At 43.9% G+C, this 144,179-nt stretch overlaps 1 protein-coding gene, 1 long non-coding RNA gene and 1 other non-coding gene across 4 annotated transcripts; all 3 read left to right on the plus strand.

Moving 5' to 3' along the window:
• Positions 1–3,713: 3,713 nt before the first annotated feature.
• Positions 3,714–102,219, plus strand: LOC144681631 (uncharacterized). 2 transcript variants are annotated; one of them, XR_013576815.1, is made up of 3 exons: positions 3,714–3,778; positions 76,277–76,457; positions 101,106–102,219. It is a non-coding gene; the product is annotated as an uncharacterized LOC144681631 (long non-coding RNA). The 2 variants fall into 2 exon arrangements; XR_013576814.1 differs by lacking the exon at positions 3,714–3,778 and having other exon boundaries at positions 76,183–76,457.
• On the plus strand, positions 62,909–69,503 carry rpl29 (ribosomal protein L29). Its single transcript, XM_078543406.1, has 4 exons — positions 62,909–63,020; positions 63,398–63,448; positions 63,535–63,599; positions 68,980–69,503. Exons 2-4 carry the CDS (start codon positions 63,412–63,414, stop codon positions 69,061–69,063), a joined length of 186 nt encoding a protein of 61 aa, XP_078399532.1. The 5' UTR covers positions 62,909–63,020; positions 63,398–63,411; the 3' UTR covers positions 69,064–69,503.
• Positions 65,975–66,103, plus strand: LOC144682366 (small nucleolar RNA SNORA71). Its single transcript, XR_013577014.1, has one exon. It is a non-coding gene; the product is annotated as a small nucleolar RNA SNORA71 (small nucleolar RNA).
• Positions 102,220–144,179: the final 41,960 nt, after the last annotated feature.

Consider the following 144,179-nt stretch of genomic DNA (forward strand, 5'->3'; position numbering starts at 1 on the left):
AACTAATACAACGCCCTCACTTTGGTCAATACCTTTAACTTCTTCTTCTGAGTCTTCTGTCTCATGTTTAATTTCGAACCCCTTATTATATCGTTTATGACAGTTCATTGCATAATGGTATCTTGAATTGCATCTAAAACACTGATTGACCACATCCTGCGCATTTCTGGGGTTCATCCTTTTGTTGTAATTCCCCAAATCTTTTCTCCTGCCATAATTGTCAAAGGTGTTTCTGTCCTCATTGGTCCTTGTTACAAATCTCCCTTCGTACTGCCGCCTGTGTCCTATTTCTAGACAACCTCACCTTCCTGTTAACACTGTATCCTCCATTTTCTGTCTTACCGCCGAATGACCCATTTGTGCATTGAGCACCGCCGATGTAATTCCAATGGGTAGTCAGTTAAAGCAATATATCCCAAATAGTGTGATGAATGTTGTCAGTAGTTTGGATTCCTCATCCAAAGTTGCCAAAAGCCACTGTTTGCATCTAGTTTGGTAAAAATTGTGCTTTTGGCCAGCTTTGCCAGACTCTCATTCACAGAAGCCATTGGGTGGATCGCTCTTTCCATAGCTTTGTTTAACTGTGTGAGGTCAACACAGGTTCACAGTGAGCCATTTGGTTTTGTTTCTGGGACCATACCTGAACACCAACTTAATAAAAGCAAAATACTGTCGGAAATCTGAAATATAAACAGAAAATGCTGAAAAAACTCAGCAGGTCTGACAGCAGCTGTGTTTCTTCATTAATGATCAATATATTGTCTGCACTACCGCCTATGGCATAGAGAAGGATACTACCCTGTTCCTTGCTAGGCTTCTCTGCTAGTCCCAAAGCGATTCTGTACCTGGTAAATCTACAAAGCCAGTTCTGCCACTTCTCAACTTAATCCGGGCCTTCCATGTGTTCAAAGCATTTTGGTAAGGGTAAGATTTTCTCCATGGCTTTTCTTTGCTCTAGCCTTTCTTCGAGTTCTGTTGGCATTTTCCCACCTTCTCCTTCCCTCACAGTCATTTTGCTTGCTGCTTTTTCAATCGCTGGGCCTTTCCCCCTCTGTTTTCAGTCATGCTGGGATTGATCAGTGCTTTTTCCATTGTCTTTACGGATGCCACCATCTGATATCCTTGTTATGGGGCTTAGCTTAGGTTGTCCTTGGTCAGGATAGATAGAGACTGCTGGAGGCAAGGCTGTTGGTAAACTTTACCTTCCATTAAACATTTTTCTAATGATATACAGGACGGCTTAGCATGAGGCTTCACACAGGACCATCCTCAGTAGGCTCTGTTGTCATGTGATCTTACACCACTGGTGATGTAGACTGTTTATTTACATATTTAACATTAACCTTTTACACCACAGGAAATTCAGCAGGCAATTTGTGCACAGCAAGCCACCACAAATAGAAATGTGATCATGATCAGATTATTTGCTTTTAGCGGTACTGATTAAGGGACAAATAATGGCTAGGACACTGGAGAGAAGTTCTTCTTTGACCTTCATCTGAGAGACCAAACAGAACCCCAGTTTAACATTTTATCTGAAAGATGGATAGCTCTTTAATACCTATTTTTAGTACACTTGCACTTTCCTTTGTCTCTCATAGTCAGACACAGGCCCCCAACTCAGTAAAGTTGAAATAAAAACTTTTACTGAACCGCTTAGTTGGTTCCATTCAGGCTAGCCCACCAAATCAAATTATTATTTTAAATTTGCTGACTTTTTACAATATAGACATATTCTGAAGAAAGGAAGATCACAGAAAGTTGAACATATAGATCTACGTCTATCTTATATCTATCGCTTATATTAAAATTGTAGCTTACCATTTTAAATAACAGTTTTCAAGCCACCAGCTTATTTAATATTAATGACATTAATATTTTGTTTGTTATGATTTTCATGGTTAGAGATATAAGACATTTTGAACAAAATAATACAAATTGTAACTTTCTTCAAAAACAGCTATTTATTTACAATATCAAATAGACTACTATTTATTAAGAGTAGTGAATTTTTATATGGAGCGCCAAGAATTCTAAAACTAAAGAAAAGATTATATTAAATTGGATAGTTCTTTCTTTATGAAGTAATTCTTCCACCACAAAAGATAAATATGGACATTTTCTACTCAGTCAAAATTGTGAAAATGCTGCTGTCATACCAGTGTACAAAAGAATATTATCTTTTGGACAAGTGCTAAATTTATTTGTTCATTGCTTTCATATTCATTTCTAAAATTTGGCATGGAAAGCATTTTTAATGACAAGTAATATGTAATGAGCTGTTGAATATTTAACCCTGATATCTGGAGCCTCCAGGGAATCCAGCACAGGCAATTTCATCTGAGGCAGTGTAACACACTGAAAAAACATCTGGAATAATGTTACCGAGATATTTATTTCTTGCTAGTAATGAAATATGCTTTAATAAAACCATACGGCTGATTCAATGATGATGAGAGTGCATCCTAACATTCTGGAAATGCTTTGATGAATCGGCAGGGAGTAGGCCCAAACGCCAACTTCACTGAGTGCAAAAACTTTCAAGCCTTTTGGAACCCTTGACCAGAATTGCCTTTAAGTCTAATGAGATATCTGGATTTTAGGTCATCTTGTGTAAATTGGTGTTATATAGAAATTAGTAAGCTTCTCCATCTGTTGACCCTTTCAGTGTTGCTCACTTGTTTAAAAGTTGTGCTGTTCCTTGGGACTTGCTACTCTGCCCTTTATAAGTTTCAATTCTGAAAGGTGCTTTATAGCGTTAACATTTCCTTTTTATCTGCATTGTCTTTGACGTACTTTTGCTTGTTGATGCCTGTTTCTGGGCTCTTGCATTCCAGCAACTCCTTTTGCAGCTACCTGTCCCACAGCACTAATGCTGACAGAAGCTGCTTCATTAGCAGTTAAACCACAGCTCCTGAGAAGAAAAATCTCTACATTTGGAGGTGACTGTGAAGCAGTGACATTATCATTTACTTTAATCCTCATTTCATTTTACTTTGCTTTTAAATTAAATTGTTATTTGGCTCATACCCATAACTCTTTCATGGTTTTGTTGCACGTATTCTGTGCAATTGTCTCATTTGTGTTAAGAACACATTATACAGACCTCCACAGTGTTCTTTGTGTGCCTTGGATTAAATGTCTAACACATATCAGCACAGTTGGATAAGAACCACAGGGGACCTACAAATCAGCAGTAAATTACACTGCTCCTATGTCTGCCATTATTTCCAAACAATGCTTTCAAGAATCCTTTTCCACAAAAGCCTCGGGTCTGGATAGTCGTAAAGGGGATGAACTTCCATGCAGGTTCTCCCAAACACCCTCCAAAACTTTTGTGAGTGAGCTGCTGAATTCCCTGGAAAATGGGTTAAATGATCTTCATGGCCACAGTGTTCTGGGATTTTCATAGCTGTTCCATCAAAATTTTCATGGAAAATCATTAGAACCTCCACGAAAACTCTCAACTCTAATTTATGCTTTGACCCTTATGCCTCCTCCACAATGAAATGATTTTCCAATTGCCTCGTTCATTGTTGAACGCAGGAAGATCCGATCAATAGTAAATCCCTTAACAGATTACTCTAGCGTGTCTCAAAGAGTAGTATTAGCAGCATAAATATCCACAAACAGAATTACCTGGAAAAACTCAGCAGGTCTGGCAGCATTGGCGGAGAAGAAAAGAGTTGACGTTTCGAGTCCTCAAGTCCTTTGAGGACTCGAAACGTCAACTCTTTTCTTCTCCGCCGATGCTGCCAGACCTGCTGAGTTTTTCCAGGTAATTCTGTTTTTGTTTTGGATTTCCAGCATCCGCAGTAGTTTTTTGTTTTTAAATATCCACAAGTTGGACCATCCTGCTCTTCAATGAGACTATGATAGTTGTGAATTATGTTAATTAATTTGGGTCAAAGAAGGTGAATAAATTATGAACATCCAGTAATGCCATAATCCCAGATGTAAAGCTGAGTATGGGTAAATGTGTAGTGTTTTGGGAAATACTGCGGAATTTTTCAATTTTAATCCAAGCATTGACAAGTGCATGGAAGCTTCCTTTGGATTAACCCATCAATTCTTACTGAAAATATGTGGAGATCTCAGGCAGTGATCTTCTGACACTTCACCATATTGGTATCAGAAAAATCACCATTTTATGTGTAGGACTGTCAATTATGTGGGGGCTTTTGGAATTGTCTTACAGAAGGAGTAGATGGGAAAAATGACAGGGAATGATGGGATGACTTTTACGGTATACAAGCGAAATGTTGTAATAAAGAAGAAAAATGAAAGATAACAAAACAAGCTGGCTGTCTGCTCCAAATGTCTGCTGGAACTCACCTAATACATCCATTCTACCACCCCTTCTTTAGAGCTTACACACACACAGGATCTGCAGGCAATATACTATCATACAGTATGTAGGTGTACATTGTTAGGCACTAATGGCTATGAAGTGGATATTGAAAGACATGTAACGGATTTAAATAAAATCAAAATGAGGTTAGATAAATAGGTGTCAATGAATTGGGGTATTTTTTAGTTGGGGAGGCAAGGAGGGTGGGGGTTGAGGAAATAAAATGATATCTGCACCGCAGTTTAATCTGCCAATAGTTTTACTGGCAAAGTACAAAGGTGGAGTACTGTGATTTCTGAATGTTAATGGATCAGCTTTACCTCAGATTGAATTTTCAAATGGTATTATATTCTTTGATAACTTATTACCATCATTGTAGTTTGTTCACAGAAGAACCAGTCACGGCTTTATTTATCAAAGGCTTCAATTTCTTATTCTGTGCTGAGTATCAATGCACTTTTCGTGATGACCTCTCTTTTAATAATTGGATTGGAGTGACAAATTTAATATCACAGTACAGATCCTCACTGATTATCTCACACTGGCTTCGTTGCATGATTGCTGAAAAGAACAAGTTTAGAGATATAGCTTGCCACTTCTACTGAGTTACTAATGCCTAATTTGCTTCTGTTTGCTTTAATGTATCTTGTTAAATTGAACAAATTAGGCGATCAGTCCTGAGGTAGTTACCACAGTTGTGAGTCTCAAAAGACAATTAGAAAAAAGTTTCTGCCCAAATCACTTTACAGATTGCAATCTCGCTCAGAATGAATCATCAATATCTCTTTGCAAGCAAGTTTAAGTCTCAGCCTCTGGAATTTTATTCCGCTAGCCTTTAATAAACTGGTTCTGAATTTCAAAGTGGTTAAACATTTCCAATCCTATCATGTTGGGAATTGGCTGCCAGTGACCTTCATGCTTTTGACAGATTTAAAATGAAGTCTCTCATTTACTTTATTAGAGCAGGTAAAAGGTAATATATTTTGTTGGTGAGCTGCTGTGAGGACTTTTGGACTTGTAAGTTAAGAATTTCCGATGCAAAATAAGACACCTGCTTAGCAACATGCATCATGGCTGCAGACTGCAAGAACCTAGAAACCTTTTCAACCACATAGATTTAAAAGAGTTCAAAGAATGTAATGTTAAAGAAACCTTCTAGATGAAGGTTCAATTGTTTGAAAATGCTATTGAAAATATTCTGGTGGTGTTGCAGCCTACCATCACATTTGATCACTGGTGTTGCTACTGGCAACAACTTAGGTTCTTCTAAATTCTGATCACAGCTAAGCATCAATGTGCCTTTCTAATATTTACTATTTGTTCTAAATTAATTGGGAATAAATTGATGGTGTTGAAGTTAGTTCAGACCATGCCTGAACTGAAAGGCCTGAGCATCAATGGAAATTAGTCCCCCGGCATTCGTAATATACTCATAGGTAGCTGCTCGGCTGGTCATTCCCCCTCCAGCAGTTCACCTGAGTGAAGATATCATGGTCAAGTCACCTACCACACTGGCAGCAGCCCTCAAGTAATTCTCAGGAGGAGGGATGGAGCTGCATGGGCTGATGTGGCGTTGGTGGAGGGGACTGATGGGCTGATGTGATGTTGGTGTGGGGGTGCTGATGGGGGTGATGTGATGTTGGTGTGGGGGTGCTGATGGGGTGATGTGATGTTGGTGTGGGGGTGCTGATGGGGGTGATGTGATGTTGGTGGAGGGGACTGATGGGGTGATGTGATGTTGGTGGAGGGGACTGATGGGGTGATGTGATGTTGGTGTGGGGGTGCTGATGGGGGTGATGCGATGTTGGTCAGGATTGGGAGAGGGGTTGCTGCTGTGGAGGTGTGATTGTAACTCCCGGCATGGGTTTTGGCAGATGGAACATAACGTGGAGAAATGTGAGGTTGTCCACTTTGGTAGAAAAAACAGAAATACAGGGTACTTCTTAAATGGTGGGAGGCTGAGAATTGTTAAACTTCAAAAAGGTCTTGTGTGTCCTATTTCATGAGTCACTGAAAGCTAACATACAAATATAGCAAACAATTAAGATGACAAATAGTATGTTAGTCTTTATTACGAGAGGATTTGAGTATAGGAGTAAAGATGTCTTACTGCAATTATACAGAGTCTTGATGAGCCCGCACCTGGAGTGTTGTGTGCAGTCTCCTTACCTAAGGAAAGGTATACTTGCCATTGAGCGAGTGCAATGGAGGTTCACCAGACTAATTCCTGGGATGGGGGTATTGTTTTATGAGGAAAGATTAAATAGACTAGGCCTTTATTCTCTGGAATTTAGAAGAATGAGAGGTGATCTCATTCAAATGTACACAATTCTTACAGGGCTTGACAGGGTAGATGCAGGAAGGGTGTTTCTCCTAGCTGGGAGGTCTAGAACCAGGGGACTTAGTCCCAGAATAAGGGGCAGGGCATTTAGGACAGAGATGAGGAGACATTTCTTCACTCAGGGAGTGAAGTTTTGGAATTCTCTGCCCCAGAGGGCTCTGGAGACTTAGTCACTGAGTTTGTTCAAGACTGAGATCGATAGATTTCTACATATTAAAATCATCAAGGGATATGGGGATAGCATTGGAAGATGGTGTTGAAGTAGAAGATCAGCCATGATCTCATTGAATGGCAGAAATAGCGGGTTCACAGAGCTGAATGGCCTACTCCTGCTTCTATTTTTTTACGTGCTTATGTTCTTAAATAAGGCCCCCAGAAATTTAGCTGTGAGACTAGTGCAAGTGCAGGTTTCAAGCAGGCCATCCCACTCCTAAATTGGTTACCCCAATATACACCTTAAAAATTAGGGCAGCATATTCCGACCTCAATGGTCTTACTAAGATGTGATCCCTGTAATCAGAACAAACTACAAGAATTCCACTGTGTGGAAAATCAATTAGCTTATTAGGCCAAGTATGGAACATGAAGAGCAAGCTCCTCTATGTACGTTGAATAATTTTGCATTGATTTCTTCTGCAAAACACATTCGGTGCAGTAACCAAACTCCTGCTTTAAGTTGCCTTGAAGCCAGCTGATAGAAGCAGACTATCCAAAGCAGTAAAGCTTCACATGTGCATAGTTAATATGAAGCAACGGAGGCACATCAAAGGATCCACATGTGAAACAGGTGTTGGCGTAAAATACTGTACTCTACATCCGTTTAGAATCTTAACGGGAAAAGGTGACTTGGGGCATTTAGGCATGTTTTTAATACGCAGGAAAGCAGTTTGTCAATGTGTTCATCATGTGCAAAAGTACTGAATGATATCCGAGAGTTTGGGAATATGCCAAACATTTAATTGAACGAAAGAAAGAGTCCTGTGAAGGTTTCTCATTCTTGAGTTGCTGAGTAAAATGAGTCCAAGAATTATTACACATTACCTTATAACTTGTTGATTTACCGTTTATGTCACACCAAGTAAACAAGCAATTTAAATCAGCAGTTGATTACAATTGCTTGGGAATTTCCACAGCAATTCTTCCTCCAGTCCCGCCCACGGCAGGAATCATTGCAGGTGGGACAGAAAATTTGACAGGCAGGCCAAAGGTCCGTTGACATCAGGTGGGAATTTCCGGTCCCGCAGCGGGCAGGACTGGAAACTCCCGGACAAGTTTGCCAGGTTTTGTTGCCTTGGCTTGCCACCACGCTGGGATCTGCCAGTTGGGAGCACAGCACACACAATCCTTCTTGGCTGCAGAGGTTTTTGTTACTTGAGTAAAATGGTTAACTTCTGTTCTCCATGGTGAACCCAGTCATTTTCTGCTCTCAAGCTGACCCCCTGCCATTTAACAGTTTTCCTGTTTTCCTTAATGAACTTTAACGAGAAAGTGTAGAGACCTCCTGTGCTGCTGCTTCTTGTTCTGAAAAGAAACTATTTAATTATTTTATTATTGGAAACTGTAAAATTAAGATTGCTAGTTTGTACATTTCTATAATGTTGATTCCCTAAATTTTTCTCCATCTGTTGACTTATGTTGGAATATATGGGAGCTGTAGTCTTCCAACACCTCACCAAGTGACCAAACATCATGCGTTAGCCCAGAAAGTGAATGTGGGGATCCAGTGCAGTGTCGGAGGGTGTCCAAAGTTGATGCCCCATCTCACATGCTCAACCACAATACATACAAGGGGAATTGTAATCTAAGTCAGCCAGTTAGAAAGCTGGTGGTATTGGGTGCAACACTGATTTTACAACCCACATAACTTTGAAGTTAATATTGAGTATAACCATGCATTCAACCTGACCTAGTAGGTTTCCTGCCCAGAGAATTAATTAAAATTACCCCCATAGTCTTTCCTGAAGAGGTCACTATCTAAGGACCAGGAGCTGGAACTTTGGCTAATTTTCCCTTTCTCTGTACAAGGGGCAATGAGGTCCATTACTGCAGGACACAAGTAACTACTCAATGGCTATGGGAACAGAACACCCTTGTGGATTTGCAAGTCTTTACTTGCAGGTATGTTGTTAAATACTTATGACCATTACTGTAGTAAAATGATTTCTTTGAAATTAAAATGGGCAGCAGATATTATCATTTTTTCTGATCATATCACTCAACACTGGTTAGGAATTGTTCAAGGTGATCCTCAGATGTATACACTAACAATAGTATCTAATTGTAAGGAATGATGCTTGGTCCTCCATTTCAAAGCCCCATCCAAAATGGTGGTGCCTCAGACATTGGCAAGGTAATGGTGGTAAGTGTTGCATTGTTATTTCAATCTATCACCGCCCCATTCCTGCTCAATGACGAGGATGAAAATTAACTCCTATAGTCTTCCATGACTGCCCTGTACCTCTGTTTATTGCGCTTTACTGACACCAGTGCAAATCACATCATTTGCGACTGATTCATTTTGACTTGTTAAAATGATATACTTGCTTCCAGTCAGACAGTTTAGTTTATCAATAGCTGTATATTAAATGAGTAGTGTTGAAAGTTGGGTGCAATTTTGTTAAGTGAGTGCAGTTCCCACTCCAGACCTGTTTAAGATGGCCGGATGCCCAGCAGTCTGGTAAAGGGGCCCTGGGATATGCCAACTTTACCATTTACAGTAATTCAGTTCCCTCACATGGTTAGACTCAGTAACTCCTCCACTGCCGAAACAAAAGTTTTGTTTAACCAAATTTATCAGCAAGACAGACAGAGACAAAGAGAATGAGGCTCAGTGAAAGAAAACTCTTCATGACTCTAAGAAAGAGCACCAGTGCTGTAACTTGCACTGAGAAAATGGAACGTTTTCAAAGTCCAAAGTTTAATGGATGGATTTTATTTAGCCCTTAGAAACATGAACTATGTCAATTGCAAACTTCCAGACTCTTAGTGCAAATCTGGGACGATTCCGCCCCAAGTGCAGTAGCGGGTGGAGTAAAGGATGTTTTACCCGCTGGATGCAATAGCGGGTTCTCACGCCATATTGTCCCAATCCCACCTCCTTAATCATGCATTCCCGGGAAACATGCCACTTCACTGGCGGGTGACCTCTGATTCGCCCGCCACACCGTCACCTCACCGCTTCACCACGCCGGGTGCCATATTTAAAGTGCAGTCGTGCGCGCACCTCTCAGTGCTTACTGTCCAGGGCTGCTGCGCAGAAGACAAGGCCCCAGAAAGCAAGAAAAGGTAAGAAGACTGCAGCCCCCCGATTCAGTGAGGCATCCCTGGGACGCCTTCTGGACACTGTTGGAGCCCACCATGGTGTCCTCTACCCCCGCTCTGGCCACAGGACACCCATCAGTGTCACCACTCCAGCTTGGGAGGTGGTGGCAGAGGTGGTCAGTGCCAACACGGCACAGAAGAGGGTCGCCACCCAGTGCAGAAAGAGGATAAATGATCTCATCTGTGCTGCCAGGGTAAGGAAACCATCCCATCACTCTAAACTCTCACACTCACAAGCCCATCATACATTCACTGGCATCTCACTCACTGCCAGCTCAAGGAATGTCACCACTCACTCCCTCACATGCACCCTCACATCTCCATCTGGCCTCATCTCCTCTGGAGACTGACTGCCTCCTCAGCCCTCACCCTCTTGAGGCCACTTGCACAGATCAACATATGTCCCCAAACACAACCTGGGATACTCTCCCTCCCCAGTAACGCCCTAGCCCTGCAACCTCTTCATTTCCCTGAGGCCACTTCCCCCCCTTCCCCAAGCAAGCCATACCCTGCAGCCCCTGAAAAGCCACCCCCACCTTACGGCTGGTCTCATAAGTAAAGACCTGCTCGTGAGCCCTCCTAAAAGTGACGTGGTGCTTGGGGAAGCTTGGCGCTGATGGCTGAGAGTGCTGCCTAAAGCAAGGTAGACAAACAAGCCCCAAAGTCCCGAGTGAAGTGCAGCTCACCAGGGGCATGTCGCTTATATTCAGTTGCGAAACATGTCGGCGTGCAATCACACCGATGTGTCCGGATGATGCAGCGTGGGGGATGATTCAGGGGAGCTGGGCTTGTAGTATTAAAATGATGTTCCCAACATCTGGTGGCAGGTCAAGGCAGCCTGCCATTGATGAGCGGAGTGGACGATCGCAAACTGGCTTCACAACGTCGTGAAACCAATTTTTGGCCTTCCCGCCATATTGACCACTCCCGCTTGCCATGACACCTGACGCCAACGGACATGGAAAATTCCACCTTAAAGCTATTACTGGATGTGGAAAACAGTACCTTGAATGCTTTTGCAGGAGTCAAAATGAGTAATTTTTTTCCAAGTAAACTTCTCAAAGTTCAGATATCAAAATGTGCCGATTAATTAAAACTGTTTTTCCTATCTGAATTGTTCAGGTGCAACACTGAGTACATTAAAACTTTTAGAATCAGCATGTGCAGTGTTGTAGATATGCATCCAGTTCTACATGACTTTTTCTGGCCTTTTATATCATTGGATGTGATAGTGTCTGAATAAACGGCAGTGTTTCAGTGTTTCAGAAGAGGCACAGAATTTCAGAGTGACTGGGAATGAAACAGGCAATCCATTTTGCATCTCTCCTGATTTTTGTTCCATTGAATTCATTGGAAATAAAAATAGGTGAAGTGATAAAACAGAATGCTGGTCTGCAAGCACCCATTCTACGCTATTATATGAGTAAAAGTTATCTTTACAGAGTCATCTCAGTAATATCAATGCCAATCACAAAAACACTGCTCTCAGGAATGTTAAACATACTAATGACTACAAAATACAAGCATAATTCATATGTTGCTTTTAATTTTCTTACTTCTAAGCAACTACCAGTCAACGTCTTGCAGCACTTGAATATTCTGACCATTAGTCTAAGGATAAACGTATGGACATGTTTGGAACGTTAAACAGCAGCAGATATTTGCACAGAGAAATGCTTTGACCTTAACCTCTCCAAATAATAGTGCATGCAATTTCCTTGTTCAGTATTTTAACAGGGGTGATGCTCAATTGAAACCATTTAAAAAAGAAGTTTCACCATTGGTTTGCCTTTAAGAAATGGCCCGAATTTTCCTGAATTTTATCCTCTTTCGATTTATTTCTGTATGTCTATTAATTGTTCTAAATATTTTTGTTTAGGCAATGAGGAATTTCTAAGTCTAACAACGTAAGGTAGCTGCATCAGCCTACACAGTGACACTGATGCATTTATAATTAACAGGGCAGCACTTCCAAAGAGATGTATTTAATGCAAAAATGTTACACATTCGTACAATAATATTGGCCCAATTTCAAATGTGCCTCAGGCTTCTGGCATGTGCTTGCAGACTGTGCTGCCTACTTTGGACCCAGAAACAGGCCCAAACAAATTTCCACCCCCATAGATCTTACTCAGAAAGCAGTTAATACTCCCTCAGGTAACACCCATGATGGTAGATTGGAGAAGCTTTACCAAGGTGTAGAAAGCTTCAGTGGCAAACTGGAGGCTCACCACCACTTTCTCAAGGGCAATTACATTGGGCAATAACTGCTGGCCTTGTCAGCAACGCCCATATCCAATGAATTAATCTATTAAAAAAACTCCAAAGGGTATCATGAAATAAACAATCAAACTGATGTGTCTACTTGAAGCTGCTTAACACAACTACCAAGCAGGCTCCAATTTAGAAATAATAATCAACTTGGCCAAAAAGGACAACGTTTTTTTTACACCCACTTTACAGCCTGAGACCACGTAGAGGCCTTGCTCTGAATGACATCTTCTACTGAGATCGCACTGAGGCTGATACGTACATGGTGTGTGCTAGCCTTATAAAGATCACATAAAATGATGCACAGTAGCACTATGGGTGATGATCAGCAGATTATCATATCCCATCATATCAAAAATTAGTACAGTGCTACTCAGTAAGACGGTGACTAGATTCCATTTGTGGGTTTTTCTGCTATCCCCATTTGTGTAGCATTGGTCAGAACTTTTAATTCCTGGGAAAATGTAGCTTCAGTGTTCAAAAAAGTAACTACAAACCAGTTAATCTAAGATACATCTATCATATATTCAAAGCATTCGCATTTTCAGCCAGTTGTTTATTGTAACGCTTTTCCTATCATAGTCACACTTGCATCATGTCATCTGCCATGCTATTTTTCTGCAGTTTTTCTATTGATTTCATTTCTATCTGATTGAGGCCTGGTCTCTGAGGTATGTGCTGCTATTGCTTCCCAAATATGCCTTCAGGTGTTACTGTGGCAACCAGTTTCAGGGCAACTTCAGGCTCCTACTGCGGTCTTCAGGTAATTTTTGTTTAGCTTTTTAATTTTTCAGAACAGAATTATTTCCTGGCTGTGGGATTTCTGTCCATTTCTGGTGCTCTCCCCCACACTTCACTAGTTCCTACAAGCTCCAAAGGCCCCTGTTATTTCCCAGCCTTTCTTGGAGTGCCCGTGATCTTTGGGCTTCTGACCTGGGCTATCCCACTGCCTACCCGCTCCTTGGAAGGGCCTTTACCTGCAATGCTTCAGTCGCAGCCTACAAGAAACAGTTTTAGGAACACATGCAGCTGGTTTCATGGTAAGGCAGCAAAGAGAAGATGCTGGCAGGAGAAGGGTGAGTAAGAAAAGAAGTTGGGGATTGGTTGGGGCAAAACTTAAGTTTAGGAATGGTGCTTTAGGAAAGCAAAGGTGCATGGAGGAAATGGGAACTGGGAAAAAATGATGATGGGAGCGCGAAGGAGGAGACTGAGTGGAGGGGTCAAGCGTAAGAAAGTGAAGTGGGATATGGGGAAGAGGAAAGCAAGGGAAGAGGGAATGAGGGTGGTGAGGGAACTTGTCTATCTAGCAGTCCATACCTACAGCCAGTCTTCAGGGAACACTCTTTGTACCTGGTAGGTCGTCATGTGTGAAGTGCAGGCACCTCATGCATTGCTGCTTAGCTCAGATTTATTCTCAAAAGTCCAGATTATGTTTTAGAAGCCATAAAGCAGGGCTTATAATGATATGCAGATGTATTACAATGAGGTTCCCGAAATCCAATGGCAGAAAACGTGGCCCGCCATCGGCGGGCAGAGCGGACGATCACAGACTAGTTTTAACACGTCATGAAACCGATTTTTGGCCTTCTCGCCATCTTGTCCACTCGTGCCTCTGAACACGCCCGACGGCAGAGGGCATGGATGATTCCACCCCTGAGCTGTCTCCCTGCCTACCCACCCTTTGAATGGGCCTCTACCTGAAATACTTCAGCTGCAGCCTACTAAAGCAGTTTTAAATGCAAACAACTGGTTTCATGATAAGGCAGTTAAAATGCTGGAAGGAGAAGGGTGGGTGGGAAGAGAGGTGAGGGTGGGTATAGAGAAGAGTGAAGGTTTTAAGGGCTGCACTTGATATTTCAGGCCCTCCTCCTAGCATAGCAATCCTGTGGTACATGGGGTTACACTTCACCAAACCCAGGGTGATTAATGGCAAGGTCAGCACTCCAGCAGATTAATGGGCAGAAGTCCTGCCTCAGCAGGGAGCCAGCAGAACAACTGGCCATATGGAATATATTTACAGATAGATTGAGTTGTAACTGAATGATTAACTTAGGTACAAACATTACAACTGGTCAATATCCCAATAAATGGTCGACAGAAATGCTCATCCAAGCGTAACATTTCCTGGCAGACTGGTTACATATTGATCAGGTTTCAGCTGCATTATGTCATCAACTTACCGTAGTTATGATTAAATAATGAGCTGACTGAGGATGTCTTGGGCAATGGGTAGTATTCCATCCTCTGAGCCAGAAGCTCCAGGTTCAAGACCGACTCCTGAACTTGATGGTGAAGGAAGGTGTGTACATAACATGGCCAAACATGTTGAGTATCAACCTGCAAATCCTTTGAACTCATGCCAATAGCAGGCAGTAAAAGTGAGAAAGATTCCTGGATATGATAGGAAAAAAATTGGAGCATCTACCATCACTATTCATAGCTCTGGACTTCAAGATGCCTGTTGATAAGGTGCCATAGATATGCAAGTGTTTCTTCTGCTATAGCTGTATAAGGAATGAAATGTACCATGCTGGTGTGATTTTTAAAAATTAATTTAAGGATCACTGGCAAGGCCAGCATTTATTACCCATCCTTAATTGCCCTTGAGAAGGTTGTGGAAATCAACCTTCTTGAATCGCTGCAGTCCATGTGGTGTAGATACGCTCATAGTGTTGTAGAGGGAGTTCCAAGATTCTGACCCAGCAATAGTGAAGGAATAGTGATATATTGTTCCAAGTCAGGATGACGTGTGACCTAAAGGGGAACCTGCAGGTGGTGGTGTTCCATGCATCTGTTGTCCTTGTTTTTCTGGTGGTAGAGTTCATGGGTTTGGAAGGTGCTGTCAAAGGAGACTTGGTAAGTTGTTGCAGTGCACATGGTACATACACTGCTGCCAATGCATGTCAGTGATGGGGGAAGTGGATGGAGTGACAATCAAGTGAGCTGCTTTGTCTTGGATCATGTCAAGCTTCTTGAATTTTATGGAGCTGAACTTGTCCCAGCAAATGGGAAAAATTCCGTCATACTCCTGACTTGTGCCTTTTAGATGGTGAACAAGCTTTGGGGAGTCATAAATTCCCAGACTCTGAACTATTCTTGCAGCCACAGTATTTACATGGCTGGCCCAGTTCAGTTTCTGGTCAATGGTAACCCCCAGGATGTTGATGATGGGAGATACAGTAATGGTATTGTCATTGAACATTAAGGGGAAATGGTTGGATTCTGTCTTGGAGATAGTCATTGCCTGGTGCTTGTTTGGTGCAAATGTTACTTGCCACTTATCAGTCCAAGCCTGAATGTTGTCCGGGTCTTGCTGCATGAGGGCACAGACTACTTCATTCTCACAAGAGTTGCAAATGGTACTGAATGCTGTGCAATCATCACAGAACAATCCCACTTGTAACCTTATGATACAGGGAAGGTCAGCTATGAAGCAGTTGAAGATGTTTAGGCCTAGGACACTACTCTGAGGAACTCCTTTATGTTAGTTACAATTCCAGCTAGCAGAGTGTTTTCCCCCGATTCCCATAACTTCAATTCTATTAGTGCTGCTTGATGCCACACTCGGTCAAATGCTGACTTGACGTCAAGGGTAGTCATTCTAATCTCACCTATGGAATTTCCTCTTTCGCCCATGTTTGGACCAAGGCTGTAAATGAGGTCAGAAACTAAGTGGACATGGTAGAACCAAACTGATCATCAATGAGCAAGTTATTGCTGTCTAATGTCTTTTGAAAGCACTGCGTGGCAACACCTTACTTTGCTGATGATTGAGAGTAGACTCATGGCGGTAGGTGGTGATCGACAGATTTCCTTGCCCATGTTTGACTTGATACCGTGAGACTCAATTTTGAGGGAACCTAGGGCCACTCCCTCTTGACTGTTTACCACTGAGCTGCCACCTCCGGTGGGTCTGTTCTGGACAGGACATACCCAGGGATGGTGATGGAGGAGTCCAGAACATTGTCTGAAATGTATGATTCTGTGAATATGACTATGTCAGGCTGTTGCTTGTCTAGTCTGTGAATTGGCTCTCCCAGTTCTGGCATAATTCCCTGGACGTTAGTGAGGGGGATTTTGTAGGGTCGTCTGGGCTGGGTGTGCCTGTTGGGGTTTGACATAGTTTTTGTATACGCTATTCTAAGTTTCTGCATTTTTGTTTCCTGGCATGGGTCAGGAATGATGAAAACTCGTTACCTCGGATACCATGAAACCATGGGTTAAACCACCATGAGAGCAGATCTCCTGTGTGCCCTACATGTAGTGAAACTTGAACACTTTACTAAGCAACAAGTTTATGATTTATTTACATGAAGCTCAAATTCTACTGCGCCATTGTCATTTTAACATGTAGGATGATGTTAGAACTGAACCATGTGTCCTCGCTATGTACAGACTCTCAAAATCCCTCATGTAGCTGCTTTGATGCCCATGAAGGAATTCTCTGGTATCGGAATTGATCAGCACATTGATTTCTCTAGAGTTAGCCGTACTGCTATTAAAGAGGCAATTGCACTGCTGAAGGGTCTTTGATTCCCCCTCCCACGTCCCTGCCATCCTTACTATATATGACACAGTTGAGCCAACCTTAACTACTGGCTGAAAACAGGCAGGCAGAGTGCCCTTGGCTGTGTGAGACCCAACCCATTTTGCATCTGGAGCTTTATTTACGTTCTGCTGACAAGCTGTGTGGCTGCAGATTACTGGTTCCAGGAGTGCTGGCAGAAACTGAGCTGGATCCCACCAGAGCTGGCCTACAATCTGAACCTCATTGAGGGGGGGTGGTGGGGGGGCACAACCTGGCATGGGATAGAGTGGCGGATGTGGTGGAGAGGTCACGGATGGCTGGCGCCAGCCCAGAGCTTTCTCATGAGCCAAAGAGGAACACTCCTGTTTGGGTCCATCTACAAAATTTAAATTTAAATTTCCAGGCATGTTCTGAGTGGCCTCCAGCAATCCCTTTAAGGACAACTCGGCGTTCTGTATAACTGGGCAGACCATAAGCTGCACCGCCTCCAGCCATTTGTACCTCAAAACTGCAATTAATGCATCATAGGATCCTAATGTGCATATCACAAACAGGCAAGCACTCCAGCTACCTAACTCAGGACCCTGCCCAAGATGGCAGCATAAAAAGAGCGGTAAGCAGCCAGACAGTATTTTAAGCCGCTACTGTCCCTTTTTTAGGGGCGGAAGGAATTAAAAATTGGTCCCAGTTGCAAACCGCGTCAACGAAATTCATTAGTAAAATACCACCATGTGACAAAAAGCATCATCGCATTGTTGACAGATGATGCTATCATGACAAAATTGCATTTCCATTATGGTCTTCATTCCCAAAACATTGCCCCTGTTTTATTCTTTTCATCCAAGGATAAAAAGTTACATTTAGGCCACATATCAAGTCTCGTGGCAAGAGTTTTATTTTGGCTAAAATTGTTTCTTGAACTATAACCTTAAATAATCTCATGTTCCTATTACTATTATAGTGAAGAATAAACAGAAACTACTTTAAATAAACAAGTCATCCTAATCATTAAAATTGGAATATTTAAAGCTGCAATTTTTGTTTCATGGGCATGTTAGCTAATGTTTAGACATCAAAGACAAATGACTTAAATAAACAAATGAACAGAACATTTATTCTTCAATCATGTTAAATAAAGTATATATTAGAAGTTAGTATTTAGTCACACCATAATATTTGTTAAATGCACCAAACATTAACAGTTTAACCAGTAAATATAGAGTCAGTCACATCCAAGCTGTATAATGACACCATGGTGGAAAACAACTGCACCCCAAAACTCAGCATGTTGCTTAAAGGCAAGCTGAAGATGAGCATCAGCAAAATGCTGGGACACCAGCCTCTGGCAGTTTCTGGCAGGTACATGTGACTGATGGAGCCAAAAAGGGAAGAGAAAATAATTCAAAAAAGGGAGAAGATAAATAGAGAAGGCTGAAGGAAAATAAATTGTTGATATTCTAAAGAACAGTTAGAATCCAGTTGGTGTTAATGAACAGTTGAAGTGAATTATTAAAGAACCAGAGATTTCATTGTTTAGTCAGAAATGCATCGTATGTGGCTCAGGATTTGAGTAAAATGGAAATAATATATTGGAATTCTGCTTTGCTCCTGTTCGATTATATCTGGACTGAAATGGTCAGTCTCTCACAATAAAGACTAAATTTGAAAAACAATATCAACATTGTAATGGTTTAAATCTTTTATTTAAACACTGTTACAAAAACCCCTTCAATAAGATCTTTCACTTGTCAGTATGACTGTTGCTAACTTTTATAGTAAAGTAACATTAAATCCAAATATATCAGTTGACCTTTAATGTAGAATACATAAGTCTGTGTCTGTATCTTCCTGAACTGTACATTGCCTTGGTGAAGTACTTGTTTGTACTTTGCAATCATATTCAATAGATACTATACCAAGGTGTGAAGCTTTATATTGTGTGTAGTTGCGTTCTTTATTCTTTCAAACCATTAACTGTTCTAACTGTTTTTATCTAACATTAAGGTCACTAAGTCTCTGCTGAATAAATGAGATAATTTCTGAGCTAACCATTTGCCCCTAAAATTGTACAGTTTGTTAGCACACGTATGAATTATGTTCAGTGAATTTTCACAGAACATGATGAATCCAGAATTAAAGACATTTTCAAAAAGAATATAAATGCAAATTGTAATGAAAGAGTAATCACTTGGGCATAATTTCAGATGTAATGGCTTGCATGTGAGCGCCCTCTAGTGCTCAAAACAGACAGCAGCAGCAACAACAACAACAAGAACTTCATTTTATACAGTGCTTTTAAACGTTATAAAACATCCCAAGGTGCTTTACAGGGACATTACAAAACAAGACACTGAACCATAAGGGCAGATGGCCAAAAGCTTGATTAAAGGGAAAGATTTTAAAGTCTCAAAGGAGGAAAGAGAGGCAGAGAGGTGGAGAGGTGTACGGAGGGTATGCCAGAGCTTAGGGTCCAGGCAGCTGAAGGCATGGCTGCCAATGGTGGAGTGATTAAAATCAGGGATGCTGAAGAGAAGTACAGATATCTTGGAGGGTTGCGGGGCTGAAGGAGATTGCAGAGATAGGGAGGGACAACATAATAACCCAAAAACACTAAGCTCTGTAGCTAAACTCAAATTCCAATTGTGAAAGGAATCTCGCTGCGGATATTACAACTGGAAGGCACCAAGCAGGAGAAATCAAAAAGCTGGATTTTTTTTTAGGGGAATGATGTGGGTCCGGAAAGAAATTTCAACCCCGACCCTTGTTTCCTTTTCACTTGGAAATAGTGCCTTGAAAGAGACCCAAGAGAGGTAAAGAGAAGACAATTCTTTAAATAAAAAGAGCCTTCCATAAAAATTGCACTGTATGTCAAGCCATCTAACATTATCAAGCAACTTTCAGTTAGCTAATAGTATTAGCTACAAGCAGAATTTATTGTACCCCTTATTAATTTTAACGACACAGCTTTACAAAGCTTTCTAAGTGTTTTGTGCACCTACGGAGAAAGCATGACCATGAAAAATGCAATGTTGGTCACAAGTAAATGAGAACTGATTTGAAAGCACATGAGATTGTGATGATAGACAGTCGCACCTTGGGAATGAACAGTGATACAAATATTGTAATTCGGTAACCTAATTTTGTAACTTGTTAAAGTGATTTTGCAACCTAGTAATGTGAGTTTATAACCTAATGAACTGGGGGTCATTCATGAAGAAATGACTTTGGCACAGGTTAAGTCATCTTGGTTTGGCTATATCCAACTTTTTTTTTAATACCTTGTAACATTTTCTAATGTGGATGCTCTCTGATCATAAATAGTCATTCCAGAAAACTCTTAAAAGCTAATGAACAGCTTCGAACTAACTGGCATAGCCCCATAAAAATAACGACCCAAGAAAACAACACAACTCAAAAGCAGCCCTGGATACCTTCCTACATGCAAAGCCTGTTTTTTAGGTGACTGAACCTACAGCGTTCTGACTCAGACTGCTACCCACTAAGCCATTTTAATTGTACATAGGGGCACACTAGGATCTCCAGCTGGGTCAAGCTATAACATTATCTCATCTTAAATCAATGCCCTGTCTGCTCTCTCAGGTGGAGGCAACAGATCCCATGACACTGTATGAAGAAGAGTAGGGGACTTCCCAGACCACTGCTTATCCCTCAATTAGCGTCAATAAAACGGATTGCCTGGCCAATATCACATTGCTATTTGTGGAACCTTGCTATGCACAAATTGGCTGCTATGTTTCCTACTTCACACTTAAAGAGTACTTAATTTGTTGTGAAGTGCCTTGGGATGTCCTGGGGTCATAAAAGGTGCTGTAGAAATTTGTCAGTTTGTAAGATCATAAGAAACAGGTGCAGGAGTAATGCATTTGGCCCCTTGAGTGTGCTCCGCCATACAATAATATCATGGCTGATTTGAGCTTAACTTCATCTTCCTGCCTGCCCCCCATAACCCTTGACTCCCTCGTTGATTAAAAAATCTAACTGAGCCTTGAATATATTCAATGACCCAGCCTTCACTGTTCTCTGTGGAAGAGGATTCCAAAGATTAATAACCCTCTAGAGAAAAAAATCCTTCTCATCTCCATCTTAAATAGGAGACCTGTTATTTTTAAACTGTGCCCCCTAGCTCTAGATTCCCCTGAGCGGAAGCATCCTCTCAGCATCTACCCTCTCAAGACCCCTCAGAATTTTATGTTTCAATAAGATCACCTCTCATTCATCTAAACTCCAATATGAATAGGCACAACCTGGTCAACTTTTCCTCATAAGGCAATCCCTTCATCGCAGAATCATGGTAACCATGAAACTATGAGCAATTGTTGTAAAAACCCATCTGGTTCACTAATGTCCTTTAGGGGAGGAAATCTGCCATCCTTACTCGGTCTGGCCTACATGTAACTACAGACCCACAGCAATGTGGTTGACTCTTAACCGCCCTCTGAAATGGCCTGGCAAGCCACTCAGTTCAACGGGAATTAGGGATGGGCAACAAATGTTGGCCTTGTCAGTCACACCTGCATCCCTTGAAAGAATTTTTTAAAAATCAGCCTAGTGAGCCTTCTCTGAACTGCTTTCAATGCGAGTATATCCCTACTTAAATAAGGAGAACAAAACTGTACACAGCATTCGAGGTGCGGTCTCACCAATGCCCTGTACTTTTTCTCTTTCTTTCTACACACCAGCAACCCTCATAACCTTTTAGTGTTAGAGACTGCCAAGTAATAAAGAGGGAAAACCGAAAAGAATTTATTGCAAAACAGGAACTACTTTGAGTTTAAAAGTGCAGTTGTTACTGTGTATGTCACTTCTATTCCAACAAAATAGGCATGAAATAATAACGTTTAATCTGTAACGTGGAAGGTCTTTCCACACATTACAAGCACTGTTGCTAATGCTGCTACCACTTTAAACCTCCATTTCAGCTCCAGGAGAGGGGGAAAGAAAAGATCTAGTTCACATGGTTCAATTTGTTTTGTTTTTAAGCAATGACTGACCATCCTGTACAACACTGCGGTTTTAAATGAGAAGTTAAATTTATTTGGCAATGCTGGAACAGGTAAAATGCTTCCAGATTTTTTAGTCCAGCTACATGGGCCCACGTGTATTTTCCAAATAGCTGTTATCTGTTTGACAGCTATTATCCTGACCTCATTGCAGCCTTGGGTTCAAACACAGACAAAAGAGCTGAACTCCAGAGGTGAGGTGAGAGTGACTGCCCTTGACTTCAAGGCAACATTTGACCGAGTGTGGCATCAAGGAGCCCTGGCAAAACTGGAGTCAATGGGAATCAGGGGGAAAACTCTCTGCTGGTCCAGCACAAAGGAAGATGGTTGTGGTTGTTGGAGGTCAATCATCTCAGCTCCAGGATATCACTGCAGGAGTTCCTCAGGGTAGTGTCCTAGGCGCAACCATCTTCAGCTGCTTCATCAATGACCTTTTGTCCATCATAAGGTCAGAAGTGAGGATATTCACAGATGATTGCACAATGTTCAGCACTGTTTGCAACTCTTCACACTGAAGCAGTCCAGGTCCAAATGCAGCAAGACGTGGACAATATTCAGGCTTGGACTGAGAACTGGCAAGTAACATTCGCACCAAACAAGTCCCAGGCAAAGCCCATCTCCAACAAGAGTGAATCTAGCCATCACCCCTTGACATTCAATGGCAATACCATCGCTGAATCCCCCAATATCGATATCCTGGGGTTTACCATTGACCAGAAACTGAACTGGACTAGTCATATAAATACTGTGGCTACAAGAGTAGGTCAGAGGCAAGGAATCCTGCAGCAAGTAACTCATCTCCTGTCTCCCCAAACCCTGTCCACTATCTACAAGGCACAGGTCAGGAGTGTGATGGAATACTCCCCACCTGCCTGGATGAGTGCAGCTCCCACAACATTCGAAGCTTGACACCATCCAGGACAAAGCAGCCCGCTTGATTGGCACCACATCCACAAACATTCACCTCCTCCACCACCAATGCACAGTAGCAGCAGTGTGTACCATCTACAAGATACACTGCAGGAACTCACCAAGCCTCCTTAGACAGCACCTTCCAAACCCATGACCGCTACCATCTAGAAGGACAAGGGCAGCAGATACATGGGAACACCATAACCTGGAAGTTCCTCTCCAACCCACTCACATAGAAACATAGAAAATAGGAGCATGAGTGGGTCATTCAGCCCTTCGAGCCTGGTCTGTCATTCAATATGATGATGGCTGATCCTCTATTTTAACGTCATACTCCCGCACTCTCCCCATACCTCCTGACTCCTTTAGAGTCCAGAAATCCATCTATTTCCTTCTAAAATATATTCAGTGACTTGGCCTCCACAGCCTTCTAACTCAGAGATATATTGCCGTTCCTTCACTGGCGCTGGGTCAAAATCCTGGAACTCCCACCCCAACAGCACCATGGGTGTACCTACACCACATGGACAGCAGCGGTTCAAGAATTCAGCTCACCACCACCTTCTTAAGGGCAATTAGAGATGGGCAATAAATGCTGGCCCAGCCAGCAATGCCCACATCCCATGAATGAATAAAATAAAAAGTAATGTTATACATTGTGAATCCTGTAAATAACATTCCATTTATATTAGTGCTTACCAGGCAAAAATAGAATAATCTTTTAACAGAGCTTCACGTGACATGAAATAATTTGTAGTCAAACAATTTGCTGTGTGTAATGTTCAGTGACAAATCTCACAAATTCTGCATTGCATGTGTAGTGTGATTCGCTGCACAAATAGAACAATTTTGCATTAACAGTCCTTGAGACAATGCTAATTTGATTTGGCACGTTGATGCGTATCTGATCACTGAAGATGACTAGCATTCTGGGCCCGATATTTATGGGGAGGCAGAGAAGGGCAGGAAAGGCCAAAAACAGCCAAAGAGGAGATGCGCAAATCCTGCCGCCCTTAATGTCCAGGTCATGGTCATTTTTAAAACTTGTTTCCTGGTCAGAAGCCTGGTTAGGAGAGAGAGAGCTGCGGGAGCCTACAACTGGGGATCCTGGGGGGTGGTCATTTGGAAGGGGGATTGGTCAAGCATCAGGGTTTTGGGAGTTGGGTGAATGATTAGACATCACTGTGGGGTTGGGAGGAGGAGAGATCGGACATTGGGGCAGGTGGAGGGATAGGGCGTTGCAGGTGGAGGTTGGCAATTGGGAGGGAAGAGAGATCCCACAACCAGCAGGGGGGGGACAGAGATACCACGCAGACATTCAGTGGGAAAGAATAGTAAAGGCGATCACACCATTTTCACAATGGCACCAGCAAGAGGCCGAAACCATTTTCACCATTAGCTCTCTTTTGCATAATATTGGTGGGCTGCCAGCACTCAATGACCACCAACACACAACTCACTGATTGGGACAGGCAGAAATTCCAGCACTTTCTCCGAGAGGTTAGACCGAAGACAATATATCACTTCAGTCCCTAAAACATCAATTTAAAAAGCTGACCTGTAATATTTCCAGGGCGGCTTTAAGGGCTGCTGCACAAGCCACAATACTTTCGAACACCAGTCTTAAAGGGCACTGGCTCTTCTTATTTGTAGCTGAAAATTGCATTGGGTCCCACAAAATGCATGGGATCCCCACTTTAAATATTTAACAAGGCCCCAGCATGTTTTGCATGGGAATGCTGGCCACTCATTTTTAGGCCTGCTCGAAAGTAGAGATCAGCAAGCCTCGGGCAGCCAGCGAGCAGGCAGTGGGAGGCAGCGGGCAGCCATTGAGCAGGCAGTGGGAGGCAGCGGGCAGTCAGCGAGCAGGCAGTGGGAGGCAGCCGGCAGCCAGTGAGCAGGCAGTGGGAGGCAGCGGGCAGCCAATGAGCAGCTATCGGGCAGCCAGCGAGCAGGCAGTGGGAGGCAGCGGGCAGCCAGTAAGCAGCTATCGGGCAGCCAGCGAGCAGGCAGTGGGAGGCAGCGGGCAGCCAGTAAGCAGCTATCGGGCAGCCAGCGAGCAGGCAGTGGGAGGCAGCGGGCAGCCAGACAGCAACTTTTGGATGTTGAGTTTAGCCACACATCTGCCCGTCACCTGAATTTGCTGGAACATTTGTACATAAACCACAGTGAGCACCATTAGCCTCATTAATATTTTGACAGGAAGATCGCCAGGGACAATGTTTAGAATATTTGAATCCACTGAACACATGTAATCTGTTAAGATATGTTTGAAACTGTTGTCCAACCTTTATCAGAAGAAAGTGCTGCAAACATAACACAATGGGTAGGATTTTACGTGTCCCCACCGATCGCGCTTTCTGCGGGGAGGGACATGCAAAATAGGGCAGGGGCCAACCCCACCACATTCACGTTCACCCCCGAGCTCACTCCATAATAGAGGGGTGTTGGGTGGGCACCGAGATCAGCAGCTCGCCTGCCATATTTAAATAAATGATCAAGCATCAATTGAGCTTGCTAACAAGCCATTGGACCCCGATAACAAGCTACCTATACCATAATATGTTTGGTGTGGGCAGTCGGGCAGGAAGAAAGGGAGGGGGCTACTATGTTCGGAGGGTACCCTTTGCACATGTGGGTATAGCCCACCTAAGTTAATGCCCCCACTTTCTTCTCACCTGCCTGCTCTGTATAACACATCACCCCCAGCCCCCCAGGCCCCCTCCTCAAACTGCCTAAACCCTCCTCGCTCAAGACCCCGGACTTACCTTGCTCCAGATCCATGGGCCTTCTCCTCGGGCCTGCCTGCAGTCATGGCAACTCTTGGGGCCATCGGGACCACTGGAGCTGCGGGCCAATCGGATTGGCTTTGGCTGTGGGGCAGGCTGGAGTGAAGCCAGTCGGCTCCACGCTGACTTTGCCCCCCCATAGTATGCACCCAATGTGTGGCCCTTAATCACTGGGAAAGACTTCCAGATGCCTCCTTTGAATGCTGAGGTAAACGATTGCCATGCACTCCCTGCAGTACATATATTGGGCACTGGGGAATCCATAGGCTTTCCAGAATATTGCACGAGCTAAATTGAATAGCCCCTGACAAAGGTCTTGAGGATAGCGATGCATCATTAACCTAAACCACTCCAATGTAATGCATGCAGCATACCATCTTCATGCAGCTTGCTTACTGGAATGATTGCTGCATACAGCCCGTGCTAACTGTGCCCAAAATCATAACTTCCTAGCACTAGTTAAAGCTAGTCTGTACTGCTTAAAGCTAACCTGCACTTTTTAATGTGGAGGTACATTGAGGCTTAGCAGATGCTGGCAATACAGGAACCGAGTCTGACCTGGACGACTGTGAAGAATGGCACAATATGCCAGAGAGTGGGCTCCAAGGCTTTTGGATGCTGCCCTCGGGTCCCTGGTGGAAGAGGAGATATGTCCTGTATCTGCAGGGGGGGGCCTTGGATCCCTCCAGACATATGCTCAAAAAGCAGCGGGAGCAGATAGCCAAGCTCCAAGGACCTAGATGCAGTGCCACAAGAAGTCCAATGATCTTACACGAGGGGAGGGATTTTCCGCCCAGCCGGTCACCAGGATCGTCCAGCCCCACCGAAAGCCAATGGACTTTTGGCTGTGCCGCATAATCTCCTGCGGCAGGTCCCACCACGACCCGGCCGACGTGTCCAGGTTAATGAATGCATCTTCAAATGCCCTATCCACCAGTTGAAGCAATAGCCTCAGTCACTGCTCAAAACACCACAATCCCATCACACGCCTAGAAAACTTCTATTAATCAGGATGCATATCCAACATTTATATGCTCTACTATACCCTCCCACGCTTAGTACTGCTGCAAACCTCACACCCACATTTCACAGCTCGTACACACTGCCAAATAGTCAACCATGACAGCCACATCAACCAAACAGATTGCATACCACTCACTGACACACTTACATCGCACAGCACAAGGTGACACAAGCAGAAGCAACAGGAGCTAACCAGTGACGGCCAAGTGTGACTATATAGTCTGACTCCAATGGGGGAGATGGTACTGGCCATTATTGGGACTCCCACTGGTTAGACTGAGGCCTGCGATACCTAATCACCCTTCTCACATCCCACCACATCAGCGAAGGATGGCCTGATTCAATTCAGCATGTCCACGATCACGTGAGAACATTTTGGCCTTATCGGGATGAGCTAATTGCTTCCCAGGGAATCATTTTTAAAGGCAAGCAGGTGATCATTCCTGAATCTTTATGACCTGATTCCTCAACAACTTCATCACTTACACAAGGGCATAGATCAGATGAGAAGACTTGCAAGAGAGACATCTATTGGCCAGGTATGAACAATGAAATTGAAGTCGTCACCAAGAAGTGCGAGGCATGTCAAGAACATATGCCAAATTAGCAAAAAGAAGCATTGATTCCGCATTACATTCCTACCCATCTTTGGTCCAAAGCCCCTTCCAAATGGCACCTATTTCATCATCATCGTCGACTACTTTACCAAGTATCTGTTAATCAACAATTGCACAATATATCAAACACAACTGTTGCACACACTTTAACAGCTATTTTCAGTTTATTTGGTGTGCCGAGAAAGATAATTATGGATAACAGTCCGCAATTTATTTGGAAGTCATTTCAGAATTTGTGTGAGAAGTTGAATATCGATCACACTATATCTCCTTCTATTACCATAGATCTAACGGCCTAGCTGAATGAATGATTTGCACAGTGAAATCCCTAATTCTCTAATGTAGACAGTCCAAGCAAGATCATTGCAATGCTACATGTGAGAGTGATACCTTTAAGTACAACTCTTCCATCAACTCTGCCAGTTTGGCAGACCAGTGCATACCAATTTACCTACTCTTACCCATTCTGCTCTCTCAGAACCTAGAGAGCAGCTTTTAAAACTTAAAGAGAACATGATCAACATTCACGATAAAATTGCAGGTACAGTATTGCCAAGTTTACAATTGGGACAACAAGTTCATAACCAGGATCCCACAGAAGGAACGTGGTAACCAGCCGAGGTGACAAGGATTTGCTTGGAGCCAAGGTCCTATTGAGACGTTACACACAAAGTTGCAACGGTTAGGCATAACAAGACAAATTAGATCCATTCCAGCTCTTCAACCATCGTGCAAGTCCTATTGCATCTAGGACAAGATCCTGAATGCAACCAGGAACAACATCTAAGAATGATAATCCCATAGGTCACTGTAAACAATTAAAGAAACCTCCAGCCAAGGTTACCATTGCAAGATCTGGACATACTGGCAGATTATCTCTACAATTTAAAGACATCTAGATTCACCAGCTCTATACACTGATGTATTGGTAACTAAACATGAGCACGTATTGTAAATAGTTATACTTCTTTTCAAGGGGGGAAAGGAATCTTTAAAAAAGAAAAGGGGATGTTGTAATATGTCTTTAAGGGATTGCAACATGACATCGCTAGAAAGAAAGTGATTCTTTTTATTAATTCGCAGGATGTGGGCTTCGCTGGCTGGGCCAGCATTTAGTGCCCATCCCTACTTGCCCTTAAGAAGGTGGTGGTGAGGTGCCTTCTTGGACCACTGCAGTCCGTGTGGTTATAGGTACACCCACAGTGCTGTTAGGAAGGGAGTTCCAGGATTTTAACCCAGCAACAGTGAAGGAACGGTGATATATTTCCAAGTCAGGATGGTGAGTGACTTGGAGGGTAGCTTCCAGGTGATGATGTTCCCATCTATCTGCTCCCCTTGTCCTTCTAGATGGTAGTGGTCCTGGGTTTGGAAGGAGCTGTCTAAGGGGCCTTGGTGAATACTTGCACTGCTGCTACTGTGCGTTGGTGGTGGAGGGAGTGAATGTTTGTGGATGTGGTGCCAATCAAGCAGGCTGCTTTTTCCTGGACAGTGTCAAGCTTCTTGAATGTTGTGGGAGCTACACTCATCCAGGCAAGTGGAGAGTATTCCACCACACGTCTGACTTGTGCCTTGTAGATGGTGGACAGACTTTGGGGAGTCAGGAGATGAGTTACTCGTTCAAGGATTCCTAGCCTCTGACCTGCTCTTGTAGCCACAGTATTTATATGGCTAGTCCAGTTCAGTTTCTGGCTGATGGTAACCCCCAGGATGTTGATAATGGGAGATTCAGTGATGGTAATGCCATTGAACATCAAAGGGCGATGGTTAGATTCTGTCTTGTTGGAGAAGGTCATTGTCTGACACTTGTGCGGCGCGAATGTTACTTGCTACTTGTCAGCCAAAGCCTGGATATTGTCCAGGTCTTGCTGCATTTAGACATGGAATGCTCCAGTAGCTGAGGAGTCACACATTGTGCAATCATCAGCAAACATTCTCACTTCTGGCCTTATGAGGGCCATGATGAAGCAGCTGAAGATGGTTAGGCCGAGGACACTGCCCTGAGGAACTCCTGCAGTGATGTCCTGGAGCTGAACTGACTGACCTCCAACAACCACAACCATCTTCCTTTGTGCTAGGTCTAACTCCAACCAGTGGAAATTATTCCCTCTGATTCCCATTGACTCCAGTTTTGCTAGGGCTCCTTGATGCCACACTCGGTCAAATGCATCCTCAAGATCAAGAGCAGTCACCTCATATTGGAAGTTCAGCTCTCTTGTCCATGTTTGAACTAAGGCTGTAATGAGGTCCGGAGCTGAGTGGCCCTGGTGGAACCCAAACTGGGTGTCAGTGAGCAGGTTGTTGCTAAGCAAGTGCCGCTTGATAGCACTGTTAATGACTCTTTCCATTACTTCACTGATGATTGAGAGTAGACTGATGGGGCAGTAATCGGCTGGGTTGGATTTGTCCTGCTTTTTGTGTACAGGGCATACCTGGGCAATTTTCCACATAGCCGGGTAGATGCCAGTGTTATAGCTCTACTGAAACAGCTTGGCTAGGGGTGCGGCAAGTTCTGGAGCACAAGTCTTCAGTACTATTGCCGGAATATTGTCAGGGCCCACAGCCTTTGCAGTATCCAGTGTCTTCTGCCATTTCTTGATATCACGTGGAGTGAATCAAATTGGCTGAAGACTGGCATCTATTTTCTGGGGTCCTCTGGAGGAGGCTGAGATGGATCATCCACTCGGCCCTTCTGGCTGAAGATTGTAGCAAATGCATCAGCCTTATCTTTTACACTGATGTGCTGGGCTACCCCATCATTGAGGATGGGGATATTTGTGTAGCCTCCTCCTCCAGTGAGTTATTTAATTGTCCACCACCATTCACGACTGGATGTGGCAGGACTGCAGAGCTTAGATCTGATCCGTTGGCTGTGGGATCGCTTAGCTCTGTCCATCACTTGCTGCTTATGCTATTTGGCATGCAAGTAGTCCTGTTTTATAGCCAGACTGACTACTTTTTTTAAGGTGTGCCTGGTGCTGCTCTTGGCATTCCCTCCTGCACTCTTCATTGAACCAGGGTTGATCTCCTGGCTTGGTGGTAATGGTAGAGTGGGGGATATTGTCATGCAAAGCAGTTTAATTTCACTTTTGCTTTTAAGCAGAACGCACACTGACAGCTCTACTCCTGGTGTCTTCAAGCTTTACACTGCTGTACACATGTTCCCATGCACCTAGTCTCAATAAATGAGCCAACAAAGTCTTTACAAAATCCCTTATGAGTGATTGGTGCCTTCATATCATGATGAAAACATGACTCAAGACAGTGCTGATAAAAAGACAGCAGAATGTCTTGATTTCATATGTCAGCTCATTGCTGACATTGCATGTACCTTTGGGATTATAACAAACGGAAAAGACTGAGCCCTCATGATGGCCACATTGTGCAGCGTGCAGCAGATCACCACAAATCTTGACATCTGCTTTGTTGACGCTGCAGGGCTCCATCGGAGAGATCCAAGCAACCAAAGCTTTGTTTCAGCACACCAATCCTCTAATCTGTCACATTTCCTGGGAGAGCGTGAGTTTCATTGCATGCTTGCTGCACACTTCTGTGTGGGTTATGTATCAGAACCATCAACCATGGTGCCAAAGTTTGGACCTTGTTGCCCAGTGGTGAATCATGCAACTGGCACATTGGACTGTCGCAGAGTGAAAGCATTATGACTGCTACCAAGATACTGGGCATTTACCAGAATGATTCTCCTCCTATGGTCACACAGCAGCTAAAAGTTGAGGAAACGGAATCAGTTCCATTACATGGCAGAATTGAACTGTGATGTCCACAAAGTGATGTGCGTGCATTCAATGATACCCTGCACCATGGGCAAACCTGCAGTCCCAGTGAAGCTCTGTGCTCACTCTATCTGCTTTACTCTGACAAGAGAGACTTAAATGTAATTAGCCCTCATGGAACACAGAGCCTCTGCAATCTCCCTTTCGTAAGTAGATGGCGATCTGCAAGGTATTGCAAATATCTCCAGCTCCAGCCTGGAAGAAACCAGATGCAAAAAAGTTAATCAACACTGTCACCTTCACAGTCACTCATAATGTGGTCCTCACCTTGCTCTGAGGTTGCAGTTGTGGCTGTAGATGGCAAATTTCAGTGAGCATATTCTTACTGAAGTGCAAATCTCTAGCACATCATTCCTCATTGAGGTTCACATTGGAGAACTGCTCCCTGAACTCTCTGGGCAGATACAAACTCCTGTTGAGAGCCCTTCCCCCCTCCTCTTCCTCCTCTTCCAGCATCTTGTCCTGCTCTGTGTGGTTTCTGTTCATTCTCCAAGTCATGCTTTATTCCAAGGGGAATATCTATTACTGCAACTAGTTTGTGCAGAAGCCTTGAGGTCAGGAAAAAGCCATTCAACAGCTGCCACACCACTTCCTGTAAACTTTTGCAAATTTAAACAATTATAGAAAACACCAAACACAGCGGAATCATAGCAACAGCCGGTTAAAGTCAACCAGCAACTAACCTGTAAGTAGCTGATAGTCCCTTTAAATGGAGCTGTTGGGCTCCTTCTCTGCTGCTGAATGCATGTTCAGTTGTGCGAGGGTAAGAGATGTTAGCCGGAATGTTGAACTCAAAAATGGCAGCGCTGACATCAAATTAGCATTGCACGCTGATTGATGTCATGATCTTCTGGCTTACCGTGCACACGACTGTCCTTAAAAAATAGGGTACTCAGTGTGATTCATTCCAGAAATGTGGTGGAGCTATAAGGGCACCCAAAGCACTCAAAAAAAAATGATTGGAAATATGCCCAATTCCTCATCTTGCAGATCTTGCTCAGAAGAAAGTTGGAATGGGTTCAGAAGGTCAAACATGAAAAAAAAAGTTAGCACTGTATTTGAAAACCAGGAGTTCCATTCAGCATTCAAGTTTTTTAAAAGGCATTCTTAATTTATCTTATTTTGTGATTACAATACCCCTACGTGCAATCCTTACATCCATAAAAAAATCTGCAGACATTATCCTTCGAGCTCAAAAAGAGAAAAGAAGATTCAGCCTTGTAGCTGTGTTTCAAAACAAAACAGGCTCTTTTCGGTTTTTGGGGTGATTCACAGGATCAGTTGACACAGCTAGCACGATTTTCACAATGACAGCTCAACACATCACTCCATTAAAACCTAGGAACTAATTCTGAAATACAATCAGTGCAGAAATCCAACTCTACAGGCCTGTAGTTCCAGATTAATCATTTTTGTATTTATTTTGGATGAATGTTTATATCCTTTCATCTGCTGAAACTTAGATATTTTGTTTTAAACCTTTAACACCATAATATTGAATCTTGTAACTAAATTAAAGCTTTATTATTAAAGTTTCTTAGTGTAAAAAACCATCTATATAAATTATATATGTTTCTTAATCATACTTTCACATGATAATTAGCACATGAAAAAATTCCTCTAGCACACTTATGCATCTCTGTGACCTCCTCCATCTTTAAATCATAGCCTATACTCTTTGCTCGGCTTCCATTTAATTTAACTTAGTGTTGGGTGTTTGCCCTGTTACTTTATTCTGACTGTAAATATAAGTTATTACCTGGAACTGGGGGCTGCTTAAATTGAAAATCCATTTCAAATAACTTACAATTACAAAAAAAATCTCCGTTAACTATGAGCAAAGGTAATAGTAAATTGTACATCAGATGTCAACATAAAGGAGTTTCTTAAATCACTTATCCGTCACTGAATATTCAATAATTTTGTCTCCTTCTTCCAGCATGATGCTATTGTTTGTTACAATTAGGGACCAGTAACTTTTTGATTAAAGTAGACAAAATTTGAAATTCTTGTTACCCACTAAGAGATAAAAGCCATAAGATTCCAAAGTTTTAAACAAACAAAACAAACTTTGGTATGCGAAGTCAGAAAAGTAAAACAATCTACAACATCTATTTTATACTTGAACATTCAGAATTAACATGAGGTAAATATGGGGCAGAATTTTGCCCATATCGGGCAGTCGGGAAGCCGACCACTGCCCACGATGGGGGCCGGACCGCGATTTCACACTGGTGGGCCAATTAAGGCCCACCCAGCGTGAAACGCAAGCGGCAGCGCTCAGTGCTGCCTGTGTGAGGGTGGGAGGGAAGGAGGGTGAGTGAGACGAGCGGGGAACTTTGCACATGCGTGCGAGTGAGCGCTTGAAAATCTCCCTGAGGCACAGTGTTGCCTCAGGGAGATGAAGAGCTTTAAAAATTAGAAATAAAGATTTTTAAAATGTTGTACAACATGTCCCCTCATGTGACTCTGATACATGAGTAGGGACATGTTATAAATGAAATTTTTAAAAATTTATTTTATTTTTATTTGATGTTGGAAACCTCATCCCACCCATGGATGAGGTTTCCAAAAAAATGCAAAGGGCGCTTGGCCTTTTCGCCTGCCCGCCAACCGTAAGGTTGGATGGGCAGTGAAAAATTTAAGTTAATTAATACTTTAATGGCCTTAATTGGCCTTCTAATTGTCGGCGGGCACGCTGCCGAATCCCGCGCATGCTCGCCCACACTTGCCCGATGTCATCGTGCGTCATTTCACACTCAAGCAGGTCGGGTCGGCTGCGCGCCAGCCCCCCGAGGTGAAAATTCTGCCCATGAATTAACAGCTAAACTGTGGTCAAACACACCACACTGTATGTTAAATGGCAGATATGACCAAGACAGATCCCACGGATTTCTCAGCAACCTACCAGATGTCAGTGACCACTATGAGTCACAAAATCACATCAAAAATCTGTTTCCCTCATGAGGGATTTCAACTCTTCACTTTTGATGATCTAGCCTTTGAATTCCCTCAAAAGCCACTCTCAGACCACCTCAATGACTGCTCACTTCTTGATGGTTCAGTCTCTTCTCCTGAGAATGCATTCCATGGGATTCATAAAGCTGCACTCCCAACTCTAATTACTGGCAGACTTCCAACTCTTTAGCAGGCTGCTAGCTTCACTAAGTTTGCACTGCCACTGGGTTTCTCTGAACTCCAGACTCCTAGCTGCACCAAGCTATAGCTTTCCAGTTAAGTAAGCTCACTTGTTCTTTTATGGCTCCAGCTTTTCTATTCTGACTCAATTAAACAAGGAGCATAAGCAAAACTGGAGTCAATGGGAATAAGGGGGAAAACTCTCCGCTGGTTGGAATCATGCCTAGCACAAAGGAAGATAGTTGTGGTTGTTGGTCAATCATGTCAGTCCCAGGACATTATTGCAGGAGTTCCTCAGGGTAGTGTCTTAGACCCAATCATCTTCAGCTGCTTCATCAGTGACCGTCCCTCTATCATAAGGTTAGAAGTGGGGGTATTCACTGATGATTGCACGATGTTCAGCACCATTCATGACCCCTCAGATACTGAAGCAGTCTGTGCCCATATACAGCAAGACCAGGATAACATTCAGGCTTGGACTGACTAGTGGCAAGTAACATTCGTGCCACATAAGTGCCAGGCCATGACCATCTCAAACAAGAGAGAATCCAACCATCTCCTGTTGATATTCAACGGCATTACCATAGCTGGAACCCCCACGATCAATATCCTCAGGGTGACCATTGACCAGAAACTGATCTGGACCAGCTATATAAATACTGCGGCTACAGAGCAGCCCAGACGCTAGGAATTCTGCAGGGAGTAACTCATCTCCTGACTCCCTAAAGCCTTTCCACTATCTACAAGGCATATGTCAGGAGTGTGATGGAATACTCTCCGCTTGCCTAGATGAGTGCAGCTCCAACAACATTCAAGAAGCTCCACGCCATCCAGGGTAAAGCAGTCCATTTGATTGGCAGGCCATCCACCAATATTGGGTCCCTCCAACACTGACGCACATTGGTAGCAGTGTGTACCAAGTACAAGACACACGGTAGTAACTCACCAAGGCTCCTTCGACAGCACCTTCCAAACCTGCGACTTCTACCAGCTGGAAGGAATGGGCAGCAGATGCATGGGAAAACCACCACCTGCAAGTTCCATTCCAAGCCACACATCATCCTGACTTGGAACTATATTGTTCCTTCACCGTCGCTGGGTCAAAATCATGGAATTGCCTTTCCAGTAGTACTGTGGGTGTACCTACATCACATGGACTGCAGAGGTTCAAAAAGGTGGCTCACCACCACCTTCTCAAGGGCAATTAGGGATGGGCAATAAATGCTTGCCTTGCCAGAGATGCCCATGTTCCATGAAAGAATTACAAAAAAACATGCGGCAGGATTTTCCCCCCCCCCGTTGGGAATGAAGTTGAAGCGCGGGTGCACGGAGGTGGGCCTCCAATCGGCGCCCTCGATTGGGGGGGGGCACCGCCAATTTATGTCAGTGGGCCAATTAAGGCCCGCCCAGCGTGATGTCCACACGGAAGCGCTATGCGCTCCCTGTGCGGGCGGGGGGGTGGGGGGGGAAATCCCTAAACCCGAGAGTGCGCTCTTTCCCGCATACGCACGAAAGAGTGCACTCATCACCCTGAGGCTAAGTGCTGCCTCAGGGAGATTGTCTCTACAGTAAAAAAAATATTAAAAATAGAAAAAAATTCCCTGACATTGTCACATGAATTGGGACATGTCCATAGCTTTTTAAAAAACTTTAATTAAATTTTTTTAAACCTACGTGAAACCTCATCCCGCCCATGGATGAGGTTTCATGCTTTTTCTGAAGCCTGCCTGGGCTCCTGGCCTGCCCGCCAACCTTAAGGTTGAACGGGCAGGTCCATTAATTGCTTCAATGACTCTGTCAATGGCCTCGGTTGGCCATTGGCAGGTCGGCGGGTGCACAGCTGAATTTGCTGCGCCCCCGCCTACCTGAAAACTTAAATGGGGCGCAGTGAGGTCAGGAGTTCCGCCCAACGTCATCCCACGTCATTTTATGCTCGCCGACAGGAAAATCCTGCTCTTGGGTAACCTTCTGAACTTGTCATTTCTTTCAGTTGTTCAGGCAATCTCTAAAGCCCAACATTTTAGTTATCTTATCTTCACAACAATAATCTTCTCAGAATGAGAATTAACATGAACCATGAACTAGATAATTCATCATATGTTTCATTTGGAGCAAGCCACTTCATTTTTTTTTCAGATAGTTTATTGTGGAACTTTACCATGCAAACCAGGGTAGTGCAAAGTTCCTATTCCCAACCTGTGCTTAGTTAGGTAATCACATTGAGCATGTGGCTAGATGTGGTACAGCTTGCTTCAGTGTGCCAGGCTAAGTAGGATAAAAAATAACCAGGGTTCCTCATCCTGATTGTTATGATGATAGATTTAGATGAGGAAAGATGGGAAAGGGCTTGAGAGAGGCATAAACATTGGCAATGGCTGGTTGGGCCGAATGGATGTATATCCTATGCATGTAAACTACCAAGGGTGGTCAACAGTATAGTGAGAATGCAAAAGGACAGGAGGAAGTCCCACAGATGGAACAAGCTTGGAAAGGGCTTTCTCTCTCATACTATGGTCTAGCTTCCCTTTAAATGCATCTATAGTATTTGCTTCAACCACTCTCTGTGATAGCGAGTTCCACATTCTCACCACTCTTTGGGTAAAGAAGTTTCTTTTGAATTCTCTATCGGATATCTTGGTGACTGTTTTATATTGATAGCTTCTGGTTATGCTCTTTCTCACAATGGTTCCATCCCCTCAGCTATGGCTCCCCCTTCCTATACCAATCTGCCAGCATTAGCCCCCTCCTCAAAAAATTCACCTTCAACCCCTCTGTCAAGCGAGCAGTTTGACTGTCGGCTCCAAATCGACATTGAACAGAAATGTTTGTTTTCACAGGAGATTAGTTGAAGGAATTTCTATGTATTGAATGCTTTTTTTAAATCAATGAGAGTGTTTTTTTTTCATTTAAAATAGTGACATCATCAATAGACACATAAATTTATTTTATGTCAGCATGGTTCCTGAGGTTGCCCATGGTGGTAACTAGGTGAGTTGGCATGGAGGGAGTAAGGGCAAAAGGTGATGGGTGGGGGGCATTGGTTCGCATGAGTTGACACCAAGTTGGCATAGGGCCTATATAAGGCCATAGGGATGTGGGGGCATAGGGGGTATGAGAGCCATGGGGTTGGGTAGAGGGGCATGGGTTGGCACAGGGGTATACGAAGCATGGAGTGGGTTGAGGGGCATGTGTTGGCATGTGGGTATGAGGTCCATGGGAAATGGGTGGGTGACCTGAGGTGGCATGGGCTGGCATGGTTGTGGCATGGGGACGCTATATGGGGGTGAGGACTGGAGGGCTGTTTTTTATTTTAATAATTTTGTTTCTAAAATTCAACAAAGTACCGGAGCACAGGGGCAGGCCTCCCCCGAGGTTGCCTCCACAGCCGGCAGCCTCTGCACTTGTTCCAAGGGCAGCTAAACCAGCTTTCCCCCAGAATGAAAATTGGAACTGTGGGCTGCCATTTTTAAAGGTCGGGGTCACAGAGTCAGGAATTCTTCCTTCTCTGCGCACCCGATTCGGGAGCAAAAATCTGGGCCCCCATCTTTAATCTCCCTTTCATCTCTAAGGTCCTTAAACATAAAGCTGCCTCCCAAAATTGCAGCCGTTTTTTTTGCAACTGCCTGTTTGAATCTTTCCAATCAGATATCCATCCCTGCCACAACAATGGACCAGCTCAGATTTGTTGCTTATGTGCCAAATTTCAATTAAGGATTTAAGGACTATAAAAAAAAAAATTCCCCTAGTGTGTGGTTGAATCTGGAACAAACTTTCTGAGAGGGTGGTGGAAGCAGGTTCGATCGAGGTATTCGAAAAGGAATTGGATTGCTATCTGAAAACAAAGAATGTGCAAGGTTATGTGAATAGGCAGGAGAGTGGGACTAAGTAGAATGCTCTTTCAGAGAGCCAGTGCAAACTCAATGGGATGAATGGCCTCCTTCTGCACTGTAAAGATTCTGTGCGATTTTGTGAAGAACATAAGAAATAGGAGCAGGACTAGGCCATTCAGCCTCTTGATCCTGCTCCGCCAGCCAGTAATATCATGTCTGATCTGATGTGGCCTTAACTCCACATTCCTGTCTGTCCCCCACAACACTTGACTCCCTTGTCAATCAAAAATCTGTCTAACTCAGCCTGGAATATATTCAATGATCCAACCTCCACTGCTATCAGGGGAAGAGAAATCCAAAGCCTAATAACCCTCCGAGAGAAGAAGTTCCTCTTCACCTCTCATTTTGAAACTGTAGTCCCTAGTTGTAGATTGGCCTATGAGGGGAAACATCCTCTCAGCATCTATCCTGTCAAAGCCTCTCAGAATCTTACATGTTTCAATAAGATCACCTCTCATTCTTATAAACGCCATGAGTGTCAGCCCAACATGCTCAACCTTTCTTCATATGACAACCCCTTTGTTATATATTGTTGTATTATCTACAAATATCTGTAAAGAGCTAGGAACTAATCAGCGAACTAATTGTGATGTGTCAGTGTCTCAGGAGACCTCATTCCATGGCTGCACTAGAGACTCACGTGATGTGTATCAGAACCAGTTAAAATCATTCATTCTTTTGTACAAAGCAGTATGGCAAGTATGAAACATAAAGAGCTCTCATCTTTCCAAGTTTCAAGTGTGATTGTTAACAACATCAGGAATCCAAAAGACAACATGAACACTTAGCATCCTCCATCCCAGAAATCAGCCTAGTGAAACTTCTCTGAACTGACTCCAATGCAAGCATATCCCTCTCAAAGTAAGATGAGCAAAACTGTACACAGTACTTTTGGTGTGGCCTCGCCAATACCCTGTACAGTTGGAGCAAGAGTCCCTTACTGTTATACTCCAACCCCTTGCATTAATGACTAACATTCAATTGCTTTTTAATTACTTGCTGTACCTGCATGCTGACTTCTTGTGATTTGTGTACAAGGACACTTGTACTCTGTACTGCAGCATTCTGCAGTCTCTCTCCATTTAAATAATATTCTACTTTTCTATTCTTCCTGCCAAGGAGGGCAATCTCACATTTCCTACATTATATTCCATCAGCCAAATCTTCGCCCACTCACTTAACCTATCTATATCCCTTTGCAGACTCTTTGTATCCTCTTCACAACTTGGTTTTCTATCTATCTTCACATCGTCAGCAATTTGACTACACCACAGTTGGTCTCTTCATCCAAATCATTAATAGCAATTGTAAATAGCTGAGGCGCCAGCACTGATCCCTGTAGCATTCCACTTACAGTTTGCCAACCTGAAAATGACCCATTAATCCCGGTTCTCTGTTTTGTGTTGGTTTTCAAGTCCTCTATCCATGCTAATATCTCACCCCCAACACTATATACTCTTACCTTTTATATGGCACTGGAAGGTACTCTTGATCATCATTAAAGTGATGGAAAGGGTCATAAACAGTGCTATCAAGTGGTACTTGTTTAGCAATAACCTGTTCACTGGCGCTCAGTTTGGGTTCTGCCAGGGTCACACATCTCCTGACCTCATTACAGCTTTGGTTCAAACATGGACAAAAGAGCTGAACTCCAGAGGGGAGGTGAGAGTGACTGCCCTTGACATCAAGGCAGTATTTGACCAAGTGTGGCATCAAGGAGCCCTAGCAAAACTGAAGTCAATGGGAATTGGGGTAAAACTCTCCAATGGTTGGAGTCATACCTAGCACAAAGGGAGAAGTTGGAGGTCAATCATCTCAATTCCAGGGTGTCACTGCAGGAGTTCCTCAGGGTAGTGTCTTAGGCCCAACCATCTTCAGCTGCTTCATCAATGACCTGCCTTCCATCGTAAGGTCAGAAGTGGGGATGTTCACTGATGATTGCACAATGTTCAATACCATTCACGACTCCTCAGAAAATGAAGTAGCCCATGTCCAAATACAGCAAGATCTGGACAATGTCCAGGCTTGGGCTGACAAGTGGCAAGTAACATTCATGCCACACAAATGCCAGACAATGACAATCTCCAACAAGAGAGAATTTAAACATCACTCCTTGACATTCATTGGCATTCCCATTGCTGAATCCCCCCACTATCAACATCCTGGGGGTTACCATTGACCAGAAGCTGAACTGGACTAGCCATATAAATACTGTGGCTACAAGAGCAGGTCAGAGGCTAGGAATCCTATGGAGAGTAACTCACCTCTTGACTCCCCAAAGCCTGTCCACCATCTACAAGGCACAAGTCAGGAGTGTGATGGAATACTCCCCACTTGCCTGGATGAGTACAGCTCCAACAACACTCAAGAAGCTTGACACTGTCCAGGACAAAGCAGCCCACTTGATTGGCACCCCTTCCACAAACATTTACTCCCTCCACCACTGATGAACAGTGGCAGCAGCATGTACCATCCACGAGATGTGCTGTAGAAACTCACCATGGCTCCTTAGATAGCACCTTCCAAACCCACGACAGCTAACATCTAGAAGGGCAAGGGCAGTAAATACATGGGAACATCACCACCTGGAAGTTCCCCTCCAAGCCACTCATTATCCTGACCTGAAAATATATTGCCATTCCTTCATTGTTGCTGGGTCAAAATTCCAGAACTCCCTCCCTAACAGCACTGTGGGTGTACCTACGCCACATGGACTGCAGCGGTTCAAGACGGCAGCCCACCACCACCTTCTCAAGGGCAATTAGGGATGGGCAATAAATGCTGGCCTAGCTAGCAACGCCCACATTCCATGAATGAATAAAAAAGAGAATGGCTTTTTGAAAATCCAAATAAACCAATCTACTGGTTCCCTTTCATCCACTCTGCTTGTTACATCCTCAAAGAACCCTAATAAATTTGCCAAACGCAATTTCCCTCTCACAAAACCATGTGGACTCTTCCTGATTGTATTATGATTTTCGAAATGTCCTCCTACTACCTCTTTAATAATTAATTCTAGCATTTTCCCAATGACAGATATTAGGCTAACTGGTCTATAGTTTCCAGCTTTCTGTCTCCCTCCTTTCCGGTTTTTCTATCCGCTGGGACCTTTTCAAAGTCAAAGAATTTTTGAAGATCACAACCAATGCGTCTACTATATCTGTATCCACGTCTTTTCTGTACCTAGGATGCAGGTCATCAGGTGCAGGGGACTTGTCAGCCATAAGTCCTATTAGGATTCCCACTACTTTTTCTCTAGTGACAGTGATTGTTCTAAGTTCCTCCCTCTCTTTTGCCTCTTGGTTTTGAACTATTCTTTGAATTATTTTGTGTCTTCTACTGTGAAGATGGATACAAAATACTTATTCAAAGCCTCTGCCATTTCCTTGTTTCCCATTATTAATCCCCCAGTCTCACCCTCTATGGGACAAAGGCTCACTTTAGCTACAATTTTCCTTTTTTCATTCATTAAAAACAAGTCTGTTTTTATATTTCTTGCTGGTTTGCTCTCATACTCCAATTTCTCCCTCTTTATTAATTTTTTTAGTTATCTTTTGCTGATTTCAAAAATGTTCCCAATCTTATGGGCCACCACTAATCTTTGTAGCATTGTAAGCCTTTACTTTTTATTTGATACCATCCTTAACATTGGTAGTTAGCCACAAATGGTACATCCTTCTTGTCGGCTCTTTCTTCCTCAACGGAATATAAATAGTCACTAGGTATTAAAGAAATTGAGTATTGCTGAGGAAAGAGACATGCTGGCGAAGCTTTTCATCTTGCACTCATCAGGATGGACACAAGAATTTCAAAGGAAGCAACCATTTATTCTGCATGAGAAAATGTTGCTGGTTGGTTGGCAAGTCGACTCTGATTGGTCAAGGCATTTCCATGGAGGATGCATCAGGGAACTATTGTCCCCGACGCTTTTGTTTAACTCAAGAAAGTGCAATGCACTCAGAACACAATGTCTAATGTTGGATGTAATTCCACGATTGGTCAGCACTTGCTAAACAATTCTGAATGCGCTGAGAATTACACTAACAGTCAATCTAAGATTATCAGTCGGGCTCGCAATGTAGTTCACTTACCTTTGCTGGAAGCCACATATATTCATATGCAGGGACCTGTCCTCTGCAGGAAAAAGAACATGTCCAGGTATTCCACCTTTTTTGAATTAAACAAAAACATGGGGAAAAAATAGTTTTCTGGTGCATTCTCCATGGCAATAACTTGACTTGTTGACAGTGTTGACTTGCCAACAAACCAATACAATTTTCTCATGCAGTATACGTTAATGTTCCCTTTGAAATTTGACATTCCTGCATCTGTCCCGATGAGTACAAGATGGAAACCTTCGACAGCATGTCTCTTTTTTCAACCATAGTAAATGGAGTATATTACTGCCAGAAACCTTTAGCACAGGTGTAAGACAAAAGAAAATGAACATAAACAATTGTTTTTTTTTTGTTTCTCTTTAAGAGTGTATTTGTTTTTATTTAAATGTTAGCTTTTTATTCTGTTGTTTAATTCCTCTGTTTATGTTTATGGCTTTGGAGTCTTTTTCCAATTGATTTCTGCAGGATTACTACCTAGTCACTGGCACAGTAAGGGTCACCAGGTTTGAGACCAAAAGTGTTTCCTAAAAATGTCACTATTGCACCTTCTTCAACTAAACTTACAATTCAAATTAAAAAATAAGGGTGGATGTTGGAAAAATGGAGTGCAAAATACACGATGCACTGCAGCAAAACCTCATTCCCATGGTCACCAGTGGACTTTGTCTCTCTTAAAACCTCTGCTCCATTTTAATAGCTTCTCGTCAGCTCATGAGAACATCAGTTAGACTTTAAATCTGTAACTGTAAAAAGCAGATGCAGGATGATTCTTTTTTAAAGTACAATCTTTAATGTGAAACAGAAGTTTAGTGATACTGATGGGGGATTTCAAAATGCAACTCATAAGGAAAAAATAAGGTTTAATTCGCATGCCAGTTAGAAATACATATGATACTGTTTATTGGAAATCCCCAGCTTCTTTCTTATTGGTTTTATGTCCATGTTGTTCACTTTAAGAAGAATACAGAATCACTATGACATAACAACAGAAAAACCTCAGTTGATCATATCTGTAGCAAACAATTGTTTGGACGTTATTGTTTTTTTAAAAAGGCTGCATCTAAATGCTTAAAACCCTACCTTGGCTGTGCTCAGACAATTAACTTAGCAAAAAAGACATTGTTATATTTAAAAAAGGAATCTTGTCTGTATAGCAAAATCTTCATTACTTTAAATAGTCATTTGTCAATTAGGAGACTTAATGAAGTTAGTCAATTCTACTTTTGGCATCTGAGTTATCACATGGAAATAATATTAACAAGATTTGTTACAGACCGCACTGTATTTTATTATTAAAAAATTTATTTTATTCCCTTTGTCTCAATGTTATATTTAGGCAGATTTTTTTTAAAAACCATGTTTACCATCTTAGGAAGTGGCAGCTAGTTAAATTCTTGAAAGTGCTTTCAGATGTCCTTGGGCCTTTGCCAACATCTCTGCACTTTGGTACATCTGGATCTCTTAAATCATGTAAGAGAACTGTCAGATGTCAACAATCAATTGCTAGCCAAAGACTATTTTGGACCCAATGATACACTAGCAGCCCAAGGTCAAAAGGTAAATTCTGGAGTTAAACTGCACTAGGTGCAAATTCAAATGGCTTTAACATAACTTCTTGGATGGAGTCTCACATCCTTCATCTTCAAGTGTGTTCAATAATATCCAGAGTTATACAGCCCCTATAACTGCCCTTTTTATCCCTAGTTGTCTGGGATGCTGCTGTATAATATAATATGCATTGCTAGTCGCTACATATTAACTGAATATCTCTTTATAAAGCACCTTTCTTAATAGCAGACTTTTGTGCGCTTCTCAAAGATCGTGTAATAAAATGGATCGGCACCAAAATATTCAATGGCCACAGGGACTCAGAGGAATCTTACTTTTATAATGCAATTTTCATGACCTCAGGTTGTCTTAAATCACTTTACAATCAGTGAGGTAGTTTTTAAAGTGCTGTAATGCAGGAAATGCAGTAACCAATTTGCACACAACACAAACAGCAAGTGATAATGTAGAATCTGTTTTGGTGATTTGATGATGACGAAGGGATCAATATTGGCCTGGCCACACCAACAGGATTTGTGTTTGCTTTTATTTAGTTTCATCCCCTCCTTGCTGGTGTTAACTGTGGCTCAGTTGGTAACATTCTTACCTCTGTGTCAAAAAGTTGTGCATTCAATTCCCACTCTAGAACCTTGAGCAAAAAAATCTAGGATGACATTTCAGTGCAGTACTGAGGTAATGTTGCACTGTCTTTCAAACGTGACATTGAACAGCAGACCTGTCTGCACCCTCAGGTGAACAAAAAGATCCAATCGCACTATTCAAAAAAAATGGAAAGTTCATGCTGGTTGTGAAGTTTGTGGAACCGTACTGTGTGCAAATTGGTTACCCTGTTTCCTACATTAAAGCACTTCAAAGCTACCTCATTGGCTGTAAAGTGATTTAGGACAATCCGAGATCATGAAGAGTGTTTTACAAAAGTAAAATCTTTTTTCTTTCTCTAGAAGTGCTAATATGATTTCAATGGTGCTGGATGTCCTCCAATATCTTCATAACTGACCCTATGCAACACCACAGAGCAACCTAACCATATGTTCACCTAATATACACAGGGAGGCTGATTTTAAGTTACCAAAATCGGCATTAGTTGCCTCAAAATGGGGCCAGTTGACATGTTGCTCTGTTAATGCTGAAAATCAGGCCATTGTCATTTTTAAAGAGGCTTTCACATGGATAGCCAGAGCAGATGGTGAACCACTTTACCAAGTCAACTGGAGCCCAAGACATAGTTAGGACACCTATTGCACGTTTAAAAGACACTTAGGCAGAACGGGTATTGCCCATGGTCCAATCATTTTTCCGGGTCTCCCAAGGCATAAGGAGCTGTCCTTAAAGGGACCACACTTGACCACTCCAAAGGTGGGTCTCAAAACGTTTTGAAGGTTGTATTTTAATGGAAGCAGTAGGAGCAGCAATGCTAATTAGCTTGGCTCCACATAAATGCTGCGGTTGCTGCCCGTAAGGGCTTGTGCCACCCCACGGCCTCACCAACCAACCCCTCCATTTTCCTCCCCCTCCCGTTAGACCTCAGAGTTGGCTGGAATCCCAAAGGTCTCAAATTGGAAGGTTGCATTGGGTTTGCCTGTTTGATAGCCATAGCTCAACTGGTTCAAAAGAACGTAAGAAACGGGAGCTGGAACAGCAAATACGGCCACTGCTCTGCTATTCAATAAATTCATGGCTGATCATCTTACTCAGCTCCACTTTCCCACCCTTTCCCAATCCTGAGACTATGACCCCTCATTCTAGATTCTCCAGCCAGGAGAGACAGCCACTCAGCATTTAAACGCTATTTAAACAAAACCCAGGCCTCAAAACAGCTATGGGGTCTTTCCTCCTGGAGTCCTGGCCTGGCTGCCCAAAAGCTAAAATCTAATCAATGCACTTTCCAGGAGGGGCAATCAGAAAAGAGAATTGCTTTACCCTCTCTAACCAGGGTCACAGAGGCCAGATGGAACTTACTTACTGGTCCTGATTTAGCACTGTCCCAAGATGAAACCAGGAAAAGTTTGGCCTCTTTCTGCACCGTAACTTTCCTGTGGCTCTAATGGCTACATCACACTCTACTTTTACCCACAGGTCACCCGGATAACTTTATTGATATGTTTCTTTTTTTTTTAAAACCAAACTCTACATCAAGTGTTACCAGGTATTGCACCTTAAACTACTTTTTCCTCAAAATAAACACGGCATCATTTTTCATGTGGTGGTTGCCAATCATTCCCAATCATTCTGAAACTAAAATGGTTAATCTGTATTCCCGAGTGGGAGAGGTTAGTTCCCAGTTTGAGCTGTTTCTCACCAGTGACTAGAATATGGAGCCTGGCAAAATATAATTCACTTTAACAGCTATGAGTCACATGGCTGTATAACGTTCCTGTCATATCAACAATATAGAGTAAGTGCTGGCTCCTAGTGACACATGCATATGTTGATTAGTGGAGGCCGAAGCAATTATACTTTTGCCATACACAGTAGCACCTGCAGGTTTCCTAGACAACCCCAAATATATGTGATGTCACTCACATATCCATAACTCTAATACAACTGGAAGCAAGAAAATCTGACCAATGAAGGAGGTTAGCACTATGTCTTCTCCCAAGGACCTAGTAAAGGCCATTTACTGATGTCACCAACATTTCTCCAGTGTCAGATCAGCCTCCCTCTGAGTCCACAGGCTGGCAGCAACTTGGAGGCAGCCTCCCAGTGACGGGCCAAAAGGGCCATCAGCTCCTCCCCTCACTTGCCCAATGAATGAGCTGCAAAAATGAGAAGTTTGCAGGCCTGGCCAGTCCTAAGGAAGGGTTTCCCCTCCACAATGATGACCCTAACAACATGGGGTTTTCTTTATTTTTAAATTTTCTAAAGCCTTCTGAGAACACCCCCATGTTCACAGAATCACAGAATTGTTACAGCACAGGAGGAGGCCATTCTGCCCATTGTTTCTGCACCGGCTCTCTGAACGAGCAATGCACCTAGTGCTGTTCCCCGCCTTCTCCCCGTAACCCTGCGCATTCTTACCTTTCAAATAATAATGTAGACGCACCCTCATACCCACCTTTCTTAGTGGGGCTGCCCAGTGTTGCAGGCCATCTAAATGGACCTCCCATATTGGTATTCTGTCTGCTGTCCTCAATTGGATGTTGAACACAGAGACAGCCAATTAGAAACCCACCTCACATAAAGTTGTGCACAGTTGACAAGGGTGGACTTGGGCTTCACATTTGGTTCTGCGGACTCTCTACACAGGTGGAAGAATTCAGCCCAAGGTGGCTTTGGAAGAACTTTTACATAGAATGTACAGTGCAGAAACAGGCCATTCATCCCATCTATGCTCCGCATGAGTCACCTCCCACCCTTCTGATCGAACAACCAGCATTATCTTCTTCCTCACATGTTTATCCAGGGCCAGTGTCACCTAGAGCAGCAAAATTTTGGGAGCAGCAAAAAGCTAAATGAACTATTCATGAAAGAACATAAGTAAACAAACAGGCATCAGCAGTGGGAATGAAAGGTATAGACCTAGTCTTTCGCAAAATTTTATATGATATTCCTCATTCCGTTTATTGACACTTATACAAATTTGTACATCTACATGACTATTCCAAAACTGCAAACAAGTAAATAAAATCAAAGAACGTAATATACGCTAGCCCACTCTAAAATACTGATTATTGGTTGTGTAAATTGCACATAAAATCATCTAATAATTGTTGTAGGAACACACAGGCCTGACTTTTTCAGATGGCGGGGTCTCACTTCCTACCATCTGAACAGTCGACCTGCCGACTCCGAGTCCCACCTTAGAGAGCTGCTGGCCAATCTGATTGGCCGGCAGCTCACCTGTCCTTGCAGCAACAAGAGCTGCAGTGGACTGAGAGGAATTGCATGAGGACGCTTTAAGACTAAGTCCAGGCACCGGAGGCCCAGGTAAGTTTAAAGGGTGTCAGGGCAGGGATGTTAGGGAAGGCCTGGGGGCGACATGAAGGGGACAATCAGGATCTCAGGGAAGAGGCCGGGGGCAGGGCAGGGGGGGAATGGGGGGTGGAGTGAGGAATGGAGACTACCAGACCTTAATGGGGTAGGTGGTGGGATGGAGGGGGGTGGGGGGGTGGGGCTGACGCCCGACTTCAGAAGGGGGCTTCTGATGGAAGTGTCACCCCTGCCCTTCTCGCCGGAGGTCTAAGTCCGTTGATTTCTGGGCTTCCCCTATGCAAGGTCAATCCTCCCGCCAGCCTAAAAATTGAGGCTGTGTGGGAAACAGCCAACAATTGGCCACTTAAAGGTCTCAGTTGGGGCAAGGGCGGGCTTCCTGTCCGAGGCCATGCCCGCCCCAGCATAAAGTCGCTGCGTGGTCGGGACAGGTGCGAGCCCGGAGGGAATTCCATTCCTTCAACTTCACGCTCCTCCTCGCATAAAAACCCGCTGGAAGGGAAAATTCAGGCCATTGTACCACATCATGTGAGCCATATTGCACATTATAATGTTTCTTTCTTCCAGCACATATCTTGTGAAAAATGTAGAATAATGAGAATGTACAATCAGTACACAAATATTCTCCTTTCTCATGTAAAATAAATCTGTAGTTATAATGCAGAATTTTAATTCATACTAATACACAATATTCATTTTCAAAAGTTAAATGTTATGGGGGGGCGGTGGGTGGTGGGGGAGAGGGGGGGTGGTGGTGTGCAGGAGGCACAAGGCTGAAGGTTCGTCAATACTCTTGTGCCAGCCCTGTATTTATCCAGCTTCCCTTTAAATGCATCTATGCTATACCCCTCAATATTCATGACAACATAATGTTTATTGCACCATTACTTGCATTTATACAACAGAAGATCGTAACAAGGATATTTACAGTGGGATTGCCAAGTCATCGTGGGAAGGTTAAAAAAACACTGATCAAAAGCTCAGTTGGAAATGTGGGTTTTAAGAAGGCTTTTGAAACTGGAAAAGAAATAGAGAGAGGTAGAGGAGTTTCCCATGAATCCAAACCAGTTGTCAAAAGGGAAAACTGGCACAATTTAATTTGTTCCAGTTGGCCTCTTGAGCTGGTTCCAATTGGTCTGTTGAATTCCACAGGCAGAAGCTAAGGAGAGTGAGGGCTCTGCTAATAGCGATGAGGTGAAAAGAGGAGAGATTTAAATAACTGTGACTACAAGGCCAAAGGCTGGGAATTCTGTGGCGAATAACTCACCTCCTGACTCCCCAAAGTCTGTACACTGTTAAAAGGTACAGCAAGTCAGAATTGACTCTCTGAAAGAGTGCAGGTCCAACAACACTCAAGAAGCTCGACACCATTCAGAACAAAGCAGCCTGCTTGATCAGTACCCCATCTACCACCTTAAACAGTCACTCCCTCCATCACTGATGCACAGTGACAGCAGTGTGTAACAAATCTACAAGATGCACTTCAGCAATTCACCAAGGCTTGACAACTCCTTCCATCCCTCTACCACCTTTAAGGACAAGGGCAGCAGATGCATGGGACCACCACCATTTGCAAGTTCCCTCCAAGCCACACACCATCCTGACTTGTAATTATATCCCTGTTCCTTCACTGCTGCTAGGTCAAAATCCTGGAACTCCCTCCCTAACAGCATGGTGGGTGTACCTATGCCACATGGACTGCAGCAGTTCAAGAAGGCAGCTCACCACCACCTTCTCAAGGCCAATTAAGAATGGGTAACAAATTCTGACCTAGCCAGCAATGCCCACATCCTTGAATGAATAAAAAATAGATGCACAGAGGGCCAGTGTCAGAGGGCCAAAGGATGCAGATGAGAGCCAGAGGAAGTTGCAGAGGTTAGAGTTGTGAGGCCACAAGAGAACTGAAGATGAGTATTTTAAAATCACTGCACTGGGGATTCGTGGATCAATGAGTACAAGGATAATAGGGATCAATAACGACCAGGATGTAGGTAGGTGAGTTCTGGAAGAGTTAGAGTTTACAAAACGTTGGGAGCTGGGTAAGGAGGACATTTTAGGGTTTGAGTCTTGAGTGATAAAACTGTGAATAGGGTTTGGCAGGTGAGGGTGATGGTGGAAAATAGATGGTGTTGCGGAGGCAGAAGTGAATGGTCTTGAAGATAGATATGACCGTTTGAAGCTGTGCTCTGGGTACAACTTAACAGCAAGGTTTCACATTCTAATTCATTATGAACGAGTAGTCAAGGTGGATGATAGAGTCCTTGAAATTGATGTTCTGCAGCCTGGCTGTGGTTTTATAAATACTATACTTTGGAGCACTTATAAACACAACTTAATTTTAACAGTTTACAGAATGTAATGTTGTGACATGAACTGTGTAGCATTTGGCACATATACATTCTTCATCTGGCATGTCTGAATGGAAACATTGTTGAAGCAGTGGCAAATGCAGCACTTGGGGATACTTGGATTCTCAGAATAAATAAGAATTGTAATCTAATTGTTCAAAGCACACTGACAAGATGCAAAGCTGCTGTTGGATTGGAGACAGTCATTTACCAGCTGAGCATATTCAATGGCTTCGTTTCCTGCTCACATGGTCTCCCAAGGATACATCTCCGGCCCCCTCCTATTTCTCATCACGTGTTGATCCTCATCATCCAGGAAACACAGCATCATCTTCCACGTGTATGTTGATGACACCCAGCTCTACTTCACCACCACCTCTTTCAATCCCTACATTGTCTTTACATTATCCCATAACTTGTCTGACATACTGGATCAGGGGAACTTTCCCCCAACTAAATATTGGAATGACCAAATTAAACCACTGCTTTTGGTCTCCAGCACAAATCCATTCACTTACCACCAACTCCATCCCTTTCCCTGGCATCAGACTGAGTCTGGATCAGGCTGCTTGCAACCTTGGTGTCGTACCTGACCCCAGGGTGAGCTTCTGACTACATATCCGCACCATCACTAAGATCACCTATCTCCATCTCCCTTACATTGTCTCTGCCTTGGCTTATCTGCTGCTGGAATCTTCATCCACATCTTTGTCACCTCCAGACTTGACTATTTTAACATACACCTGGCTGGCGTCCCATCTTCCACCTCCCTAAACATCTCCACCTCTCTTTCCTCCTTAAAACCTACTTATTTGTCTAAGCTTTTGGCAACTGCCCTAATATCTCCGTATTTGACTCAGTGTCAAATCTTGTTTTATAATGTTCCTGTGAAGTGCCTTGGGGCATTTTACTACATTAAAGGTGCTATATAAATGCAAGTCGTTGTCTGCAGCATTGAAATAGACAACACATTCAGCTCAGAACCAGGGCCTGAAGTTCAACCCGGAGAGAGCTTAAATGACCAAATGAGCCCCTGATATGTTCTGGGGTTGAATGAGGGGTTAGGAGAATGAGAGGGCAGTGAGCATGGCCAGGCAAAGGCCTACGGTACAGCTTGGACTTGGGAGGCGCTCTCCTGCTCCCCATCCTGGCTGCATGTGTTTAAAAGAAAACCACCTTTTGGCATCAGCTTCCAGGGTCTCCCGCTAAACAGCCTAAACCCCTCAGTTGGGCAGGTCTGGATATGCTCCGTTCAGTCCTAACAAGTTTCTGGGAGAGGTCTTGAAACAGGCATTAGGTCCGTCATTCATGGGACCCAACAACTGTTTTAGGCAGCCTCCTAGGGCACCTGAATATCCCTCAACTGAATATAGCGTCGGACATATTCCAAAGACCCTTGAGGCATGGGAGATGGCATCAGGAAATTGGTGCTTTCAGTCCTGTTGAGGCAGAAAAACAGGCACAGTGGGGTCCAATTTCTATCCAAAAACATTAAGAAAGAAGGAAGGAGCAGCTAATATGGATTAAGGAAGGAGATTTCTGACAAACAGATGTAGATCTTTGAAGGGGTGAGTGGCAGGGATGGGGTTCTGAAAGAGTCTCGTAGGAGAGAAGGGAGCATGCAGGACATTGGAGGCCAGAATGATCTGTTTACTTATCTGGAGATCCTCTTCATCCTTCTCACCAGTTGCTAACCTGCTTTGGCCTAGTGAAAACACTTTGAGATTTCCTTACTCAGGCCCTCATTAAAATGCACTTATGTCCTATTGATGTATTGGGCCTATTGATTCCTGACCCCTATTGTATTTTGCCAGCACCCACCTGCTTTGAGTAGAACCTTCAAATGTCCAACTGATGGAATTGATTGATACCCCCTTTTGGACATTTCAACATTGTGAGTTTAAACTTCAAAGACATCAACATGCAGAAATCACTGACTCAGAGAAGCTTTGTTATTAGTAGGCCTCTCGCTTGCAAAAACAACTGATAAGGAAGAAAGGAAGCAAATTCCACATAGCTAATAAACCAAAACAAATGATCAAAATTTGCGGAGGCAGTTAAAAAAGACAGGTCACATTGGAAACACCCAAGCCTTGAGAGGATCTACACACAAATAAGATGGGGGTTACACATTCCACTCACCCATACAACCAAGGGAGATAATTACATTTGGTTTTAACATCGCCGAGAAGCTGAATGCAAATGGACACCTATTGTAGTTAACAGGCCTCAATGATGCTTCATTGGGGTCTGTAAACTACTGAGGCCTAGTGACAATGGATTAAATAGATAAAGTGAAATTCTCCCTTACCTTTTACCCCAACTAGCAAGAATCAGATCCAGCACAGCAGTCGACGAGAGCTTAAAGAAGCTCCATCTAGATGACGGGGTCCCACTAGAAAAATAGTCAAGTGCCATGTAGGAGCTGATCACTCCGTTGACTTAATAATGATTCCCTGATTTGCAGATCATATGCATTGTTTGTGTTGTCTTTATGCTTGTGTAAACAGTTTTAATACAGTGTGCAGTGTCACAATGATGTGATGCGTGCATGTGTGAAACTAATCTTTAATTTCATTGGCTGATCAAACATATATTGAACTGGTTTAAAAGGACTTTTAAAAAGCAAGCAAAGACACTGACTTAAGATGGCTGCCACAAGTCACCTCACATCTGGTATTACAAGTTGTCCAGTTTCTGGAAGGCACCAATGTGAATTACAATTAAGACATGCCAAGAGATCCTCCTGCGGAAGTTCATACTTGCTGATGTCAAGAATTATTTCAAAAGATGTACTAAAATTGTACTGTTTCTTACCCGTTGCATTTCTATAAAGTGCCCTTTCAAGTGAAGACAGAAAGTCTACCAGGACAATGGCTACATAGAAGGTATTCTTCCTATCTCATCAAGCTGCTACAACAGGAGTCTGGAAGAAGTCTACCAAGGGAGCAGTAACACTAGCTTTCTCTCTCCCCTCTCCCTCATGTTCAAGGCCCTATCTCTGATACATTTCAGAAGACACCACAGAGATAGAGACTATCCATCTAAAGGAACCTTAGGTGCAAAAATCATCAACTTATGGAAAAGATGGATTATGTTTAACAAAGAGGCTCTCCAGAAATTGTAGTTTACATCAGCTTCAACTCTACTAGAATTTCAAGACCACTGTGAAAGAAATCTGCTTCAGCCATGAATACCAGCAAAGGATTCATGAACAGTGAGCTCTCTATTTTTTACCTTTTTGCATTGAATCTTAATTTGGCTAAAAAGTAACCTCCTACTGTATAACTTCTTATCTTGCATGTGTGCATATATGTTGCAGTGGTTGGGATGTGGGTTCACCTTTTGAAATATGTTATATCTTTACCTGGATGAGTTTTTAGCTCAATAAAAAGTTGCGTTTAAATTCAAGAAAGCCTGTCAGACTGAGTTCTTTGCAATCGGCACGTAAATGGTTAAGCACAGACATTGAAATAATACCTTAATCCTTATAAATGACATAAAACCCTATTATGATTAATTGAGGAGTGAAAAAAAAGGACAAATGTTGACACATGTCCTCACCGGTCATAACAGCAGTATTAAAACAGTAAAGGTAACTTTGATTGGCATACACAGGAGTGTGACTTCCTTTAGCTAGCAAATTTTCAGGTCCTTGAACCACTGTATTCCTATAGATCACAGATCCAATCAGGCTCTTGTTCCAGTTGGAATCCAACGGAATTGATTTCTGCTGGAATTGCTGACTTATACTGCCCCATCAATACCCCGAATCAGGGTATCAAGAAAATGAAAGGTTGGTCCTGCATCTCAACATTTAAGAATAGGTTAAATAGCTAAGCAGGTTAAGCAATATGAGAAAAGGGCAGGTCCATGGGATTAGAACTGCTGTTCTTGTGGAGGATAAACGCTAATGTGGACAGGTTGGGTTCAACAGTCTGTTTCCCTGTTGTATGTAATTTCTACATATTTCTATGTTCTGTTCATCCCAAAAAACCTGTTATCTGAGAGTATAAGATTACTTTTTTGCCTAAATAACCTCAAATGCATGTCAGTTAGTACCTGGAAAGTGAAAAGACAGACGGCGGTGTCTCAGGTGTATACTCTTCACCATTACTTTCTTGTTGGTTTTGTTGGTTATTTGCTTTAAACTTTGTTTTGAATATTTATGGTTTGAAATTGATTTACTGTTGCTATGGTATTGAAGGTGCTTTATATATTGTGCTTAAATCTTGGCCGACACTTTGCAGTAGGAATAATAATGAGACTATCAGCATTCACCATTATTGTAGAGTAATTTGGACAGCATTTTCTGCCTTCTGCACATGCAGTTATGGAAGTTGTTGTCTGATTTTCCTTACTCCTCCAAATGCCTCACTACACTGTATCTTGCTGGGAGATTCCGCTTTGAAATCCATGCAAGAGTGTGAAGTTTTGGTACCCACCCACAGAAAAAGGTAGGGCTGATGCATTCAGTGAATTTTTAAGTATAAGTGAATTGCTAAGGGCAAGATAAGTCTTGATTACTGCCAAGCCAGTGGCTATGAAGAGAATTCAGAAAGAATTTTGCAAGGGTAGAGTCTCATCCTTTCAGAATTTAATTATTGTTGGAGACTTTAAAAAAAAATCAAAAACAATTTTTTTTCTTTTTTTAATGCCTCAAATTCACATTCCCGCCTACCCCCCTCCATAACCGTTGACTCTCTTTGTCAGTAATTTATCTACCTCGGTCTTAAAAATATTCAGTAACCCTGCCTCCACTGCTCTCTGGGGAAGAGCTCCAAAGACTCACAACCCTCTAAACATGTTGATGATGAACGTGATAATTGTTTCAATGTGCGGACCTTATGATCTTTGAATAATTCTGTGGCTCAGTTATATTTTTGCTGATACAGTACATAATAATGTTTCCTTTTAAATAATGTTTCTGCCTTCCACCTTTCTTCCATTCATTTTCAATGGTCAGAATGCAATGGGCAGTGCAATCCCAAATCTCCGAGATCGGGTGAAGTTCCCCACCTAGAGCCCAAACTGGTAAATTGTCCCCTAAATATTGTCTGAGAAAATGTTTCAAAACTAATTTAAAAACTGATAATGATAACACCTCTTAACACAAGGGGGCACCAAAAGCAAACGCAGCAGTACATATATGAGACACTGTACTGCATACTAAGCAGAAAGAATTATGTAAAATTTACAGCACAGAAACAGGTCATTCGGCCCCACAGCTTTATGCTGGTGTATATGGCCCACACGAGCCTTCTTGCATTTAACTTATTATGATCTCAATAAAGACCAGCAATGTGTTTATTTTTTAAGAATCTGAAAACCCAGGTATTTACTAAATGAATGAAACCACGAGGTTTATGGTTTAAATCAAAAGAATTTTACTGTACGAAAATTAAAGAATATGAATACTAATAACTACACTCTATCTTAAATAGTCAGTTACTTTAAAGATATTAAAAGTATAATGAACATAGTTATTTATTCTCCAAAACAAGCTTCTTAACTCAAATTTCCTTCTACACCCATTCAACTTACACCCCCAAAAACTAAAGTCCAATACATATCAAAAATTAGAAGATTCCCACTTCGTCTGAGTGCTGATTCAAAGATTGGTATAAGGCCATGAGATTTCTTGGACATTCCATCTCCTTCCAGCATGGTTTTCCCTTCAAATCTCCTCCAATTGTCTGATTGTTGTGGACTCCCAGTTCAACACAGGCATTAGTAACCTCTTAACTGTAGCCACCTAGGGTCAGAACTCTCTGGTTCCAATATTCTTTAACTTTGGAGTTTGGCATCTAAAATTATCTCTCTCAGCTTGGCTATCCCAGAAGTGCAATTCACTGTTTGTGGAGTCCTTCAGTTAACAAGAGTTTTGAACTCTTTTAGCCAGCACCCGGAATTTCAATTGAATTCTGAGGGAAAGAGATGTTCCCTACTCTACCGTTTGTTCTAAACTCAAAAAACTGCTTTAAACAGATCCACACACAATCTACTCCATCCTATAATTAACTTAATAATATAGTTTTTTTTCCCAAAAGCACACAGGCCATCACACAGCCCCTCTCAAGGTGGAGGGGCATGTTAGTGGGGTGGTGAAAAAGGCATATGGAACACTTGCCTTTATCAATCAAGGCATAGATTACAAAAGTAGGGAGGTCATGTTGGAGTTGTATAGAACCTTGGTGAGGCCACAGCTGGAGTACTGTGTGCAGTTATGGTCGCCACATTATAGGAAGGGTGTGATTGCACCAGAGGGGGTGCAGAGGAGATTCACCAGGATGTTGCCTGGGGTTGTTTTCTTTGGAGCAGAGAAGACTGAGGGGCGACCTGATCGAGGTGTACAAGATTATGAGGGGCATGGACAGGGTGGATAGGAAGCAGCTGTTCCCCTTAGTTGAAGGGTCAGTCACGAGGGGACACAAGTTCAAGGTGAGGGGCGGGAATTTTAGGGGGGATGTGAGGAAAAACTTTTTTACCCAGAGGGTGGTGACGGTCTGGATTGCACTGCCTGGGAGAGTGGTGGAGGCGGGTTGCCTCACATCCTTTAAAAAGTACCTGAGTGAGCACTTGGCACGTCATACCATTCAAGGCTATGGGCCAAGTGCTGGTAAATGGGATTAGGTAGGTAGGTCAGGTGTTTCTCACGTGTTGGTACAGACTCGATGGGCCGAAGGGCCTCTTCTGCACTGTGTGATTGTGAAAAGAACAAAACCTTACCAAAGTAAGCATTTTATCACAACTCTTTAAAATTCTATACATTTTAATATTTTAAACACTTTAGCAACTATTGTATTACATACAATACACTCAATAATCCCCTCCACATAGTTCAATTGCAATTCAAATGTCTAAGATCTTGTGATCCCAAGTCCTTGATCAAAAGATGATGGCATTTAAACAAATGGAGAGATTATGTCCAAAGCCTTTGGCATAAATATAAAGTTTATAAGTCTCCTTATGCAATTACAAGGTATTTAAACAAATAGTCAAATTTTGGATAAAGGGTCTGTAATTATATTGTTCCTTCCTGCATCATGAACAATTTTTAAAATAAATGGTTTCAGCATCAGACTCCCACAAAGCAAATGGAGATTCTTGGCCTGGAATTTCACGAAAAAACACTAGTAGGTTATGGTCCACGTAGATCACAGACTCTCCAGCATTTCCGGAAATGTATATTTCAAACTGTTGAAGAACCAAAATAAGGCTTAACACTTCCTTTCCAACTGTGGAGGTCTTTTGTTGGCAAGGAGTAAGTTTTCTCAAAAAATAACTGACTGGACGCTCCATGTTGGCTTCATCATCTCGTAATAATATGGCTCCCACACCTACATCACTGGCATCAATTGCTTTCTTGAACGGTTTGTTGAAATTTGGAGCAGCGAACATGGGCTTATTTGTTAACACAGCCTTTAATCTCGCGAAGGCAGTCTGACAAGACTCTGTCCAGTCACATTTGACTTTCTTCAATAAGTTTGTTTTTGGAGTGCTGAAATCCGGGACAAAGCTCCTGTAAAATCCATACATTCCAAGGAACCACAGTATCTCATTTAGCTTTAGGAAGTTCATAATCGCTTAAGCTTTAGCTTCTCTGGGCAACACTCAAGCTTGCCCTAAGCAAGTCCCAAATAAGTCACCTTGGCCTTGGCAAGTTTACTTTTCACCAAATTTATCACTAAGTCAGCTTTTTGTAGTTTCTCGAATAATGCACGGCAGTATTTCACCTGGTCTTCGCAGTATCATTGTAGATCAATAAATTGTCGATATAGACAACATAATTCGATAGTCCATATTTCTGCTTATCTCAATCTTAAACGATCAGCCCCTTATCTTGTGCCCCCTTGTTCTAGATTCCCCAGCCAGGGGCAAAACGTCTCAGTAACTACCCTGTCAAGCTCTTTCATAATCTTGAATGTTCCAAAGAGATCACCTCTCATTCGTCTAAACTCCAGAGAATATAGACCCAATTTACTCAGCCTCCCATCATAGGACAACCCACTCATCCCAGGGACCAATCTACTGAACCTTCACTGTACTGTCTCCAATGCAAGTATATCCTTCCTTAAATATGGAGACCAAAATTTTACCAAAATGTGGTTTCACCAAAACCCTGAACAATTGTAGCAAGACTTTATTCTTGTACTCCAATCCCCTTGCAATAAAGGCCTACATGCCATTTGCTTTCCTAATTGCTTGTTATACCTGCATGCTAACTTTTTTGTGTTCCTCGAACGAGTACACCCAAGCCTCTTTGAAAATCAACATTTACAAATTCCATGACTTTTAAAAATATTCTGCTTTTCTATTCTTAAGGCCAAAGTGAATAATCACACACTTGCCCACATTATACGTCATCTGCCATCTTGTTTCCCACTCACAATGTGTCTATATCTCTTTTTCAGCCTCCTTGTATCCTCATGTCTTACATTCCCACCTAGCTTTGTATCATCAGCAAACTTAGACACATTACTCTCTGTCTCTTCATCTAATTCATTAATAAAGATTGCAAATAGTTGAGGATCCAGCACTGATCCCTGTGGCACTCCACTAGTCACAGCCTGCCAACTGGAAAATGCCCCATTTATCCATACTCTCTGCTTCCTATCCATTGACAAACCCTCTATCGCTGCTAATATTTCACCCCAACTCCAAGAGCCCTTATCTGTGTTAATTCTTTGTGTGGCATCTTGTCAAATGCCTTTTGGAAATCCAAATATACTACATCTCTTGGTCCCCTTTATTAACCCTACCAGTTACACCCTCAAAAATCTCCAATAAATGCGTCAAACAGGATTTCCTTTTTGTAAAACCATGTTAACTTGTTCTAATCACAATGCTTTTCGAAGACTTCCTTAAAAATAGATTCCAGCAATTTCCCAATGACTGATGTATGGCTAACAGGCCTGCAGTTCACTGTTTTCTCTCTCCTTTCTTTCTTGAATAGCGATGTTACATTTACGAATTTCCAAATCTGCTAGGACCGTCCCAGAATCGAGAGAATTTTGAAAATCATAGCCAGGGCATCCACTATCTCTGCAGTTATCTCTTTTAGAACTGTAGGATGTAGGTCATGAGGTTCTAGAGATTTCTCAGATTTTAGTCCCTTGAGTTTCTCCAGTACTTTCTCTCTGCTAATATTAATTACCTTAATTTCCTCAGTCTTATTTGCCCCTAGGTTACCCTTTATTTCTGGTAACATGTATCTTCTACTGTAAAGATAAACACAAAATATTTGCTCAATGTCTGTGCCAATTCCTCTTTTCCCAGAATAATTTCTCCTGTCTCTGCTTCTAAGGGGCCAATGTTTACTTTATCTACTTTCTTTCTTTTGATATATTTGTAAAAGCTCTTACAATTTGTTTTAATATTCCTGGCTAGTTACGCTGATATTCAAATTTTTCCCCTTTTTGTCAACTTTATGGTGGCGCTTTGCAGGTTTCTAAAAATCTCCCAGTCCTCAGGCTTACTACTGTTCTTTGCAACATTATCCAATACTATCCTTACCTCCTTAGTAAGCCACAGATGTATCTTTCTTGCTGAATTTTTGTTTTTCAGTGGAATGTATTTTTGTTGAACATTTTGAATTGCTTCTTTAAATTTTTCCCACTGTTAATTTACCACCATATCTTTTAGTCTATTTACCCAATCAATCTTAGCCAGCTCTCTCCTCGTAGCCGTGTAATTGGTTTTGTTTAAGTTTAAGATTCTTGTATGTGATTGGAGCATGTTATTTTCAAACTTAATGTGGAATTCTGTACTACGATCAGTTTCCTAGTGAATTTTTACTGTGACATTATTAATTAACCCTACCTCATTGCTCAATACTAGATCTAAAATAGCTTTATCTCCAGTGATTCCACAACATATTGCTGCAGGAAACAGTCACAAAAGCATTCTATGAACTCATCTTCCACACCACCTTTGCCAATTTGATTGGCCCAATCTATATGAAGATTAATGTGCCCACAATTATTAATTCCCTTTGTTGCAAGCTCCAATAATTCCTTGTTCAATGCTCTGTCCAACAATATAACTACTGTTAGGGGGCCTATAAACTACACCCACCAGCATTTTCTGACTCTTGCTATTCCTAATCTCCACCCATATTGATTCTACTTCCTGATATTCTGAGTCAAGATCGGTTCTCACTAATGTACTTATGTCATCCTTTATTATTAAGGCTACCCTCCTCCTTTTCCATTCTGTCTGTCTTTATGATATATTGTGAACCCTGGAATATGTATTTCCTGACCTTAGTCCCTGCTCTCATCCACACAAGCTGCAAGAACCTTGGACCTGTCAGACAGTTCCAGGGGCTGAGACTCTCCATTGCTACCTTGTGGGTCCCCATACCTGCCTCACCCACAGTCACACCCTCCTGTCCCTGACCACAGACCAAATCAGAAGTGCCTAGTCTAAGGGGTGTGACTACCTCCTGGAGCGAAGTGTCCAGGTAACTTGCCATCAATGTGCTGCACCACAATATCTGAAACTCAGACTCCAGCTCTTCAACTCGGAGCCGATGTTCCTTGAGTTGCAGATCTTAACTGCAGACATGGTTGCCGTGAATCACACAGGTATCCACCAGCTCCCAAATGCTGCAGCTACAGCACATCACCTGCCCTGCCACCTTTATTGTGTTTTATTTAACTAATCAGCTCTGATATTTAAAACTATCACTCAACTGTTATGTATAGTTATATTAAGTTGTTTAGCTAATTAAGCTATAAGTTTAATGCAATACAGATATTTCCCCTGTACCAGTTTAAACCATTGTCCCCATTTAGAAGGATAAAATCTTAAAACTCACCAAACATTTACCTGCTCATCTAATTAATGCCTTTGAACACCCACCAGCTACTGGAGGCTGAAAAATGTATAAATCGCTTGCCATTTCAACACTCCACCCTGCTCTCATGCCCACATGTCCGTCCTTGGCTTGCTGCATTGTTCCAGTGAAGCTCAACACAAACTGGAGGAACAGCAACTCATCTTCCAACTAGGCACTTTACAGCCTTCCGGACTGAATATTGAGTTCAACAATTTTAGATCATGAACTCTCTCCTCCATCCCCACCCACTTTCTGACTTTCCCCTTCCTTTTTGTTTTTTCCAATAATTTATATAGATTTTTCTTTTCCACCTATTTCCATTATTTTTAAATGTATTTCCATCCATTGTTTTAGCCTTTTTCGATTCCTTCACTCCACCCCACCCCCACTAGGGCTATCTGTACCTTGCTTGTCCTGCTTTCTACCCTTAATTAGCACATTCCTTTAGATAATATCACCACCTTCAACACCTCTTTGTCCTTTTGTCTGTGACATCTTTTGGTTATCTCCACCTATCACTGGCCCTCTATCCAGCTCTTCTTGTCCCACCCCCCCCCCCTCCCCCTTAAACCAGCTTATATTTCACCCCTTTTCTATTTTTCCTTAGTTCTGTTGAAGAGTCATGCGGACTATAAACGTTAACTGTGCTCCACTCCACAGATGCTGCCAGACCTGCTGAGTTTTTCCAGGTATTTTTCTTTTTGTATAAAAAGCAGCACCTCCTTCCCAAGCTAGTACTCATTCTTCATCACTCAGGTTAATTCATAGTGAGAAATTCTGGAGAGAATTTGAGTAAGGAGGGGAGGTCTGTCTACAATGGCATTTAGAGCATTTTACTATGTTAAAGATGCTATATAAATGCAGGCTGTTGTTCTGTCTAACATGGTACATAGGCAGATACCCTTTGAAAGCAATAAGTCATGTTGCAGGGATGTTCAGTAAAATTAAATTTCAATATTAATATGTTCTTAAGGAGAGGTTTTTATTTTTAGTAAACCCTTTTGAAAATCCATCAGTCTCCTAATTTCATGGCTGCAAGTAAAGTCTTGCTTTATTTTCCCCTGGAGAAAGATACTATAACTTGTGTCATTTTTGCTGCTATTGTTATGTTTTGTACCTCTAAAATGCAGGAAGAATGCAAAATATTGTGAGCAAAATAGTTTAATATGAAATTTTGGCTCTTTTGAGATTTTTTTTAACCAGAATGTTTATTAATTGCTGATCACAGTGTGGTCATCTCAATGAAACCACTTCAGAGGCAATTAGAAGCACACTTAACCGAATATACTTTACTGATGAGGTTGAGACGCCTCAAAGGGAGGAAAGGTAATGAATGCAGAAACATCACAATTCCCATTGGAACCTGCCAGAAATCACACTGGAAAATCAAATTGCCTATCCCTCCAGAGTGTGACGCTTGAGCAAGAGTGATGCGGCTGCAGCTACAGCATCCTAACCCTGGTTGACTGAGAACTATGCAAAGCACCTTTTGCGTCTTTGTTTCAATTTCCCTCCCACCAGAGCCAGAACTGAACTTAGCTAAATTTTTTTGACAAAAATGAAATGGCTTCGACCTAACCTCTGAGAGGAAGACAGCTAGACTTCTATTTCCTTACGGTGACCTAGATTAGGTCGTTCCCACAAAGAGAAAGTGATTGTCAAGGCATACAAACGTGGAGTCAGACATCTTGCAGAACCTTCAACACAAGAAAGACTTTTAAAAAAAGATTAGCTTTCAGCTCCCAAAGTGTATTAATTAAAAACAGAAAATTGTTCAGCCTTTGTGGAGAAAGAAACAGTTAATGACCTTTCGTCAAAAATGATTGAAAAGTAACAGCCTCATGTACACTGATTGTGGTTGGTGTGATTCTTGGACTTGGCCATGACTCTCCACTGATGTGAAAGAGTAAAGTGGCACATTTACACACACTGTAACCTCCCTCTCCTGCCCTCACAGACACATGGCTGTGAATTCAAACTAACCGCCACGTTTATCAGTGAATTTGATTGATGGTGAATATTTGAGAGTAATTCTCAAGCAGGGTTGTGAAGCGTGGGCCGGGCCCACAACCGGTGACCGCTCTCTGAGCGGAACCTTTGTGCTGGTTCAGCGTCGCTGCCGGAAGGAGGGAAGGACACCGCTCAGTAAATCCCAGCATCCCTAGCGACCAGCCTTTCTCTTCCGGTGGCTGCTGGTGGTGGAGCAGGAGGCTCAGGAGGTGAGGCTTTTGTAATCCGGAGCCATCCGCCTCGTGGAGCCGCCCTGGGAGTGTGGAGGCGGCGGCTCCGGGCCGGCGAGAGTGGGAGGATGGGGTCGAGTGGAATATTTACACCGGGAGGCGGGATTGGATGATGTTTAATGGCCGAGTTATTGGGAGGTGGGGGGGGGAAAGAAAGAGTGGCTGGAGCCGGGGACAGGGACTCAGGACAAGCATCAGCTTTCCTTGGAGTTAGTGGCGGTTAGTTTGTATCGGGAACGGATTGGATATCGCCGGTTCATAACATGAGTCCACAGCGATGTATCTGTGAGGGCAGGAGAGGGAGGTTACAGTGTGTGTGTGTGTGTGTGTGTAAATGTGCCACTTTACTCTTTCAGATCAGTCGAGAGTTATGGCCAAGTCCAAGAATCACACCAACCACAATCAGTGTAAGTCTGAGGCTGCTACTTTTCAATCATTTGGCTTTCCTTTCATTTGTTGGCAAACTTTTAAAAACATGTTCTGTATCTTACAGCCAGCAAGTGGCACAGGACAGGGATCAAAAAGCCCAAGTCTTATCGATTTGAACCCCTGAAAGGAGTAAGTATATTGGCTGCGTGTTGATGCTGATTATGATTTCTGATGCATGCCATACAACATTATGGCAACTGCACATTTTGTGTCAACAGAACCTCCGTGATACAAAGTGAACTGTGGTTCCAGATAGACTGCCGAGTTTGCTTTGACACCGGTAATTTTACAGCCATTTGCATCTAATACTGCCAGGCCTGCAGAGTGTTTTCTGCTGATTTCCAACATCAATAGCTCTTTGGTCTGGTACAAAACTTCTCTGCTTGGGTCTGATGCTGTTTATATCTTTCTCTGTAACAGGACAACAGAGTTGGTTCTTTACAGTTAGAAAATTACGCTGGGCTTTGACCCCTGTCTGAAAGCATCATGGAGTCAACAGTAACACTGTTGAAGGTTCACCTGACTAAGCAAGTGCTTGTCACAAATGACATGTTCACGGCAGTAAGATAAAGGATATTGTCATAAAAACAAAAAGCTAAAAGCTACTGCGGATGCTGGAAATCCAAAACAAAAACAAAATTACCTGGAAAAACTCAGCAGGTCTGGCAGCATCGGTGGAGAAGAAATCAGTTAACGTTTCGAGCCTTCATGGCCCTTCGGCAGAACTGAAGCATAGTTAGGAGAAAGGAGAAATATAAGCTGGTTTAAGGTGGGGGGGCGGGTGAGGGTGGGGTGGGGGGGTGAGGGTGGGGTGGGTGGGGGGGGGGGGTGAGGGTGGGGTGGGTGGGGGGGGGGGTGAGGGTGGGGTGGGGGGTGGGGGGGGTGGGGGGTGAGGGTGGGGGGGGTGGGGTGGGTTGGGGGTGGTGGGGTGGGGGGCGGAAGAGAGAAGTGATGGGTATTGTATGTCTCCAGGGTGTCCAGGTATTGTATGTCTCCAGGATATTGTCACCTCCCTCTGAGCCAAAAGGTTGTGCGTTCAAGTCCTGCTCAAGACCAAAGTGCACAAGTTTAGGCTGACAATCCAGTTCAAAGGGTGCTGCACTGTCGGAGATGCCGTCTTGCTGATGAAATGTTAAACCAAGACCCTGCCTGCCTCAAGGTGGGCATAAATGGCCCCGTGCACTATTTTGAAAAAGAAGAGTGGAGCTATCTCCAGTGGCTTGGCTGATCTTTATTTCTCAAGCACAAAAACATTTTCATTGGTCATTTTCACTGCTTATATGGGAGCTTGCTGTGCACAAATCGACTGCAACATTTCCTACATTACAACAATTACTGCAGTTCAAAAGTATTTCATTGGCTATAAAATACTTTTGGATGTCCTTGGGTTGTGAAAGGTGTTATATCAATGAAATCTGTTCCTAATTCGGTGGATCGTTCTGACTATTTTGCTAAATAAAGTAGGTTACATTTATAAAGCACAGAGTTCCTTCAGAGCATCGGAACATGCTTTACCATCAGCTAATTATTTTTGAAGTGCACTCACTTTGGTAGATGAATATGGCAGCTAATTTTCAGTTTTCTTCTATTCATTCATGGGCTGTGGGCATCGATGGCTAGGCCAACATTTATTGCCCATCCCTAGTTGCCCTTGAGAAAGCGGTGGCGAGCTGCCTTCTTGAACCGCTGCAGTCTATGTGGTGTAGGTACGCCCACAGTGCAGTTAGGGAGGGGGTTCCAGGATTTTGACCTAGTGACAGTGAAGGAACGATGATATATTTCCAAGTCAGAGTGGTGAGTTGCTTGAAGGGGAACTTCCAGTTGGTGGTGTTCCCATGTGTCTGCTGTCCTAGTCCTTCTAGATGGCTGTGGTTGTGGGTTTGGAAGGTGCTGTCTAAGGGCCCTTGGTGAGCTGCTGCAGTGCATCTTGTGAGATAGTACACACTGCTGCTGCTGTATGTCGGTGGTGGAAGGAATGAATGTTTGTGCATGGGGTGACAGGCAAGTGGACAGTATTCCATCACACTCCTGACTTGTGCCTTGTAAATGGTGGACAGGCTTTGGGGAGTTGGGAGGTGAGTTACTCACCTCAGGATTTCCAGCCTCTGACCTGCTTTTGTAGCCACAGTATATGGCTAGTCCGGTTCAGTCTCGTAGGTGCCAAATGAATGATCAGATAACCCTGACATAAGGAGACTGATTGAAAGAGGGGTGTTGGCTAGGACATTGGAAAAACTACTCACTGGTCTTGGAATACTATAGGATCTTTTCCATCCATTTAAGTAGGCAAATGGGTCTTGGTTTAATATTTCATCTGAAAGGTGGTTGCTAGTAACCGTGAAGCACTGTGCATTGTGCCCCCAGTGTACTGCTGGAGTGTTAAAAGTTTTGAAAGTTCCATTGTTTTAAATGGAAAGTGATCATTTTGACTAAAGAGAGTTTTGTATTTTTATAAATATAGATCTATTTAAAAAGTTGCGGGTTACAATAATTATAAGGATTGCACCTGCATTCGAAAGTGATTGTGGTATTCACCATTGCCAGATCATTGATGCTGCAGGAAGATTAAATCAAAAAACTTCCCCGTGTTTAATAGAGCATTGACCTCCATTAAACCTCATAGCTTTTGGACACGATTGTTAACTTCATATTAAGCTTTTTACTGGCTCTTTCTACATTTTTATTCTTTTGACAGTTTTTAGAAGGGACGGTACTGCTGCCTCCTCTGTTCCATTTGTTGACTTTAGTAAGCTTTGAATAAAAGAGTTGAATTTGGGAACTTGGATATTGATTACAGAATCATGGAATTGTTATGGTGCAGAAAGAGGCCATTCAGCCCATCGTGTCTGCACCAGTTGAGCAGTGCATTTGGTGCCTTTCTCCTGCCTTCTCCCCATAACCCTGCAGATTCTTCCTTTCCAGATAACAGTGCCATTTTGAATGCTTTGATTGAACCCGCCTCCATCATGTCTCAGACTGTGCATTCCAGACCTTAATCATTCACTGCATGAAAATGTTTTCTCATGTTGCTTTTTTCCTTTTGCCAATTACTTTAAATCTGTGCCCTCTCATTCTCGATCCTTTCACGAGTGGGAATCCCTAGCTACTTTGCCCAAACCCTTCATGATTTTGAATACGTCTATCAAATCTCCCCTCAGCCACCTTTGCTCGAGGGAAATAGTCCTTGAAGTTCCTCATCCCTGGGGTCATCTTCATGAATCTTTTTAGCATTCGACCCAATGCTTTCACATCCTTCCTAAAGTGTGGCGCCCAGAACTGGATACAATACTCCAGCAGAGGTTGAATTAGTATCCTGTACAAGTTCAATGTAACCTCTCTGCTTTTGTACTGTATGCCCCTATTAATAAAGGCTAGGATACTGTATGCTTTATTAACCGCTCTCTCAATCTGTCCTACCACCTTCAATGACTTATGCTCACGTACACCCAGGTCCGTCTGCTCCTGCATCCCCTTTAGAGTTGTACCCTTTATTCTATATCGTCTCTCTACTAAAACGAATCATTTCATATTTTGAAATTGTGCCCTGTACAGCAAGGTCTAGTTCATTAATATAAATTAGGAAGAGCAAGGATCCCAACACACGTTGCAACTGTCCCTTTTATTGCATAAACCATAACTTTGCTCACAAGTCTATTGTGCAGCACTATTAAATGCCTTTTGGGTGTCCATATACACCACATCAACAGCATTTCCTCATCAGGTCTCTCTGTTACCTCTTCAAAAAACTCCAGTAAGTTAGTTAAGCACTATTTTCCCTTAAGAAATCCACACTGGCTTTTCTTAATTAACCTGCATTTGTCCATGTGCAGCATTATCTACACCATTCAAAACTTGCATTGGTTCAATGGGTTTTTTGCTGTTTATATTATGTATGCTGTATTTTATATTAACACACATAGTAGTTTGTATGCTTTTTTTCCTGAAAATCCTACATCTTTCCTCAGTTAGGTCTCTAGCCCTCTTGTGCAGCTAGGAAGGTGTCTGCTGTGATTTCACCCTCAAATAAATGCTTCACCTGAGTCCACCTTATGTTCTATATCTCTGAAACACTGGCTGAGATGTGACATATGGCGGGCGGTGGGATTTTTTAGAAAAATTCTTCCCTTGGTCGTGTTCTTAAATGCTGATTAGAAACATCCTATTGAATCTTGATCACTGTGGGGTGGCTGACAGATTGATGACCTGCCCATATAGTTCCTGTGTCTGAGACAGGTGGCTAGAGCCATTGGGCTGCTCCTAATAATTGAAAATAGATGGAATTGGTAATCAGAAACAGAGGGTTACCTGCTCGGGAAGAAGCTAACTGCTGATTTAGAATGGGTCGATACTTTGGAGCAAGTAACACAATGGGTTGATGGGGCTGGTGCAATTAAATTTTTCAAAAGGGCCTTGATTAAGTATCATACGAAAGAGTTAACTACAAACCAAGATTAGTGGGCAGCAAGGACAAAAGATGGATCAAACATGGCCCAAGGAGGAGCAGAGAGCAATCTTTAAAATATACTGCGATGTCACTCTTGACCTGATACATAAATTTTCTGGAATGAAAATGCTTAAAATTTGTAAACAAGACCAAGCTACTAGTATTTGGACAGCTGAAATGTCGGAACGGAACATGTCCAAGTTTATGCCAGTTTATGATCAGTGGCAAATGAAACTCTGTGAAAGGGACCTGGCATTCCTGTAGTAATAGGAAGCATCTATACTCCAATAGGATAGTTCCTAAGAGGCCTAGGGGCGCTAGTTAGTATTCGTCGTGTTAAAGCTGTGGGGTGATAGTGGAATAAACAGTTACGATGCAGAATCCCTAGTAGTTTAAAATTGCAGTTTCCCGGGAGCTGACAAGGCACGTGGTTCTGGTTACTGCTGTCATGAGGGAATGTGTTGTCATACAAATCTATGAATAGTGCATACTGAACCAACAAGGTTCATCCTTATCAGGCAAAACGCCATCACTGCAGCATGATGATGAATGAACCAAACTCTTCTAACTTGAAAAGAGATTTCTCAAGGGGCAGGTTATAGACTTCTTATAGAAAGCACTTAATGTGGTAAAGTAAACCCAAAATTCAACTCCCAGAGTAAAGAGTCACAGGTACATGGTTATGAAGTTAAAGCTTGGACTGGTGTCTGAAGTTTCTTAACAAAATCAGTTTGATACGCTTGGTGAGTTGGGTGTTTAAGGCCATGACCATGGATTGTAACAGGTACTGTAGAGGGCAGAAGCTGAAAGAGATCAAATAATCTGGAAGCGTTTTATTCAAGACAATCTTGGCCTAATAGTTTCCTGGCTGGTTATCTCTATTTTGATAGCATATTATGTGGTTGTTTTATCTTATCTAAATGGCTGGAGCCCTGTTGAAAATGACAAATCAGGGCCGCCAGGTGTAAAGCAATCAAATTACATGGACAATTATTATTAATGCTAACTCCTGGCTAGTATTGATTAAGTATAGTATCTTAACATGTATTCTTTTTTTTCCGCCAGGTTGATCCCAAGTTCCTGAGGAACATGCGGTTTGCCAAGAAACACAACAAAAAAGGAGCAGGGAAGGTTGGAAGCAAAAAATAAAATGGCAAATACCAAGAAAAGGACTGACAGTCTTAACGATTTAACATCTACTGTCTTTGAGGATGGCAGTCATGTGATATATTGTATTCCAAATTGTTTATTTTGAATAAAACCCAAGTTGGGACTTCAATTTCCAGTACTTTCACTGTTGTTTTGGAGTAGAGACCTTTTTTGAGCCAGCAGATCCTGTCTGTGTAGAAAGTCCCCATCAAATGGTGTTCAGTTGCATATTTTTGCTATCTTGATCTAGCAAGTGCATTTTCAACTTTTCTACATGCATTTATTCAATGTTCTAACTCCATGTTGCCACACATTCAGTTTCTCCATCTCTGTTCAAGGCTTTATGTCGATTTGCAGTATTCAATGCAAGTGTTTTATATGGGTTCCAGCAAACACTTCTCACAAGTTTTTCAGTACGGCTTAATGGAGAGAGGGGTTTACTATGTTGTGTTTCAACTACTTTTTTTAAAAAAAACTTTCACTTTTTAAACTTGTCTTGCAACTTTGCAATTCATTAGCGGCATCATACACGCAATATGTATAAGTATGATGTTGATTAGTGACAGTGCTGCAATATTTGGAGATAAGTGCAATGAACCATATACTTTTTGTGCAATGTCCTCTTTAAGACCAAAACGAAACTGGGGAGTATTCTGAAAGGGGGTAATTGGTTTCCTGGCTATGACATTAGGTTACAAGAAATGTCCATGTGACATGAGGTTGCAGAAAGTAAATAGAAAGCAAATTGCAGTGATGTCTGGTTCCAGTCTGTCTGTGGCAAGCAGTTAGAGCACAAAATTCATGTGAGGGGAACAAGCCGAACTCTACAAATAGACTACAAAAAAACAATATGCTGGGAAAAACTCAACAGGTCTAGCAGCATCAGTAGAGAGAGAAACAAGAGTTAATGTTTTGAGTCCGTATGACTGAAGAATTTTCCGTTTTTGTTTCCGATTTCCAGCATCTGCAGTATTTTGCTTTCATCTACAAATAGACTAGTTTTCTGTTTTGCAGTAAGAAGAAAATACAACTCCAGGTGCTCTTGGTGAGACCATGTGTGAATGAGCAAGCTGAGTATTCGTATCAGAGAACCAGACCGTGAGCTGGATGTGTTGGTTGATTTTAAAAAGGAACTCTGGATGGCTACTCGCAGAACTGTCGTGACCTGTGTGAAAGAAGTTGAATGGATGTATGCTGTATCAGTGTTAACTATGACCAGAGACTTTGAATGGAATATGGCTGCTGGTGAATGTGACTCAAGGGCCAAAATGATTGAGTGAGAAGTGAGAGATCCTACATAATGGAGGCCAAGTTGGAAAGACTGTCGTGGTGCCATATTTGTGAAGGAAGTAATGAGAGTTCTTGTAACTACGTGAGGTGTACCTTTGTTGTATCGGCTACTTAAATCGAAATTTACTTTTTTATTTGAAATATCCTTTGCATGTTAATGGCTGATTATGTTGACCTTGGTTGGTCTGATGCAGTAAAAGTTTTAAGAAGTGAAATCTTGTAAAATGAGTGATGTCACGAGTCATTGCTTTGTATAACTTGACTGATTTTAAGTTTGATTTTTTGGGTGAATGCATGTTCTGAAGCAGTGTAGTGATAATCATTCAGTGGTATATTGTAGAATGTCCTGAATCTCATTTTAAAAGAAGCTGCAAATTAGGCACACATCAAAGATCAGGTGGTTCATAAATTTTTAATCCACAGTTTTCGAGGAAGTGCAAGAGCAGGTCAGAGCCTGAATTCTGTAGCGAGTAACTCACCTCCTGACTCCTCAAAGCTTCTCCACCATCTATAAGGCACCAGTCAGGAGTGTGACAGGATACTCTCCACTTGCCTGGATGAAAGCTCAAACAACACTCAAAAAGCTCAACAAACATCCAGTACAAAACAGTCTACTGGTTCATCTCCCCAGCACCAACCTAGAAACTCACTTCCTCCACCACCAACACATTGGCAGCAGAGATGCAACTCATACAATGGCACCTTCCAAACCCTCGTCTCTACCAATGGAAGGACTATGACAGCAGAGGCATGGGAACGCTATCACCTGAAAGTTTGTCTTCAGGCCACACGCTATCCTGACTTGGAACGATATCACCGTTCCTTCACTGTTGCTCAACCAAAATCCTAGAACTCCCTAACAACACTGAGGGGGGTATCCATACCAGATGGACTGTAGCAGTTCAATAAGGCAGCTCACCACCACCACCTCAAGGGCAATTAGGGATGGGCAACAAATGTTGGTCTTGCCAGTGCTACCTACATGCCATGAAAGAATTTTTAAAATTTGTACAGTATGTTGTTTTGCAAATTAGTGACAACCAATGAAATTTGAATTACTGTGCTAGTAATTGGGATGGTTTGGAGTGAAATAATCTTGCAGTCAGATTTAAGATTACGAGAATAAAATACTTGCCAAAGTGCATAAGTGGTGACAGAAAATGCATGTTCTCTTGAAGATTATTTGTTTGCATTGGGGTTAAAGTATGTGTGATCTGTATTGTATGAATCTTCAATCCAGATTTGTCTGGACTAGGCCTTAAGCGAACATGATTTGTATTACTGGGTTTGATGTTAGAATGTCATCCATTTTAGAATGTGAAGAAATTAGTGGTTTTATTTATGTTGGGTAAGTAAGCTGGAACAGGCCAGGCATTGGGCAGAAGTAGATCCTAGCTAATAACTTGAAGTAGTTTAGCCACCTGATCCAAAAGCGGTAAATAGCAGGAGGGGAGTGGAGCAGAGGAGTCTAGATATGGATAAACAGCTGCTGAGATAACTAGTGAAATGATGTTGTGACAGCTTTTAACAAGAAAGACTGCTACAGACTAGAAACTAGGACAAAAGCATACTTTGGTTATAGGCCATGAAGTATTTTGTTAGGAGTGTGACCAAGTAAACACAGCGAAGGGCCAAAACATGGGGCACCAGCTAAAAATATTTTAAACCTGGTTGAGTTTAACTCTAGAATGACTGACTCCAAACTCCAGTTCTTCCTAAGATTGCTATTCTGACTATCATTACAAAGAAAACATTGCAGCCATGCTGTGAATTTCTTTCTTTCTTTGATTTGTACTAAGTAATAAAAGGAGTTAAATCAGGAATAACAGTTTCACACAAAGGATAGTAGAAATTTGGATCTCCCTTTCCTACAAATGGCTGGATGCTGAGACCATTGGAGCTTTCAAGGCAGAATTTTATTACCCAAGGGTAAACTTATTTTGAGTTGAGGTGTGATACAGAAGAGTAAATTACATTCCCATGTAATTTTAAAATGAGGCTGGTTTCAGGTGGCTAAGTGTATATCTCTCACCCAGACCCTTTAATGCAGCAGTTCCCAAACTGGGTCATGAGCCAGTTGGGGGGTCACAGAAACAGCAAATGGAGTCACAAGTTCCCCCTCCTCTGAGACCACGCCCTACACCAGCACTGAGGCCCAGGTGGGATCTGTCCTTGCCCTGCTCATCTCTCCAGGCCCTGGGTCCTGCCATGGCTGCTTCACTGAGTCTCGAAGCCTGGCCCCGACCATGAACTCTGTAGCTAAGTTTTTCTGAGCCCACCATGTGGACTGACCTGGGTTCCAACATCAGCCACCTCAAGGCCCTCGAACTGGCCAAGTTCCATGAGCTGGAGTGGCTCAGATGAAGTAATGGACTGGTGAGTAAATAAAACAGCAAAGTATTTTAGAAACACAGGTTTTCACATTTAAGATATATGTTGACCTATAATGAACTTTAATAATTATATACTGCATATTACATTGCTGCTTTCCTGCTATTTTTGTTTTGGTGTCTGCTCACGTTAATTTTAGTGTTAAAATGGTTATATTGGAAAATAATTTGGGAAGTGCTGCTTTAATGTTGCCTCTTGTGGGAAACAGCATAACTAAAGGCCATCAATGTAAGATAGTCACCAAGGAATCCAATAGGAAATTCTGAAGGAACTTCTTTACCATAAGAGTGCTAAGAACGTGAAACTCACTACCACAGGGAGTGGTGGACGTACCTGAGCTCAGTATCGGTCTTCCTATCTACCCTTTCTGTTACTGCTCACCTGCCAACTGGGCAGTGCAATCAGTGTGGTTTTGGTTTCCTGGCATTGGATATCATGCCTAACCTGCCATTCACATTTATTTCTTGGTACTAGGGACCTGCTTTTTGCTGATTTTGGTGCGTAACATGCATTCCACTAGAGGTCATTTCCACAAGGTTGGCCAGCTATGATCATCCCCTTCTGAATCCATGATGACTGTTGCTTACAAAGGCAAAATAGTGCAGATGCTGCAAATCTGAAATATAAACAGAAAATATTGGACCTATTCAGCAAGTCAGAAGGTTTCTGTGAAGAGAGAAACTGCGTTAACATTTCCGGCTGCTGACTGTTCATCAGAACTGGAAAATGTTACAGATGTAACAGGTTTTAAACAAGTGCAGAGGCAGGGTAAGATGAGATGGGAGGAACATGCATGATAGGGTGGAAGGCAGGAATGATTTGATGGACAGCAGAATCGTTACCAGCTCCTGCTATCTGAAAATAACGGGCAAAGGTTCTGGATCCGAAATTGTTGAAGCTGGTATTGAGTATTGGTATTGAGAAAACACACTAATCCAGCCATTCAGAGAAAGAGATGGAGGGCACGTGAGTAGACTATAGCAAAGACATGAAAAGGTATGCATAGAAAGGACTCATATGGGTTCGCATTGCAACACATTAGTTGAAGCAAGTGAGTGGAGTCATAAGAGTAAGGTGTTCAATGTAAGAATAAATTGAGCCAGGCAGAGGAGAGTGGATGCTGGATAGGGACTAGTTGCTCCTCAACTCAGGGATGAAGTGGAGGGCACACAGACTGTCCTAGTGAGAGATGGAGATGTCGAGGGACTGGATGTTGATTGTGAAAAGGATACAGGTCAGGCCAAGAAACTGTTAAAGTGGTGGAGGGTGTCAGAATGGCAGAGGCGCTTAATCAATATTTTGCCTCAGTTTTCACAGTGGAGGACACTAGTACCATCCCAATAATAACAGGTAGTGCAGAGGATATAGAGAAGGAGGAACTTAGAACAATCACCATCACTAGAGAAAAAGTACTGAGCAAACTATTGGGATTAAAGGGTGACAAGTCCCCAGGACCTGATGGCCTACATCCCAGGGTCTTAAACGAAGTTGCAGCAGAGATAGTGGATGCATTGGCTATAATATTCCAAAATTCCCTGGATTCTGGAAAGGTTCCAGTGGATTGGAAAAATGGTAATATAACACCCTTATTCAAAAAGGCGGGGAGGCAGAAAGTAGAAAACTATTGGCCAGTTAGTTTAACGTCTGTCATTGGGAAATTGTTGGAATCCATTATTAAGGAAGTATTAATAGGGCATTTAGAAAGTCAAAATGCAATCCATCATAATTAGCATGGTTTTATGAAGAGTAAATCGTGTTTGACTAATTTGCTAGAGTTCTTTGAAGATGTGACAAGCAAAGTGGATAATGGGGATCCTGTAGATGTAGTATATCTGGACATCCAGAAGGCCTTTCATAAGGTGCCACATAAAAGATTAATACACAAGATAAGATCACACGGAGTTAGGGGTAATATATTAGCTTGGATAGAGGATTGGCTAATCAACAGAAAGCAGAGAGTCGGGGTAAATGGGTCTTTTTCTGGATGGCAAGCTGTAACTAGTGGGGTGCCACAGGGTTCGGTCCTTGGGCGCCAACTATTTACAATCTATATTAATGACTTGGATTCAGGGATAGAAGGTACTATAGCTAAATTTGCAGATGACACCAAAATAGGTGGGAAAGTAAGTTGCAAAGAAGAAATAAGAAATTTACAAATGGATATGGACAGGTTAGGTGAATGGGCCAAAATTTGGCAGATGGAATTTAACGTAGATAGGTGTGAGGTTATCCATTTTGGTTGGAAGAATAAAAAGGTGACTTATTATTTAAATGGAGAGAAACTTCAGAGTGCTTCAGTGCAGAGGGATCTGGGTGTCCTCGTGCATGAATCGCTGAAAGCTATTATGCAGGTACAGAAGGTAATAAAGAAGGCAAATGGAATTTTGGCATTTATTGCTAAAGGAATAGGGTATAAAAATAGGGAAGTGTTGTTGCAACTGTACAAGGCATTGGTGAGACTGCACCTGGAGTACTGTGCACAGTTTTGGTCCCCTTTGAAGAAGGATGTAGTTGCATTGGAGGCGGTTCAGTGGAGGTTCACTGGATTGATTCCTGAGATGCGGGGCTTGTCTTAAGAGGAGAGATTGAGCAGTTTAGGCCTATACTCGCTGGAGTTTAGAAGGATGAGAGGAGATCTAATTAAGGTATATAAGATGTTAAAGGGGATAGACAAATTAGACGAGGAGTGGATGTTTCCCCTTGTGGGGTATTCTAGAATGAGAGGCCGTAGTTTTAGGCTAAGGGTGGTAGATTTAAATCTGAGATGAGGAGGAATTACTTTTCTCAAAGGGTCGTGAATCTGTGGAATTCACTACCCCAGAGTGCAGTGGTTGCCGGGACGCTGAATAAATTTAAGGAGGAGGAGATAGACATTTTTAATTAGTAATGGGTTGCAAGGTTATGGGGAGAGGGTGGGAAATTGGAGTTGAAGCCTTAATGAGATCAGCCATGATCGTAATGAATGGTGGGGCAGGCTCGAGGGGCTGAATTGCCTACTCCTGCTCCTAGTTCTCATGTTCTTATGTTCTAGAAGAGCCATTGTTTACTAGATTGTCACTCTGATATTCCTCAAATTTACTCCTAATAATTAATTCCATTATTTTACTTGGAATTGAAGCAGGACGAATGGTGTGTAGCTGTCTGGGCCTGTTTCATTCCCCGAACTGAATATCAAAATTGGCCCACTTCCAGTCTGTTGGCATCTTCCCAGTGACATCCTCATGATTGTCAATGCTTTACAAACCTCCCCCAGGTTCTGTTGACAGTTGGGCAAGTTCTTTTCAGCCTGTGTGGGGCTTAATTTTAAATATACCAATGTTATCAATTGAAATCAAGACCTTTCACCTCCTGTACATCCCCTCACCCCCCCTTCCTGTTCCACTGTTGGTAACAGATTCTTCAGCAACCTTAGCCTTGCTTTTTGGAACTCCCCCAACACACACACACACATTGCTATCACCATTTCTTCTTCGGTCATGATTTTAGTCACCTCTCTTCTATTACTGCTGGTTTCCCTTTCTACCCGGAATAGGCACATTTCCTTTGATAAATGGAAATTTTGGGTGATCTGCTGGTGGATCGTTAAAGAGTAAATTTTTCCTGAAGTGTTTGAAGTCCACGCAGCGAATTCAACTTAACTGTTTCACTCAGAATGGATAATTTTCTTCGGCGCACTCTTGTTCCAGAAAAGATTCCTTGATCAAACTTTTTGGGTAATTTTGCCGTTGATTGCCTTGTATATTATTCCCTTTGTGATTTGTTCACACGTGATTAGAGAGCTCATGCTTGTTTAATAGCACAATAAAAAAAAAGAGAAACAGCAGTTTCTAGATAAACTTGGCATTTTGTTCAAACTGTTAGATTTCTTTAATTAATTTACCCGCTTTATTACATTAAGCTTTCCGGTCTCAGCACTGCAAATCAGACATACTGAAATGCAGTTAAGGGAATTTACAATCTGAAAACCATTACCTCGTCCAGCTAACTCAGTTTAAGCACAATAATTGACATTTGGCATCCGTGTAACTAATTGATTCCTGCTCTTACTTTCCATCTCTAAGGTGTTCGAGAAAGTCTTATCCTTGTGCTCACTGCAATGTTTCTGGGTACAATTCTAATTGAATATAACATGAAGGACAGTCAGGAAAGAATCGCACATGATAAATGGAAGTAGGGTTTGGTGGTTGAGCCCTGTGGTACTGGTGCTTGTTTGCAGCCCGCTATCGTTAGTTGTTTTCCAGCACTAGAAAAGTTGGGCTTTTTTTTTAAAGACTTTAAATAGTTGGCTTTAACGAGGCACCTTCGGCAGGCGGCGCGGGACTCCGAAATCCAGATGCCAGTGTGACCCAGGAGTTAGTTCGGCTGCAGGGATTGAGTCCAAGGTGCTTTGCAGACAGGAACAGCGAGGATTTGCAGGGACCGAACCGAGCGGCCGCTGTGCGGCGCTCCCACACTCAGACTGAGAGTCCCCGCAGTAGCTGCCGCTCACCAAGACCTGGCACATGTGGCTGAGAAGGACAGTTTCGTTTCTCCGGAAAATAAAATTCAGTGCATCAAATTTCGATTTCCGCTGTAGGCAGTGGGCGATTGCGTCCTATTGAAAATATCTTGGGGCGGGGGTTATGAGTCACAGAATAAAATAACAAACTGCGCTGATGCAGACAGAACTCTGGATGGCACCTAGGTGGGAGTGTAAATGTGCTCTTTTCTGTAATTAAAGAAGCTAGAGATTGACAAAGCTTGATGGGAAAGTTTTAAACATGCATCATCATACTCTTATATTACAAGAAATGAAAACAGGTCATGTGGCCATTATCAAATTGCTGCCTGCCTGTGGGAGCTTTGTGGTGCATGAACTGGTTGGCACAGTTTCCTCAACTGTGACTACACTTCAAAAGCAATTAAGTAGCTGTAAAGAGCACTGAAATGTGCTGTAGTTGTGAAAGGTCCTATATAAATGTGCCTTTTTTCTGAAGGCACATGGGAAACATCTGGGCCTGTGGATTTATCCACTTTTAAGGCCACTAAACCTGCTAGTACCTCCTCTCTCTATGTTAATTTCCGCTAATATTTCACAGTCCTCCACCCTGATGTCTATATCTGTGTCGTCCTTTTCCATTGTGAAGACGGACGCAAAGTATTCATTGAGGACTGTACCCGCATCTTCTGGGTCCACACACGGATTACCTCTATGGTCCCTAATTGGTCTTACACTTTCCCTAGTTATTCTTATGCTCTTCATATATTTAAAAAATCCCTTTGGGTTTTCCTTTATTCTACCCACCAATGCTTTCTCATGCACTGTCTTAGCTTTTCTAATTTCCTTTTTAAGTTCCCCTCTGCACTTTTTCTACTCCTCTAAGGACTCTGCCGTATTGAGCCCTCGTATCTGACATAAGCTTCTCTTTTTTTTCTTAATCCTAACCTTTATGTCCCATGACATCCAGGGTTCTCCAGACTTGGTCCCCCCCCCTCTGTCTTTATGGGAACATGTTTGGTCTGTACTCTCGCTATTTCATCTTTGAATACCTCCCACTGCTCTGCCACAGTTTTACTTGCAAGTAGCAGCCCTTAGTCCAAGTGGAAACAGTTAAAAAGCAGAAGGGCACATTACAGAGGTGGAGAAAAAAATAAGTAGAAATAAGGGGCCAGATGCTGAGTCGGGGGGAGAGATTAGGAAGCTTGACAGCTTGGCCAAAATATAGGAGACTTAGACAAGAAATAGAGGGATTTAGGGAGAGAAGGGAGTCAGGAGAGTAATTGTTATGATCCCAGCTGTTGTTACTACTGGACAAGTAAGATCCCTGGGTGGAACCTGGTTTGACAGATCCCAACTTTTATTTTTTGCTTAGAAACGTGGAGGGCGGCTACTCAACAGAGTCACAGGGCCGGATTTTACTGTTGGCGAGCGGGGGTGGGGCCTGCTCGCCGACGCATAAAATGACGCGGGATGATGTCAGGCGGAACCCCCGATGTCACCTCGCCCCATTTAAATTTTCAGGAAGGTGGGAGCGCAGCAAAATCAGCTGCACGCCCGCCGACCTGTTAATGGCCACTTGAGGCCATTGACAGATCAATTAAGCAATTAAAGGACCTGCCCGTCCAACCTTAAGGCTGGTGGGTCGGCCAGGAGTCCCGGTGGCAACATGAAACCTCAACCAGCGGCGGGATGAAGTTTCATGTAGGGTTTTAAAAATTGTAATAAAGTTGTTATGGAAATATGAACATGTCCCAACTCACATTGTCACATGAGGGGACATGTAAGGGATTTTTATTTTCTCTTTTTAATATTTTTAAAAGTCGAGGTGATCTCCCTGAGGCTGCACTTAGCCTCAGGAAGATGAGTGTGCTCTTTCATGCGCATGCTCGAAAGAGCGCACTCTCGATTTTAGGGATTCCCCCCCACCCACCGGGAGCACATAGCACTTCCTGGCGGACGTCACACTGGGCGGGCCTTAATTGGCCTGCCCACGTAAAATGGCGGTGCGGCCCCGATCGCTGGCAGCGATCGGCTCTGCGCCCGCCCGCCCGACGAACGGAAAATTCAGCCCAGAGAGTCTGCTGATGTACTTGAAAAAGATGTTACACACTCCTTCACCCATAACCATACCTTTCCAGATTAAACAGATTCGTAAGAATAACACAAGTTGCAAAAAATCTATCTTATACTCTAATGTTCACAGTAAGTATATAGTCAATGTAAACAGATAGATGACCTGTGGTCAGACACACCACACTCCAAGATCAAGTGACAGATGCCACCTCAACCAGATGCTATGGATCTCTCCTCAACTCCTCCAGACGCTTGTCACACTGTGAGCCAACCGGTCTCACTGAATTGTCTTTCTCCCGAGGGTTTCCCATCACAAGGCTTGAAGAACTCACTTTGGAATCTTCTCTCAAGCAATACTTTCACTTGGTGCTCTTCCACAATGATCCACTCCAGGGTTTCAACCTCTGCTCCTGATGTTCCTTTTCCTTGGATCCTCACGTACATTCAAGCTTCTCCTTCCATGCACTCTGTCCCAAATACTCAGCTCCGAGAACACCACTGCTTCTATGTGTGTGAGCAGAACACCACAGGCCCATAGAAAGGAGTCACCAACTTTTGGCTGTCTCCTTGGATCTTCTGGCTTCTCGCAAGCCTATTTTGCCTTGATTCTGCTCCTCACAGCTTTCTCTCTTTAATTTGGAGCCTTTTCCTGTGCTCTTTACTTTAACTTTACTGAACAGGATCTTGTTCCAGATTCCTGTCCTTGTCCTTTGACTTAACACAAAGGTCTTCTTGGGATCTTTCACCTTTTCCTTTAGGACCTGCTCCCTGCAGTTCCCTCTCCTAGTAGACTGCAGACAACTTGGTGTCTCCCTTGAGATCCAGAACTCACTCGGCATTCACTGTTTCTTTAACTTTAGAGCAACTCATCTAAGATTCTTCTACTTATTTTCCTTAGCAATCTGCTGGTATGTCCAGCTAGAGAGACTTAAACTGCTCCCTTCACTTTAGAGCATACTCAACAACTGAATTCAAACTGCTGTCTGTTTCTCTGTCTCTGTGGGCCCCCTGTTGCTAGGCAATAGCACAGTTTTCCCTGCTTTGTTTGAACTTCCCTAAACCACTTCAAGGGTCATTAAACCTTATTAAAATGCAGGTATACAAACAAACCCTTAGACTTGCTGACTCCACTCTGAAATGAAACCAAAAATCCAGGCTTCACCTTTCTAACACACAAATAAAAATTAAATTAAGCTATAGCTTATTCCTAACACCCACCAATACAAATATAACTTACTCAAAATGAACTCTAGTTCCTAATAGTAAGGCAGAGAGAGTTGGGTCTGCTACCATGAGTGAGGCAAAGGATGCGAGGATGCACAGCTGAGTTGTAGGATCAAGATGCACAGGTGGTACAACACTGAAGGAGGTTCATAGGGATATGGTTCTGTCATGATCTAAAGACAAGGATTTGTTGGGCTATAAAAGCCAATGCAGTTCAGTACGGATGGAGTTGTTAGGTGAATGGGAAATAATACAGGATGGAATATGGGTTGTATAATTTTGGACCTGTTGGAGTATAGGAGTCCAATGAGTTCAGCATTAGAGAAATCAAAGTTGTGATAAGGGACAGAGGTGGGCAATGTTGTGAAATTGGAAATAAGTGTCCTTGATTATTGACAAGATGTGTGATTTGTAGCATATTCTGGATTGAACAGGACACCAAAGTTTCACAAGGTTTGGTTCTGCCTAAGTAAGTGGCCAGGGAGAGGAATGAAGTTCATGACAAGCAATTGTAGCTTGGGCCAGCAGCAGAAAGTAATGATTTTGATCTTACGAATACTCATTTGATGGAAGTTGTGAGTCACCCAAGACTTAATATCAGATAGAAAGTTTAACAGCACAGAGCTTGACATATCGTTGAGAGAAAGGGTGTAAAAGTATACCCTGACATTACCATGGAAGGTATTCAGTTTTTGCAAATGAGGTTAATGAGGGACAGTCTCTAGTTGAGGAAGAGGAGGGGACAAAGGATTGTGCAGCTGTAAGGAGAAAGACTTCTGTTATAGAAGCAGAGGCTGCATTTAGATGGGTAGAAATGGAACCAAACAAAGGCAACTTCAAAAAGCGAGACAACAGACAGCAGTGTGCGCAGGAATGCAGGAAATGATGTGGTTGACTGTCTCAAACGCTGCAGAAAGGTCAAAGAGAGATATTGCACCAGTGTTCCAATTAGATGTCACCTATTATTTTGCCCAAGGCAGCCTCAGTGCTGTGTGATCGTATTGCTGGTCAACTCCTCTCTGACATGCTGCTTTGCTCTGAGATTATACTTTGTGCTGCTGCAGGAATTCCTACCTACAGCTTATAGAGCAGAATCCAGTCCCATAAGCAGCTGTATCAGGCTCAAGCTGCAGATGAGTGCAGCTGTAAGAAGAGCATCAACCATTGCTGAAGCAGCAACAACTTTCCAAATAAATCCTCAGGGGCAGCAAATCAACTTGATGCAGCCTGGCCTTGCCAATTTGCTTCATGCTGGGAAAAATGCACAGAAATTGTGTGCATTGGAGCAGGAAGTTACAAAGGAATGTTGACAGATTAAGTGACGGGGCAGATAAAGCCCAATGGAGGGAAGTGTGTGTTCATCCCTTTTAGACAAAGCTAAAACCAATCAGAATTTTTTTTTTAACAGTGAGAAGCTCTTTACTGGGAGGAGTGAAGGGATTTAGGTGTCTAAGTAGTGGGTTCATGGCATCATGGTCAGTGTTACTGGACTAGTAAACACAGAGGCCCGGACGAATGCCCCAGGGACTTGAGTTCAAACCCCACCATGAGCAAAGAGGGAATTTAAATTAAATTAAATAAATAAATCTGGAATAAAATGCTAGTGTCAATAATAATGAAACCATGAGATTGTTGTAAAAACCCTAAAATCCTTCAGGGGAGTAAATCTGCTATCCTTACCCAGCCTTTCCTGTCTGTGACACCGGACCCACAATGCCCTCTGAAATGGGCCTGGCAAGCCACTCAGTTGCATCAAATTGCTACAGATAAGCACAGTGGATGTACCTACAGCGCATGAACTACAGCATATCATTGAGGTGGCACACCGCCACCTTCCTGAGTGAAATTGGAGATTGGCAATAATTGCTAGCCTTGCCAGCAACGCTCACATACCAAGGACAATTTCGTTAAAAAATCACAAAAACCACAGATATAAATGGGCTCATTCAGCATTGGCCACAATCACAAAGAGCTGGAATGCAGAAGTGAGAACGCGATACTTCAACCGTATTGAACCACAATCCTTTCCAGTCCGGAGTATTACATTCAGTTTTTGGCATCACACCTCGGGGAAAATGTATTGGGCTTGGAGGGGATACAGTGTAGATTCACAGAATGATTCCAGGGCTGAAATTATTAAATTATGAGGGTGAGTTGCTGTTATGACCAGGTGAGAAGGCTGATGTGTGACTGCAACAGTTTTGTTTGTTTTTTTGGATAAGGATATCCTTATCAATTTATTGAGCACTTTACTGTTTATGTGCTGTGATCATAAAGAACTAGTCGGGCAGGTTTTCTTGAGTTTAACAAAGAAAGAGGTGAAATATTTATGTTTAAACCAATCTAAGTAAAATAATAAAATACAATCCAACTTCCAAACATGTGTGCACATGCACACTCGAAGCTCGTGCACGCTCGAAGCTCACACACACTCGAAGCTCACACACGCTCGAAGCTCACACACACAAATACAGGTTACAGAGAAGTGGACGATAGATTTGGCTGCAGGTAGAATCCAATGGTGTTGCTTCCAGGGCTTTTACACTCACAAAGAACTTGGCTTGTCACATGACTTCTCTCTCCAACTGCCAGCAATTCAAACAATAATTGTGTATTCCAGTTATAACTTGATTAGCTTGTTAAAATTCAAGGTGTTTTGTCTAAGCTATTAACCTTTAAATAGTTCATCTTCAGCTGCTGAAAACTGTAGGTGATTTCCATAGATATCTTGTCAATAGGGCATGAGGAAGGTCTTTCACTGTCCCTAGGAGGTGTCATTGTCTTTGAGTTTTGCAGACTTGCCATCTCCTTTATATAGGGTCGGCACATGGAATATATACAGTAATGCAAATTAGTGTCAGCCATCTTGATGTAGATTGAAATCACTTTGGTCTGTTTCAAAAATATGTTTTTTAAAATGTCCAATTTCTGTTATCAGCTGATGAATAAAAATAAATATTTGACATAACACCTCCCCACCACACAGAATGAAATGTGACTATTAGAATCATTTCATTACAAGGTTGCAAATAAAGAGAAATCATGCACACACCCATCCATTCTTAACGTTTATATCTTGACTGTACACGGGTATAGCTGCACTCTGTTTAAGTTTGCATAACAATGTGATGCTGTGCTGGATAAAGCCTCATCTACCACCTTTTTTTTTTGTCTGCAATGTGGATAATCTTTAGGTGGTAAAGTTACAAAAATACAGGCTTCATCGAAATAGCCTTACTGAATTTCTTTGTTCTTTTTGGGGTCTGGCTAATGGAAGGCATTATTTCTGTTGTGTTTTGATAACGATATAAAGGAAGCAATCACTCATAAGAGATTGGGTAAATGTGTTGTGAGTTCAGTTATTAAGACTAGGTACATGAGGACAACTCTACAAAGGTATAAAGCTTGAAGACACATCAGCAGCAGAGCTGTCTGTGTGTTGCTCTGCTCTCAGAAAAAGTGGAAATAACAATGGATCGCATGACATAAGAACAGACGAACATAAGAACTAGGTGCAGGAGTAGGCAATTCAGCCCCTCGAGCCTGCCCCGCCTTTCAATACGATCATGGCTGATCTCATTTAGGCCTCAACTCCAATTTCCCACCCTCTCCCCAAACCTTTCAACCCGTTACTAATTAAAAGTCTGTCATATCTCCTCCTTAAATTTATTCAGCGTCCCGGTATCCACTGCACTCTGAGGTAGTGCATTCCACAGATTCACGACCCTTTGAGAAATGTAATTCCTCCTCATCTCTGATTTAAATCTACCACCCCTTAGCCTAAAACAATGGCCTCTCGTTCTAGAATACCCCACAAGGGGAAACATCCACTCCTCGTCTAATTTGTCTATCCCCTTTAGCATTTTATATACCTCAATTAGATCTCCTCTCATCCTTCTAAACTCTAGCGAGTATAGTCCTAAACTGCTCAATCTCTCCTCCTAAGACAAGCTCCACATCTCTGGAATCAATCTAATGAACCTCCTCTGAACCGCCTCCAGTGCAACTACATCCTTCCTCAAAGTAAGGGGACCAAAATTGTGCACAGTACTCCAGGTGCAGTCTCACCAATGCCTTGTACAGTTGCAACAACACTTCCCTATTTTTATATTCTATTCCTTTAGCAATAAGTGCCAAAATTCCATTTGCCTTCCTTATTACCTGCTGCACCTGCATACTAGCTTTCAGCGATTCATGCACGAGGACACCCAGATCCCTCTGCACTGAAGCATTCTGAAGTTTCTTTCCATTTAAATATTAAGTCGCCTTTTTATTTTTCCGACCAAAATGGATAATCTCACACTTATCCACGTTAAACTTCATCTGCCAAATTTTGGCCCATTCACCTAACCTGTCCATATCCATTTGTAAATGTCTTATTTCTTCATTGCAACTTACTTTCCCATCTATTTTGGTGTCACATGCAAATTTAGCTATAGTACCTTCTATTCCTGAATCCAAGTCATTAATATAGATTGTAAATAGTTGGGGCCCAAGGACCGAACCCTGTGGCACCCCACTAGTTACAGCTTGCCATCCAGAAAAAGACTCATTTATTCCGACTCTCTGCTTTCTGCTGGTTAGCCAATTCTCTATCCAAGCTAATATATTACCCCTAACTCCATGTGATCTTACCTTATGTATTAATCTTTTGTGTGGCACCTTATGAAAGGCCTTCTGGAAGTCCAGATATACTACATCTACAGGATCCCCATTATCCACTTTGCTTGTCACACCTTCAAAGAACTCTAGCTAATTAGTGAAACATGATTTACTCTTCATAAAACCTTGCTGACTCTGATGGATTGCATTTTGCCTTTCCAAATGCCCCATTACTACTTCCTTAATAATGGATTAGAACAATTTCCCAACGACAGACGTTAAACTAACTGGTCTATAGTTTCCTACTTTCTGCCTCTCCCCCCTTTTTGAATAAGGGCATTATATTCGCATTTTTCCAATCCACTGGAACCTTTCCAGAATCCAGGGAATTTTGGAATATTATAGCCGATGCATCCACTCTTTCCGCTGCCACTTCCTTTAAGATCCTGGAATGTAGGCCCTGGGGACTTGTCACCCTTTAATCCCAATAGCTTGCTCAGTACTTTTTCTCTAGTGATGGTGATTGTTCTAAGTTCCTCTTTCTCTATACCCTCTGCACTACCTGTTACTACTGGGGTCATACTAGTGTCCTCCACTGTGAAAACTGAGGCAAAATATTGATTAAGCATCTCTGCCATTTCTGTGTTCTCCACTGTTAACTCCCCAGTCTCATCCTCCAAGGAACCAACATTCACTTTAGCTACTCTCTTTCCTTTTATATACTTGTAGAAGCTTTTGCTATCAGTTTTTACATTTTGCGCTAGTTTTCTTTCATAATTTACCTTTACTCTTTTTATTTTTTTTTAGTAATCCTTTGTTGATCTTTAAAAGTTTCCCAATCTTTCAGCCTGCCTTTGACCTTTGCAATTTGGTATGCCTTAGTTTTTGCCTTTATGTTATCTTTAACTTCCTTGCTTAGCCATGGATGCTTTTTCCCCCTCTTACCATCTTTCTTCCTCTTTGGAATATATTTTACTTGGGATGAATTGAATATCCCCTTAAATATCTGCCACAATTCAGCAACTGTCCTACCTTGTAGTCTTCCTGCCCAGTCCACTAGGGCCAAATCTGTGCTCATGCCTATGTAGTTACCTTTGTTTAACTCCAGAACATTAGTGTGGGACTCAAATTTCTCACTCTCAAACTGAATTTGAAATTCTGGCAAGCTATGTTCACCCTTCCCTAGAGGATCCTATACTATGAGATCATTAATTAATCCCATCTAATTACACAAAGCCAAATCCAGAATAGCCTGGTCCCTGGTTGGTTCCACAACATATTGCTCCAAGAAACAATCTCTAATACACTCTATGAACTCTCCCTCGAGGCTACCTTTGCCAATTTGATTAGTCCAGTCTATATGCATATTAAAATCGCCCATGATTATTGCCGTGCCTTTCTTACATGCTCCCAGTATTTCCTGGCTTATACTGTACCCTACTGCTGAACTACTGTTTGGGACCTATAGATTACTCCCACCAGTGACTTCTTTCCCTTGCTATTTCTTATTTCTACCCAACTGACTCTACGTCTTGCTCTCCAGTGCCTATATCATTCCTCACTGTAGCACTGATCTCTTCCTTTACTAACAAAGCTACACCACCTCCTTTACCTTCCTGCCTATCCTTCCGGAACACTGAGTACCCTTGGATATTCAACTCCCAAACCGGTTCTCCCTGTAACCACGTCTTAGTAATCACCACCAAATCGTACCTACTTATTTCTATTTGTGCTGTTAACTCATTAGTTTTATTCTGAATGCTATGCGCATTCAGATACAAAGTCTTTAAGTTTGCCCTATTGTCAATTTTCCCTATTCTTATATGATTCTTTGGTGCAGTATGCCGTTCACACACTCTGTCCCTTCCTTTCACTTTTTGGTAACAATCAGCCTCGTCACTAACCTGCACTGTTACCCTGTCCTTAAACTTTGATTTTTTATATTTCAATGCAACTGAACCCTCCCCCCAGCTATTTAGTTTAAAGCCCTATCTACAACCCTAGTTATGCGATTCGCCAGGACACTGGTCCCAGCCTGATTCCTTTCTAATGATGTCATGTTTCTATCCCTTAAAGGCAGATTACAACGTCCCCCTTTCTTTTTAAAGATGCTTCCCCCCCAAAGAAGTATAACTATTTATAATGCATGTTCAAGTTTAGTTACCATTACGTAAGTGTATAGAACTGATGAATCTAAGAGTCACTAAAGCATAGAGGTAACATTGGTTGGAGCTGCCTTTAATTGCTCACAGTCATCTGTGGGATTGTCATTCCTGGATGTTGTTCCTGGTTTCATTCTGGATCTTGTCCTATATGCAATAGGACTGTACGGTGGCTGACAAACTGGAATGGATCTGATTTGTCCTCAGTTATGCCTCACCATTGTGCCTTTGTGTGTAATGACTTCGATGGACCCTGGTTCCGATCAAGCCCTTGTCACCTTGGCTAGTCGCCACGCCCTTTCTGTGTGATCCTGGATGCTAATTTGTTGTCCCAAGCATAAAGTTGGTAATTCTGTACCTGTTGTTTTATCATGCACGTTGGTCATCTTCTCTTGTAGTTTTAAAAGTTGCTATCCAGTTTCTGAGAGAGTAGAATGAGTAAGATTAGGTAGATTGGCAAGCACTGGTCTGCCAAACATGAGCTCTGCCGGCGATGGAATAGTTACACTTATCCATAATGATCTCTCTAGGCACACCAAATAGACTGAAAATAGCAGTTAGAATGTGTGTGACAGTTGTGCTTGATATATTGTGCAATTGTCAAACAATGAGATACTTGGCAAGTTAATCGATGGTGGCGATTAAGTCAGTGCCATGGACATGAAAAAGGTCATATGTGATTTTGGACCAAGGTTGGGTAGGAACTTCATGTGGTTCTCTTTGCTGACTTGGCATATGCTCTTGACATGCCTCACACTTCTTGACAGAGACTTCAATGTCATTGTTCATACTCGGCCAATAGACTGTTTCTCTTGTGAGTCTTATCGTCAGATCTATGCCAATGTGTGAGCGATGAAGTTGTTGAAAAATATCAGGTCGCAAAGATTCCAGTAAGATGACCTGCCTGCCTTTAAATTAACTCCCCAGGAGATGCCTAGCTCATACTGGTAAGGCCAAAATGGTCTCACCTGTTCGTGAAACTGTTGAATTGAATGAGCCTATCCTTTAGTGATGGTTTTCCACAGTTTCTGTAGTGTAGAATATTTCGCCATTTCTTCTTGTAGCTGCTAGAATTTGCGTTGCGCAAAATTTACCAGATCAACTTGGAGAACACCTTCAAGTTTTCGCTGGGTTAGGTAATCTGCTAAGTGTATCCAATGTGTTCATCGAGTTCAAAACAAAAACAGAATTACCTGGAAAAACTCAGCAGGTCTGGCAGCATCGGCGGAGAAGAATAAAGTTGACGTTTCGAGTCCTCATGACCCTTCAACAGAACTGAGTAAAATTAGGAGAGGGGTGAAATATAAGCTGGTTTAAGGTGGGGGGGGTGTGGGGAGAGAAAAGTGGGGGGGGTGGGGGGTGGGGGCAGGGGGTGGTTGTAGGGACAAGCAAGTAGTGATAGGAGCAGATAATCAAAAGATGTCACAGACAAAAGAACAAAGAGGTGTTGACGGTGGTGATATTATCTAAGAGAATGTGCTAATTAAGAATGGATAGGAGGACACACTAGGTACAGCTCTAGTGGGGGTGGGGTGAAATAAGACTAACAGGGCATAAAAGGTATAAATTTAAAAATAATGGTAATAGGTGGGGAAAGAAAAATCTATATAAATTATTGGAAAAAACCACCTATTTCCCCCCCTATTTTCTTTACCCACCTATTTCCATTATTTTTAAATTTATACCTTTTATGCCCTGTTAGTCTTATTTCACCCCACCACCACTAGAGCTGTACCTTGTGTGTCCTCCTATCCATTCTTAATTAGCACATTCTCTTAGATAATATGTGTCTACCTTCACCAATAATGAATAGTTACCAACTTTTTTAGGGCAGATAATTTGAATCTTAGCAAACATTTCAGACAGTGTGATGGCTTTCTGAAGCTTTCATAGGTGGACTCTATCTAAAGCGCCCGTGTCCATCAATCAAAAGCTAATTGTTTAAGGCTCTAAAATGTGATGTAAATTTGTCCAGGCAGTTTTTGGAATTTCAGAATTTTTGGCAGAATGCTTCTGGCACCAGTTGGTATGCACCCAGGATAGCAATTTAGATCATCTCATAGTTTGACAAACTCTGGTCGGACAATAGGGAATAAACCTCATGAGCTTCCCCTGTTAACTTGCTTTACAATAGCAGGGTCCAGCTCTTTGCTAGCCACTTCAGCTGTTTTGCAAGCTTCTCAAATGAGATGAAAATGCTTCCACATCTCCCTCAGGAAATGTTGATATTAACTGGGTGAACCTTAAGAGCTCAGTGCTTGTCCCTGAGTTAGGGGCAGTTCCCTCACTAGCAGTGCCTTCACTGGGTACAGTGGCTCTTTCCCTACACAGTTTGAGCTGTCTTAACTGGAATTTTATTTCCTCCCTCCATTCTTGCCTCTCTTTCTCTTTCTTCTCTCTCTCTTTCATGGAATTCTGGCTCTAATCTCTGCTGCTCCAGGAATATTTTTGTTAATGCTAGCTTGTCTGTTTGTAAGACTTTTAACAGTGGGGGGGTGGGGGAGGGGGGGGGTGGGGTGGGTCTCACTTGCCTCTAAGGTCCATACCACATAATAAATATCAACAACGCAAAACAATTTTGGATACAGTTTCCACTTTATGTGGAAAACCTTTATTAACCTACTAAGCGATAGTATAAGCTTACAACACCAGTTTCTTAGTAAAACCCGCAAGCAGGAGCTCCTTCTGGGTGGTCAGCCCACTGAATGAATTCTTCTACATGACTTCCCATGGCTGACCAAGTCACGCTTTCCTGGCTGCAGCAACAATGTCCTTGTATACTGTGGCTTTATACCCTTTTCTGACCCTGGTCCCTTGACAAATAAGGGAATATCACGAATCGGGTCATCTATTTGGGTTTCAGTGCCTTTTCAATCCCATCATGGCTATTCAAGACCACCTGAATGTGGTCATTTCCTGCTCTCAGCTGGGGGTGTCTCCAGCAATGGATTCAATATCTGCACCTTCAAAAGGCAGGAAGAAAGTCAATCACCCATCTCCAGAGAGCTCATTGTCTATGAAAGCTGCTGTAGGCAGAATGGCTGGTGGTGAGCCACTGCCGTGTGCGTGTACGTGCGCATGTACGCACACGTGTGTGCATACATGTATTCAGTTAAACTGTCTTTGCTTTTAAAAAGTTCAGTATGAGCCCCAGCGATGATGTCTTCGGTCAGTATTCTTAGAAGTTACGGTACAGAAAGTGGCCATTCAGCCCATCATGTCTGCGCTGGCCAAAAAATTTTTTAAAAACTAGCCGCCCATTCTAGTCCAACCTTCCAGCACCTGGTCCGTAGTCTTGCAGGTTACAGCACTTTAGGTGCAGATCCAGGTCCCTTTTAAATGAGTTGAGGGTTTCTGCCTCCACCACCAAACCAGGCAGCGAATTTCCCCTTCGTCCTCATGTCCTTCTCACTCCGTGTTCCTTCCAACCAGTGAGCTCCACACTACAACTGGGTTACATTTTCCTTACAGAAATACAAGGGATATTAAAAATGCCTTACAGCATAACAGAAATACGAGAGATATCAAAATGCCTTACAGCATCCACCCTTAAGTGTGTAACTTCAGCTACGAACATTACTATACTTCCGAATCTAATCCATTCACCTTAGTCCGTCTCTTTAGCAATATCCATCTGCCCGTGAGCACAAGCATCTAATAATACCCACATACCCAGTCTAATAGGTCAAGCTGAGGTAAAACAAAATGTTCTGCCCTGGATAGGACAGATCAGATCCTCGTACTGGTATTCCCCTTTCCTTTATATGCCAACTGTGTCAGTAATTCTTTCCCCCTGGTCACCATGACTGTGTAATTGGGCCCTTCCTGATCCCAAGGTTGGTGCTGCATTTTAAGTTACATTATACGGGCAAACAAAAGTATCCCCTTTCCAAGCACACTGAGACCAATCCGGGGCTACCTAATCCACTTGTGCCACATACGTAGTGCATTGGTTGTAATGTGACACATATCCCTGATCCGCTACAGCAATGTTTTCAACTCTAAAGTGATGATTAGGCTTCTCCCCTTTCCTTTGGACAGAATAATACAAAACCAACCCGAGCATGCCCATGCTACCGTTCCCCAGGTGGCACTCATGTTTCACCAGGTATATCTGCTCAAATCCTCTGATATTATAGATATTGTTGGTAAGTTGGTAAGTGGACATAGCCCTGAGATGTTTAACAGTGACCCAGGAGGGCAACTTTCCTTCCACAATCCTCTGGAGGTTTTCACGGGCCTGTTCCACCAATCAAGAACCATACATTGTGCAAGCATCATTTTCAGCAGACTCCACAGAGGCAGTTTTGTTCTCCTATAATTTCTTTCATGCGTTGGGCATGCTTTTCCAATTCCCCCACCACATCTTGCAAATAAACGGCCAGTATTTGATCTCCCTCTAATTCATTCTATTCCACATCATTCATCCCATTTAATATTTTCCTTAACCTATTTCTAATTACCTCTTCATTTAAAATAGCTAAATCTAAACAATTGATGAGTGATGTCCCAGTTTTAAATATAGTTGCTGCATCATTAATCGAACTATCTCTTGGCTGCCCATGAGAGTGAGATTTTGTTTGATTCCTTGAACTCTTATACAGACCAATGCATTTATCCTCATCAATCACAGTGCTGGTCTGTTCCCAAAATTCCATCAAAACTCGATGCAGCATTCAATTCTCGGGTTTTGTGTTTATGCCATGGGGGTAGTCCCATATCTGCTAAATTAATCATCACTGTGCACACCGTGATGTAGGACCATTCGTGTGGACATAATAACCAGTCAGTTCTTTGGGCCTGAAGTATGTCTGGGGCATCTCGCATTACTATTTGTGCAAAGAAAGGCCAGGAACTTCCTAGGTAGTGTCATCTGGATGCCCCACACTCTGCTCATTCTGCTACTTGAACCAGCAGAGTTCCTGATCTTTATCCTTGCACATGTAGATGCCTACCCCTTGAGCTGCGATTGCTTCCAACAAAACATCTTGTTGTCTCTCCTGGTGTTGCCAACAATACCCACCCTTTCATAATCTGGCAGTCTCCATATCCCTGACTCTATTACTCGGAGCCTTGGAGTCATTTTTCCCTCCATAGAATATTATCTCAGGCCTAAACCTTTCTTATCGATATGGGGAGCACTAGATGCAAAATGGTGTCCCCCATTCCACCGACACATCGATTAGACTCACAACCACATTATTAGGGCAAGTGTTCATTATTCCCATCCTAACCACAAACCTCGTGGAGTCTCCCTACTCTTTTTCCTACTGTACGAGAGATATCGCCCAATGGGCTGGGCGTGGTGGGTTTTAAACCTGAATCTTCAACAGTGGTTGTGCCATCTCCTTCCCTCCGTTGGTTGCTCTGGCCATCCCTTTGCCACCTTAATCAACAAGAGACACGTTTGCTAGTGATTTACGGAATTAACACATGGCCTCCCCCTGAAGATTAGTGAGTCCCAGGTTGGTTGGCATAGAGTTGCTGCATGTGCAACAGGGGGGCAACTGGAGCCAAATAGTCATGCACCATGGGATGTCACTACTGGCTGTTTGTAATGATCCCTCCGGTTATCAACAACCACCTACTGTTGATGTTTTATATCCTTCACTTCCTTCTCCAAACACAATTATCGTTAAGATTAACTTCCACCACACTTCCTGTAAAACATAAAACAAAACAAAATTTTGCTCTGTGAGCATATTGGGTCACATGGGTATTATAGGTTAGTTGCAGTTTTATATAAATATATATATATTTCTTCCTGATTTTCTTTGTATTTCCCTGCTCCTCACTCTGCTGGTACCAGAGTGGAGATTGTGACCAGAAGCTCTCAGGCTTCAGATCTCCAGATATTCCCCATCTTGTTCATTTTATCTGCTGCTGATCCCACAGGTGGAGTGGATTTGCATTTGCATCATTTACACCGTCACCACTGTTATCATCATCACCCCTGTGTTGTGAGACTTGTCGGGGCCCCTCACTTAACTATTGGCATGATTTGACCCAAATTGCACAGAACAGTTTCCTGTGATGTCAGTGACATGCCTTGGTTTGGGGTGTTGCTAACTTCATCCGGTTAATGTTGAAACATTTTATCCACTTGAGAAATGACCACATCCATCATACGGCTAGCCTTATCCACTATGCTACAGAGTCCTTTATACAGGTGTTCAAACACAACAACCCTCGCATAGTTTCACATCATCACCCATGCACCCTTCCTGCTGCTTGCAAAGACAGCAGAACAAAAGCACTTATATGGACTAGTGACGTCTTCACCACCACCGTCCCCCCACCTTTTGTTGAAAAGAAAGAGTACAACAAAGACATTGCCACATGCTGTGGCTAGAGTTTGAACTGGGTTTTTTTCTAACAAATCTCTCCCTTTAGACTTTTTTGCTTCAAACACCTTGTGATATGTCTTTTTCCAAACGACTTTCTCAGATTTCAGAATATTTTGCTCACTATTTTAAATCACTTTTCCCATTGTTTCAAAATTCCAAGCTCCCTCTTTTTTCCCCCAAGTCTCTCCTTTTTCTAAATCAAGAGAATCATGCATTCCATGAATACCGAGAAACCAGCTCAAGCTGTTTTCTCCTGAACAAAGAGAAGCTTTTTCAAAGGCTCTGAAGAAGAGTCATATGGATTCGAAATGTTTCTCCCTTCACAGATGCTGTCAGACCTGCTGAGTTTTTCCAGCATTTTCTGTTTTTGTTAAAGGCTTTTTCAACTATTTCAGAGCAAGAACTCCAATGATTCCCCCCAAAAAAGAAACTTTTAACTTTTGTAAAAAGTCTCTAACCCAAATTCCAATTTCCACGACCAAGCATTAAAAGCTACTCCGTTCTCACATTCGAATCCAGATTAAAATTCCCACACATTTATCAAAATACCCTGGAATCATGATTCTGGCCAGTAACCATGGCTCCAGGTTCATAACTTGAAAAATTTACATTATTAATTACACTTCCCTTTTGTTAACTTTTAAACTTGAAGTACTGAAACTACGACCACAAAATCACAATTTTAGGAAGAAAAACACCAAGAGCAGAATTTTACAGCAGCGGGATTTTACGTTCCCGCCGAAGTCAATGGAGTTTCGAACTGCTCGCCGCATTTTATGGCCCTGTCCCCGCCACGACAGGGCAGTAAATACCTGGCCAAAAGCTTAAAGTGCACAAATATCAGCTGCGCAAGGAAAACAATCCTTTCATTCCCCACACAAGCAGAGAATAATAGCACATGCTTTACAAAAAAACAAATTACATTACTTGTCTTCTTTATTTAAATTTCTGGGGTGGAATCTTATGGTCCCATTTCAGAGGGAGCGGGGCCGTAAAATGCGGGGAGCCATTAAAAAGCCTTTTAAAAAGACTTTGACAGGACCATAAAATCCCAACTGTGTAAAATTCCACACCGAAGTGTAATTAAAGCTCAAAACAAAGTTAATTCCCAAGAAAAAACTTAACACGTTTAGCCTCCAAAAAATGGAAGCTTGTAAGCTTTCACACAAAGGAACAGTGCAATCAGTGCTTTGACTTTGCAGCTCGTAAAATCTCCAACAGCAATCTCTGCAGCCACAGACTCCTAAAGAGACAGAACACTACCACTTAAGTTTACATTTCCCTGCCACTCTACTTTTATCTGGGAGAGATGTAATAACACAACAAAATCCCAGCTAATTGCTCTCCATCGATTCACAACTTAGCTTTACATAATATTAAATTGACACAGGCACAGTCAATAATCATATCCACATTTTCATATCTCCATGCACCCTAGAAATGTGAAGTATAATGAGTTATGAACTCAAAGTGCCAAAGAACACATTAAAACTTACAGCAGTGAGGGTGGCAAGGGCATAGAATGTACTCTGGGTGGGGGATGTCAATGTCCATCGCCAAGAGTGGCTCTGTAGCCCAACTACAGACCGAGCTGGCCGAGTCCTAAAGGACATAGCTGCTAGACTGGGTCTGTGGCTGGTTGTGAAGGAACCAACAAGAGGGAAAAGCATACTTGACCTCATCCTCGCCAACCTGCTTGCCACAGATGCATCTGCCCATGACAGTATTGATAGAAGTGACCACTAGTTGAGGAGACGAAGTCCCATCTTCATATTGAGGATACTCTCCATCGTGTTGTGGGGTACTACCATCGTGCTAAATGGAATGGAATTCGAACAGATCTAGCAACTGAAGGCCAAGCAACAATGAGGCGCTGTGGGCCATCAGCAACAGCAGAACTGTATACACTAAAATCTGTAACCTCATGGCCCAGCATATCCCCCACTCTACCATTACCACCAAGCCAGGGGATCACCCCTGGTTCAATGAAGAGTTCAGGAGGGCATGCCAGGGGCAACATCAGGCATATCATAAATGAGATGTCAACCTGATGAAGCTACAACACAGGACTACTTGCCTGCCAAACAGCATAAGCAGCAAGTGATAGACAGAGTTAAGTGATTCCACAACCAATGGATCAGTTTCTAAGCTCTGCAGTCCTGTCACATCCAGTTGTAAGCGGTGGTGGACAATTAAACAACTCACTGGAGAAGGAGGCTCCACAACTATCCCCATCCTCAATGTTGGAGGAATTCAGCACATCAGTGCAAAAGATAAGGCTGAAGCATTTGCAACAACCTTCAGCCAGAAGTGCCGAGTGAATGATCCATCTCGGCCTCCTCCGGAGGTCCCCAGCATCCAACTTTTCTTCATAAGACAACCTGCCCATTCCAGGTATTAGTTTGGTAAACCTTCTCTGAACTGCTTCCAATGCATTTACATCCTTCCTTAAATAAAGGTGACCAATACTGTACACAGTACTCTAGATGTGGTCTCACTAGTGCTCTGTATAACTGAAGGATAACCTCCCTATGTTTGTATTCAATTCCCCTCAATTCCCCAGTAAATGATAACAACTATTAGCTTCCCTAGTTATTTGCTGTGCCTGCATTCTAGCCGTTTGTGATTCGTGCACTAAGACACCCAGATCCCTCATATCTCAGAGCTCTGCAATCTCTCACCATTTAGATAATATGCCTTTCTTTTATTCTTCCCGCCAAAGTGGACAATTTCACATTTTCCCACATTATACTTCATTTGCCAGATCTTTTCCCACTCACTTAACCTATCCATATCTTTTTATAGCCTCATGTCCTCTTCACAGCTTACTTTCCTACCTATCTTTGTGTCATCTGCAAATTTGGCAAACATCCGATTCATTCCTTCATCCAAGTCATTTATATAAATTGTAAACAGTTGAGGTCCCAGCACTGATCCCTGTGGCACACCACTTGTTAACATCTTGCCAACCTGAAAAAGGCCCATTTATGCCTATTCTCTGCTTCCAGTTAGCCAGCCAATCTTCTATCCATGTTTCCCCCTACACCATGGGCTTTTATTTTCCGCAATAACCTTTGGTGTGGCACTTTATCAGATGCCTTCTGGAAATCTAAGTACAGTAAATCCACTGGTTCCCCTTTATCCACAGCACATGTTACTTCCTCAAAGAACTACAATAAGTTGGTTAAACATGATTTCCCTCTCATTAAACCATGTTGACTCTGCCTGATGAACTTGAACTTATCCAGGTGCCCTGCTATAGCTTCTTTAGGAATAGCTTCTAATATTTTCCTTATGACAGATGTTAAGCTAACAGGCCTGTAGTTTCCTGCTTTCTGCCTCCCGCCCTTTTTGAATAATGGAGTTAAATTTGCTATCTTCCAATCTAATGGGACCTTCCCCGAATCTAGGGAGTTTCGTAAAATTAAAACCAATGCATCAACTATCTCACTAGCCACTTATTTTAAGACCCTAGGATGAAGTCCATCAGGACCCAGGCACTTGTCAGCCCACAGCTCCAATGGTTTACTCAGTACCACTTCTCTGATTGTAATTTTCCTGAGTTCCTCCCTCCCTTCCATTTCCTGATTTACAGCTGCTTTTGGGATGTTACTTGTATCCTCTATAGTGAAGTCTGATGCAAAATACCTGTTCAATTCACCTGCCATTTCCTTGTTTTCCATTATCAATTCTATAGATTCACTTTCTATAGAGCCGACACCCACTTTGTTAAAAGCAAAATGCTGGGGATGCTGGAAACCTGAAACAGAAACAAAAATAGCTAGAAAAACTATCCGCTGGAGTTTAGAAGAGTAAGAGGCGACTTGATTGAAACATGTAAGATCCTGAGGGAACTTGACAGGATGGATGTGGAGAGAATGTTTCCTTTTGTGGGAGAATCTAGAACTAGGGGTTACTCGTTAAAAATAAGGGGTTATCCATTTATAACGGAGATGAGATGAAATTTTCTTCTCTGAGGGTCGTGAGTCTTTGGAACTCTCTTCCTGAAAAGGCGATGGAAGCAGAATCTTTGAATAATTTTAAGGCAAAGGTGGATAGGTTCTTTGTAAGCAAAGGGGTGATAGGTTATCAGGGGTTGGCAGGATGCAGATTTGAGGTTAGTATCAGATCAGCCATGATCTTATTAAAAGGCGGAGCAGGCTTGAGGGGCCAAATGGCCTACTCATGCTCCTTGTTTGTTCGGTGGACTGGGGTGACAGGCAGGCACCCTGGACTAGTGTGACAGAGGCAGGTAATTATTTGCAAGAGATGGCGACCCAAATAGGGATTTATACAGCAAACCTTCAGGGTCCAGATCATGAGCCATTTACGGCTGGTGTGCGAAATCGATTAACGTGACACGGTCCTCCACACTTCAAAGGCACTTTGTTAGGTCCAGCACAAGGACAAGCAGTGGGAACTGTGGTAATGTTGTTAGGACAGTTAGGGGATGTTGAAGAAGGGTGAGCAAGAGCCAGAGTCAAAAAATAGGGGAGAAAGGAAACCAGGGGGAGGTAAAAATGAGAATGGTGGTGTTAGGAAGAGGATTAATAGACGAGAGATGTTTACAGCTCTTTTGAAGTCGGGGGTACCTCGAGAAGAAATAGATGGTATCCTGACTGGGACTATGTATGCATTATGGAAGAAACAGTGTGGGGGTAAATCGGAGCCGAGTGCGCCTCTGGTGCGGGAAGCGGTGTCTGACCTAGAGAAACCAGAGAAGTCACATGATAACGGCAATCAGGGAGAGCCGCCAAAGCAGCCGAAACCACGATTGTACCCTGGTTTAGAGGAGTTGGGAACCTGGAAGGTTAGTTACCCAACATAGGGGCATGGCACGGGGACCGAGGTACGACTAATAAAGAGAGTCCAGCCTGGGGACCTGAGGCCACATGTTCCAGAATACAATATATTGGAATAACGGGAATAGACAACACATGGATACTTATGGATACGGGAGCCGAGGTGACATTAATTTACGGAAATCCTAGAAAACATGCGGGCATACGGATGGTAGTAAATGGGTTTGGAGGCGCCGAGAGCCCAGTGGTTAGAACTAATATACGGTTAGTTATTGCTAATAGACCACCAAGGATAGTCCCGGTACTGATCACTGAAATCCCAGAATCAGTTTGCCTTCACATGGGATGGTAGGTAATATTCTTTTCAGAGGCTGCCCCAGGCCATAGTCCAACTCTGTGTCATGGGTTGATAGCATGTGATTTGGAAAGTTGTAACCTCTCCCCGGGAATTAGCACCACCCACTATATTGATGATATTCTAATCCAAGGACCAACTGAAGAGATAGTCGGGGAAGCTTTGGCTACATTGGTGCAACATATGGGAAACAGAGGATGGGAAATCAATCCCAAGAAAATTCAGGGACCTAGCAAAACCGTTATGTTCCTGGGCATACAGTGGACAAGAAGAGAGTGAATTATACCAGATAAAGTGAAAGATAAGATCCGAGATATGCAAGCTCCTGCCACAAAAGAGTTGGCCCAACAGTTTATCGGGCTATTAGGGTATTGGAGACAACATATTCCCTGTCTAACGAGTTTGCTACAGCCAATTTATAAGGTAACGAGAAAGAAAATTGCCATGGAATGGGGACCAAAGCAACAACGGGCCTTTGAGACAGCAAAAGAAGCTGTGTTGACCGCTAGGCCTCTAGCCCCAAAGGTTGCGGGACACTTAGAATTGCAAGTATCAGTAGAGCAGAATGTGGTGACTTGGAGCCAATGGCAGAACTTGCCGGGGAGACAAGCTCTATTGGGATTCTGGTCACGGAAAATGCCAGAAGGAAAACAACTGTTGGCATGCTATTAGGCTCTGGTAGAAACCGAAGGATTGACCGGTCCAGACAAAATTATTCTTAGGTCAGTTATCCCTATCATGACCTGAATACTGCCTGATCGTACTGACAATAAAATCGGACGAGCACAGCAAAGCTCGATCGTGAAATGGAAATGGTACATTGCAGATAGAGCGGCTAAGGGAAGGGATGGGGTAAGTTGAATACATGAGGAAGTGGCTAACTACCCTACTGAACCTAAGACTACTGCTACCCAGCCTCCGCCTCTACCTGAACCTCCTGTTAAATGGGGTCAAATGTATGAGAGTTTGGAAAATAAGGACTTACGGCATGCTTGGTTTACTGAAGGGTCAGCTATGTATTGCCAAGGTAGATGAATCTGGAAAGCTGTGGCATTTGATCCAAAAACCCAGACACTCTTAGAAGAAGAAGGTACTGATGGCTCTAGAAAATACGCTGAACTAAAGGTGATAATCTTTGCCTTAGAACATGATTGGGAGGGACCGGCAGTACATATTTACACTGACTCGTGGGCAGTAGCCGATGGAATGGCAGTCTGGACGCCAAAGTGAAGGGATAATCAGTAGGCGATACATGGAAAACCCCTTTGGGGAAAAGACTTGTGGGCTCAGATATCAGAAGAAGCTCATAAGACACAGTTGTATGTAAATCATGTGGACGCCCACAAGAAAACTACCATACCCACTAGCATGAACAATGCAAATGTTGATGAGATGAACAAGAGTTCGAGGTATTGAAGTTGAAGAAGAGGAAGTTAAGCAGTTTGCACAATGGGCTCATTGGAAATCCAGACACCTAGGGGTGGCAGGAACCCGACAATGGGTATCTGACAGAGGAATCCCAGTTACACATGGTACTGCACGAATGGTAGTTGCTGAATGCCCAACATCCAGAATGTGAAACAATTCCCACTACAGAAGAAACCCTTAGGACAGATAAAAAGGGGGCTGGGACCAGGGCAAATCTGGCAAATTGATTATATAAAGCCCTTACCCCTTCAGCAACGATATCAGTATGTACTTACAATGGTAGATACGTACTCAGGTTATATGGTCACCCATCCCACCGTGAAAGCAAACCCAAGCTGCAACGATAAAAGGGTTAGAGTATCTTGTGCAGAGATACGGTGTCCCTAATGAGATACAGTCAGATGATGGCTCACACTTTGCTGGACAAGAGGTTGGACAATGGGATTTTGTGGGTGTATCATATACCACATTATCCACAGGCCTCAGGATTAATTGAACGAATGAATGGGCTATTGAAGCGACATATCAAATTGCTAACTCCCAACCATACTGTGAGGGGATGGCTGAAAGTATTAGCTCAAGCAAAATATAATCTTAACAATCAGCCTAGACCTGGGGGTACTCCTGTTGAATGGATGATGGGGCGGAACCAAATCCCTCCCCAACAACTAAAATCCACTGGACAAAATGTATGTAAAGGTGGAAAAGTATGGGTGCATTACCCTAATAAGAAACCAGTACAAGGAGAAATATTGGCACATGGAGAAGGTAATACCTATTGGGTGTTACTTGAGAATGAAGATATACCAACCTGTATAAATGCTGATAAACTGAGGAAAAGAGAGTGAAACTGTAAATAAGAGCAGCTATTACATTATGTCATTATAGGTGAAGATAACATGGATTCTGTGGATCGTTATACCTCTGATGGATGGACATGGGACCTTATTTTTGCCCTAATGCATTGCAATTTGATGGAATTGTATGAGATAGCCCAACGGAATGAATTGAAACTTACTCTATATACCGGACTTTATAATGCATGGATGAAGCTGTTAAATTTGACTAATACTAATTTGACTATAAATCCAGACCTGAAACGTACGCAATGTAATGATACTGCGTGCAATATAACATTTACAATTCTAAATGGAACTTGTAAAGATATGTGGTGTAAATTTATTACATTACCACATTTATTTGGAGCTAAGTTTTGGCTCCCCGTATTCTATGGAAAATGGTTGAATGAATATGATAAGACCCATGTTGGGGAGGATTGTGAGTACTGGCCTGAAGGATTGGTATGTCCTTATCATACCCCAGTGTTTGAGCCATGTACCATGCGAGCTTTGGGAGGAACATGTAAATGGAGTAAGTTACCTGTAAATAATATACGAATCAGGAATTAGTTCATATTACGGACGAATTACATACCTTAACCGTCCATCATTGGTGGGATATTTTCAGCAGATGGTCTCCCAAAGCCTCTACGATCCTCTCCTTAATTATGCATCCAATTGTGATTTTACTAATCATACTCTGGATTGCATTTTTGGTTTTATTGATATTACTATGTAAATTATATAAATTGTATCATAAGGTAATAGCTATTGAGCAATTAATTTGTGCATATACTCGTTTGCTTGATAACCCCTGAGTATCAAGGGGTGGAATGTGGGAATCTGCAGATTGCCACGGTCTCAGAATGATACTCATGGTTTAATATAGTATAATTTGTCTAATGCTTGCAAACACCAGATGGGCATGACTGATTTGGGAAAGAATGTAGCAAACAAGATAAGTCCGTTGTATGTACCATACTATAAAGGCGGGGACCTTCCATTCTAATTCAGACTTCACCTGTGGACTGGGTTCGCAACCGGTGCCAAGGAACTTGAGGATATCTCTCGACTAGCCATCGCCGCGGGGTCCCCGACGGGCAGAAGGATGTGAGATTATTGCTTGTAGTTGTGTAAATATAATAAAGTAACATTTATAATCAGTTGTTTCTTTTGATTCTACTAATATCGGTCAGATCCGAACAAGGCGATATACTGTGTAACATAACAGGCTGTAACAATTAGACATACAAGATAAGAACATTGTGAGTTAATGATGAGTTATCCCAAAAATAGTATATATAACCAACAGAAACTGTGTAACTTCGAATTGCCTTTTAGAGCATTCTGAAAGAGCATTTCCCATGGGTGCACACTTGTGCTAAATAAAGAACTGCTGCTGAATCTACCTACAGTTGTCTCTGTGTTGAGTGTCTTCTAGATACTCCATGACGAATCGTATATAGGGCAGTAGAGCGAGCTTTAAACTAAATAGTGGGGGGAAGGGATCATGCGGGAGGAGACATAGTAAAGATTACCTGAACAGAGCTCTTCCTGCAATACCTGTTAGGTGGTAAAATGGTAGACTGACTGAGTTCAGTTCCACACGGCAACATTACAAGTTCTGGCAACTTGGGGGAGGTCATGTGACATACCACTCACTTCTTCTCCTGGGTGTTGGTCAAAGGATGTGTTTTTTCAAGTCTGGAATCTTGAGAAGTTTAATAGAGGAGTCAGTGGCCCTTCTGTCCTTGCAGGCCTACCGGGCAGAATTCTCCCAACCCGCCCGCAGCGGGCTTCATGTCAGGAGGGACCGGAGAATCCAGCAGGAGGCAAAAAGGATCAGAAGCCCGCCATCGTAAAAACAGGTCGTGATTCTCCCTATGGTGTTTCCATGGCGCGTCAGTTATCCCACCAACTAATGGTGCGACCACCGTTTGCATTCATTAGCATGTCATGAATATTTATTAAAACAGCTGCTCGCTGGACTCTTGCCACGACTTCCAATCTTCCATCACGCCAGCGGCCAAATGGCCTCAAACCCGTTTGAAAAGAGGTGGCATGCATAAGTCGGACCTCAGTTCGCTGGTAACTTTGAGGTGAGTGGAACATACCTGCCATTGTGCTGTGCTGGTCTTGTTGTGATGAACGCCACTCTCCTGGGGTTGTAGGGTTGGGCTGCTCCTTCCCTCTGCTTTCATTGTCCTGAGGAACATCACTGTGCTGTGGTGCTTATGCAGGCCTCCACTTTCAGAGGCTAGCACTTCAACCGGGTTGGGCTGTGAGGTAAGGGGTCGGGCTGACAAACACGAAGGGGGCAGTGGGGAAGGAAGGCTGTGGAATGGAAGGGCGAACACGAGGAGGGCCTTTCTGGGGTCACTCTCTAACCACATTATGCCACTGTAGTGAACAGGAATCTGCTTAGAAAGAAAGGAGGAAGACCTCCTTGCGATGAAAGTCACTTAAGGCCAATGATTTCATTAGCACTGTTAAAGGGCTATTCAGAACTCAGTGGCTTCACATCACAGTCACTGTATCTCAAGTGGAACACATAGGAATGTAGAATTTGGGAATGCAGGCAAAAATGAAGGAGGCACAGCTGTATCATATATGGCATTCCATCAATGAAGGCCTGTCACACGTTCACCAGATGTGACGGTCATAATTGGACAAAGGGCATCCACTCAATGACCATGAGCAACTGGTTGGTCATTAATATGCCACATTCAGGAAGTGCCGCTTGATAGCACTGTTGATGACCCCTTCCGTTACTTTACTGATGATCGAGAGTAGACTGATTGGGTGGTAATTGGCTGGGTTGGATTTGTCCTGCTTTTTGTGTACAGGACATACCTGGGCAATTTTACACATAGTTGGGTAGATGCCAGTGTTGTAGCTGTACTGGAACAGCTTGGCTAGGGGCATGGCAAGTTCTGGAGCACAAGTCTTCAGTAGTATTGCCAGAATATTGTCCAGACCTATAACCTTTGCAGTATCCAGTGCCAACAGCCGTTTCTTGATATCACGTGGAATGAATTGAATTGGCTGAAGATTGGCATCTGTGATGCTGGAGATCTCAAGAGGAGGCCAAGGTGGATCATCCATTCGGCACTCCTGGCTGAAGATTGTAGCAAATGCTTCAGCCTTATCTTTTGCACTGGTATGCTGGGCTCCTCCGTCATTGAGGATGGGGATATTTGTGGAGCCTCCTCTTCCATTAGCGACTCTTTAAAGGTAATGTGATCCCTGCTGGTTTCTGAAGGTTAGAAATTCCTCTGGTATGAGTCATAGCTAGTCAGGCATGGCAGGGTAAAACCTTTGTCCATTTTAAAAGTAAAGTAATAATTTTATGCAGTGGCCAGGTTGACAAACATATATATTTTCCTTTCTGTCTTCTGGACAGGATAATATACTTACAACCACCAGTTGCTTAGTAAAACCTGTGCACAGGAGCCCGATCCTGGGTGGTCAGTCCGCTGAACAAATCCTTCCACACGACTTCCCATGACTGACCAAGTCACGCTTCCTGGCTGCAGCAACAATGTCTGCTGTGTCTTTATACCCCTTTCTGACCCTGATCCCTTGACATGTAAGGTAATACCTTGAATCGGGTCATCCATTTGGCTTTCAGTGCCTTTTCAATCCCACCATGGCTATGCTAGACCACCTGAATGTGGTCATTTCCTGCACTCAGCTGGGGCAGTCTCCAGGTACATACCAGCAATGAGTGTAATATCTGCCTCTTGATAAGGCAGGAAGAAAGCCATTCACTCATATCCAGAGAGGCCATTGTCTATGAAAGCTGTTGTAGGCAGAGTGGCTGGTGCTGAGCCACTGCCTCAATGACATGCCTGGATGTGTGCCTGGGTGTGTCCCTGTTCAGTTAAGCTGTCTTCATTTTTCAAAAGGTCAATATGAACCCCAGCGGAGATGTCTTCGGTCAAAATTCTGTCTTTGTCCTGATGTCCTCCTCACTCCATTTTGCTAGCACCCAGTGAGCACCACAAGCTGGTCCACATCACAACTGGGTTACGTTTCACTTACAAACAGAACTACAAGGGATATTAAAAATGCTTTACAGCATAACAGAAATGCAAGATATTTCAAAATGCCTTACAGGTTTCTGATTTTAAACGTATATCTGGTTTTTCCAGTTCAATTTTCAAATGGTTGGCTACAAGTTTTTGGATTTTGTGTTTCCTAGCTTTTGGTTGGATACTTACCTCTAAATGCTCTGGCTATACTCCTTATCTCTTCACTGAATATGGTTTTAAACTGTCCCACGTTACCACACCCTGTTCTAAGAATCTGTTGTCTTCGGATGTGGTCATTTTGTTTGTTCACTGGCACTGCAAGAAAATCATGGGTTTTTTTTAATTACTTCTAGGGATCAATCTGGTTCCCCACTTCCACCTTCTCTCATTTATCTGTGGGTTTGATCTGGACACCTAGCCTCCTATACCAGTTATGACCAGGTGAGCAGGAGCCAAAGGACTCCCCTCTTTTCCCTCTCCTTGTTGGACAGCAACTGGTTTGTTTGTTTTGGATAAGGATATGTTTGCCAATTTAGTGTGCTTATGTGCTGTTTATGTGCAACAATTTATGTGCTGTGATCAGAAAGTACTGGTTGTACAGGTTTTCTTGAATCTAACACAGGCTTAAGCCGATCTAAGTAAAATAATAAAAGACACTCCGACTTCCACACATGCACGCATACACAAACACACACAAATACAGGTTACAGTTAAGTGGACAATAGATTTGACCAAATTAGAGTTGATAAAAATAAAAGAAGTCCACAGTTTTGGTTTTCGCTGGCTGTAGGGAGAATCCAATGGTCTTGCTTCCAGGACTGAGGTGGTTTAAGAAGCTACAGTCTCTCTGGAGGTGCTGCTGTGAAATTGAACTCTTTCTTTAAAAATCTCTGTCCATTACAGAATGGAGATACAGTCAGATTAGTAGACAGGGTCCAAGCTTATAGTTGGGTGGAGAGAGAGATAGGGGTAGGCAGGATCTTCTACTGTGCTCAACTGCTGTCCAGTTCTGTTGAAGACCATGCACTAAAAACACACACAAAGAGCTTGGCTTGTCATGAGACTTCTCTCTCCACTGCCAGCAATTCAAACAATGATTGCACATTCCAATAATAACTCGATTAGCTTGTCTAGAGTGCTATGTTAAAAATCAAGGTCTCTTATCCAAGCAATTAACCTTTGAGTGGTTTGTCATCAGCTGTTAAATGCTGTAGGTGACTTCCTGGCTGCAGCAACAATGTCTGCTGTGTCTTTATACCCCTTTCTGACCCTGATCCCTTGACATGTAAGGTAATTCATGTTAATAGGGCAGAAAGGCAGGTCTTTCACAGTCCTGTGTGAGGGGGTGGGAGGGAGGTGGCCATTGTCTTTGGTGAGTTTTCCAGAATTGCAGTGTCCTCTCCATAGGGTTGGCAAGTGGAGTATATACAATAATGTAAATTAGCATTGGCCATCTCGATGTAGATTGAAATCACTTTAGTTTGATTCAAAAAGTCTATCATTTTCAAGCCCAATTTGTATTTTCACTCAATGAATAAAAATCAATATTTGATATAAGCATGTCATCATAATATTGCATAAACTTGGTTTGAATTCCCCTGAGTTCAGAAGGTTGAAGGAAGGTCTAATTAAGATGTTTAAAATAATGAAGAAATTTAATAGGGAGCTATGGATTGAGGTTAGATATTTCCTCTTAAAATTATAGCAAGTTCAGTTAAGAATAAGATCAGGAAACATTTTCACACATAGGGTAGTGGAAATCTTGAACTGTGTCTCCCCAAAAAGACTGAAGCTAGGTTAGTTGAAATGTTCAAAGCTGAGACTGATAGATTTTTATTAAATAAGATTGTCAAGGGATATGGAGCCAAGGTGTTCAAATGGAATTATGATACAAAACAAAAACAAAAATACCTGGAAAAACTCAGCAGGTCTGGCAGCATCTATGGAGAGGAGCACAGTTAACGTTTCGAGTCCGAATGACCCTTCAACAGAACTAAATAAAAATAGAAGAGGTGAAATATAAGCTGGTTTAAGGGAGGTGGGACAAGTAGAGCTGGATAGAGGGCCAGTGACAGGTGGAGATAACCAAAAGATGTCACAGACAAAAGGACAAAGAGGTGTTGAAGGTGGTGATATTATCTCTGGAATGTGCTAATTAAGGGTAGAAAGCAGGACAAGCAAGGTACAGATAGCCCTAGTGGGGGTGGGGTGGGGTGAAGGAATCAAAAAAGGTAGAGATAAAACAATGGATGGAAATACATTTAAAAATAATGGAAGTAGGTGGGAAAAGAAAAATCTATATAAATTATTGGAAAAAAAGTCGTGGGGGGTGGGATCGGAAAGGGGGTGGGGATGGAGGAGAGAGTTCATGATCTAAAATTGTTGAACTCAATATTCAGTCCGGAAGGCTGTAAAGTGCCTAGTCGGAAGATGAGGTGCTGTTCCTACAGTTTGCGTTGAATTATGATACAGATTAGCCATGATCTAATTGAATGTTGGAACGTGTTCCAATGACTGAATGGCCTACTCTTGTTCCTATATTCCTTATGACAGTGACTTTGGGATACATAAGTGGAAAGAATTTTTTTAAAATGTATTCGTTCACGGGATGTGGGCGTCGCTGGCTAGGCCAGCATTAATTACCCGTGCCTAATTGCCTTTGAGAAGGTAGTGATGTGGATACACCCACAGTACTGTTAGGGAGGGAGTTCCAGGATTTTGACCCAGCGACAGTGAAGGAATGTTGATATGGTTCCAAGTCAGGATGGTGTGTGGCTTGGATGGGAACTGGCAGGTGGTGTCCCATGCATCTGCTGCCTTTGTCCTTCTAGGTGCTAGAGGTCACAGGTTTGGAAGGTGCTGAACAGTGGTGTAGAGCAGAGATGGGCAAACATTTGGCCTGAGGGCCACATCTGGATCTGGAAATTAAATGGTAGGCCATAAATGCTCAAGAAACAAACAATTCAAGTTCAAACAGGGACTACACAGTCTGTTTTTTAAAAGCCAACAGTATGCTAAAATAATACAGTTGAACAGTGCACACCAAGTTGGAATTCCTTAACTCAGGAATATCATTTTCTTTCCACTGCATCTCCAGAAAAATGCAAATTTTATCTCTAAGCTCCCAAACTCACTGTAATACTTTTCCTAGGCTAAGCCAGTGGACATTTGTATGATAAAGTGAGCCCTGGTGTTTGGTGTTAGTATCTTTAAGGATTGACATGAATTGCTGAAATGAATTTACTGTTTGCTGTGCAAGCAACAAGATCATGTCCAGGATGTTTTTGCAGGGGGCCCCTCTGATCTATAATACAATGCAGAAAAAAAAATCTCCTTCTCAGGCTCTTCTTTTACTCTGTCCTCAAATCTTTTCAAAGATTTCTCCTTGTTAAATTTAGCATTCCATCTGTGGTCACTTTGCCAGTTTATTCCGGGGGAACTGAGACGTTCAGTGCAGCCAGACACCCCCTTGTAAAATCTGATCCCTGGCCTTTCACTGATTCCATCGATAAAAAACCCTTCTGTGGTTTCAAATCAAAAAACGCCGCCTTTGAACTCATGTAGTAACTGAACTACATGTTCTACGCTGTCAATCAGGGGTCATGTGATGTTCTTGGAGGCTCCAACCAATGAGCCCTAAGTGCGGGCAATCCAGGGGGCGGGGCTTCCTGACGAGAGTCCTGATCGAACATGCGGCATCTGAAAAGGTCCCTGTAATAAAATTTATCTGTAAGCTGTTCAGTCTGTCAAGTCATTACATTTGGCGACGAGGGTAAAATAGCTCCGACGCTGCACCTCGCCTTATTACTGTGAGTACATTGAACCTTAAGAAAAAAGAATAGACTACTCACCAGTCATGCCACTCTTCAGCAGAATCGATCCTTATGATATGACTATGGAATACTGGAGCCAGTATGTAGAGTGCCTCGGGTTTTATTTCATAGCAAACAAAATTACCGCGGAGGAAAAGCAGAAAGCCATCCTTTTGAGTGTATGTGGCAGGAAGACATACAATCTCAGTCGCAACCTGATGGGCTCGAGCGCGTCCATTTCTAAGTCCTTTAATGAATTAGTGGACCTCATGAAAACACATTTCCATCTGAAGCTATCCTAAATAATGCAGCGGTTTAAGTTTAATTCCAGAGCTAGGGCCCCGGGACAGTCCATCGCAACCTATGTAGCGAAGCTGAAGCAGTTGACAGAACACTGCGACTTCGGGGACGCACTAAGTGATATGTTGCGGGACCGAATAGTTTGTGGAGTTCACGACGATGCCATACAGTGCCGTTTACTCACAGAGGTTGACATTGATTTGAAGTGCGCCCTGGAAATAGCGCTCGCCATGGAAAGTACTGTGAGAGACTCCCAGGCTTCACAACACACACAACATGGCGCTGTTCTTCATGTGGGGTGGAACCTACCACTGGGCATGGCGCAAAAACCAGAGACACAGAATTGAAGCGAGAGGCAATGTCCACTGTTCGAAACATGAAAAGGCCTAATAGCAGCACGTCAGCAGCAACTCCAAGGTTAATTTGTTGTAGATGTGGAAGTGACCACGGACCGGACACCTGCAGGTTCAAGGAGGCAGAATGCCGTTACTGCCATAAGAAAGGTCATGTAGTAAGGCAATGCAGGGCAAAGTCGAAACAGCCCATAAAGCAGCAAACCAACATGATTGAATTGAAAAATGCAGCAGAACCTGAAGCTGCCAATACCAACATCTATTTCCTGTATAATGTCACCGCTGTAAAAACTGAACTTATCGCTGTCACAATCCAAGTTAATAGGGAGTCAATAATAAGAGGTAGGTACGGGTGATGGGAGAGCACATATTTCAATACCTAAATGAAGGTACCCAGCCACTGAATCTGGAGTGGACAACCACTAAATTGAAGACATACACTGGAGAATTGATTCAGGTGAAGAGCATCGTCATCAGTATCTGCATGAATGATATTTCAACATTGTGTTAGACCATAAACCATTAATGGGTTCATTCAGTGAGGATAAAGTCATTCTGCCAATAGCATCAGCAAGAATTCACATAGAGCTTTGATATTATCTGCATTTGAGTAGACCTTTATGTACCGCCCTGGCTTGCAAATTGCAAATGCGAACGCACTCAGTTGCCTTCCATTACCAGATAGCATTGTACATGCTCCAATGCCTCAACAACTTGTGCTTGTACTGAATTTCTTGGATTCTTTGCCTGTGTGTGTAACAAATTAGAAATTGGACGGACAGAGATCCAATTTTTTCGAAAGTCAGAGATTTGTTTTGCAAGGGTGGTCAAATTCGTTGTTTTTGAAGAGATGAGGCCATTCCATGCCTGAAAAACAGAGTTAAGTTGTCAAGATGGAACTATTTTGTGGGGATCAGGAGTTGTCATCCCTTCGCAAGGAAGTGAACCACTCTTGACAGACTGTCGCAGTGCGCATCCAGGCATATCAAAGATGAAATGATATGTCTGACAGCCAGGCATTGACAGTGACACTGAAAGCATAGTCAAGCACGATCTCCCTTGTCAGCAATAACAGAAGTTGCTTGGTTCAGCTCCACTGCATCCGTGGGAATGGCCTGGTCGACCCTGGGTTAGATTACATATGGATTATGTATGACCATTCTTATTTACCATATTTTTGTTGATCGTAGATGCACATTCTAAATGGATGGATGTACACAAAGTCAGATCACCAACATCAGGTGCAACTATTGAGAAATTACATATGTAGCCTAACCCAGGGTCAACCAGGCCACTACTGGATGCAGTGGAGCTGAAACAGGCAAATTCTTTTGTTGCTGACAATGGCGATAGTGCTGCATCATTGTTTTAGCATACATGGCCTTCCGGAAATCATCGTTTCTGATAACAGTACAGTCTTTACCAGTACAGAGTTTCAGAGATTCATGAATTTAAATGGAATCAGACATATTAAAACCATACCATCCCTCATCAAATGGTTTAGCTGAGAGAGCTGTGCAAACTTTCAAATCTGGAATGAAGCGGATCTCAGAAGGTGCTCTAGAAACTCAACTTTCCCGCTTTCTTCTCAGTTATCAAAAAACGCCACATTTGACTACGGGTTCAACACCATCTGAATTATTGATGAAACGCTGCCTATGTACAAGGTTAAGCCTGATGTTTCCAAACTTAGAGGGGAAGGTAGAGAAGAATCAGGGTAATCAAAAATTGAATCAGGATTTCATAGCAAAGCTCGCACATTCACTGTAGGAGACAGAGTATTCATGTAGAATTTCTGAAGTGGACCTTGTTGGGTTCCTGGAACCATTGTCTCAGAGGCTATTCCCTTATCCTTCCAGGTGGAAGTGGAAGACAGAATTGTTCGAAAACACGGGGAACGTATTCGTGATAGAGACATGGCAACAACCAACTATTCTGCCGTTGATTAACGTCAAAGCATCAATTCCTGAGGTGACAGATCAACCTAGAATAGACATGCTCGATATCTTTGTAGAGTTACTAAATCCTGAACTGCCACATTCTAATGATGTGTCTCGTGCTGCAATTCCTGACCATGTTGAATCTGTGGAGGAACCTCATCTAACCGAATAAGGAAAGCACCTCAGAGACTTAATCTTTAATTGCCTGAAGTTATATATATGTATATATTGTTGGATATTCAAATATTCTCTGTAAATAGAAACTATAAAAAACTAAAGGGGGAGGAAATGTAGTAACTGAAGGTATAGCCTCTCCTGCTGTCTATCAGGGGTTGCGTGATGTTCTTGGAGGCCGACCAAAGAGCCCTAAGCGCAGGTAATCAGGTGGGCGGGGCTTCCTGGTGAGAGTCCTGATCGAACATGTAGCATCTGAAAAGCTCTCTGTAATAAAGTTTATCTGTCTCTTGTTGAAACATGTTTGGTCCATCAAGTCATTACAGTTCATAGTTGTGAAAAAATATTTTGCATTCCATTCTTAGAAACCTGACACTCTGTCCACCTTTTCTTTCTATTTTGCAGTACACATTTTCAAAAAAAACCTATGTGCTGAGCGTTTTTAAATTGTTGTTTTTAAGATTGCTCATACCTCATGCAGGCACAAAATGACGTTATACATGTAGTGTCTTGCATGGATCATCACAAAGTGCTTTGTTTTGGCAGTGCTCATTGAATGCCTAATAAAAAAAATCCTGCCTCTGAAGCCTGTCCACCATCTGCAAGGCACAAGTCAGGAGTGTGATTCAATATGCTCTGCTTGCCTGGATGAGTGCAGCTCCAAGAACACTCAAGAAGCTCTATGCCATCCAGGACAATAAAGCAGTCCAGTGATTGGCACCCTATCCACCGCCTTCAACATTCACTCCATCCACCACCAACCATAGTGGCATCAGTGTATACCATTTACAAGGTGTACTGCAGCAAGACTACTTCAATAGCACCATTCAAACCTGCAGCCTTTAAAATCCAGAAGGACAAGGGCAGCAGATGCATGGGAAAGCCACCACCTGCAAGTTCCCCTCCAAGACACACATCATCCTGACTTGGAAATATATCGCTGTTCTTTCACTGTCACTGAGTCAAAATCCTGGAACTCTCTTCCTAGCAGCACTGTGGGTGTATTTACAACACCATTTACTTCAGCGGTTCAAGAAGGCAGCTCACCACCACCTTCTCAAGCGCAATTAGGGACAGGCAACAAAATCTGACCTATCCTGCAAAGCCCACATTCCATGAAAGAATTTTTAAAAATTGATAGGCTATGAAAAATTTTAGGTCAATAGATGTTATTTAAAACTGAAATCAACCCTGACCTTGATTGATTTAATGGATTTTTATATTTTACAATTTTTGGTAATTGAGTACTCAAATGATTGTTATGATGCAATGCAGATTGAGGGCCACATGATTAGCTCCCTTGAGCTGAATGTGTCCCACGGCAAAATTCCTTTAAAGCTGATGGGGATGCAGCGAGATGAGGTTGATATACAGAGACTTGGCCTGCTTGGCAGGCGATGGCAAAAATATTCCAGAGAAACAGGCTCCAAGGAGGCTTAGGTTTGATGCAAGCTTTTAGTCAGCCTGGAGTCTTGCTTTGATGCTTGTAAGCTGGAGTTTGAACAGTAGACTGAATTGTGAGTCTAGAAATGTAATATTAAAACTTTCCAAAGGCCAGAAATTTAAAGTCATGTGAGTTTGCCCATTAATGGGTCAGTTGCAGGCTAACAAGCAGTTTCTATGCCTCTATGCAAATACATTGTTCACCTTAAGTGATAGATGGTGGTTTTTAGTGCCTCTGCAGGTATAACAAGTTTTGATGGCTCTTCCTTTGTTATAGAACCAGGCTGGGGAGACAGATTGTCTGCTGATCCTTGGTTCTGTTGATTGTAATGTGTCCTCACAATGAGAGGTATGAGATTCCACAAGGTTGAAGGTTGAGCTTTTGTCCTGTAACTACAGTTGGAAATTTCCTGAAACTGTAGCCAGCTTGTGAATCATGTGATCTGTAGCAGCCATCTTTTGGTTCAGCAAGGTCCACTTTTCAAATAAACAAAAAGGTAAGGTTTGATTTAAATAGTTTATGATCTCTTTCGCGTCTTAGGTACATGACAGCATGAGGAGGTAGTGGAAGGGGGAATGATAGGAAGGGGAGTGGGGAAGGGGTAGTGAGAAAGCAGAATGGATGGAATGAGGGCAAAGGGGATGGAAAGAGAAGTGTTGAGGCGTCTATGCCTCATTTTCCCCACACTAGATGAAAAGATGAAAAGAAAACAGAAAAGCACAAAGCTAGAAGCAGCAAACAAGAAAGGTACAGTGTGAAACAGCAAAGATCTGAAAGAGGAAATAGAGAATGAATACAGAGGTAAGAGAAAAACTGAGGTCTGAAAGACTGTGAGCAACCTCACAAGATTTCCATTACTCTGTGTGTGTGTGTGCGCGCGCACGTGCGTGTGTGCGCACGTGTATGTGTGTGTGTGTTTTGTTCATTAGTTATATACCTGCCTTCTTTCATTTTAAGTCGCTCAAACCAGTGCCCTAAAATAAACTTGGGAACTGTAAAAATTTATTCCACTTATTATTATTGTGACTGCTTTGCACAGCAGAGTTTTGTCAGTCACAAGTTGCATTATTAACAAACCAATTTTTGCTTCAAGTACTAATAACACAGGTAATTTTAACCTAACTATCTGGGAGGAAACCCCTTGGGGTTGGATGAAACAAAGATTTTACACCCTGTCTTATAGTCCTTTCCAGGTAACTTCAATGGGCCATAAATTCAGGGAGGGCATAAAAGTAGCATTGCACCATTTTCCCAATAGCCAATTAAAACTACCCCCCACCCACCACCACTGCACCCCCCTCCTCATCCCCCCCACCCCATCGCCCCTGTTCTACCGTCATTTAATTAGTGAGTAGCCAAGAAATCAAACTAAAATCTATTGATTTCAACTATAGAAAAGTGTGTAAATTAGGCATGGAGAGGCAAGAGAAAAACATTAAATGGAACAAAGTAATTAGGATCAAAGACAACCTCTGGAAATTAATCATAATGAGAAAGAGGAGGCACTGAAAAGTTTAAGATTAAAAACAATTGTTCTTACAACAGATACATGCAAATGTCTTTACAGAAACATAAAAAGAAGTACAAGCGCTTCGTTAGTCACCACAAAAAGAACATTTCTGACCACAGAACCAGTTACAAAAGCTTGTGTAACTGTCAACAGGCCTGCTGCCAAACATGTGGCCAATTAATTTTCTTTCCCTGCAATGGAGTTCAGCAACAATGTAAAGCCAGTCCTCCTGTTAGGTGTTTGTAAAGGGAAACAAGGCTGGATAGAAAAAGCAGGAGCCTTCGAGCAACATTCAAAGCCTTGGAGTAACCAGAACTTCAGCAAATGTTGATTATGATGGACTGAACTGTGAAGCAAAGAGAGTAATTAAAGAGATGAAGTGGAATTAATTATGTCATACTTCTTTGCAAGGGCATGCAGTTACATTAAAATGGCCATAAATTGTTCTTCCACTGCCTTGGGTCCATCATCAATCATGGTCTATCTGGTGTTGTCACGAATACCAATGACTGGCAGGTCAACGGCCCATCAACACCGTTACGAGATCCTCAGGCCATGGAGGGAGCAATGCAATATCAATTGACCTGGCAGCTGTAACAACTACCCACCTACATGACAGTTAGAAAAGTCATGTTTCACAAAACACGTTGATGAATTGGTTCTCTGGGTGGAAGTGGAAACCACATTATGTTTCCTAGCTAATGGTAACATGGCAGGTGCAGAAAGTATTTTTAAGAAAAGTCTTTGCAGACTTAATTTTTCTCTTGTTTTTGCTTTTGGGTGGCAGCTGTTCAACATTCTGCAATCCGCACCTCCTCTAGACACTGTTTAACTTCTTTACCTGTCCCATTACCAATCCCTTTAACCCTGCACCACCGATTTCATCTATCCTGTCTTCAGCCTATCACAGGCCTTCCCTTTTTGTTCTTTTTCACTTACTCAACAACTATTACTTTTCAGATTTTCCCAGTTCTGATGAAACGTTGTCAACCTGAAATGTTAACTTTGTTTCTGTCTCCACAGACGCTGCCAGACTTACTGAGTATTTCCCAGCATTTTCTGTTTTTAATTTCAGAAACTGCTACAGTTGGTTTGAATTATGCAGTATTATTATCCTGTGCTTTTACTTAGCACACACTGGGCGCAGCTATGGTTTTCACTTACATTATAACAGTATGTTTGAAAAAACCTAGTGCATAGTCATAGAGTAAATGAAAGAACAGTTTCATTTTTAACCAGTCTCCTTGGATTCATGAGCAGAATTCTCCGATTGGCCTTCGGGGACGGGGCCCGCTCGCTGACGCGTAAAATGACACGCGGTGATGTCGGGCGGGTGTCCTGACATCACCACGCGTCATTTAGATTTTCAGTTCGGCAGGCGCACAGCTGAGTCGGCTGCACCCCCGCCGAACTGTCAAAGGCCTATTAAGGCCATTTAAATAGTAATTCATTCAATTAGCTGAGCTGCCCATCCAACCTTAAGGTTGGCGGGCAGGTGAAGAGCCCAGGCAGCCTGTGCATTTTTCATGAAGCCTCATCCATGGGCGAGATGATGTTTCATGAAGTCTTTTAAAATCTAATAAAACATTACTTCTTTGACATGACCCAGCTCATGTGACAGTGTCACATGAGCGGACACGTTTTAAGAGTTTTTCTCCACTTTTATTAAAATTAACACATGTCAACCGTGCCTCAGGGAGACCTCTGTGCTCTTTTGCACACATGCGCAAAAGAGCGCAGGAAACGACTCTGGGAATCCCCCCCCATCGCCCCCCCCCCTCTCCCCTACCCCCGCACAGGGAGCGCTCAGCGCTTCCGGGTGAGCGTCACGCTGGGCGGGCCTTAATTGGCCCGCCCACATAAAATGGCGGCGTGTCCCCAGGTGGGGGTGCCGATCGGGTTCGTGCCCACCCCTGCACAACACCCCCCCCCCCCCCGAACGGGGGGGACAGTTTTTCCCCATAAGAACACAAGAAATAGGAACAGGAGTAGACCATTCGGCCCCTCGAGCCTGCTCCGCCATTCAATAAGATCATGGCTGATCTTCTTGTTTTCGATTTCCACATTCCCATCTAACCCCGATAATCTTTGATTCCCTATCTACCTCTGCCTTCAACTAAAGGCCGTGTTCTGTTCAGAAAGCTATAATTCGACAAAGGGCTGAGAACAACAGTATTAGATTCTGGCAGTAAAATTTCAATTAGCTTCAACTGATATAATCAAATACTGTGGTTCAGGTTTTAGCAACTACCAATGAGCATGCAGCGTGAAAGGAGATTTTGCACATTTGCCCACTGATAATACCATCGACTCCTCACTTGCATATGCACACAAAGTTCTGGTGATGCAGTGAACGTATCTGCCAGTAAGACAACAGCACCAAGAGCATAAAACACTGGAAATAGTCAGCAGGTCTCGCACAATCTTTGGAGAGAGAGAAACAGAGAGTGGAATAGTCCCAGATTCGCACAAACTGTAGTAGCAGGCAGGAAAAAGGATGTTGTACCCACCGGCTGCGATGGTGGCTTTTCGCCGGCGTATCGCTCCATTCCCGGCGCATCCCGCATTATTAATGATGTATTCCCGGGAAACATGCCGGATCGCTGGTGAGGCGGCCTCTGATTCGCTCGCCCTGCTGTCATCTCAGTCCCTCCGCTATATTGAAAAGGCGCCCCTGCACAGAGCTAGCTCTCTCTAAGACGTCGGAAGGTGCTGGAAAATCAAAGGCAGCCAAAGAGAGGAAAGATGTTGCTCCCACATTTAGTGACGCTTCCCTCAGGTGCCCACTGGACACTGTGGAGGCCCAGCAAGAAGTACCCCACACCTGCTCTGGGCAACGACCAGCAAGCAAGGTCTGTGGGGAGGCAATGGCATAGTGGTATTGTTAATCCAGAGACCCAGATTAATGCTCTGGGGACCTGGTTTCGAATCCTGCTGTGCCAGATGGTGTAATTTGAATTCAATAAAAGTCTGGAATTAAATGTCTAATGATGACCATGAAACCATTGCCAATTGTTGTAAAAACCCATCTGGTTCACGAATGCCCTTCAGAAGGAAATCTGCTGGCCTACATGTGAACAAGGGCAATAAGTGCTGGCCTAGCCAGAGATGCCCATGAATGAATTTTAGCAGTAGTGGTGAGCGCCAATGGCCTGCAAAAGAGAGACAGTCACCCCAGTGCCAAAAAGGAAAGGATGATTGATCTCCTCTGTTCTGCCAGGATAAGTCACTCTTCTCATTGCTCTCAGCTCACACACACACAAGCCCATCACACATCCACAGGGATCTCACTCCCTGCCAGTTCAAGGAACATTCTCTCTCACACACACCTCCTTCATCTGCAGATCGTGTCCTCAGCCTGTCCAGGGCACCACTCACCGCCCACACACATACTGGGCGTCTATAGAAAATAGAATCCTGCTTACACTCTATTCATGCAGGGCAAGACTTTGAAAATAGAGTTATCCAGCTGGCTGGCGACAATCTGGACCATTCCTGTGCTGACAGCCAGGTTGACGGTACTAAACCAAATGAGGATCCAGCACTGCAACATTCATCAGACAACCATGCTGTGAGTCACCTCCCCTGTTCCACTGCCATGCACCAATTTCCTGGCTTTTGCAGGCACATCTGGGAAACAGCCGACACAGTCCATGACTCAGAGCCTCCAATCAAACCCCTAAGGGACCTTGGAGGAAGAATCTGATGACACCCTCATTGAAGACCCGTCACAGCGCTTACTCACACCCTCCAACAGCACAGAGACAAACACCTCGGTGGGACCTAGTTCTAGAGTAGCCTTGGGGGTCACAATCTGGCGAGCACATCACACTGTCTGATCCAGCGCAGGCGACGGCAGGGACTTCCCAAGTTTCTGTCAGTCGGAGGAGTGCTGGAGCCCAGAAGTCTGCTGAGTCAGATGAGGAGCCTCTGGACTCAGTCACTTCTGGCCAGTGTGATGGCCTCATTGCTGGTATCCTTGCTTTCGAGGACCTCATCACCGTTACCCCCTTCGACGTCCTCCTCATTGGAGGATATGTGCAGGTCTTCCATCTCCTCCTCAGCTATGTCCTCCCCCCCATTGCAGCGCCAGGCTGTGGAGCAGCAACTGTGATGTGTGACACCCTCTGGGGACTATTGCACTGCTCCACTGGACATGTCGAGGCACCGGAACCTCATTTTCAAAATGTCTATTGTCTGCTCCACCAAAGTCAAGGTCGCAGCATGAGCCTCGTTGTATTGTCTCTCTGCTGCAGTCTGAGACCGCCGCACGGGCGTCATCAACCACGTCCTCTGTGGGTAGCCCTTGTTCCGAGGAACCTACCCTGCAACCTCACTGGAAGATGTCAGGGACCTGAGACCGGCTAAGGATGTAGGAGTCGTGGACGCTCCCTGGGAATCGTGCGCACACCTGCAGGATGTGTTTGTGGCGGTCGCACACCAGCTGAACATTCAGTGAGTGGAAGCCATTGTGGTTGACATAGTTGACTGCTTGTTGCCACGGAGATCTAAGCATCACGTGAGTGCAGTCGATGGCACCCTGCACCTGCGGAAAACCTGAGATCTGCGCAAATCCCAACGCTCTTGTTTCCTGGCTTTCCTGATCCCGGGCAAAATACACAAAATTCTGTACCTTCACGAAGATGGCGTCCATGACCTCCTGGATATGTTTGTGCGCGGAGGCTTGCGAGATCCCACACAGGTCACCTATAGAGCCCTGAAAGGAGCCACTAGCGCAAAAATTGAGCATCGCAGTCACTCCCACAGCCACTGGCAATGGATGCCCTCCATGTCCCCTTGGCACCAAATCCTGCAGCAGGTGGCATATGTGACTGACCAGTTCCTTAGACATGCACAGTCTTCGGTGACACTGGTTCTTCATCATCTGCAGGAATGACAGCGCCGTCTATAGACCCTGAGTCTAGCGAGGTGCCTATGAGCGACGGCTCTCTGTGGATCTTCAGCTGCGTGTGCAGCAGGCCCTGCCACCCCCTTCACCTTGAGGGAGGTGCTCCTCCCTTTGCTGAGCCAGGCACCTCTGCCGCTCCCTTCTTCTACTTCTCTGCTCCCTGTAAATCACCAGGCTCCATGATCCTGATGTTCATCTCCGGCAGGACCAAAGAGAGAGACGTGTGGATTAGCTAATGTGTCCTAAGAATCTCTCTTGGTTAAATGTGGAGATCCCTTCACATATGCAGGGACGTGCTGGCCAACACTTGGTTCACCAGTACGTAGTGCTCTTCATGGCTGTCCGAAACCCCACCAACGTCCACCCCAGTCCACTTGACCGATTGGCGGCAACTTCAGCCACTGGACTGCATGCTGTGCCCTCAGCTCAGGCACAGGCATTCTCCTAACCTGCACTGCAAGGCTGCACTGTTAGCTTGAACCATGGGGGATACTGGTCCAAACCTTAATAAAGACATTGCAAGGGGCTGTGAGCGCCTCCACCAGTGACTGCGCCATGGCCACCTTTTGCAAGGGCATTTTATAACTTGCCCAGTCGGCCAATTGCTCTTCTGCCCCCTAAAACATAAATTAATTTGCAGTCTGCGTCCGAGGGGTGAAAAGTTCTGGAGCATTTGGTGGCACTTTCATGCTTTTGCGTTGCTTGAGTAGCCAGAAAATCTTCAGAGGCCCGACTCCAAGCATGTCATTGGAGCTGCAGCTGAACGATCTTAGCTATGGAAGAATGCTCACTTTTGCCAAGCTTTTCCAAGTGTGTGACCACTTCCCTCAGCCCCCCCACCCCATCCCCTCCACCCCCAGCATTTGCGTGGCTACACTGCCCAAAATCATTCCCATTGATGGTAAAATTCCAGCAGAGGTGAGTAGGCGACCAGTATGGCACCACTGCCATGGCACCCGATTTTACTGCCCGCCTACCTACCCCAGCTCACTCCCAGGATGGGACAGGTGGGTAGGAGGCGGGGATGGTTGTGGTTGTAACATTCCACCCATGGTTTGCTGAAGTAAAATTAAAGCCATCTTACACGCTTTCTCACAGCAGGAGACTGACCTCTTGCAATGCAGCCTTACCAGGAATTCAGTCCAATTTAATGCTTTTGAGTTCTGATATCATACATTTCTAAAGGCTAGAAACCATAAAGCGTATACAAATATAGCAATATTGTCATGCCCAGTAAAGATATATTCCTAGCTTTCAAGATAGGGACTATTTGCAATGTGGACTTTTTGAAGTTTACTTTTAAAAACTGGGCAGTGTGCCCTCTCAAAATGGTCTCTAAGGGTCCAGTGGCCTTTTGTGATTTCTGGATAGACAGGGACAATATGTCTCCGAGGATATTTAAAATGCTAATGGGTTTTCCAGTCACAAATCGACCCTGCTCATCAGCTCAATAGAAGAAATTTAACAGACAATGACTGCCAGACCTGTTGGGACTGTGGAGATGGAATATCAAATAAAGTCTTCCATTGAGCTAATCATAATTGATATGTTAATGGATTATCAATCATACCCCATTGTGTATCAATCACCCTGGCTCCAGCTCAATGTGTGGACATTGGGAGGCACTGGGACTTGCCATCACATGATTGAAACTAGCTAGAGTGGAGTCAAGGCCTTGTTACTCAACAGCAAGACCCAGCAAGGCAACCTGGGAACCAACAGGACAAGTGCATCCATTCCTCCAGCAAGACAGATAGAATCCTGCCTGAACAACCAGTCAACCCAGGAAGTGAGAGAGAGAGAGAGAGAGAGAGGAGGGGCTAATTTGTCTTCACCTGCAACGATTTGTCTCTACAGAAACTTGACCATGACCTCGTCTGGAAACCCAGAGGCTTCCAACTCCCATTCATCCAAAGAACCACGAGAGAGAACCCATCCCAGCCTGCGACGCGTGCATCTTAAAGGGCTGAAATTTGAACATTTGATTTATGTCTTGTATTTCTGTTGATAATCTAAATGCATGCTTTGTCTCTAGAGCCCATCGTTATGTGTGTGTATGTGTGTGTTTGTGTGTGTGTGTGTGTGCGTGCATACGCACATGATGGAGTGAGTGAGTTTCATTGCATTTACATTTCAGGATGTTGTTTGAATAAACGTTGGGCGGAATTTTCCCAGAATTGCACTAAGCGCAGTAGTGGGCGGGTAAAATGGAGCCCTACCCGCCAACGAAAATGGCGGGTATTCATGCCGTATCTTCCCAAGCCCACCTCATTTTTATGTATCCCTGGGAAACAAGACATTTCCATGGTGGGCAGGCTCCCATTCGCCCGCTCACCATCATCCCGCTGTTGCATCACACCGGCTGCCATCTTTAAAAGGCAGCCGCCAGCAAAGAGCTCATCGCCACCAGCTCACCACCGCTGCCTGGGAGACATGGCCAGCAAAGGATAAAAGACTGCAGCCCCCCGCTTCAACGTCGGGTCTCTCGAGTGACTGCTGGATGCTGTGGAGGCTCGCTGGGATGTGCTGTACCCCCGCTCTAGCTGCAGGATGGGTAGCAATGTCACCAACCTGGCTTGGGAGGTGGTGGCAAAGGTGGTGAGTGCAAATGCCCTGCAGAAGAGGACAGCCACCCAGTGCCGCAAAAGGACAAATGATCTCCTCTGTTCTGCCAGGGTAAGTCACTCTTTTCATCACTCCCAACTCACACACTCACAAACCCATCACACATCCACAGGGCCCTCACTCACTGCCAGTGCAAGGGACATCACCATTCACTCTTTCACACACACCGTCATTGTCCTCATTCCATCCAATAGGATCACTCACCACCCACACAGGCCAGGCATACTTATCATCTGGCCCGGCAGAAGTCCTGATACACTCTCCCCATCTCTATCCATGCAGAACAAACTGGCTCACAACAGGAGGGAAAGGTCACAGACAGGTGGAGGGATGCCGGAGGTCAAAGCTCTGACAGAATTCGAAAACAGAGTCATCCAGCTGGCCAGCGATGACTGGGACCGGTCCTGTGCTGACGGTGAGGTTGGCACTGCTTTACCAAGTGAGGATTCAGCAGTGCAACATCCATCAGGCAACCATGCTGTGAGTGATGTGTCCTGTTTCACAGGCCACTGCCATGCACTAATTATCTCCTCTTGCTTTCGCAGGCACATCTGCCAAACAGCCGACAGAGTCCAGGGCCTTCAATCAAGCTCCAAGGAAGCCTCTGAAGAGGAATCTGAAGGCACCTTCCTTGAAACCCCATCACACCCTCCACCAGTGCAGAGACACACACCTTGGTGGGACCTAGCTTTAGAATAACCTCGGGATCACAATCTGGTGAGCACATCGCACTGTCTGATCCACAGCAGGCGGAGGCAGGGAATTCCCAGGTCCCCGGCACTGGAGGACTGCTGGAGGCCAGAACGTTGCTGAGTCTGAGTCAGATGACGAGCCTCTAGACTCGGTCATGTCACAGTTGCTGGAGTTGCAAAGGCAAACTCAGGAACAACAGAAAGGGATATCCGCTGCACTCCTCAGATTGCAAGGCACAATGGAGGAGTCTGTCTGTCTTCAGGCTGAGGTGATAGCACTGGCAATGCAATGCACTGAGGTCAGCACTGGCAGGATGGCGGCCACCATGGAGACCTTGGTCCAGGACATCATTCCTGCACTGTTGTGCTAACTCCATTGCTGATGCCGTAGTTGGCCTCCAAACAGAGGGGTGCTGGGGAGCTTGATCTCACTCCAGCTACCCCTTCCGCTCATGGAGTCAGCCAGGGGCCCTCAGGCACCCATAGGGAGGAGGATCAGCAGGTGCACACTCCGGGGCTATCCACCCAGGTGACTCTGGGAGTGACCGACCCATCTGAGTCCCCTCTTCCTGTGAGCTCTGCAAATCCAGCTTCACAGGCCGAGGAGGGTGCCACTGCCATACAGCAGGCCCCCTAAAGCAGGCTGGGGTCCTCCAAATCTCAGACCTCCAGAGGACGCCCACCAAAGTCATCACAGACAGGGCGTCACAGTCAGCAGGCTGCCTCCACCTCCTCTGTGGATGTCTGGGGAGCACCAAGATGTAGTGGCAGGGTTAGGAAAGTTGGGTAAAAGTAATTCTTTTGAGTGAACCAAATAAACTAAATTAACAAAATTCGGAACAAAGTAAAAGGCAGCCCCTTAAAGGGAAACAGCAAAAACAAAGACAAATGTTAAAGGAAACTTGCAAACATTAAACCAAAATGTGATTAACGGTGCCCACCAAGCACAGAAGACCTTGATGGTGCTGGTGGACACTGAGTGCTCCCCCTCCAGGGACACCTGGCCGTGAACATAGCCGTGGAAGAGGGGCAGACAGTCAGGTCAGATAACCCACTCGATCGCCACCTGCCTGGACCTGTTAATGGCCAACTTGGCCAGGCCCAGGAGCAGGTTCACGAGGAGGTCTTCCTCCCTCCTGGCCCCGCTCCGCACCGGGTGCCTGTAGATCAGGAGGGTGGGGCTGAAGTGTAAATAAAACATCAGTAAAAGGTTTTTTAAATAACAGAAAAGGGAGTGCAGCCTACAACACCCTATATATACATGGTCCACGGACTCCACAAGGCTGCAAAATATGCAGGTATCTTGGGAGTCCGTGAACCGACACAACCTACGGTCGTACGGGACTGCTGCGTGCAGGAGGATGATGACAACATGCAATGAGGACACTCTATAGGTCTTCACATAGCCTCTGAGAATGTCTGACTCCTGTCTGGCCGAGGGCGACTCTCTTGCACTCCATGATCAGGGCCATCTCAGAGACACATCTGATGCTGTGTCCGCATTTAGCACCTCAGCCCTTCAGGAGCTGGTGCACAGCATCACTGGTCACAGATGCTGGTGCGATGGGGGCCAGCCCCACTGCATCTCCACGACAGGAACATTCTCACAGAGGGTATTGGCTCTGCGATAAGCCAGACTGGAGTCAAACATTCACAACTGCGATGTGAGGATCTAAGGGGACACCTCACTGCATGTCGTCATCATCCTCCACAAATCTGGCAGCTCTGCGGGCCTCCCGAGTGCGCCTGCCTCATCTAGCCAGTGTGAGAGCCTCATCCCCCTCATTGTCACCGAGGAGGACCCCCTCACCCTCATCCCCATCGGCTTCCTCCTCATTAGAGGAGATGTGCAGCTCCTCCATCTCCTCCTCAGCCAGCTCCTCTCCCCACTGCAGCACCAGGTTGTAAAGGGCGCAGCGGACAACAACGATACGTGACACCCTCTGTGGACTGTATTGCAGGGCTCCACCAGACCGGTCCAGGCACCGGAACCACATCTTCAGCATCCTGATGGTCTGCTCCACCAAGTTGCGAGCTGCTGCATGAGCCTCATTATAGCGTCACTCTGCTGCAGTCTGAGGCCGCCGCACGGGTGTCATCATCCATGGCCTCTGCAGGTAGCCCTTGTCCCCGAGGAGCCATCCCTGCAGCTTCTGTGAACCCTGGAAGACTCCAGGGATCTGTGAGTGACTCAGGATGTAGGCATCGTGCACACTCCCTAGAAACCGTGCGCAGACCAGCAGGATGCATTTCTTGTGGTTGCACACCAGCTGCATGTTCAGTGAGTGGAAGCCCTTGCAGTTGATGAAGTCCACTGGGTGTAGCGATGGAGACCTGAGCACCACATGAGTGCAGTCAATCGCACCCTGCACCTGTGGGAATCCCGAGATCAGGGCGAATCCAATGGACCTTGCAACCTGGCTGTCCCGGTCCCGGGCGAAATGCACAAAGTTGGGTGCCATGGAGAAGATGGCATCCATGACCTCATGGATGCACTTGTGGGTGGCGGATTGTGAAATCCCACAGAGGTCACCTGTGGAGCCCTAAAAGGAGCCACTGGCACAGAAATTGAGCGCCATGGTCACTTTCACAGCCACTGGCAGTGGATGCCCTCCATGTACCCTTGGCGCCAAGTCCTGCAGTAAGGGGCAGATGTGAGCCACCAGGTTCCTAAGCATGCACAGTCGCTGGCGACACTGGTTCTCAGTCATCTGCAGGAATGGCAGGCGGCGTCTATTGACCGTGGGTGTCACTAGGCACCCACTAGCCATGGCTTGCTGTCACTCCTGGGCAGTGTGTACAGGAGCTCCTGCTGCCCCTTCTTCATGAGGTTGCTGCTCCTGCCTTTGCCCAGCCAGGAGCCTCAGTCACTCTCTCCTCCATCTTCCACAGTCTCTGTAGGCCATCAGGCACACAGCTAGGTCACCAGGATCCATGATCCTGACGTGGTCTCCCTGCAGCATGAGAGCGACTTGGTTATCATGGCTGTACTTAGCACCTTTCCTGGCCCTGTGTGACTGCCCCTTAATGCTTCCCGGAGAGTGCGGGCCACCCCTCAGATGGCCAGAGATGAGTGCGCTGCGTGTCTGCCCTGTCAACTTGCGACATGGGGGACACTGGTCCAAACCGGGATGCTGAGATTGCAAGGGGCTGTGAGCACCTCCAGCAGTGACTGCTACATGGTCAGCGTTGGCGAGGAGATCGTACAACGTGTAGTCCTACTGTTCCATGGTCCGATAAAGTAGTGGCGGACTCGAAGTCTGTGACGGGGAGGGTGGGGGGGAGTGGGTGGGGGGTGGTGGGTGTAGGGTATGGGGCGTTTGGTGGTCCTTTGTTGTCTCCGCGTTGCTTGCATGGGCGGGCAGTCTAGGAGCCTGACTCCAATCATATCACTGTTAACGTTTCGAGTCCGGATGGCTCTTCATCAGAACGGCCTCGAAACGTTAACTGTGTTCCTCTCCGCAGATGCTGTCAGACTTACTGAGTTTTTCCAGCTATTTTTGTTTTTGTTTCAGATTTCCCACATCCGCTGTATTTTGCTTTCATCCAATCCTGTCACTGTGGCTGCGCCTGATCTGTCTCAGTGGCAGAGCCGTGGTCAGTTTATACAGGGGTCCCTAATGCCTGGCCACTCCCCTCGCTTACCCTGCCCCCCCTCCTCGATTGCCTGTGTGCGGGATGCAGCACCAGGGCAGCACTTGACCCACCCCGCCCCCACCCCAGCAGTCGCCTCCGAGGCTGGCTAGCACTTGCCCCCGGACACCATCACCCCCGACCTCGGCAGTCACCTCCAGGGCCAGGCATCAGTTGCTCCCACCTCCCACCATCCCCCTCCCTCCGGTGCCTCTGTGGCCAGTAAATAGCAGGTGAGCTGTGGAGAACGCTGGTGCTTACTCATCTCAGTTCATCCCAAAGTGAAGGCCGCCAAGTGCACCTTTTGGCATCTGAAGTTGTTATCGTTTCATTGCATGTTTCAGCTTGTTTGTGCTTTGCAGGAGAACTCCTCTTTCCAATTAGATGTGAGCGTCCATATGAAACAGTGAGTTGGGAGGTTAAACAGAAGACTTTCAGAACCATTCAAAAAGGTGCTCCTTGAGCTGATCAAAACTACTCAGATTAGTTGGAGTCTGTACTACCAAATAATCAATAAAACGTCACTGTTGTTATGAAATCAAAACTTACCTCATTGGAGAGCGCGGAAGTTGGGAACTTCAACTCCTCAGAGCTTTTGCGCATGCGCAGACTGGGAGGGAGCTGCACATGTGCAGAGCAGCATTTTTGCACCCAGTTTTTTAAGCCCATTGCACTTGTGCATAAGAATACGGCGAGAAAACCCAGGTCAGGTGACCAGGAGCAGAGCGCCATTGAGAAGAAGTGTCCCAGGCAGGGAGAGGGGACAGGGAGAGATCCCAAAGGGAGAGGGGACAGGGAATGGTCCCAAAAGAAGAATCCCAGAGAGGGGACAGGGACAGGTAAAGGTCCCAGTAAAGTTAAAAAAGAGAGCAGCAGAGACAAAAGGCTCCAAGTAAGGAAAGGGCTGATGATAGCAGACTCTAAGTGAAGGGGGCTCAAGAGAAGCCCGTGAAGATTCAAGGAGACAGCCAAAGGTTGGTGACTCCGTGCTGCAGGCCACTGGGGCAAAGGTACCGCTTTGGAGCAGTCGTGTCCTGCTCGGTGAGGCAGAAGATCTGAAATTGTGCTCGTGAGTTGGTGCTTGGATGTGTACTCGGGAATCCAGGGGAACAGAATCTCGGGAGACGAGGTGGGCCATTGTTGATGCCATCCAAGTTGGAGTGACTTTTGGAGGGAATTCCCAGGATAGATCTTCAAAAAACTCCCTTGGGAGAGAGACAGAGTTTCAACAAGATTGTTTGACTCATAGTGCTTACTGATGTCTAGGTGGGTTGTTGAGAGAGCCGTGGACTTTGTCATGGTTGCATCTTCTATTTATTGTGTAGTGTGGTATGTTCAGCCACATTTGGCTTGTTAATTCACGTGTACCTACATTTACCTGAATGTTAGAGTTTAAGATGGATATTGTAAATTGTTTTATTTTTCTGAACTTGTATAAAGTATTTTTGTTTGTCCAAAAGGAATCTTGCAGCTTCATTCAACTAGTAGGTGTCTTGAATCTCAAACTTTGCCTACTTTAAACAAAATGTCATTGGTCCCTAAGCAGAGATTACCAAAAGCTTGGGGGTCTGATCTAGGATCATAACAATGTCTTCCTAAGTTAGTTACATATAAACATGAGGCAAATAAGTTTTAAGGTAGTTTTTATGAGCAAAAGTAAAATACTGTGGGTGCTGGAAATCTGAAGTAAAAAAAAACCCAGAAAATGCTGTGAATCCTCAACAGGTCTGGCAGTATCTGTAGAGAAAAAGGAGGGTTGCTGTCACAAGTGCTCCATTTTGTGTTTGTGCTGCAACACCTCCCCCCACCCGCCCCCAGTAAAGTTATAAATAACAAAAAGATACTAAATTACAATTAATCCAACTTATCCTCGAAGGAACCTTCTTCAAGCTGCCTGGCTGTTGTCTTATTTGACCACTTTCCTTGAAACCAACTTCAACCACTATTTTTGAAGGTAAGAAGGGTGTTTTCTGTTGTGAATTTATGAGCCAGTTTTAGTTGAAGATTCCTGTTACTTCACTTGCAGAGTTCTCAGTATCAGAAGGCAAAATAGGCAGTAGGTTGAAGTAGCGTTGATGAGCTTTACTTATTTTTTCAAAATACACTGAGATTCTGATCTTTAAGGTTTCACTGTAGTGTACTGTTGTGACCCAAGATACGGATTATTGGTCCATTTGTGTGTAAGTGGTAGTTACATTCTGTAACTTTCAAAACCACCTTCAGTTTACTTACATGATGAGATCCCTTTATGGCCTTACAGTTATCGCATGATGTCAAGATTGGGGCAAAATCAGAAGCCTTGTCAATAAGAGTATAATCAATTGTAACACCCCCCAGCATGGAAACAGTCAGGTCCACCTGAGGGTTCAAAATAGAGCTTCCCCATGCCTGGTCCTATAAATCATCATTTTGGGCATTAATTTTTTTTTCAATCAAATGCATTAATGTTTGTTTCCTTAAAACAAGACAAAGCCTTTTATTAAAAAAAAGGTTAAAACAAAATAAAAGTTAGAAGTTCAAGTTGATGATAACAGCAGACAAATCTTTAATGCAGCTTCCATTGTCTTCTATTTTCCGGAGGCATTAACCTGTTTTACTTAAATGGGTTAACATTTCTGTCAACACACAAATGCATTAAGCATCTATCAGTTATTGTTAATGGTAATTTCTGGCCCCATGTTTTTTTAAAAAAGAAGTCAATGTTTGAACTGTGTAGCATGTTGATTAAAAGACACGTTCCTGTTTTGTGTAGCTCTTCGTTGGGATTCAGTTCTAAGGCTTTGTGCCAACGATATTTGATCTCATCCTTAACACTCCGTAAGCTACTTGAAAAGCCTAATAGTTGTTATCATTTTATCTCTTTCCCTGCTTCTTGGCTGCCATGAAGTCTGGGACAGTGACAGGTTTAACTGAACCAGCTTGGTCTTGTGATGCACTGCCAGTTGGGTGTACTATAGATGTGTATTGTAAAATATCTCAATTCACAAGTTAACCTGTATCTGCAGTTAGATTTCCAATACAAGTAACTTAACTGTTGTTAGGATGTATTGAAGTTCCTACAACTACTGTTATTTTCAAATTTAAAACATTATGCCTTCTGTGACTTGAAAGATGGAAGTACAGCAAAATAAACAGTCAAACAAGTAAATTTTATGGAGGGCAGGCGGTGTCATTCGTCCCCAATCCCCCTGAGAAGGAAGTCTCAAGTCTTCAATACTTCAAACTCATGCAGCCATTTCAAAGCCTATTTTTAATCTGAGCTCATTCCAGGAGTTGAGCATAAAGCCTGATGTTCAAGTGTGCTATTGCACTGGGTAAATATTGTTGTTTATAACATTGTAGTAATTATAGTTTTGAGAAATATAGGACTGTAGCTTCAAGAATAACCCTGTGTTGTAAAATCACATGATCTGTGTAAACCAATGAGTTAGCAGCGCAGGTAACCCCTAGGAGATTGTTCTTTTTTAGTTACAGAGTTGGATGCACACATGTAGTTGCTGATGCTGCCTTGTAAATAAAGTTAAATGTGTCCACTAAGAAAAGTTGCCTGGAAGATCAACTCTATAACAAACTGGCAACGAGGATAATCAGATCCAGTGCTGTACTTTGCCCAGCGATTGTGAGTATCTAAGATAATTAAGAAAGGAAGGAAGATATACTCATCCGAGGTGCCACAGTTTGGCAGAATTGATCCCTTTGAACCAGCCACAGATGATTGGTCTTAATATGTAGAGCATCTTGTGTTCTTCTTTCAAGCCAGCAAAATTACGGGGAAGGAAAAGAGGACAGTGATTCTCCTAAGTATTTTTGGGAGCAAAACCTACAGTTTAATTCAAAGCTTGATGGACTCCCAGTGCCCCAGATTTGAAGACTTTCAGTGAATTAGTAGACCTCGTTAAGGGACATTTTCAACCCAAGCCCTCAGTCACAATACAGAGGTTCAGGTTCAATTCACAGAATCGATCCCTGGGAGAGACCATTGCTACCTACGTGGTGAAATTAAAACAACTAACAGAATATTGTGGTTTCGGTGAAACCCTGAATGACATGCTCAGAGATCTTTTGGTATGTGGTGTGCAGGAGGATTCTATTCAGTGAAGATTGCTGACTGAAGTAGGTCTTGATTTTAAGTAAGCGTTAGAAATAGCGCTGGCCATGGAAAGCGCTGTAAGGGATTCACAAGCGATTCAAGGCATGAAAAATGGTGCTGCTCTCCTAGTCGGGTGGGAACAGCTGAAAATGGTGTGAAAAGCTGGGACTCCGCTGTGAAGTGGGAAACAGCCCCTGCTAACTGAAAAATTGAGACGAAACAGCTTAGCAGCAAAGTCGAAAACTAATTTTTATTGACACAGAAACAATCATTCTCCTAGTGATTGGCACTTTAAAAAGGTAGAGTGTTATTTTTGTCACAGAAATGGACACATATTGAAACATTGCAAAGCAAGATTTAAAGAGGCTTCCAGGCAACAATCGGAGTCCAATGAAGTATGCAGTGTAGAAGAGCCAGAAACAACCAATTCTGACATTTATTTATTATTCAACATGAAAGTTGGGAAGACAGAGCCAATTATTGTCACAGAGCAAGTGAATGGTAAACCCTTAAAAATGGAAGTAGACACGGGTGCTTCTACCACTGTAATAGGAGAACACATTTTCAGATATTTAAGTAAAGGTGATCAACCATTAAATTTGGATCAAACATCTGCCAAGTTGAAGACATACACAGGCGAAGAAATCCAGGTAAAAGATATCACCAGAGTCACTGTAATTATAGACACCGATTGGCACAACTACTGGTGATGGTATTAGAAGGTAGAGGACCAAGCCTTCTAGGTCGAAACTGGTTGAGGGAAATTAACCCTGATTGGCCAGTGAGATTTCAAAAGGAAGCAGGAAGAGTTCCTGAGTTGAAAAAGGAACAAGGCAAGGTACTTCAGAAAGAGCCTGGAGAGTCCAAGGACCGCAACAGGATAAAAAAGGAATGTGTAAGCATTCAGCAACCTGAAGAAATGAAGACTGTCTTAAACAACGACATGGAAGAACAGCAGAAGAAACCCAAGGAGACTCTGCTAAATGACAGAATTCAAGATGAAGTGAGTGAGCTTCGCAAAGAAAATGAAAACCTATTGAAAGACTTTCACACATTAGAAGGATCCCTCAGGTCAAAGTTTGTGCCTCTGAAAAATTACAAAGAGAAACAGGAGGAATTTAACGTCACTCTGAACAAACTGAAGAACCAGTTGGCACAGAAGATGCAGAAATGTACAAGGTTCCAGGAGGAAGCCAACAGATACAAGAAGGAGACAGAAGAGCTGAAGAATCAGCTGAATGAAGCTAAAGAGGCTTTGAAAGGAAAAGTCATAGAACTTTCCAAGATGCAAGTAGATAATGAAATCATGGGTAGCTCAGCTACTGAACTAAGACATGTTGAGATTGTATCTGAGAGAAGTCTGGCCGACAGTGAAGTCAAGAAGAAGGCCGAGACTAAATTCTGTGGCATAAAGAAGACATGTAGGAAGAGGATACAGAATTACTGATGAGGCACTTTCTTTGAACAAGACTAACGGTGGGATTTTTCGCCCACCGCCGCGATCTTCCGGTCTCGCCGCAAGTCGATGGACTTCTGGTTGGGGCGCCGCCTCACCCGCAGCGGGTCCCACCCGCGATGGGGCCGGAAAATCCCGGCCTAAGCCTGATACTTCCCAATTTGGAGGACAAGGTGGAGAAAAGTCAAGGAAGCCAAAAAGCGAATCATGTTTTGCAGTCGTGAGCGACAACTTACTATTGGAGAAGCAGTATACGTAAAGAATTTCAGTGGAAGACTGAAGTGGTTATCTGGTAAAGTAAGCTCTGTGACTAGACCATTGTTGTACCTCATGGAAGTGGAGGGCCAGATCACCCGTAAGCATGTGGATCACTTAAGAAAAAGGGAGATACCCCAACAAAATGATGCTCCACCTGTGACCATGGCTGAACCTGCAGTTCCTGTTGAAGTTGCTCAACCAGGACAGACATGCCCAATGTCTTTGTCAGAGTGGAAGACTGCCTGTGCCTTATGAGGTACTTGATATTAATGCAGTTCCAGAGAATGTGTTTCCTGCGACCGAGATAGATAGGTTCTTGATTGGTAAGGGGATCAAAGGTTACGGGGAGAAGGCGGGAGAATGGGGTTGAGAAACTTATCAGCCATGATTGAATGGTGGAGCAGACACGATGGGCCGAATGGCCTAATTTCTGCTCCTATGTCTTATGGTCTTATGGAATTGGAAGTCGTGGAGCCACAGAGTTCCACACGGATCATGAAACCACCTGAAAGACTGAACTTGTAATTCCATGACCTGTGTAAATATTGAAATGTCATGAGATAAATATCTTTGTAAGTACAAAATTAACAGAAAAGTTAAATGGTGGGGGGGAATGTACTAATTATAGTTTTAAGAAACGTAGGACTGTAGCTTTAAGGCTAATCCTGTGTTGTAAGATCACATGACCAGTGTAACCCAATGAGTTAGTAGCGTGGGGAACCTCTAGGAGAGAGTTCTTTAGTTATAGAGTTTGATGCGTACATGTCTTTGCTGCTGCTGTCTTGTAAATAAAGTTAAATGTGTCCATCAAAAAAGTTGCCTGGAAAATCAACTCTGTAACAAAAATGTTATTTTGAGGTTTCAGATATATGTTCTGATAGTGCTGATAGCCCACAGCGCCTCATGGATGCCCAGTTTTGAGATGCCAGATCTATTTGAAATCTATCCCATTTTGCATGCTGGGGGTGCCACACAACATGATGGACAGTATCCTCAGTTGAAGATGAGACTTTGACTCCAAAAGGACAGTGCGGTGATAGAACCATAGGTCTTCTCAAGATGCACTTCTGATGCCTGGACTGTTCAGGGGGAGCACTACAATACCCCCCAGAGCGGGTGTCACTGATATTTTCATGCTGCGCTCTCCACAATCTGGCACTGGCGAGGGGGACCCACTGGAGGAAGAGGATCTTGAGGCAGCTCCACAGGCCACAGGTAATGAATCCAGTGTGAGTCAGAAGAGGATTATGGTGAGGAGAATGCTGAGGGTGTGGAGGCAGACCTCTGTAACCTTCCGGGAGGCAGGGACACCGGGGATGCGTTGATCCAAAGCTCCTTCAGCTAGGCTGCCAAAGATCTGCTTCACTTCATGCCAGGGCTGCTGCCTTCATTCAGGATGTCCAAAATTCCCCAGTCATGTGAACCCAAAGTCCACTCAGTGCCTGTGCAATAAAGTTTAGAGCCACTCACATCCAGCATTACACACTGGCATACCCAGCACCAAAAATAAAAAGTGAAGCATAATCAGGCCATCCCAACAAAAGCAAGTTTAATGTTGTTGTTACATTCAAATCACATTGACATGACCATTACTGGTGTTGATGCCAACACCAGTAGACATATAAACTAAACATAACTGAACAGAAGATGACCTGTGAAAAGTCCCTTTTGTGCTCATGGTGTCTTAAACTTACGTTTGCAAGTGCTGCGTCTTGGTGCTCCCCACTTGCTGGCACCGGCATTGGAGACAGCTGCTGACTCTGCTGTCTTGTTGGCCTTGATGACCTTGGTGGTCATCCTCTGGCCAGTGGAGCCTGTGCTGGCCCCGCCTGGGAGGGAGCAGCCAGTGCCATGGCTGGCATCTCCCCAGTTATCGAGCCTCATCAGATGCCACAGTCACTGGCAGAGGGGTGGAGGAGCTGCTGCCATTATCTGGAACACTCTGAGTGGAGCCCGCAGACACAGCAAGCAGCTTGTGTGCCATCTCTGGACCTCCCTACTCGCCATTGATGGACGGGGACCTAGCTGCAATACTGGGTTCCTCATCCATCTCCCACACTGACACTGACCACCTGAAGCCATTGCCTGTGTGAGGGCTTGTAGGTCCGAGGAACCCCTGATTCTGTCCCTGGAGCTGCCTCTCCATGAGAATCGCCACTCTCTCAACGGAAGAGGCAGTGCGCTCGGCCATGACAGTCAACGTAGTGCTTATGCTCCACATGGACTCCTCCACAACAGGGACCATGGCCCGCAGACCCTTATCGTTCTCCGCCAGGTCTTCCCGCACATCCCGCTGGACATCCAGCAACTGCCACCAAATGAATGACTCCAGAGGCTCATCATCTGCCTTCGACCCAGCATCATCCTGGTCTCCAGCAGTCCTCCGACTGCCGGCGCTCTGGGCATTCTCTGCCTCTGCCTGCACCTCAAACGACTGTGAAGTGCCCTCACCAATGTACACAATGTAGCCAACAATCTAACGCCAACCGAGGTGCCTGGTATCTGCGCTGGTGCCTGGTTCAGAGAGTGGGTGTGACACAGGTGCAGATGAAGCCCTGCAGTCCTCTAGCATCCGGGGTGGCCCTTTGGGGGTCCTGAGAGTGAGTCTGTGAAGGCGATTCTAAAAGGGAGAACAACAACATGTCATTAGTTAAAGTCATCACACTCACACTGTGCATGCCAGGCACCCTGGTGAGACAATGGAGATCTGCACCATGGAGCAATCGTCTTTCAATGGTCAATGGGGACTCCAGGTTTGAGGCTCCCATCAATGAAGAGACTACAGTAGAATGGTTGCACAATCTGAAACTCTGCGCAATGCGCTCTTACCTTTGTCTGGCAGCCCCGCCTCTCCACGCCTGGTTGCAAAGGGAGCGTGACGGCTCTCCAGCTCCAGGGCATCCTGCTCGGACCTGGTCAGCAGCAGCAGCAGGTTGTGCAGGTCTCCGCCTGTCCGTGACCTCGCCAATTGGCTATGGCTGGACTTCTCCTGAAAGGACAGAGGAGCATTGATTAGTCCACTCTCTACCCACAGCGCCATTGCAGCCTGGCCAACCCCACCTGAGGAACACCTTGCAGAGCACACCAGCCTCACTGACACCAGTGGACCTGGGTGCATGGCGCCTCTCAAGCTCCAGGGCCTCCTGCTCGAAACGGCTCAAAATCAGCAACTGGGCCTGGCCGCCTCCAGTCCGCAAACGCTCAGAGGCATTGTGGGCATTTTTCTCCTGAAAAATAGAGACCATTCATTGCGGCTAATCGCACATGTACTCTGCACGCGCACGTCGCACCCCAACCACAGTGGCCCATATCAGACCTCCAGTGCCTCCTCTCCACGTTACTGCTGATCAGTCACAAAAATATAGTACGACTGCTCCCAACGCTTCCCCAACAGCCACCTTGGGCACATTCTGTGTCCATCACTTTAAGAAACACATGGTCTTAGCTCCCATGGCAAGGAGGCGCAACTAGGTCGAGGGCAGCGGATGGCTCTTGGCCACAAGACCTTGAGGCTCCCCTTCTACAATCCTATCACCGTGAACAGGACATGTGTTGGAGTTCGGAGTATGCACCTAGCTGCATCTCCTGCAGGTTGCCCCCAGACTAGTCATTTGCGACACATGGTGCAGGGGAGAACCCGCCTCCTCATGTATCACTCAGGCTGATGTAAGCATGGTCACTACCTGCTTGCCCACCCCGCGTACGAGAAATACCCAACATGATTTAATGCAGTCACGACAGTGAGACTTGGTGGGGTGGGGTGGGGGGCCCTCAAGGGCTAAGGCTACCTGCTGGGTTAAATGCCCAATGCCAACATGGTACTCACCGTTCCAGAACGCAACAAATTGTTGAAGCGCCTGCGGCACTGGATCCAGGTGCACCGCACCACGTCGTGGGATCTCAACACCTCCTCCCAGGCACGTTTCATCATGTGGGGGGGGCCTCCTTCTCCCATCCTGAGGAACCAGCACCTCCCGCCGTGTTGCCACCTCCTCGAGAAGAGCTGCTAGGCCATCATCGGAAAAGCGAGGGGCACATTGGCCCCTCTCCCGCTGGCCTACCCTGCAGCCTGCCCTGCTCCTCTGCCCTTCCCTCCAGATTGACCTGCTGAGCAGACCCCCTGTGGTTGGATCTCCAGCTGGTCATAGCGAACAGCCTTCCTTTAAACATACTGCCGGGTCGCCATTGGACCCGACTGTCTGTACACGCCCGCCGCAACCTTAACACTCCCGCTCTCCACGGGAGTCTTAATTGGTCCATCTGCGCAATATGGCGACGATCGGGTCTGCACCCGTACCTGCTCTGCCTGCCCGCCCGCCAAACAGAAAATTTTGGCCATAAGGTAGAAATCTGTCAGTGTGGAGAGGGTAAGTCATTGTTACCTTTCTTAGTATCAGAATTTGGTTTGAAATACCTTTCAATACATTAAACCGCGCAATTTTTACTTACAGTAGAACCACTCGTGACAATGGTGTAGCTTCAGCACTTACCAGCCCTTTAATTGCAAAGAAGCTTTGCATGAATCCTACCTTCTCAGTTTTAGCATTGATGCCAAGAGCCATTGCAGAGCTGGAGTAGGAAGATCAGAGAAAACCAAACAATGTTGCACTTTAAAGCATTGGAGCTGTGCCAAAAAAATATTGACTGAGGTCGAATTGATCCCAACTCATGTTTATTTTTTTGACTGGTTTAATATTGTTGGACCTTTGAACTTGACAGTTGACCGTTCTCTGTTATGATAATCATCTCTGGCAGCGTTCCAATAAATTTCGCCTGCAGTCTGACTAAGGCCTTGATATCTTTCCTGTAGTGGGTGCCCCAGGCTTGAATACAATGTTCCAGCTGAGGCCAAACCATTGTTTTATAAAGGTTTAACATTTGTACTTTTGTACTCTATGGGCTGAATTTAATGGCCCTGTTCACCGTTTGGAAAGTTGGTGACAACCCCATAGCAGCCATTTCCTGGAGCCCTAATGGAACTAAATGCCTGTCAGACAGTTAACTGCCGGCCGTTGGGATTCCAGGGCTTTATAGACAAAAGGACACGCCTCCAAGAGCTATGCACCAATCAGATGGCCGGCAATACTTCCGTCCCAGTAACACCACCCGGAGAAGCAGCCAGCGATGGAGGCTCGGAAAGAAGGTGAATGGGGTAGGTTTGCGGGACCAGTCAGGCAGGCCCTTGCTACTGGGGCAGGCCCCTCCGTGGGGCACAGGATGTCTGATCAGGAGGCCTGCCCTACAGGAAGGCCACCAGGGTAGACCTGATGGCTTGCCCACGTGTCATATGCCTCCTGTCGCCGGTAGAATATCAACTGTGGTTGGATGAGGTCCTTAAGCGGCCATAAATTGGCCCTTTACGGGCCCCAATTGGCCTGAGTGGGAAGGCCAACATTCCCCATGACTGATTTAATCGGGGGAGTTTGGAAAGTGATGGGCTCTCCATCCACGCTGTCCCACTTGATTATATTGCCTCTCCCCCACGTCCGAGGCTGCTCCTGGGGGTGGGGGGGGGGAGAGGGGCATTAAGTTGCACCTTACATTTACATTAATAAAGCCATGGATCCCGTATACTTCCTTCTCAATGTTTCTTGCCACCTTCAAAGATTTGTGTACGTAACCGTCAAGTCCTTTTGTTCCTGCACTTTTAAAACTGTACCATTTAGTTTATATTACCTCTGCTCATCTTCCTACCAAGGCATATTAACTTCACAGTTCTCTCCCATGTATCTGCCCATTTCGCCAGCCTACACCTTGCTGAAGTTTATTACTATCCTACTCATTCTTCACTATGGGCAGAATTTTGAGGTCAGGGGCGCAGTTGGTGGGACCGGGAGTGGCTGGAAAATGGCCTGCTGCCAGCAATGGGCCCCCAACCGGGATTTCACACTGGCGGGCCAATTAAGGCCTGCTCAGAGTGAAATCTGGCTCTTCACTGGTCGGGAAGGGCCGAGGGGGGGCAGTTTCCTGTCGGCCGCCAGGTCCAATGGTGACTCGCCTGCTGGTTTAAAAACAGCCCAGGCAGCCCCAGAAAGGTTGCTGCAGAATGACGTCTGTTCTCTGTTGACTAGATGGGGTGGAGTGCAGCAGGAGACACCAGGCAGGAGGGCAGGTCGAGTGGGCACTCGGCCCCCTGCTTTTTGGATGAGTGCCTGGTGGCCTTGCTGAAGGAGGTGGCTGCCAGGAGGGACACCCTTGTCCCCAGAGATGGGAGGAAGAGGCCACCACACCTCACAAAAAGGGCATGGGAGGAGGTGGCAGCACTGGTGAGCAGCCATGACGTGGTGTGGCACACATGGGTGCAGTGCCAGAAGCAGCTCAATGACCTGCTGTGCTCAGGAAGGGTGAATACCGTGTTGGCGTGGGTCAGTGTGCAGAAGTGTTGAGGTGTGGCTGTTCCCCCCTTGGACCTCAGGGGTGCTAGAGTCTGAGTGCCAACTGTCAATCACGCTGGAGCTGGCCAAGGGGGTGAGCCCTGGCTGCTTGGGCTGAGTGCCTTGCGGCTCGAGTGCCACGACTCGGATGTGCCATGTGGGGTTGGCCAGGCTGCAATGGCACTGCAGGTAGAGAGTGGACTAATCAATGCTCCTCTGTCCTTTCAGGAGAAGTCAAGCTACAACCAATTGGAGAGGTCATGGACAGGCGGAGGCCCGCCCAACCTGCTGCTGCTCACCAGGTTCGAGCAGGACGCCCTGGAGCTGGAGAGCCGGCACATTGGTGAGGGCACTTCACACTCGCTTGAGGTGCAGCAGAGGCAGAGAGTGCCCAGGGAGCTGGCAGTCGGGGGACTACTGGGGACCAGGACGATGCTCAGTCAAAGGCAGATGATGAGCCTCTGGAATCATCCATTAGTTGGCAGATGCTGGATGTCCAGCAAGATGTGCAGGAGGATCTGATGGAAATCCATGAGGACCTGTGTGCCATGGTCTCCATTGTGGAGGAGTCCATGCGGAGTTGAACACTGCGTTGACCTTCATGGCCGAGTGCACTGACTCCTCCATTGAGAGAGTGGCGACTCTCAAGGAGAGGCAGATCCAGGAGGAGTGCAGCATGCAACCACTATCAATGACACCCACTCTGGGTAGTACTGTCGTGCACCCCCTGAACTGTCCAGGCATCGGGAGTGCATCTTGAGAAGACTTTTGGTAGACTCTATCACCATGCTTGTGGAGGCATGACTTGTATCGTAACGCTTCTCTGCCTCTGTTCTTGGGTAGCGGAGAGGTGTCATGAGCCACCTTTTCAATAGATAGCTCTTGTCACCCAGCAGCCATCCATCCAGCCGGGCTGGAGCACTGAAGAGCCTTGACACCTGGGAGTGTCTCAGGATACAAGCATCATGGGAGCTGCCAGGGTACCTTGCAGAATATGCATCCTGTGGTCACACACTATTTGTACGTTCATGGAGTGGAATCCCGTTCTGTTGACGAAGGCACTCGGCTGACCCACTGGCGCCTGGATGGCCACGTGTGTGCAGTCAATGGCACCCTGCATGCGGGGGAACCCAGCAATCACTTCAAAGCCTCTGGCTCCCTCAGCCTGGCTGGCATCATCCATACAGTAAAGAATAAAGGTCAGAACCTGCCTGAACAGAGCTTCTGTCACCAGCTTGATGCAACTGTGGACAGATGATTGGGAGACACAGCACTGATCCCCCATTGACCCCTGGAAAGAGCCAGAGACATAGAAGTTGAGGGCTGCTGTGACCTTCAGAGCCACTGGCATGGGGTGTCCACCCACACAGTCGGAGCTGATCTCAGGCCCAATCATTTGACAAATGGAGGTCACTGTCTCCCTGGAGAGGCGAAGCCTCCTTCAGCACTGCACCTCAGATATATTGAGGTAGCTGCATCACTGCCTGTAAACCCTGGCAGCAGGATAGTGGCATCTTCTGTAGCCCCTTCTGCCTTGGACTTCCTGCTGGCCCTGCACCCCTTGTGCCTGCGCCTCTCCTCCCACAGGTCCCTCCCCAGGAAGTTGCAATGGGACACCTGGCCTCCTCTCCCTTCTGCCTCTCTCTTCCTCAGAGGAAGAGGTGCCACCAGTGGAGACCACAATCCCCATTACCAGGGTAACGGAAGGCTGCCTGATACCTGGAAGGCTCCACACGGTCTGAACTTCTCCTTGGAGACAACAAGGAGACCTGAAATGAAGCCTCAAAATGCTAACATTGAAGCCCCGAACAGAAATGAAGCTACCAGGTACCAATAAATCACCAGCAGCAAACTATGTACCAAACTCCCCACTTCTGACACTGGCAATGCTGCTCACCCCTTTTATCCTGCCCACGGGTGAGGTTTGTGAAATTGTTGGTTGGCTGCCTGCCCCTTTTGCCCAGGCGACGAGCGTGGCTTAGCCGCCCGCTTGTGCCCACAAACCGAAATATTGCGTGAGTGTGTGATGATGTCAGGACACTCGCCTGACATCATCACACACCTTTTTACCCTCGAGCGTGTCAGGGGTGCATCCACTTGCCAAGCGAAAAATTCTGCCCTATATTCCTGAGCTTTGAAATATCCTGTACACTGAAGTCCAAATCATTAATAAATATCAAAATTAACAATGGCCCCAACACTGATCCCTGGGCAACACCACTGCACATTTCCCTTCAGTCTTAAAAATAACCCTTCACCACTAAACTCTTGCTTTCTGTCCATAGCCAATTATGTGTCCACTGCCTCTTTAATTCCATGACCTTTAATTTTGCTTGCATGTCTATTACGTGGTATATCATTAAGCACCTCTTGAAGGTCCATGTCGAGAACATCAACCACTCTACCCTCATCAACGCCCAAAAAACTCAAGTTAGTCAAATTTAACTTTCTTGTAGGAAATCTGTATTGGTTTACATTTATTAACTCATAATTTTCCAAGTGCCAATTCCTTTTGTCCCAGATTACTGTCTCTAAAAGTTGCCCTACCACTGATGTTAGATTGACTGGCCTGTAATTGCTGGGTTTATCCCTCGTCTCTCTTTTTGACAGAGGTGTGGATGCTTTCAATCTATTCCTTTAGTATTACCCCAAGTCGAAGGAGGAGTGGAAGATTATGGCCAGAGACTCCACAATTTCTATCCTTACTTCCCCAGTAACCAAGGATATATCCCAATTGGATGGATTACTAGTTCTATTTAAAAGGATCACAATTCAATATTCAGGTGAGGTGCTTTGACCTTTCTTTTGCTGCTGCAGAGAGAAGTTCTGTGTTCAATGTTAAAGGAGGACTTTGGAGATATTTTGGGGTTCACAAGGGAGTGGTGCTGGATTTTGACAAGGAGGTCAGAGGAGTTGGTTGGCCTGTCAAGTGAAAGCCTGCTTTCAGTAATGAGGGCTATAGTTTTGTTTCCTCTTGGGCTGTAACGTGACATGGAGATTGAGCAAAGGAAACAGAAAAGGGAGCTGTGCAAAAAGGGAGGTGTGGAGGGCTCTCAATAAAGGCCATGCACCAAGAGCCTTCAGGAAATGCTCCCCTTACCTCCACCTTGTATGTTTCAATTGTTTAAGTTTCAGTTCTGGATCCTTAGTTCAGACTAACTACAGACCATACTAGGCATGGGTATGCTGTCACAAGCTTTACAGAATTTATTAAATAATTCACAATAAGTACAAAAATGTACTTAACAAAGGCAGAGGTATACAGCCAGTTCACTCTGGAAGTCTGGCTTGTGACTGTCCGGTTGACTGTAGCGCTATCTCTTGTCCTGTTGACCGTAGTCTATCTTCTTCCTGCTTGTCTTCCTTGAGTTGCTTGTGTTGCTGAAAGCTGGTGTTTATTAACTCTCTCTAGCCCCTGTCCATGATCAAGTGGTGTTTCTGAACTCTGATTGGGTTAAGTGGTGCATGATCAATTTCTGATTGGTTCTTAACGGTGACGGTCATCTACTGATGTCACTTCCTGTTATCTCCTGATTGATGCCTTGAGGTGTCAATTGCTTGTGGGATAGTCCCTCTCATTATGGCTTTTTCTGCTATTTCATTAACTCTCAGGGATTTCTACTAAGATAAGATAGTTTCTTTGTCCGTTTATTTGAGACTAGAGAGTGTGTGATCTCAAGTCTCAATGATTAATATTTGGGCTCATCTTCCAAAGTGCCTAATTGCTGTATAGGTATCAATATTGCATATCCTGCAGAGTCCTCATTAAGAAGGTGCCCATCAGTATGTTTTGATTAAGGAAACGGCTTGCTAGGATGTTTTTATAGTAGCTGCATGGAATAAAGTTAATTAAAGGAGTGCAAAGCAGCACACATAGAAGTATGGAAACTGCAAAGTTGCTTCATACATAAAATCTATACAAAGTGTGTATAAAATTAACGCATAAAGACGATTAGTATTTTAAAGCTAAGGGAGTAAGATGCACTTGTAAAATACAGTGTGATATATTCAGTTGATACATGTTCGTAAGTAATAAGTCAAAAGAATCACAAAGCTACAAAAACTGATCACAGAACTTTACAGAACCAAAATAATACACAGGCCTGTTATAGTTTTTGAAATAAAGTGACTACTCTTTTAAGACACGACAAGGTAAAAGGCTAAATTAATTTTTGACTTAGGCTGAAGGTTTGAAACCTCACAGCTGTTTTCTTCACACAATAGGGCCTTCTAACAAGTACAACTGATAAGAGTTAATTGCTAGGGAGTGTCACAGTTCCAGACTCAGATCTGCTCAACCTTGACTGACTACACAGAATTTGTTCCGTTATTAAGCCAGAAAAGTGTAGCTTTGCACCTGCCATGTGGTGAATTTCACTTGTCAAGTGACGATGATACTACAAACAAAGAGCCAGTCATGTGATAATAGTGTCCTACATTGATTACAATTAAGCAGAATATCATGTTAAGTGAATTGATTAATATACTTTGATGACTTAATCATTACACACAACTAATCTACAAAATAATCAATAAACATGACCTTTCCTACAACCTCAGCCAGAAGCAGTGTCTGAGGTGGCTGCACTCCACCAAGGAGAGGCCGACTGAACGGTGTCACCTCCTATATTGGGCCTGCAGCAGGATTGCAAGGTGAGGAAAGTATTGCCAGTTGCCATGAAGTTAATCGCGACCCTCAATTTCTACACCAGTGGATCATTCCAGGCAAGAGCAGGTGACATTTTCAACATTTTACAGTTTGCAGTGCATTGCTGCATCAGGGAGGTGACAGAGACCTTGTACAGAGACGGTCTTCAGCATTCTTTCTCTTATCAGAGAGAATCTGGGGGGGGGGGTAATCACGTGATTTTACTTGGTTACCAGAAATCCCATTGATGCAGGAGGCCATCAACTACATGCTCATTGCTTTGCCGATCAACGTGTTAATGGACAGATGTAACACAACTGTAAAGGTTACTTCTCCATGGATATATCATTGCTGAGTGATTCTGTCTAGAGAGTAATGCTGGTGGGTCCTTGCTGCCCTGATGGTAGCCATGATGCATTCCTTCTGCATGGGCAGGATTTTCCCGTCGGCGAGTGGGGGGAGGGGCCAGCTCGCCGACATGTAAAATGACGCGCGGTGACATTGGGCAGAACTCCAGACGTCACCGCGCCCCATTTAAATTTTCAGGTAGGCAGGGGCTCAGCAAAATCAGCTGTGTGCCCGCCGACCTGTCAATGGCCAATTGAGGCCATTGACTGAGCCATTAAACTAATTAATGGACCTGAAAATAGGTTGGCGGGCAGGCCAGGAGCCCCGGCGTGAACTAGAAAAAGCAGGAAACCTCATCCACCAGCGGGACGAGGTTTCATGTAGGTTTTTAAAAATTTAATTAAAGTCGTTTTAAAAGTTATGGACATGTCCCAACTCATGTGACATTGTCACATGAGGGGACATGTCAGGGATTTTTTTTTTCTTTGTTAAATATTTTTTACAGTACTTAGCCTCAGGGAGA

The sequence above is a fragment of the Cetorhinus maximus genome, chromosome 6 (genome assembly GCF_964194155.1).
Source record: "Cetorhinus maximus chromosome 6, sCetMax3.hap1.1, whole genome shotgun sequence".
Classification (NCBI taxonomy): Eukaryota; Metazoa; Chordata; class Chondrichthyes; order Lamniformes; family Cetorhinidae; genus Cetorhinus; species Cetorhinus maximus.

Excerpts from the sequence above, each read along its gene's own strand:
- rpl29 (XM_078543406.1), top strand. The coding sequence starts at position 63,412 with ATGGCCAAGTCCAAGAATCACACCAACCACAATCAGT. Across the intron at positions 63,449-63,534 it reads TCACACCAACCACAATCAGT|CCAGCAAGTGGCACAGGACA; the intron begins GTAAGTCTGAGG and ends TGTATCTTACAG. Across the intron at positions 63,600-68,979 it reads GATTTGAACCCCTGAAAGGA|GTTGATCCCAAGTTCCTGAG; the intron begins GTAAGTATATTG and ends TTTTTCCGCCAG.